This window comes from Babylonia areolata, chromosome 2, assembly GCF_041734735.1.
Source record: "Babylonia areolata isolate BAREFJ2019XMU chromosome 2, ASM4173473v1, whole genome shotgun sequence".
Taxonomy (NCBI): domain Eukaryota; kingdom Metazoa; phylum Mollusca; class Gastropoda; order Neogastropoda; family Buccinidae; genus Babylonia; species Babylonia areolata.
The window spans coordinates 40833228-40977406 of NC_134877.1; the positions used below are offsets into that span (position 1 = coordinate 40833228).

At 39.0% G+C, this 144179-nt stretch overlaps 7 protein-coding genes across 12 annotated transcripts in view; 4 read left to right on the plus strand and 3 right to left on the minus strand.

Moving 5' to 3' along the window:
- Window positions 1-8078: 8078 nt before the first annotated feature.
- On the minus strand, window positions 8079-19379 carry LOC143277442 (succinate--CoA ligase [ADP/GDP-forming] subunit alpha, mitochondrial-like). Its single transcript, XM_076582266.1, has 10 exons — window positions 19243-19379; window positions 17843-17949; window positions 16611-16727; window positions 15439-15651; window positions 14510-14567; window positions 13821-13982; window positions 11403-11476; window positions 10260-10318; window positions 9250-9440; window positions 8079-8149 (listed from the first exon to the last, which is right to left on the minus strand). Exons 1-10 carry the CDS (start codon window positions 19277-19279, stop codon window positions 8079-8081), a joined length of 1089 nt encoding a protein of 362 aa, XP_076438381.1. The 5' UTR covers window positions 19280-19379.
- LOC143301347 (golgin subfamily A member 7-like) lies at window positions 19341-33944 on the plus strand. The gene is made up of 5 exons (XM_076615570.1): window positions 19341-19444; window positions 22491-22620; window positions 24281-24433; window positions 25758-25859; window positions 26674-33944. The coding sequence occupies exons 2-5, from the start codon at window positions 22498-22500 to the stop codon at window positions 26710-26712; spliced, it is 417 nt and encodes a 138-aa protein (XP_076471685.1). The 5' UTR covers window positions 19341-19444; window positions 22491-22497; the 3' UTR covers window positions 26713-33944.
- A 139-nt stretch (window positions 33945-34083) lies between these two features.
- On the minus strand, window positions 34084-44797 carry LOC143301338 (pyridoxal phosphate homeostasis protein-like). Its single transcript, XM_076615558.1, has 8 exons — window positions 44603-44797; window positions 42878-42985; window positions 41374-41409; window positions 40671-40746; window positions 39052-39186; window positions 37929-38071; window positions 37565-37663; window positions 34084-37022 (listed from the first exon to the last, which is right to left on the minus strand). The coding sequence occupies exons 1-8, from the start codon at window positions 44696-44698 to the stop codon at window positions 36819-36821; spliced, it is 897 nt and encodes a 298-aa protein (XP_076471673.1). The 5' UTR covers window positions 44699-44797; the 3' UTR covers window positions 34084-36818.
- Window positions 44798-53038: 8241 nt separating this feature from the next.
- On the plus strand, window positions 53039-82841 carry LOC143301357 (pantothenate kinase 3-like). Of its 3 annotated transcripts, none has more exons than XM_076615591.1 (9): window positions 53039-53320; window positions 57521-57731; window positions 60072-60227; window positions 63927-64123; window positions 65593-66077; window positions 67369-67545; window positions 68235-68358; window positions 69495-69620; window positions 70972-82841. In XM_076615591.1, the coding sequence occupies exons 2-9, from the start codon at window positions 57644-57646 to the stop codon at window positions 71029-71031; spliced, it is 1413 nt and encodes a 470-aa protein (XP_076471706.1). In that variant the 5' UTR covers window positions 53039-53320; window positions 57521-57643; the 3' UTR covers window positions 71032-82841. The 3 variants fall into 3 exon arrangements, with proteins under 3 accessions (XP_076471706.1, XP_076471697.1, XP_076471717.1); XM_076615582.1 differs by lacking the exon at window positions 53039-53320 and adding an exon at window positions 53344-53831; XM_076615602.1 differs by lacking the exon at window positions 53039-53320 and adding an exon at window positions 53344-53539.
- A 3767-nt stretch (window positions 82842-86608) lies between these two features.
- On the plus strand, window positions 86609-100087 carry LOC143301379 (palmitoyltransferase ZDHHC13-like). 3 transcript variants are annotated; one of them, XM_076615625.1, is made up of 7 exons: window positions 86609-86728; window positions 87948-88619; window positions 90191-90305; window positions 90867-90993; window positions 91504-91687; window positions 92252-92376; window positions 92680-100087. In XM_076615625.1, the coding sequence occupies exons 2-7, from the start codon at window positions 88362-88364 to the stop codon at window positions 92855-92857; spliced, it is 987 nt and encodes a 328-aa protein (XP_076471740.1). In that variant the 5' UTR covers window positions 86609-86728; window positions 87948-88361; the 3' UTR covers window positions 92858-100087. The 3 variants fall into 3 exon arrangements, with proteins under 3 accessions (XP_076471740.1, XP_076471756.1, XP_076471748.1); XM_076615641.1 differs by having other exon boundaries at window positions 86626-86728; window positions 88432-88619; XM_076615633.1 differs by having other exon boundaries at window positions 86711-86844.
- Window positions 100088-101300: 1213 nt separating this feature from the next.
- On the minus strand, window positions 101301-111916 carry LOC143301369 (V-type proton ATPase subunit B). The gene is made up of 14 exons (XM_076615615.1): window positions 111748-111916; window positions 110416-110471; window positions 109564-109662; window positions 108897-108990; window positions 108508-108585; window positions 108056-108195; window positions 107306-107410; window positions 106772-106869; window positions 106283-106406; window positions 105659-105809; window positions 104797-104879; window positions 104293-104397; window positions 103318-103447; window positions 101301-102836 (listed from the first exon to the last, which is right to left on the minus strand). The coding sequence occupies exons 1-14, from the start codon at window positions 111887-111889 to the stop codon at window positions 102646-102648; spliced, it is 1596 nt and encodes a 531-aa protein (XP_076471730.1). The 5' UTR covers window positions 111890-111916; the 3' UTR covers window positions 101301-102645.
- A 21267-nt stretch (window positions 111917-133183) lies between these two features.
- The window catches only part of LOC143301399 (uncharacterized), a 62126-nt gene continuing 51130 nt past the window's right edge, over window positions 133184-144179 (plus strand). Inside the window, exon 1 of one of the 2 annotated variants that reach the window (XM_076615670.1) lies at window positions 133184-133358. The gene's annotated coding sequence lies outside the window, so the exon portion shown is untranslated. Of the gene's footprint in view, window positions 133359-133831; window positions 134054-144179 lie in introns of those variants that run through there. The other variant, XM_076615660.1, reaches the window with a different exon arrangement.

Below are 144179 nucleotides of genomic sequence, written 5' to 3' on the forward strand. Positions count from 1 at the left end.
GGGAGGAGTGGTGTCCTTGATCGACCCTACCCCCCTCCCCCCTTCCCACCCCCCTCGGCCTCCTCCTCCCGTTCTCCAGTCTCTCTGTGTCTTTTTCAGTTAATGAACTCTCCTTTCAACAATCTCCTGATCCCTCTGTGTGTGTGTGTGTGTGTGTGTGTGTGTCCGTATCTGTGTGTCTGTGTCAGTGTCAGTGGGGAGATGGGGTAGGGGTAGGATGTCTGTGTGTACATGTGACTAAGTTTCAGTGAGTACGTGCGTGTACGTGCATGTATGTGTGTGTGTGTGTGTGTGTGTGTGTGTGTGTGTGTGTGTGTGTGTGCATAAGACACGCACGCGTGTGGGTTTGCTGTCCCGTATGCCGTGCCGTGACAGAGAGAGAGAGAGAGAGAGAGAGAGAGAGCGTGTGTCAATATGTGTAGGGGTGGGGGTGGAGGGAAGTGAGGAGGGTGAGGGGGTGGATGGGCTGTGGGGATCGTGCATTGTCATCAACTCTTCTGACTTTGGGGTTGAACCGTTAAACAATTATAAGAAAACCGATATGAAAGCAGCCTACAAGATACAATTTGAGCACTCGCAGCTGGTCATGAAATTTGAACAACACCCTTAAATTCCATTTGCTATTTGTGTCTTAACCCCTTCACGTGTATTCACATGCTGAAGACCAAATTTACAAGAACCCATAATCCATGTCAGTATTTGGCAAGGAAACATGAAAATACATGCACCCTTCCCTTAAAATGGAAAATGGCTGCCAAAATGGTGGGGGTGAAATTGTCATGACGTAAAAGTCATGTATGTGCATGTGGTACTTCAATGTAATTATAATTTTTCCATGTTGGAGGTTAGTTCATGTGAAGATTTTAGGTGTCAGCAGACTGATGTAGAACCCCCATCCTCCCCTTCCATTCATTTTACAAGCAACATTTTGCTTTAGTAGTGTCAACAAAGCTTATAAGATACGATTTAAGCGCCGTTTACGATTTGTCATTAAAAAATTTGAGCAATACTCTCAAAGACGCTAATAGAAAGTATTTGAAGCGGCTGCATAGTTTCAAGTCTTCCCACTTGTTTGACTGGTATCAGTCTCCCCAGATGTTTTTTTGTCAGCCTTCCCACCTGCTTGGTCTGTCTTCGAACTATTTTGATTTCAGCCTTACCAATGACGGGAACAACAGTCGAGTGGTTAAAGCATTGGACTTTCAATTTGAGGGACTTAGGTTCGAATCCAGTCTCGGCGCGTGGTGGGTGAACGGTGGCCGAGATTTGTTCCGATCTCCTCGATCAACAGGCCAATAGATGTACAGACCTGCTCGTGCCTGAACCTCCTTCGTGTGTATACGCATTCAGAATATCAAATACGCACGCTAAAGATCCCCGTAATCCATGCCAGCGTATGGTGGGTAATAGAAACAGGAACATACCTGGCATGCACCCCACAACCCCCTACTCCCACCCCACCCCAACCCTAGAAAACGGAGTATGACTGTCTATAAATGGCGGGGGTAAAAACGGTCTTCGTTTTCAGGTAAAGCCCACTGCGAGTGAACGTGGGAGTCGAAGACCCACGAACGAAGAAGAAGCAGAAGCCTTCCTGTTGGTTTGATTTCAGTCTGGTCACTTGTTTGATTTCAGTATTCCTACTTGTTTGATTTCAGTCTTGTCACTTGTTTGATTTCAGTATTCCTACTTGTTTGATTTCAGTCTTGTCACTTGTTTGATTTCAGTATTCCTACTTGTTTGATTTCACTGAGTCTTGTCACTTGTTTGATTTCAGTCTTGTCACTTGTTTGATTTCAGTATTCCTACTTGTTTGATTTCAGTTTTGTCACTTGTTTGATTTCAGTATTCCTACGTGTTTGATTTCAGTCTTATCACTTGTTTGATTTCAGTATTCCTACTTGTTTGATTTCAGTATTCCTTCTTGTTTGATTTCAGTATTCCTACTTGCTTGATTTCATTTTCAGTCTTGCCACTTTTTTGATTTCAGTATTCCTACTTGTTTGGTTTCAGTATTCCTACTTGTTTGATTTCAGTATTTCTACTTGTTTGATTTCATTTTCAGTCTTGTCACTTGTTTGATTTCAGCATTCCTACATGTTTGATTTCAGTCTTGTCACTTGTTTGATTTCAGTATTCCTACTTGTTTGATTTCAGTCTAGCCACTTGTTTGGTTTCACTCAGTACTCCAACATGTTTGATTTCAGATTTCGCACTTGATTTTCAGCTCTCCCACTTACTTGGTTTCAGTCTTCACACTTTAATCAATTAATGTGACATCACGTAGGTATATTCTGCACCCAAGTCCGGCTACAGGAGCCAGTCGGGGTTGCCAGGGCGTTTCCGCTTCGTTCGTTATGTAAATAAAGACAAATAAATAGATAGATAAATAAACAAATATTGTGGTGTTTTGAACCCACCACATCCCAGTCAGTGGCCTAACCACGGACTGGGCTATAACTGCAGTTATGGGGAAAGTCAAGCCTAAAGATCCACGCGAGCATGTCGGGTTGTTTCAAAGGACACTGAGGCTATGCATGGTTCCACATATTACTGCTGGGCGTTTGAACGACATCTGGCTTTTCTCGTTTATATGACCGTTTCATCTCCTTTTTAGCGCCTGCCATATATTCTAATAGCGTATGTTGAGAACCCACCTGCATGCGCAGGCGGTAGGCTTACATTTCACAGATACTTAGAAGACCTCTATCTGCTTGTCAAGACTGGTGCGAATCTCTCCTTAAGTGTTTCTAAGACCACCTCGAGTGACAATCGTTAAACCGTCTGTGTGTGTGTGTGTGTGTATATATATATATATATATATATATATATATATATATATATATATATATTATATATATATATATGTGTGTGTGTGTGTGTGTGTGTGTGTGTGTGTGTGTGTGTGTGCGCGCGCAAACCTCATAACTTAGTACAATATTTAAGCCTATAGGTTACCATAAACCAGCAGTGTTCTCACGTGCTCTCGGAAGAAAACAAAACAAATGCACATATACGCAAGTTGAAGTCAAAACTGAACACTGTCTCTGGTGTTGTGATAAATTTAGCGGTTTTAAATCGTAGTTCACAGTTTATTTACATGGACAAAAATATCACTGCAAGAGGAAAACATTGATCTTACCAGAATAGCTATTATTCCTGTCCCATGATTGTTTCTTAAAGTTTTCTAGAATATTCTAGACAACCCAAACTAAAACAGAAGCAGTTTCCGATAACATTCATCTATTAAACAGGCTTTTTTGTAATTAAAAAAAAAAAATAAATAAAGTGTTTACCCTACTAGATTTCAAGGTACAGGTATCACAGGAAACAGGCAGCATGCCGACTGTGAGAACATTTCCATGACCTCCAAATCGTCTTTATGCATGACTACTCATCTTGTTCCGTGTCCCAAAGCATAAAAAGGTTCAACGATCAAATATTTATTAGTTGTACAAGGCCTACTGCGTTATTTTCGTCCGAGTCTCAGCATATATGTCTTATTTTCCCTCTCAGTAATTCTTGTTTCACCCTCCATGTGTTACTTCGGAGGTGATTTGTTAAGTGGTTTTTCAGTCTACAGCAGAGACTTGAAACAACTGAATAAAAAGTGGTGTGTCGTAATCGTGTACCAAGAGAATAATTAAATCACTGTTTTTCTACGCACCACAGCAGCAGAAAACCTGGCCGGAAAAGTCGGGTCGTTAAACTCCACACCAGTGTCATACATCCACAGGAAACAAAACTTTATCGAGCGTAACAATAAATGGCCCACACCATTAGTGAAGACCCAGATCGAGTCATATCTCGAAGAGCACTCCCGTATATGACTGCCAGCTGTTTGTATGATACTTTTTTTTTTCTTGTTTTGTTAAAGTAATATTTATTTCCCCTTTCACGTGACTGCATGAAGACCAAAACTTGCCAAGATGTTATCAGTTTCGTTATTATCACAAGGACACCAAAGTGGATACGCTCCCCCCCCCCCCCCCCCCAACCACCAAATTACCAAAGCAAGCAATTTAGTGTGTGTGTGTGTGTGTGTGTGTGCACTCACCAAAGTTTCACTGTCATTATATTTACCATAAAGGTATTAGAACAGATTTAAATTTTTAAAAATATTTTTTTTAAACTGTCACAAAGTTCATTGATTTATTCACTTATCTATTGTTGCCTGCTTAAATTGTTTGCTTATTATTGAATTTATCATAACTATATAGCTCTCGGACAAAGCGAGAATGGCGTCTTTTCCTCCACAAAACTCTGAGAAGTAAACATTGACCACTTGCATGAATACAATTGAGCAGAAAATCTGATGTAACGCATCAATAACTGACGGAAACCGAATCAGCATGGGAAGTTTTCTCCAAGACCCAGCTGTGCATGCGCACAGTGAAAGGTCAGTGAACATGTACAGACCGCAACCGTAAGCTACGTTCTGCTCGTTAATTAACTCCGACACCAACTGGGGGCTCATTAAAAAGCCGTTTGGACTGGTTTCGTAAACACCACTGCATGTGCCTGTGTCAGCAATTTGGATATTATGAAAATTTAATGTGGAGTGCGTATTCTCACTTCTCCTCCCTCAATCACGTGTGCGTGCGCGCGCGCACGAACCTAGTTTCACTTCGTTGTTTGTGCATGTCGTTGACAGGTTAGAAAAAAAAAACAAAAAAAAACAACGGGAACAGTAGTTAAAAGCTCTATCTCTGTAAAATTTAGGTCAGTAAAGTGATATCAAGTCTTTATTTCTTATCTCACAGAGTGACTGGACCTATGTATGTGTGACATGCAGGTCTTTTCTTCATGTCGTTTAACTGCCATATATATAGCATCGGCATGACAAACAATATATTTCTGCACCCTCGGGCATTACCATATATATAGGTCTAATTCTGTGCTCAGCACAGGCAGCCTAAATGACCATTGGTCACGAGAATACCATAATATATCGGCTGAAGTGCTTGCAAACAGAAACATGTTCTTTTTCTCCCCTACTGTCTGTCACACCACACACACAGAGGACGACAGAGAGAGAGAGAGAGAGAGGGGAGGGGGGAGGGGCAAGGGGGAGGAGGAGGGAGTGGATGAGTGGGGGCAGAGAAGAGAATGAGATCAGTGGTGATGGGGTGGTGTGGGCGTAAACGTACATGTTCTCGTCTCAATTGGCAGAGAAATCTAACCCCTTTACCTGTGATGTGAGGAGCCAATTGCCAAATCTACTCCCTCTTCTTTCTGATTTATCTGAAAATGAAATTCTAACCACCTGTCTCATGATATTTACATTTCAACTTTGAGCAGATCAGAATCATAATTGAATAAATTCTTCCGATGGGACAATACTTGAAGGTGGTGTGAGAGAACCACTGTGAGTTTCATATACATGATTTCTTAGATATGTTCCCTTCCCAAGTTCAGCGTCACACTAAACGTCAATGCAATATAAATGATGGAAAAACATTAGTCCTGACATAACATTAATAAGTCATAAGCCCTGATTGACACCACTGTCTTATTTGTAATTTGATTGATGAGTGCAGCTCAGTGGTTAGTGTGTGCTGCACCTCAGTGGCTGGTGATGAGATTTTTCTATCCCATGGATCTGCCAGGTCTGTGGTTTGAGTCCTGACAAGACTAGTGGTTTAGATACTTTTCTGGTCTCTCAGACACAGAAAAAGATCTGCTGGTGTCTTAACCCCTTCACGTGTATTCACTGCTGAATGACCAAATTTACAAGAGCCATAATCAGGTCAGTATTTGACAAGGAAACATGACAATAACTGCACCCTTCCCTTAATCGGAAATTGGCTGCAAAAATGGTGGGGATGTGAAATTGTGTGACATGTGGTACTTCAATGTAATTATGTAATAATGTTTGCACCCATCCCTAAAAATGGAATGTGACTGCCTAAATGACATGTGTAAAAGCAAGTAACTGCTAAAATTGTAATCCACTAATGAACAAGTTAAATTTCATCTTGTGTACATTCTCCAATACCAGATAATGCAAACTGCATAACGCAAGATGCAAGAGATTTTTTAGCGGAGTAGTGGCCACGCTGTTTGGTAACACTTACCAAAAAACAATTTCTTAATTTTTGGTACCCTTTAGTTATCTTAAATGACTTCTGAATACAACTCAAGCGCTCCACTGGTTGTTATCCTTGTGGAGAAAGATTCTCTAATGCATTTATTTCTAAAGAACTGAGACATTGCACAGAAAAGGACACAAAAAATATAAAACTAGAAGGTTACAGAGAATGTGTCACATGTCTTAATTTTACAGGTGGTTTATGGTAGATGAATTCTGCGATGTGTTGCTAGCAACATTACCATAAAGACATCACATGCAGTGTGTGAATTGGCTGCTGGAAACTTTTCACCAATGTGTGCTTTTGCAAGTGCATGTTACACATGCAGACTACATGTGCAAACACATCAAAGACCCTACCAGACCAAACAACTGGCTCTTTGAGAGGTAGTCCAGCAGAAGAAGGTATTACCTGTTGTTTATTTTTAAAGGCAAACATATGCTTGGGTCAGCAGAGTGATGTCTGTTGGGAGGTTGTGGGCATGTGTGTTATCAGAAACCAAAACATTAATGAGGATTACAAGTATTTCAGCTCAACTGGCTCAAACCCAAAGATACATATCCCATGATTTAATGCCAAGACAGATGCCATGCAGTGAAGTGCTATGCACTTCAGGAATTGGATGCATCTTTGAAAGCACTCTTCAAATTTCCTGACCAGCACCGCACACGTCTGTATTTTCTGAGCTACTTGATACCTGGACCGTACGTTGATAAAAAAAATGTTGAGCACACAACCTTATATTTAGTTTCAAAACAATCTTATTGTACCTCTTTGGAAGCACCGTTATCACCTTCTCCAACAATCATAAAGGAATAAAAACTGTTGCAGATTTTATGCCCCTTCATATCTTACTCTCATTGTGACCTCAGTATCTATTTTACTCCACTTCCACGCCCAAGGAGGTCAGAGTTCATGTAAATGTTTCGATGCTTATGATTTGGAGTTCATGAAAAAAAATTTCATGTTGGTGGTTAGTTCATGTGAAGATTTTAGGTGTCAGCAGACTGATGAGGGAAGTGGAGGTAGGGCTGACTATATACAAAGCACCATTCATGTCTGGGTGAACTGAACACATAATAAATGTTACTTTTTTTCCCCAGCAGAAATATCATTTGATTATTTCAACACAATGGAATGCGGAATGACGTGCACTGAGTGAAGAAATTCTCCCCCCAAAATGGAAGGACTGGCAGATTTGCACCAAAGCCACTCCACAACACTGCTGAGGTTAAGAATTGGACAGAAAAAAAAGGATAATATTTGCAAACGAAATCAGATGAATGACATGGCGATATGCCTCTCTGAAGGTTAACAGATCGGGCAGCAAACTAGAAGCACAAAAAAAAAAAAAAAAAAAAAAAAAAACCAACGAACAAACGCACTGATGCTTTCTCTCAACTTTAATTGAGCACAAATGACGCTTTCCATACTCAAATCTAAGTAACAGAGGGTTTTCGTAAATTATATTCACAGCCGCTTATTGATAATACTAGTGCCACCTTCTGTTTTAATATGATAAGTTTAATAAACATTTCATCCACTCCTAAAAACAAAAACAAGAACCACATTAAAGAAAAAACACTAAAGGCAATCATCAATAATTAAAGTTCATCCGTATACTTTTATTTTATTTTATCACAAACATATCTGTAATTAAATCATAGAAACGGGTCTATGTTCTCCCATTCTGGATTCACACAATCACCGTAATGCATTCCTGTTTCCGGTTTATGCAATCACTTGGAGGCAGTTAAGGCCTGAATCTGTGGAAAATGTAAACAAATCAGAAAATGAACTTGTAACCAAATCAAGATTTGAAATAAATTCACCCATCCATACAATATTCATGCACATTTGCCAGAAAATCATTGGAACACAGTATTCCCTTCCACTACCTTTGTTTTCTCCCCACCAAGGCAGACCTGAGTAACACAAGCAGTTCTCGTAAGGCTAGGACTGAACCAGGTTCTTGCAAGACCATGTTCAATAGATGCAGTAGCTGTGTCTCACTGGTATCAACCTCATGAACTGCTTATGATGTCCGTGCCAGTGATCTGTGACACAGTCTTCAAAGGCCATAGATGTTGCAGCTGACACAGCAAACCTTCGTGCAGGGAGAGAGAACGACATTGAACTTGCTTGGATTTTATGCACGCCCTGCATTCTCCATTGCCTGAAACAAAATTCAATCTTTACTCAGAACTATTCTCTTCTGAAGAAAAGCAATCTAACACTTTTCACACAATAACACACACATGGTCAATGAGCACTTCAATGCACAATGGAACCACTGGAACAAAACAAAAAGCAAAGAAACAAATGGAAAAAAAAGAAAACTATAGTTCTACATGACTTATGCCTGCAGTATTATCAAAAGGTATGGATTAACAGTGGTATGAAAGGTGTTACGATTAGACAGTAACAAAAAAACTTCAATAAAAAGTACCTTATGAACCATTTTTCAGGAAAACAGATTCTGCTTTAAGTCAGAAAGGAGTGCATTTGAAGAATGACACACAACTTCTACATTCTAATACAGCAGCCTGTGGGATCAAGCCTGAAGCGGGAGGCGTAGGAGAAAGACAAGTATGCAGCCTGTCTTTCATGCGTTTCAGCCCTGTTCAAAGCTTTGAAATGGTGAGGAAAAGGGGAAAGTCTAATAAATAGTAAAGATAGGAACAGTCATTACACTCTCAAAAACACCCCTAAAATGAAGTCTTATGATAGGAAACAGTCATTACGGTCATGACGCCCCTGAAACAAAATCTTTGGTGCCATCACTCCCACCAATCTGAAGAATAATCAATAGCTAGTATTTGTTGACACATAAAACAAGGATCGAAAACAGCATAAAAGTGAGCTCATACAAGAGCAAACACATTCTCACACAATTACTCATGTTCACTGAATATCTGTCATAAGCTCACCAAGCCTCTTGCAATGCATAGTTTAAATACGTGCTCAAAATTAAGACCCACTATTTTCAAAAAGGTTAAGATAAAGGAAAACAGTAATTCCACAACTTTGTATTGAGATTTCTTTAAACTGACATTTTGAAAAATGAAATGACCTTAAGATAAAGAAAGCAATAAATTCATGTATAATTAACTTTCTACACATGTTGGTGAGTCAATGGTCCATAAAGCCACCTCACCTGTAACATTGTGGGTGCCAAGCTGCGCTGGGGACATGCTCACTTCAACTCCCGCTGCCTTGAGAGATTCTATCTTCTCAGTGGCTCCACCTTGCCCTCCAGCAATGATGGCCCCTGCATGTCCCATGCGTCGTCCAGGTGGCGCTGTCAACCCTGCGATGAAGGATACCACAGGCTTGGCATTGGGTCCCCTGCCATCACACAAGATGCATTATTCACCACTGCATGCACTATGCTCAATTCATTAGTTAGTTTTGTTCAAATACTACACTTTGAAGACTGGTCACTAGATGTCCCCCCTTGCTGTCCTGGACATCCCCAGCATCCAGAGCAAAGGCCAGTTCCTGTATGCTCACCTAAAGCTGCTGACCCTGAAGCACTGGATAGGGACCACCCAAGCACCACCTGGACCCGTATGTACACAGACGGCTCTGCTGAGAATGCTGTTAGGAACGGGGGAGGTGGTGTCTACATCCGATTCCCAGATGGCAGCTCAGTGAGGCATTCCCACTGCTACTGGCCTCACCTCAACGAATTTTAGAGCCAAAACATCTATACTGCTAGCTGCAGCCCAACTCAACCAGAGAGAGACAGTTTGCCAGACCACATAGTCTTCCTCACTGACTGCCGAGCTGTCCTATGAAGCCTCCAGACCAGAGTGGGGGACAAAACCTTGCGGACATCCATGCTGAGATGCAGGCCCAAAGTGCAGAACCACAACAGTCCTGAGTGGATCCCTCTCACTGCGGCATTGCAGGAAATGAAGAGGCAGTCAAGCTCTCCAAAACAGGAAGCAGGCTCACCCAATATGCCCACCCCTTAGCTTTGTGGAGGCAAAGACATCCTGTGCAGCCACTTCAAAAACAGCTGGTGAGAACGGCTACATCTGAGTGCAGAGGAGGACAGCATCCATCAACTGGGTCGAGCTCAAGCTAGTCATCATCCTTAGAATGCACACAGGCCACCTGCCAGCTCCTCTCCCATCTCTACAAACTGAAAATTTCCCACACAGACCAATGTCCGTGTGACACTGCTCGTAAGCTCCAGCCATGTACTGCAAGACTGCCCTCTGCACAAAGAGCTGAGGCGCCAAATCTGGACCAGTCCCACAGCACTCCAGGACAAGTTGTGGGGAACGGCTACAGAGCTACAGTGGACTGCGAACTTCATGACCTACGCCTGGACTGACTGTCTGAACATGGCCTGGGAACACTGAAGAAGAAGCTCAAATTACAAATACTCTGCCTTCTACTTTTGCCATCATGGTTGTTGTCAAACACTGATCAGACTATCAACATATCTGTTTTCATTTTCCATGAAAATCATGATCACTCCCCAGAAAATTGAGTTTGGCTTCCTAAATGGCAGGGTAAAAAACAGGGGCCATACATGTACAGCCCACTGTTAGATACAAGTGAACGTGGGAATTGCAGCCCACAAACAGAACAATAAAATGAAAATAAAAACACAATAACAAAAAGCATCACTCCCTGAAACAAGAATCACATGTACAGAAGAAAATATCCCAAGGCAAGGGAAATAATCTGTATGACTGCTCTTATCAGGGTGTCTGTAGCCAAAAAGAAAAAATCTATAATGCCATTAAGAAAGGAAAAGTCTTTATCAGATCAATGCTCATTTACAGGAGAGGCACAGAGCCAGACAGAGCACTGTTTCCCATTTAATGATTAGTAACTGCTATAGGAAATGACCATAAGCATTCACAATGATTTGAGAACTGAACCAGATGTATCTCTGCATTTGAACATCAACAACAAAAAGCCTGACATAAATAAACATGACAAAATGTACACACTTTTTATTTTATGAAACACAGATGAAGAAAAAATGAAAAAGGGTAGTGGGATTCTGATAAACTGAATTCCTAGATTCAAAATCACAGTGACTATGATGTGTTATCTATGATGTAATTGTTTCCACCAGGGCATACCTGATGAGTCTTATCTGTGATGTAATCATTTTCCTGTCACTGGCACAAAAATACCCCTAAGTATAATGTTATATGAGAGCTATGAAATGGGTCCATGCTTCAATTCATCAGTTTTTAGTCTGGACTGAATGAGGAATGAAAGAGACTGTCCATTTGAAACCAATGGCAGATACATGCATACTGCAGAACCACTGTATCTCACCGTGTTGTTGTGTTTCAGGTAGTCTGCAGCATTTTCTTCTGCTTGTCCTCCAATTTCTCCAATCAACACAATCCCTGTTGACACAGACAAGCAAGCATATGAGCAGATATGAAAACAAAGAAAAAATATCTATAAATTTTTCAATTTCCTTTTTCTGGCTTTGATTGGACAACAACAGCAACAAGGATACTTAACAAGAAGACAGAAAGATAGACACATGAGTGAAGCAGCAGTGATCCAGGCTGACTGAGCAGACAGAAAAAAATTCAGAGAAACCTGCAGACTAAGACACAGAGCAGGAACAGAGACCAAGTCTTAAAGATAAACAGAAGTAAAACCATGAGAGAGGAAGAGACATAGACAAGAGAGAAACACAAAGACAGACACACCAGGGCTTGACATTAACTTTTTTTTCCACTTGCCCAGTCGGGCAAGTCACTGGAAAATTCACTTGCCCGGACAGAATTTGCACTTGCATCACTAAATGCTCACATGCGCGCGCACACGCACACACACACAAAGTAGTCCAACCCTTTTCTTTAACTGATGTTTGTTTTGTTGGGTTTCACCAAGGATAACTGTTGTTTTGAACAGCCAAAACAAGTTTTATCTCAGTCTCACTTGATAAAAACTGCCTTTGGCATGTTTTTGCAGTTGACTGTCAGCCACAGAAATTATTTCTTTTTTAACCTCCACTGCAAACAGCAACATGCAGAGTTAAAAAAGAAAAGCCAGCATTTGCACTGTGAAACAAACAATGTCAGGATCTGACAGATCCAAGTACAATTCTGTTAGATGGGGTCAACAGTTACTGTTTCTCACTTGCCTGGTCAGGCAACTCTGTTGAAAATTCACATGCCAGGATAGCCACACCAGGATGGGTTTCAGTTCTTCTCACTGGCATCAGAGAGAGAGAGAGAGAGAGAGAGAGAGAGTGTGTGTGTGTGTGTGTGTGTGTGTGTGTGTGTGTGTGTGAGTGAGTGAGTGAAAGGGGATGGTGAAGGGTCACAGTTCCAGAGAGGGAAGGTGGTACAGCTGTTCTTCTACATGGAGGTTGCTTAGCAACGGAGCTTTCCACAATGTCCTCTGATATGTGTCATCCCCTCAGCAAAACTGGACTTTGACCCATACCCTGCCTCCATCCTTTCTGCTATTCCCAGTCTGACCATGTTAAAAAAAAAAGGGGGGGGGGGGGGTGACAGGGGTATGGGGGGGGAGGGGGGGGGTAGGATAAGCAAGGCTGCCATATGGGAGGTGGTGTCTGTAGGAGGGGGAACAAGAGAAGGTTAGGGGGGAGGGGGTGAAGGAATGGGAGGGGGGAGGATTGTGGAGGTCATGTTTGTGTTGACTTGGTTTAAGTTATGATTCTACAGAATGGCTGTTTCCTTTTTGATTAACCAACGTGACCTTAACTCTGGGATGCAAGGGAGAGAGAGTGAGAGAGAAAGAGAGACTGAATGAGGCAGAAAGGCAGACAGATCACGGTCAAAGAACTGATGGGAGGGTGGTGAAGGGATAGCACGGCAGTGATTTTGACAACCTTATCAGTGGAGGGATGAGATGTAGGTGGAGGAAGAATGGGGGTGGGTGGGGGGGGGGGGGAGGAAGATGGGCACAGCCATCCATGTAGGTTGCCCTCTTGGGCTGACTACAGACAGGTCTGGCTGGCTATCCTGTAACACCAACAGGCAGGTGCCAGCAGTGAACTTTTCACTTTCCTCCAAAGAACCCGTCGCCATGCGAGCAGCATTAAAAAGTCCTCACTTTGTTGTGGACAGAACTCTGGTTGGCCAAACATTTTTTTCTTTCCTCATATGTCGTACTGAAATCTATTTTCGTGTACTGGAGTATTCTAAGTCAAAATGATGTATAAATTACCCCCCAAATGGTACTGGTAAACAGGTCTGTCATAGAAACAAACTCTGTTGTTGTTTTTGTTTAAAGTAGAACGACATTAGAGTACGTTGCGACATGATGTTTTTAGTTGTGATGTGATGGGCGGAAGATGAACTACGCTATAAGAAAAATTACCACTGGCTCTCCAAAAATAGCAACCAATGGCAAATCACCTTTTAGAGCTGCATGATAGCTCTCTTTTTCCTGTGACCACTTGTCACAGTCGGACTCAAAACATCGTCTGCTAGAGGAAGAGTGTCAGACGATTGGGTGTCAGGAGCGTGATGAATTTTTTTAAAAACAAAACATGCTAGTCTTGGAAAATATTACTTGCCCACTCGGGCAAGTTCGGTAAGGGCAATACTTGCTCAACACGATGATCTACTTGTCCCAGGTAGTCGGGCAACTGTAAATGTCAAGCCCTGCATACACACACACACACACACACCACACACAGAGTGAGAAAGAGAGAGAGAGAGAAAGAGAACACATACAAACATCCAAGGAAGAATCTATCATTACCTTCTGTCTGAGGGTCTGAGAGGAAGACCTCTAAACAATCGATGAAATTGGTTCCATTGAAAGGGTCACCACCGATGCCCACACAAAGTGACTGACCTAACCCTACTTGTGTGGTCTGGTGCACAGCTTCGTAAGTCAGCGTCCCAGATCGGGAAACAATACCTGCACACAGAAATGGATGTAAAGTAATCAAACACAGGAAAAAAAACCCAAAAACATACACATCTATAACACACATTAACACAATTTGTGAAATCAAATAATTATGAATCAGTAAATATTGGTTACGTACATAAATTCCACAGGTATAATCCAGTTTAACCTCCATTCAAAACCAACAGACTACAAGTAATGTCAAAATCAAGATTTCAAATTGTGGTCATGTAAAGAAAAAAAGTTCTGAAAAGACTGAATAAAAAAAAAATCATAACAGTAAAGAACATACAACCATGTTTAGTAAACAATACCCATGAAAATGGATATTGCTGTCTAAATGTGGGGTAAAAGCAGTCATAGATTAGAGTAAACATGGAAGCTGCTGCCCAGAAATATAGAAGAAAAGGCTTACACAAAAACATAGCAGAAAATGTTTACATTAAAACATAAACATGCAGAAAATGTATGACTCCAAAACTTCTACTCAAACTTATCTCAAGGCTTCAAGAGAAACATCCATCTCAATTCCTTACCTATTTTGCCTCTTTTGTGTATGTGTCCCGGCATGATACCTATTTTGCATTCACCAGGCTGAAACAACATTAGTCACCAGCTGTTTATACAATAAACACTCTTCATCAAGTTAACAAAACAAAAAGGAAAAACTAATTCCCTGCTAATGCTACTGCAGGCAACAACTTATATTATACACAATATTCAGACAGGGATATGAGGGATTAGTTAAAATATTATAGATTAAAATGGGGATTTACTGTTTTTTGAAACAGATACAGAGATACTTAGTTGTGGAAGATAGAGAAAAAAAGAAAAGTTTGGATGATTAAAAGAAAAGAAAGAAAGAAAGCAAGATATAAACAAACAAAAGAGGATTGCAGCTATTCCCAAACACACACACACATGCACACACACACACTCATACACACACACACACATGCTGCTTTCCCTCAACTGCCTGACTAAAGCAAATAAAACTCCAACCAGCAAAGAACATAAAACATGTCCTCTATGCCCTGCAGTGTCCTCTGTCTGAAACACCTGAAAGGTCATGGAAATCACTCTCTTCACTGTCAGAAACAAACAGCGACAGATCATTCAGTCAACATGATACCTTAACAGTGGCTGGGTTGCCAGTATGAGAATAACTCCTTGTGGTGCACTACAGCAGCTTTGTTGCCACATATTTTTAAAGATCTTGCTGCCTGTTAATTGTCCATCTTTACATTCAGAGTAAAACCAGTACTGCCAAAATAATTCTGAACTATATTGAAAATAACACAGTATGAACTAGATGCCAGAAAAATGCACATTTTTCCGCAGTCACAATTTTTACAATGCAGACCATACAAACAGGTGTAACACAATGTTCAAAGCATTTCTTATAATATCCAAAAATTTGAAACACAATGTCTATAGCACAGAATACGCCAGATGTCACACTGACCTTGATAATGCCTGGACAGTTGGGTCCAATAAGGCGAGTCTTGTTCTGCCGGACAAGGCGATGTTTGACACGTACCATGTCTTGCTGAGGGATGCCCTCTGTGATACACACCACCAGGCCAATCTCAGCATCAATGGCCTCCAGGATAGCTTTGCCAGCGAAGGGAGGAGGCACGAAAATCACCGATGCATTAGCACCAGTTTGATCTACAGCCTATGGGATCAAAAGCAGTCAGAACTTTAAAACAGTTATCCTCAGACAAACAAAGCCTTGAGGCAAAAATTACAAACTATATTTCTGGTGTAAAACAAGTATGTGCATGTAAAAGAGTAGGTCATCAATTTTTTATAAATATAATATACACAAATCAACTACACATTTTTATGATAAACAGTCACAACTTTCAAAATGCTCTACAACTGAGAATGAAAATCCACATAAGTCAACAGAAGTGTCCAATTTTTAAAAATAATGGCAAATATGACCTGACATTTTTCTATCACAATTTTCTAGTACAGCCTGTACTCAAAAGCAGCCTTTGTAAATATATTTATTACACAAACACACACAATCTAAAATATATCAGAGTTCAAACTAAACATCATGGTTATACAGAAGCAGAAGTCACAACTGGGGTTGCCACCATTCATTTTTCTTTACAAATATAACAGTTATGTGATGTTCTGTGTTTGTATCACATGCAATACAGCTACTGCATGCAATGCAGCTATCACATGCAATACAGCAGCAGCAAAGCCAGACAGATGATGAGAATGTGTTTATCCACTCCCACCCCATACTCTCACGCCACTGGCAACTTTTTGATTTCTTTCTTTTCTAACTTTTCAGCTGTGTTTCAAGTTTTATTAGCACAATATTATGTATGTATGTACACAAAAAGCTGTAATAAGGAACCATATCAACTGGTTCACTCAAGTCTGAAATGACTGGAGACTTGTGAGTGCCCTGTGCTCCAGTTGGAGTGAAGAGGATTAGTAAATAAGTAAAGTAAATAAGAAAGTGTCAAAATTTCCATCAATAATTTCTCAGAAGATTTTGCCAATGCCTTGAACTTTCACAGAAGCAACTGGAAAGACACCAGTGACAAAATCCAGCTGTGACCATACAATAAGAAAAAACGGAAAGTGTGAATAATGAATGAAACAGCTCACCTCTTTCACCGAGTTGAAGACAGGGCGGTCAAGATGCTTTGAACCCCCTTTACCTGGGGACACACCTCCAACCAGGTTGCTGCCATACTCAATGGCTTGCTGACTGTGGAAAGTTCCCTGCACAAGCAATGCATGACTATGATTACTCCTAACATAGTACAGGATCTTGGACACTCTTCAGGAACACCACTTTGTGTGTGTGTGTGTGTGTGTGTGTGTGTGTGCACGTGCGCGCACACAGGACTTTGTCATAGTTATCAGTGCCAAAAGGTTAGTTAAATCTTTAAAACTTTAACCCATTCCTTATCAGTTAAACCGACTGTAAAAAAAGTGTAAGACATTCCAGTCATTACAACATAATAGGGAAGGGGCATAACTCTTGATGAGCTTCTGGATGTCTTTTCTGTTGAAGTCTTTGCACAGTTCAGTCATTTTCAGGCACTTCTTTCTGTAAGTTTTATTCATGACCTTGGTTAGAAAGTCATGTATCACAATGTGGCTGGTATCAAACTGTTCTTAGATGAAGACAGATATTTTGATCCTGACAATGGTATTTAGAATGATATGTTTGTTGTAAACACAGAAAGGCATGACATCAGATTATATGGTGGCAGATGCAATTTCATTGGTTTTTAGTCTTTCAGTTATCTGGTTAATGTTACTGTGCAGCACCAACCTCAAAGGCAAGCAGGGTGCAAAGACTGAAATCCATGCTGTGCTGAATGAGTTAACACTGCTGCACAGTCACTGAGTTAGTGACATTCAGTTTTTTACTCTTGATTGCATGCCCCTTCTCAAACCATCTTTCTTTGTTAATTTACTGATGGGATACATATAGCTTCTAATTTTCACTAACTGCTCTTCGACTGTTCATCGTTTATATAAGCAATGAAATCTGACAATATGAAGTATCAATCTTCTAATGTTTTCTCTGCTTGTTTTGTTAGGTCTCCAAAACACACAACAAAAAACAAAAAAATCCACTTAAAAGTTAAATATCAAAACCAACACATTAAAGAAGACTGGAAATAAGATTTGTTTTTGTTTTTTTAATAAGTATAACATTAAAAAAAACACAACAATTAAACAAAAACAACACTTACTGATAGTTACCTAAACCCATGGTTTTATTGAGACTAGACACACACAGAGTAAAACTATCTTAAAAAGGCTTATTGTCACTTCCATGCACAATTCAACAACAAAACGATGAGTGAAAGGTATGTACCTACCTGCTTCCCTGTAAAACCTTGACATATCAGCTTTGTGTTTGAACCAATCAGCAAGTTCTGTCGTGTTGCTGTATAAATACTGCGGAAACTTTGCCGCCCACCTAAAGCTTCAAACAAGTAGGAAAAAGAATACATATTACACACGCTTGAAAAGGAGAGCCACAGACAGACTGATAGAGGTAAACAGACACACAGATAGACAAATGGGAGAAAAGAAATGGAGAAAAATGTAAAAGGTGGTTAAATCAAAGCTCTTCTTCTTTTCACTGTGTCTAAGGTGAACAAAAACAAGTAAATATAACTGATCTTCTTTTTCCTAAACTATTGGAGAAAAGAAAAGTAATGATAAAACTGTTTATATTAGAATAAAAATAATCAGATGATGATATATTATATATATAATAAATAACTCAGCTAATTTCTTTTTTAATACTACATAAGTGTGTATGCATGTGACAGTACGTGTGTGTGACAGTGTGTGTATGTGTATGTGTGTGTGTGTGAGTTCACGCATGCGTACGTGTGCTTTCTGTGCATGTGTACGTTCTTTTTCCAATATTGAGCTGGGCTCTCAGACTGGAGTGTGTGCAGCGTAACAACTGGGGTGCACATTCCTACAAACAGGCATACAGTGATACACACAGGCAGTATCAAAATCATCAATAATCTGAATACAAATGATACAAGTTATAACTTATATCTGTCATCAGTTTAGAGGTTGACATCAGTGGCCTGGAGATCTATGGCACTAAATGTCATAACTGAAACATTTCGTGAATGCCTCTGGCAATACAGTGTTAGTGCAGGCCGTTGGCTGCTGGTTTAAGTGTGCATGCATATGTAAGAGTGTGTGTGTGTGTGTGTGTGTGTGTGTGTGTGTACATGTTCATCATGCACTACTTTTAATCTACAAGAATTGCTTATAATGAAGTTTAATATCTTGTGGGAGTGGGGTGGGGTGAGGGTCGGGTCTACAACTAACTTAATTTTCGCAATTACAACTGCAAATTATATGTTATATGGTTATGAATTTTCTCAACAGCAGTGCTTTTGATGGGATAGACAGGGGTTGGGGAGAAGGGCCCTTGGTCGAAAGGCATTCTTTCATTCATATCCATCCTTACAAATGTGATAAACAAAAATGCGAAGGTCAATATCCGAAAGAAACCGGCAAGGTTCCATCGCTCGGTCCAAGTTGTGTGTCAAGGTTGAGAGAGTTGCAGAATGACAGACAAGCAGAACAGCAGACAGCACATGCGACCATTCAAGTGATTCGTGCTGGATAATGAGTCCTTTCATGAGGTGCCCATTAAATCAGCAAACTCAGTATAGAATATGGTTCAAAATATATTCATGTTTAAAGATCAGACTTATAAATGAGAGAACAGAAAGTGATTTACCAGTCAACCTTGCAAGCACCTTGCCCGTACACGCCATCTTGGAAGTTCATGTCAAGCGAAAACAACCAATGGAATTTCAGATGTATCTCGCTTTGCTCATACTTCCGGTGAAACTGTCATGGCAGATTGCAGACAAAATTGAGTATTTTCGTCGAGGAAAAATATAATCTGTTGACTGGCACGTTCAGGTTCTTTACACTGAGTGAGTATTTATCGGACACACATAATTACTGTTCTGTTTATAAGACATTGGTTATTCTTGTATCAGATCAGAAACTGAGATTGAAGGGAGATATTTTGTTTGTTCATCACCAGATCAGTCATCAGCGAAAATTTGTACTCAGAGAATGGAAAGTGTCTTACCGTCAGAAATATTTTGATCAGTTATGAAAATAAAATCTCCATAGAATATATTACTTATGATTGTGTTCAAAATAAAATCAGATATGAATTACCTGTAATTTAGCCTGCTGATAAAGTGATATAAATAATTAGTGAGCGGCTGTCGTCAAGCCAAGCCATTCTGATTTCAAGCATTACTTACAATGAGGTCAGTCAGATCGGTTTTTTAATGGGTTTTTTTCAAATGTAGTTGTTGTTTTTTCTTTTTACAACGTTAGTTTTTTTTCGACAGTACTGTCATTGTTGACACTTATTTAGAACCACGTTCATTGATTTTATCATGTAAATTAACGGAAGAGTTATTAATAATAATATTATACATATAACATATGAATATAATATACTGCCCTCCATCATGATAAAAGCATTATATTTTTAACAAAGGCCAATAGAATTGGCAGTCATAGAGTGAATAGAATTTGATGTAGCATTCTGTTTTATTTGCATGATAAACAGTATGCTCAGGGTTCCACACAAATCTGCAGACTGTTTTCACTTTAAAATCTTTTTGTTAAGCAGATAAGGATATATTTTGAGTGATATGCAGAAATCGGAAATGATACACAACCCTCAGCAGCCCATTTAAATTGCTCCCTACAGCAACTTCTCACAAAGGACAGTTTTCATCAGCATATTCATATTGATGTTTGTCATCACATGGAAGAAGAAGATGCTGTTGAAAAATATGAGGGTGTTAGTATGTTCACGTATTTTGATTTGAACTCACTCCCTACTAGACGATTTGTAAGCTCACGTTCCTCTATGTTCTGTGTGTTTGTATAGTTGTTTGTTTTTTAATTGTAAAAAAAATTGAAATAAACACAGTCTCATGAAATTTGAACACACAATTGTTGAGGTATCAAATAAAGACAGCACAATGTTTCATAACTCAAACTTCTAAAATACCTTCTGTACAGCAGGAGGTAAAAAATGATATTTTTTCATGACATAAAATGTGAGGGTGGTATAGAATTTGTATAGGTGAAGTCTGCACTATTCATGAAAAGAGCATTTTTTTCTACAAATCTCACTCTTAGAATCCCATTAGAGTGTAAATGATGAATGAATGGGAGCCTCTACAAACAGCGAGTGAACTTACTTCAACTCGAGGGTGTGGGTGCGAGGGGGAGGGGGTTGGGTGTGGTCTGTCATGCCTTGTAACTTTTGTTGTCTATGTCTTGCCCCATGTATGGTGGAAGTGTTGGAAAAGAAAACCAATCAGACAACCCCTTCCTCTGTTTCAACAGCAAGTGGTTCATTAGCATATTCACCACCAATCACCCTCTCCATTCCAACTGCCTGTCACTTGCCACATCTACTGCCCCTCCCCCTTCCCCTGTCACTCACACCAGTTTCACTGTCCAATACACATTGCCCTCCTTCTGATGGACTAAAATAACTCTCCTTTCTACATCCCCGTCCAAGTCAAAGCCATCCCTTTGATCTTGTATTGTAAGCTGAAAGCACAAATTTCTTGTCTCTTTCGAAAATAACATGTTTGAGCCTGAGGCCATTGTCACAGGTGGAATCAGTCAGTCCAGGTTGAAATAAAAATTGCTTGAAACCTCAGTGATAAGCAAATATTGGCCAATACCAGTGGTCTGATGTTTTGCTATGCTAATGAGGCAAGACAGGAGACCCATCCAGCATTGTCCATTCCCAGGTGTGTGAGGCATGGAATTTTTTTTAATGTCAGAACGTGTATAGCCGTAATCAGTAGGGAACACTCTCACCAGTCATTACCTGATATCAGGTAATTAGTAGGGAGTGAGTTAAGAGGACACATATAACATATTATAAATACATGCTACTGATTTTACAATTTCACTTTTCAGTAACTGAGTATGGGAGTCTTGCAACTTCAAATGGTTTTAAAGGAATGTTAGCTGATCTCAGAGGATAAACTAGATTTGTATAAAAGTAGCTGTGTTGGTTTTACTTTGTTTGAATGTGAGCAATACAAATTAAGAAAGGATTTTCCCCTGTTTGTTTAAGTCATGGGCATACACTTATAGAGGTTAGATAATGAGGCAGTCAAGGGCAAGGGCCTTGTATCTAGATGGTCTATTGGAAATGCTGACTGTTGCTTATGATTTAGTATTTACATAGAGTCATAATTGCTAAACAGCAGCATGAAGTATAAAGAGATGTTTGAGACCAATCAGAGAGCAGAAATTATGCAAGAATTACATGTTTTGGTTGATAACCATTTATGATCAATGAAAATCTGCCTGATACTGGTGTGATAGACAGCCAGCTTTGAATTTGACTCAGCCATCTACCAATGATCTTTTCTAAATGACTAAAGTCTGTGTTAGAGAAAAAAAGATGTCCAGAAGAGATGGTTAGCCAATTGTATTTGAATTCTTTAGATATGCACACTTGAATACAAGTGAACATGCACACACTCACTCTCTCTCTTTCACACACACACATACACACATACACACATACTTACCACCACCACCACCACCACCCCCAACTCCACTATAAGTTTCTTAGCCATTCTGATTGTCTTTTTTTTTGTCTTTTTTTTCTTTTTTTTTCTTTTTTTTCTTTTTTTGTTGTTGTAAAATTCTATAAAACTTGTAAAATTTGATGAGTTTGTGTCTCTATTGGTAGACTGATAAGTACTTTTTTTCAGAACACATTGATTAGCTGACACATATGGATGTTTGTGCTGGGATGAATATTGCAAGATTTCTAAATCTTGAGCATAGTTGTACACCTTACATGAAATTTATGACACTCTCAGGTGCAGAAGAGCAGGCTTTTGTGTGTTGATTTATTTCAATAAGTAATATATATATATATATATATATATATATTATATGTGTGTGTCTCAGACCAGACATGGACAGCAACATGTCAAGACTGTCATCAGCGCAGTGCACCAAAGTCTTCATTCAGAGAGATTTTTCAGATGGTACAGCAGTTCGTTTTCAGAATAAGTTCCCACAGGAATTGGAAGGAAAGGTAAGCATCCTAAATTAGTAAATATAGATAAAAATTCTTAATCAATCCTTGAATAAACCATCTCTAGATGACTATCATTAATGTTATTCCCTTTTCCTATTTCCAGTCTGAAATGACCTGTTGCCTGCTGTTACCAACTTTTATCCCCCCCCACCCCACCCCTCTCTATCTCTCTCTCTCTCTTGATTCCCCTGCCACATGGGCTGTTAAGCTTATGAGAGTAAAGAGTCAAAGTGTCGAGTGTGTCTCTCTTGATATAACATTTTAAGTATCATCTGTCTTCAAGGTCATATCACAGCATAACAGGGAAGGCTTGTTCAAGTTTGTAGGAACATTGGAGCTTGCATCCAGTTCACCAAATTAGGTGGAATGGATGACAGTGAAAGTATTAATCCTTTTTAATGTCAAGATCATGGTCACAGCATGGCACCAGATTTAAAGCCTGTTGGCATGACAAAGTTCGTGTTTTTACCTTTAATTTCATTGAAACTGTACAATTAAGTGCAATAATCAATCATAATAAAAATAAAAACAAATGTTGAAAGTCAGGGCAAAGGCATACCATCATGTTTATTCATTAACTGATAATTAAATAAACAAAAGAATGATAGAGCATGGGCTTTGCATTGACTGCTAATTTCTTACTTGGTTCAGGGATTGATTGTGAACAAAACATGAACCATATTGATAAGGTGAAAGGTTGAATAAATATCCATTGAAATTCTGATAATATGTATGACTGAATCATGGAAAACCTTTTCAATAGTTAAAATTTTCAGTCTGGGGGTCCTGGGTTTGAATTCTGGTCATGGCACCAGGTGGGTTAAGGGTGTAGGTTTTTCCAGTCATCCAGGCCAACAGATGTGCAGGTCAAATTTGCACATGAAGGATCTGTATTCCATGTCACTCTTTGGTGGGTAACAGTAACATATCCAGTATGCACATTCCCCAAAACAGAATATGGTTGCAGACATGGTGGGGTAAAAACTGTCATACACATAAAAGCCTCTGGTACATGATGGGAGATGCAGTCTACATACATATAGAAATTTAAAATAAGTATTATGACCGGAGCATGATGTGATGAAAGATATTGAATTTTGTGATCAAAGAGTCAACCATGATGTAACCCTATATGGTTGGATGGACGTTAAACACAATAATGATGATCAGGACAAAGGTTAAGATTAGAGAGCGGTGCAGGTCAACATAATATGTCCCATTTTTTCTCTCTTTGTTTTTCCTCAGGTTTTATTTATCTTTCAGTTCTTGTTTTGTTAAGTTAGATTATTTTTTTATCATGTTAATAAAGAACTGAAAAAATGAACTTGAAATAAGTTACATTGTGATATTTCTAAAGCAGATACCTGTTTCCTGGCTCAGGCTTTCTGTGAGTAACAGAAAATAGTGAAATCAGATTAATAGCCATTACTGTTAATACTGGACTCCAGAAGATTTTTTTCCTTTTACTGTAGTTTTAGTTTTAATTGCTATATCTTCATCTTTGCTATGGAATCTCTTTAGATATTTACATCATGGAATTTATTGTGATGCAAATCTGTATTGTGATCAACTCATAAATTCCCAAGTTGTTATCTAAGTCAAGGATTTTTTTTTTTTACAACTGTTTATTTGAACAGTACTTTTGTTTCATTTTCAGATTGACAGGGCTACACTTGAGAGAACCATAAACACAATCAACGAGATTTACTTGGAGGCAGAGTCTCTGAGTGGCAGAACCTACTGTGAAAGCTGTTTTGCTTGTCTCACAGCATATCTTGCCTACATGTGCATGGATACATACTATGAAAAGGTTTGAAGCTGATGTCCATTTTTCTTTTTAATTTAATATTGTGACAGAGATAGGGAAGGAGGGATGGGGTTGGAATTCTTACAGAATGTTTCTCATAATCCTGTGGTTGTATCAAGACAGTCTCTGGTCTATATGCATACATGTATGAGGATGGGAGCAGATAGAATACCACTAACAAGATTTTCATACATTTCATGATAGTCCATGGAGGGATTGATTTCATGATTAAAACGATAAAAGCAAGTTGGCAAACCTTTTCAAGGATGGTCGCAATTAGCAGAATGGTTAGAACATTGAACCTTCAATCTTAAGGTCTTGGGTTCAATCCCAGTGGCAGTATCAACACCTAGGAGGTTAAGGGTGGAGATTTTTCAGATCTCTCTTGTCAACACACTCACAGACCTGCTTATGCTTTAATCCCCTTTCTGTGTATGTATACACATGTTCTATGTAAAAGATCAAATATACACATGAAAGATGCAGATAATCCATATTCAGTGGGTTTTGAAAAAATTAATGTACCCAGCATGCACACACACCAAAACACAAAACAAAAAAAAACAAAAACACACACACAAAAACCAGTATGCTTTTTGTTGGGGTAGAAACTGTTAAAGTTATACCTCAGTGGTCGATTCAAGTGGATGTAGCAGTTGCAACCCATGAATGCAGGAGAAATAAAAAGTAAGAAAATAACAAAACCTTGCCAGGGTGGTGGTAAGACGATGCGCAGGACTTGAAGTCGAGGAAGAAAGACCTAGTCAGCCCCAGCACCCATATATAATGAACATATGGGTTATATTCAGGAGAGCATGCATGTTGATAATGCTGTGTATGTGCAGTGTATATGCACAATTTGCACAGATGTCAAACTAAATTCCTGCTGTACTTGTGTTTGTATTATTTATGATATTCAGTTGATGCTTGTACATTTTTATGTACTATCCCCCAAAATATTCTTTGTGGCCCATGTACATTGGGCAATAAAGACATGTTATAATTGGACTCAAAGTAGTAAGTAGTTTTCCTTTTTTTCAGCCAGTGTAGAATGAGAGAACAAACCAGAGGCTGTCAATGTGCAGATGAATTTTCAAATTAGAGCAATTGTCTTCAGTCTCTGTCTGTCTGTCTGTCTCTCTCTCCCCATCTCTCTTATTCTTTCTCTCTCAACAGTGTTTACGCACCATTTTGCACGGTAACTTAAACTGCAACTGAAATTGATTATGTACATTGTACATGCCTCAGAGAGTAAAGTATATTGATAGTTGTTGAAGGTCCTCATGTTTGATACAGTCGCAGTTCATTTTGGAAATGTGATTTGCAGTGCTTGAAACGTGTTGCTCGCTACATTGATGAGCAGAACAAGACAGTGTACGTCCCCCAGGGTTTGATGATGGTGGACCCTGCAGAGAGAGGCCTGAGAGTGGTATCCTTTAGTCTGTGCATTTTAATAAAAATAATTATAATATATTGTACTTATATGGTGCACATTCCCCACATATGGGTCATTTGACTGTTGGTCAGTGTTGAGTAAACCAGATCCTAAATCATGTTGTGACCTGCAAATGTAAACAGTGGAAGAAGAGTGTGACATGCCTTTTTATCTGAGTGGCAGCATGCTGGTTTCATCTGGTTTACTTGGTTTCTGTTTGGCTTTGCCAGGTAACTAACTCAAGAAGAGCTTCCACTTTGGCTAAGACCAGTCAAGTGACACTGCATTGATAATTAAAATGTATTTTTTATCTCCATAATGATTAAACACTTACAAATGTCAGAAATTCATCAGTTGTGAACAGTTGATACACTGAACAAAAATGCCTGGTGGAGGTTTTTCAAGATGTAATATGCATACCAGCTGGTGCCTTTACCCCTTATTATGTATTTAAAGATTGTAGAATACTTTGTTACATTGTCAAGTCTTCACATCAAGGATCCATTGATCCATATCAGTGTTAAATGGGTTATGGAAGAAAGAACATAGTCTGTAAATGCATACGCTACTAAAAATGGAGTGTGCCTGTGGCAAAAATGGTGTTCAGAGCCCACTTGTAAAAACATTGAACACAGGAGCTGCAGTCCATGAATGCAGAAGAGGTCATTGTTACTGCTCTGTTAACATTTAAAGAGAAGACAGAATGCTTGCTTAGGTATTTGTGTTGGTGAAAAAGTGTGTTTAAAAAAGCAACTTTTAAAGCTGTCTCTTCTGCCAATATGTTAGAACTCCCTTGACCATGACACAGCTGGAGATCTGCATTCTGGCAGAGCAGCAGCATCGATGATCCCCAGTCTGCTCCAGACAGCAGTTTCACCTCTCCACTTCCCAGCATCATGATCAGTTGATATGTGACCATCTCGCTTCACCCTGCTTCAGTCACCTCCCAGTCGGTGTTGTGCTCAAGCTGTCGTTTCTTTCTCACAGTGTCCTGACCTTTTTCTGTCCAAGCACATGATTATCTTAGATTCAGAATTTTGTTGTGCTGAATCAGTGAAAATAACTGGTTGCCATTGTTAGGGAAGGAGCTTGCGGATTCCTGTTTTGCCGACTTTGATTTCTGGCAAGCCACATCTGTGAAAATAGATTGTGCAGTGACAGTATTTTTGCCTGCAACAATTGCTGTTATTTGACCAGTTTTTACATGTCAGTTGAATCTTCATTTGCTTCAGTGGTCATGTGAGCTTTCATTAGAGCGACTCAAACAATGGATGACATAAAGATGAGAAATGGTGGTATTAACTTCAAGGAGGGGTGGGGAGGAACACACACAAAAAACATTATTTATTCAGAACTGGTTTTTATCAGTAACATGCTGCTTAGCATTACCATCCATATGTTGTCTTGGTTGTGCAATAATTTTATCATGAGAATAAATTTGGATGTGAACTGGCAAGGTTAAATGTCTCAGTCATATAGATAAAACCTAGGAATCCAAGGAAGGGGGAAGAAATATGCTTTTAAAATTTTCTGTCAAAATATGCCTTTAGCTCTAAGTTAAAAAATATGTTTGACTGCTGTCAGCAAGCAGCTTTTAACAAATTTATAGTCCAGCCAGGCAGTTAAGTTCTGTATAACCGTGGCCTACTCTATAACAAGCTATAAACACTGAATTAAAATAATATTTCAGCCCAAGCTATTTTGGGAGGGGAAAAGTTAAAAATTGATGAGAGCAATTGCTGAAATGAATATGTTTGTTCTTGATTTTGCAGACTGCAGTAGTAACACATTGTTAATGCTGGCTTTTCCCTTTTTTTTTAACATTGCATAAGACAGGTTGACACTCTGCACTTACGACCTATAGTCAGGAATTTCCCAATTTGACTTTGCCTGTGTACACATTTTGCTTTGATTAAGCATCAACATATATTCTGAAACTGTGTAAACATGTTCATTTTTATATATTTCACTGATATTTTAGATCATGGGAAGAAGATACGGCTTCTGCTCTGTAGATAGTGCTGCTTGGTGTTCCATGAAATATGTATTTCATTTTCAGTGAATGAAAGCAAGGTCACAAAGTTTATGTGAACTGACAAGAGTATAGGTGATGTTTTGTAACAGAAACTAAGTCAAGGAAAAGAAATAGGTAGCAATTGGTACATTCCATTCATTTATCATGTTGATATTATCATTTTCCTTCAACCAAAGTGGAACAGCAATCATCATGTATGATAATTAGTTGTTTGTGCTTGTTATTTGATCCCCTCTGTCAGTCAGTTAAGAAATGTACAGTTGTTTCATTTAATTTATCCCCTTTTTTTTTTCTTTAAGCTGATGCTTGAAGTTCTTTTTTCTTAAATTTTTTTTTTTTTTTTTTTTTTTTTTTCTTTAAGACAGAGCTGGCTCAAGGTCAGAATAAGCAACCAGAAGGATTTTTCTGACGTAGGAGCTGTTGTCACTTTGTGTACAAATGTACATTTGTATTATTTTGTATATTACCATCAGTGTATGTGTAATTTTTTGGTTACTGTCGGTGGCACAATTCTTGGTGTTTTATCATCAGTTCATGTAAATGGCTTTGTGGTATTGTTCGTGTTTTTGTTTTGTTCTCTGTTGCCTTTGAAAAATAAAAGAGATTAGACTGTAAATAAATGTTAAATGCCTCTCTCCTCATAAAAAAACCCAAAACAAACAACAATGACACCATTCTCAGAACATACAAGTATACACAACTTTAGTATGAATTATGTTCTGCCTGTTTTAAGATACATTCAGTGTTTGTAAGTCTACACTTCAAAATAAATCAGTACTTGCATGATCTCCTCGTCATTTTTTAACTCCATTTGATAGTATTAGTTTTTTGGGGTTTGTTTTTTGTTTTTGTTTTTTTGTTGTTGTTTTTTGCTATTTCATAAAATTCACTGTACTTCTAATTGGGCTTTATAAAAAAAGAAAAAAAAAAAGAAGTGATATTGGTGTGTTGTGTGAACTTTGATGTTGTGCTTATTACTATTCACAGTGGCTTGTCTTGATGCAAACAGGTCTTCAGTCATCTGATATTCTTGGGGTGGGGTTCTCAAAACGGACGAAATGCAGTTGATTTCAAAAGATGTTTCAGTCTGTGTGTTAAATGATGAAGACTTGTATGTGACTTGTAATTCAACTTTATTGAATTCTATTATTTAGACCAACAACAAAAAATGTTAACACAAAAACAGTGTGTGGGAAATACCTGTTTGTGTCCATCCGGCAAAACAAAAAAAACCAACATGAATAAAACGTCTTCAAATATAACAATGTGACTTCACCTGAGTAGTTTCCCCCGTCAAATTCTATCAGGATTTAGTATTTTATAATATTGGAAAGATCTAGCTTTCTTGCAGAACTGTAATCTGCCATTAAAGGAACAATTGAATTAACATCCCAGACAATCTGATACTTTCTGCTGCACAACATACAGCTGGGTGATTGTCCAATGATTCTGATCCCAGAATGCTAAGCACCATGGTGCTTTAAGTTTATTACGATTTGGCTTTTTTATATATATTGTTTGTTCCGCAAAAGAGTTTGAGGAAGATGTTTTTGAAGATCCTGTCAGCATATTCCTAGCATCTTTGTATGAAAATGTTTTATTCTCTAGATGAAGAAGACAGGGAATCATTACTCCATTTGGAAGGCTTGCTTTAGCAGTCTGGCCATTTGATTGGACATACCACAAATATCCCTGACTAGCAGATTTAGACATCTTTGATGGATCAGGTGATGTATCAGATTGTCTCTTTGAGACGTGTCTGCCAACATTTCAGTAGGCATTACACCAACAGCCTCTTAAATTCTGTTGTCATTTTCAGTCTTATCCAAGACCATGTGATGCTCCCCCTAATCCCCTCCCCTGCGTCCACCCCCCTTCTCTCATCTTCCTGATCAGGACCCCCAACCCTTCTCCCCACCATTTTTTTTGTGTGTGTTCCTCTTCTTGGATCACCACATACAAAATTGTTTATTTCTGTTCACCAGTGGCATGATCAGCATGAATGCTTCACGTGCATTCCAGGGAGTGCTCACCATACACTTTATTTAGCTCAAAGTATTGTTTTTTGATATCTTTTAATCCTCTGCCTGCAGAATTTGGCAGTAGTGTCAGTCTGACTTCTCAGAGTGAAATCATTACGATTTCACATCCAAGATCATCATAAGTCGTTTTAAGATTGAGAAATTAGGAGCAGAATTTTGGACTGACTGGCTTGAAGCCGCAGTTGGTTTGGACGGGACTCCCTGCATCCCTTTTTGCACTGGACATGATGCACTGAGAGGCTGGTCAGGGCCAAGACTGCAAGAGACAAGTACATTAATGAAGACCACTGGAAGGGCTTTTACTTTTAAGGTTTTTTTCTGTGAATTATAGTTGCGCAATGCGTGTGAATGACTGATATGTATGCACTTTAATTTGTCTCTACACAAGTTGCAGTGCTATATAAGTATTATTATTACTGGTTTTAATTTGCCTCTTTCAAACAAACTTTTCTTCAAAAAGAGAATCCATTTGCACTAGATCAGCTTTAACTTAGACTTATTGAGAAACAGCAAGCTGAGCATTCGATACACCACATAAAATAGAAACTGTTCTGTAATGGTATTTATACAGGTACAACATATTATTTTTGGTTGTAGGTTTCTGACATATCTCTTGATCTCCTGTAATTGACTGGAATAGTATACTACCATTAAAGTATGGTATGAGTCTTTCTCAGCTTTTTCAGTTTTCTAATGTTGTTAGACCTGCAAGGTCTCTGATTTGTACTGGATAATTTTTTACTGACAGCCAGCGCCCTCATCCCATTATGTATAATAAAGAATTAAAAGTTTGTTGTGATAATCAAAATACCAACCGAATAAAGAAAATGATACAGACACAATAGTATTAACAGAAATAAGCTTTCTCTTGCAGAGTTTCCATTCACACTGTTTATCTAGTGCCAGTTTTTGGGGAAGTGGCTGCAGGAGATAATTATTTCTGGAAATGTCCTGTGTTTTTGTTTACAGTGCTCTTCTGTTCATTTTTCTTGCATTGTGTTGTGAGATCTTAGTTCTTGATTTATGAAGGTGCCATTTTGTGTGGAAATCCATCTGTGTTATTATTATTGTCAGTTATTCCCACATACTTCCATTTGTTCATTCAGTGGATGTCCTCAGTGTAATTTTCTGTACACTGTCTTTTATCTTCTGTGTAATAATAAAAATAAAACTTTAATGTCATTATGAACAGTATTCTTGTTATCATAAAAACTTCAGCATGATACTGACAAAATATGTTTGAAAACATGGTATGTGACAGAAAGGTCTTTCTCCTGAGCCACAACTTCACATTTATTTATCAGTTTAAAAGAAAAATCATAGCCAGAATGCCATATCCGGGCTGAAAACACTATCTCATCAGTAACAGTTCCACTGAACCTTGAAAAAAAAATATATATATATATAATTATACGCAACACTACACACACACACACACACACACATATTAGCATGCACACAAAACCAAAATATGCCAACAGATCACTCACATGTCCTAGACAGGAAAAAAAGCACAACACAGTTTAAAAGAAAAAAAAGAAGAAGAAAAGAAATTATCAAGTCCAGAAAAAGACCAAAAATATTTTAGGCTTTCCAGAAAGAAAGAAAAAGGATAATGGACCAACACAGTAGAAAATAAAGAGATAATAGAAAAAGAAAAAGACCAGGAACAAAAAATATGATACAAAACAGGAAATCTGTGGCTCAGAATTTCTATAAGGTGGGAATACTATTTATACTCTTGGAACTGTGAAGATAAAAGGGGTAAACAACAGGACTTTAAATATCTTGTCCACAACAAATGTATTCAATAATGCACATGGTTCAGAATGAACACAGTTCTATATTGTGCAAAATGTTTGTCAGTTTACAGAAATAAATGCCACAGCTCTCACCCTCTTGTCTGTGAACTGTAAAATCAAAACTGAACTGAAAAATCAGAATTAGACTTTGCCTGATATTGGTGCAAAGATAATGAGCATAAATACCAATCACTAATATCAGTGCAAAGATAGCATAAATGGCTTCATCGTATGTTGGTGCAAAGATGATCAGTATAAATGCCAAAGATGATGACTCGGATGAGCATGAATATGGCAATGCCGCCTTTTAACTGAGGCCAGATGCTTTTTGCAAGAAATATATTGTTGCGATAGACATCTTGGTGTTCAGTGGCTTTTAAAATCATTTATAGAAAGGAGTCTTTTTTTCGTTGACAAATTTCATATGAACTGGACAAAACTTCAAAAAATGATATGCCATGTCCAAAGATAAGTTTCATCGATATGAAAAACAAAAACTGGACCAACCCAGTCACCTTTTAGTGAGTGTGGGATGATAAGCATTTTGTTTCGTCAAATAGCTTGGGGAGTTTGTATTGCTGAAGCAGTGGCCATGTCATGTGTGTGTGCGAGTCTGTGAATACATTAACAGCAGTTCTTTTGCAAACATCTTGACTGATTTTAATGTTTCTGGAACCAGTGGATACTTCGCATAGATATGTATCGAAAATGGCTCTTCTCCCTGATACTGGTTCAAACTTGAAAAATTAAAGTTTTAGGATTTGTAATCGGTTTGAAAGAACTATTTTACCAACGTAGATGAAATTTTTACACACAAATAGCACTGCCAGTAATTCTGAAACTCAGACCCTTCTGAATTACCTTGATTCAAAGTCACAGTGTTCTGCCCAGTTACCTGCACACTGATTTCTGTAATTATGCTTTGCACTGAGTTTGAACTGGTTTGGATATGGAATCTAAAAATCTGTTGGGAATGTTTTTGTTTTTACCATGAGTATGGTTTTAAGGAGGGGGGGGGGGCATTGAATTCAAAGAAAGTTTTTTTTACATTTTCACTTCTTCATTTTTCAAACCAGTTGACACATATTTAACACATTCGCATGCACACTCACTCAAAAAGACAAAGTAAGTCTGGTTCACTCAATCTGAACTATATTGATGGTAAAACATTATTGCCAGGCTGGAATTCTGACCAAATAAACCAACTGTGCAGGCATGCAGCAAGCATGCAAGTGTTTGTGAGTGAGAATACCACATAACAGCAGATTAATATATAATCTGGCTACAATCAGTCACAACAGTAGTTGTTTGTGCCCACAGTTCTTAAAGAGTTCAATCTTTAAAGAGAGGAATGAGGTTAGTGACAGAGGATCAAGGAGACAGGATGTGGTGGCATTTAATTGGAACCTATTCGAACAAAGAGAGGAGGATGGATGGAAGGGTCTAAGAATTTATACTGTTCGGGTTTGTTATCAAGACAACAGATTTCTCTGTGGGAGATTCAGGCAGCCCTCTCTGGTGAGCTGACCACAGTGCTGTGCCATCTTTTTTTCTTTTTCCAGTCTGTTTGTATAAATAACTCTGACTGTGCACATATTTCTTTGCTAAATTTTGCCAGGGACAAATATTGTTGCAATGGGTTCTTTTATAAGAATTGAGTGCATGCTGCATTTTGGTTATTGTCTCCCCCCAGACTAGTGACAGCACATAGATCACCACTTGAGGTTTCCCTATCATCAGACAGAGGGGATAAAATTCTAGGCCCTCACATCATTCAAACTCTTTGACCCTTACTCTAGATCCTAAGCCCAATGCTCTAACCACCAGGTCTCACACCATACATATTCATTCCAACACCATGTGCAGGCTGAGTGATGGTGAATGAAAGGGTGGGTGATGTGCATGCTGGGGAAGAGCAGGATGTGGACAAAGGGGAAACAGTAGTTCAATGATCAAACCTATGTGACATCACCCACCCAAGTCCTGCAGATGCTGTGCACAGCCATCACACTGGTGGTGTGTGTGTGTGGCATGATGGTCTACTGACCATCTTGCTGAGCACATACTATGTCTGTCACCTTCATGCCTCCACCAACGTTACCAACATATCTGTGCAAAGTTTCTCAAGATGATTAATTGAAGGGTTTTCAGATTCACCATTCAATCATTCACAGAAAATTTACAATATCTGGCAAATATTTTTTTTTTTTTAAATTGAATAAATAATCACTTATATGCAGGAGGAGGAACACATCAATGCATCATCAGGATTGGATTTCCACCAAGCATCACTTTGGTCATATCACTTTGGTCATATCAGTTCAAGATCAATATGGAAGGTTAACCAATGAGCAAAAATGGAATACGAGTAGACTTATGCAGTCCTCTTTCTCAACATAATTTCACAACATGAGTAGATTTATGCAGTCCTCTTTCTCAACATAATTTCACAACCCTTGCTTTACATATGAGATCACTATTTATTCCCTCACTAAAAAATTGACTGCCAACATCTTTCACCTTTGACGTTGCCATGAAACATTGCATGAAGGAAAGTTGCAAGGATGTATCTTCCACATGTTTTTCCTTGTATCACATGACCTCGGAAAACTTTCAGTGTAGCTTGATCTGACTAACATAATATGCAAGAACATTGAAAGAAAAATATAGTCTCCATTCTAATTTCTATAGTACCACTAATTAAACTACACACACACACACACATACAGAGAGATAGATAGATATAGATATATACAGACTGATTCAAAAACCATGTCACCTCCTTTGCAAAACAAAAAGTCCAACAAATGTGATATTTTCAGAGTTCTTCAAAGTACTCTCCTGTTCTCCCCACATGTAGTTTCTGCCTCCTCAGTAAAGAGTCAAACACTTTTTGATAGCTGTGATTTCAGTGCTTTTCCTCAAGTATTCTTGAAAAGCTCTTGCAAGCCAGGTTTGGCTTCAGAAGGGAAAACCAGAAGTTGCATGGTGTCAAGTCAGGATTAGAGGTTGGTGAGGGAGAACTTAGATGGATTACTCTTGTAGATAGGTTACAGTGACGTTGGTTTATGGGCACTTGCATTGTCCTGCAGAAGGACTTTTTTTTGCAAGTTATCATATTCAGACACTGACAGCTTTGGGCAAAAAACTTGTACATTATATCAAGCAGTTAGAGTATACTTTTTAGTGAAAACATCGACAGCTACAGAACCATGGGAATTAAAGAAAACAGAGAAAAGTCTCTTGTGGCTTTGAAAACCAGGTATCAGTATAACCAGTGTTTCATTATTGCTGTCCCCCCACATTTTGTTGACAGTTTGTTCAGGATGCCATTGAAGGTGATCCGTTTTGTCAGCTGTGATAATGTCGCACTGTTGTTGGGTCCCTCTGGTTAACCATTTCAAGCAATTGCTTAGAACTCTAAACCCTCATTTTTTTCTACGTCTCTTTCAGAAGACAGGGTATCCATCTGGCAGCCACTTCCCTCATCTCAAGATCATATTTCACTGAACTGTGCCTTATGAGAAACCCTTAAGTTGCACTTATTTCATGAACTGAAATATGCCTATCTTCTTCACAAGCTAAACAGTTTACTCATTCAAAGCCTCACTTGGATGTCCGAATTTTACTCGTCTTTCATGTCAGTCGTTCATTGTTTGAAACAACTAATCCAACTGTCCAAGATGGCGCACACTTTCCATTCACAACTGTCCAACAAAAAATTGATAAAAATTCAGTATAAATTTTGATCAGACCATCTCCTAAACTGAGCCATGTAAAGACAAAGTATCTGAGCTGCTCTAAGCTGGGATCCATTTTTCAGTTACAACATTAAGTAAATCACTTTTCAATGACGTCTTACAATTAAATAGAATCATACTGGATATGGCGTCATTTTGAGTCTGTGCACATTAACAGCACCATGGCTCTATCTAACTCGTAACAATTTAAAAGCATTTACTATAACTGTTCAGAAATGGCCGCCTAACTGGCTAGACTTTTGGATAAGCCCTCTTATTTTGTTAAGATTCTTTGTCCCGGCTTCTTTTACATGCGCAATGTGCATGGTGTATCTCTCTCTCATCAAAAGTTTTCCCTTGTACAACAAATGCCTGTGTTCTGAACATGCTTAAACTCCATATCTGTGAATCTGGTCCTGATTTGGTCTGGCAAAGTTCAAAACCCTGCATATATTTTTCAAACTGATGAAGGATCCTGAAGAGGTATAGGATCTTATAACTGATTTTGTTGCCACTTCATACTAAGCAGAAATCTGTAGTTTATAAAACAACATACCCATGTTGCCCACAATGCAAAACAAATGCAAGTTGGTTTTTTATTGTTGTTGTTTTTTTTCCACCCCGTTATATTACTACTTGGGGAATCTGAGGCAAGGACTGCAGGTGTAAGAGAGAGGAGATATGTTTCCTACACTCACCAATCCCATCCCAGTTTCATTTATAATGTATAGACTTGCTGGCTTTTCTATGTCATAGTTATTACTCTTCTTGACTGCAGCATTATTAGCAATTACAGAAATATTCATTCAGAAAAAAAGCTTGAAAATCTTCAAAAACAGGGCTAATCTCATCCCCCACCCCATACTCTACTTCCCTCTTGTTCATTTCCTTCTCTGTTATCTAATAGTGCACACTGACATTTTAACATAAAATGTTGAAATTGATGTGTCTCTCTATTGTTCTGGCCCTTCTCTACCCTCCACGCTTTCCACATCATGGTTTCTTGGAGTGCTTCTGGGTTTGATTCATTACATTCCAAATCACTTTCATCTTTCACCTTTTCGTCTTTCATTCTTCACTTGTAAGTCCTTCCTTTTCATTACATTTCAGATCAAGTTTTATTCTCGCTGCATTGTCCATAATTGTGTTATTAAATCATTACACTACACATAGACTTTCAATAATCAATGCACATTTCCCATCATTCTTTTACAGAACCATTTACCTGCAGGCAGTCTTCCAATAATTAATGAGCACTGCCCAATGCTTTGTTACAAAATCATTATACTACATCCAGTCATCAATGCACACTGTCCATCATTACATACAGACTTTCAACCATTGAGAGACAAGTTGTTGAGGTCAGTGGGGATGTCACTAACAGCGCATTTAGCTGCCTCAGGATCTGATGAATCCCCCCCTTGTCCTGTTAGGGGTCCCATGGACACATGGGAGTCTGAGGTATTCTGGTTGGTTGGGTACTGCCTTGCTCCAAAAATGGTGCTGCCCACCCGGATATTGGTACTGCCTGCTTCAATCTGAGAAACGAGCATACACACAGCGGTCAGGGCTGCTGATGGGTCTGCTATAGCATAAAACATGGTTGCTTTTCTTGTACAGCTGTTCCAAATACACTTGAGCAGTAAAGTTGTTTAGTTGAACTGAAACTTTTGAAGGAAACAAACAAAAAAGAAGAAGCTGTTTATGATGATTTCTCTCAAAGTGATGTCCACATTTACCGACGTACACAAAATCAAAACACATGTACATGAATACGCTCATCTCTTGAATGAAAGTGAAAAATAGTACATCTGTGTGAGCATGCATGCATGTGTTTGTATTAATGTGCATGTATATACGTGTGTATACACAAGTGTATTCTTGTACCAACAGCAAGTTTTTATTTCCTCTGCTTTTGTTTCTTAATTTGAAAAGCCAGCTCACTTCACCTTGAAACAGAACTTCAATGCGTAACCAGTTTCTTTCAACACCTATCTTAGAAACATATTACTCTCCTTACACACTGAAAATAATGAAAAGATAATTATCTCCTCTACTGTCACTAAGGAGGAATACTTACAGCACGTTCAAAATCCTGAGACATTCCCATGCTCAGTTCCAGTTCCAGTTCTGCCATGCCAAGAGCCTCTGACACTGCTTTTCGACATTCACATAAACACTGCAACAGCAAAACCATTGTGAATACAGCAAAAGTGACAAGCTGTTTTAAAAGATTATGAAAAAAAAAGAAAAAAAGAAATCAACTTAATACTGGAACACTCAAAATTATCTGTAACAAGTCCTTTCCATTATCTTTGAAGATAGCAACAGTTCATTCTACACAGCATTCCTGCAGAAAGCCATACGACCAGTTCACACACCAGAAAATCCGGATTCACTCTGTCCATTTGCTGTAGAGGGGAGACTACTAGGGCAGTACACACCTGAAAATCAGGATTCACTCCATCTGATGTGCTGTTCTCTACAGAGCCGATGGTCATCAGACCAGCCAGTCTCAGATGTGGACACTCCTGATGCACGTATTTTGACAGCGACACCGCTTCAGATGGATCAACTCCATTTTTGTCTGAAATGACATTTTCAGAAAGTGTCAGACACATAATTAGTAAACACATATCCTGCACATCAATAAAAGGGTAATGAATAATCTTTTACAAATTTTCTCTTTTTTTCTATCACTGCCTCTGGCTCCCTTTCAGAGCCAGTGAAAAGCAAGGATTAAAAAAATGAAAAAACAAAAAGCCCAAATACAGACAAATTAAGCTAATCTGCTCAAATCTTATACATAAAAGGACAAAAGCAGATCTAAAACAAGCCCATATCAGTGTGAAAAAATATGTATATATTAAAAAGAGTAACAAACACAGTCACAGTCATACTGCTGATACTTCAGCTATAGCTACCAACGCCATGTCGGGTCAACTAACGCAAGATAAAAACATTGCTGCACTCAGTACCTCCATGATAATGACAAGATAACAAATGTAACAATGTCACAATGCCAGGTCCCTTCAGAAGGTGTGATATATCAACCCCAATTCATAATAATATATTAACGGTCATATTTCCCAGGCAGAAAGCTTGTGGTGCTAACTACAAAAAGTTATAAAATGTAAACATAGATGCATAAGTACACGACACATGAAAGTGTGTATACACTAAACACACACACACACACAAAACACACCAGAAGTTCAAGAAAGTACACTAACACAGAATGAAAGAAGTGTGTTTTTAGAGACATTTCAATCTGAACAGGGGAATCCAATTGACGGACTGAAAAGGGCAATTTTTCCCAAGCTACTAAGTCAAGGTAAGAGAAAGAGTGCTGACCTTGCAATGTATTGTCTCTTTGAGGAATTGTCAGCTCTCTCAAGAATCAGCAAGCTGAGTACTAAGATATCAGGCATTTCTCACCACCATGGATATCTCCCATGGAGTCTTACACACTCACTTTCCTGGGATCTAATATCCTCTTTGAAAGGTGTACCTTTTGTCAACCCCATTTCTCACCACCAAAGGCATCTTCCACTCCCATCCACTCACTTTCCTCATTGCTGGTGTTGACCTGCACCATGACGGCCAGTGGCTCTGCGTGGGACTGCTTGCTCCATGCGTTGTCCAGTGCCTGTGCAAGTTTTTCACTGTACACCGTCTCCACCATATACAGACCTGCTACACCTGAACACATACACTTCCCCATGATAAAGAAAGCAAAACTTGCTCCACAAAACAGGCTAGTGCCCATTTGTTTCAGCGGTGAAAGCAAAGTCTGTTTCTGTTTATGTTTGCTAGCTGCAGCTCATAACATTCACCTGTTTCTGCTCTCGTATTCGCTCATTCTGATGCCATGTTCATTCGTTTCTAGTCCTTCACTCACTTATTTCAGCCACACACAATTATTTTTTTCTGCTCACTCAATTACCCATTTTTTATCGTTCATTCAGTCATTTCTACTTCTATGTTCTACACTCCTATGTTGTATTGAATTCTCTTCCTATATTCAATCATTTTTCTTCAATTCAGTCTTACAGTAATCTCTTCCTTGGAGAAGTCTGAACAAACTGTGAACAGTGTCAGCATCCACAACTTTGGGAGCATACATTTGATTTTCACAGCGTGTTCTTTTCAACAAGCTTGATTTGTTGCAAAGTAATGGAAAGCAATGGGTGAACAATGACAGCTTTAAGCAGTTTATTCCAAGTCATGCAGGACTTTCTTCTCTCACATTTCTTTTTCCCGCAATCATTTTCTATATAAGTATTTTGGATCCTTACTCTGTTTAGGAACTTGGCTTTTTGGTTCCTTTGACAATATTAAGTAAATTATAAATAAGGAAAATTACATTCCACGAAGACAGAACATTATGTTCAGGAAACACTAAATGAAACAAACTCCAGATCATGGCTGCTTTCTCTTGGGAAAATGCCTAAGCATTCATGTAGGACAGATTCCAGTATGATAAATTAACACCTTGTGGTGCAAAGTGTAAACTCTGTGAAGGCAGTCTTCCACCAGCAAAAGTTGTGGGCATGTGTGATATGGAAGAGATGTTCTTTTCCGCAAAGGCAGCTGGCAGTAAGCAATGATTGTAAATGATGACATAGCAGTAACCATATCAATTATTTTGACCATAGTGTTAACATCAACAACCATCACAGGTATGAGAAATAATGTTTGGATTATGTTCTCATCATCAAGAAAAATGTAAAGATATTGCTACTTTGTCAAAGGACATGCTTGTGTATATGCCTATAACCAACAAACTCAAAATTTCTTTTAAAACTTTGTCAAAGGATGTGCATTTCTGTGTATATGCAAAAACATATGACCACACTACAGTCATCCGAACATTTTTAAAATACATTGCAAATTCTAGAGCTTTTTGTTGTGTTCATTGTAACTCTCTCTTGCCCTCCCTCTCCCTCTCTCTCTCACACACACACACACACACACACACACACACACACACAAACTTTGTGTACATGTAAAGGTATATGATCTTTTCTGAAAAAAAAGCACAACTGATGTTTACATTTTAAATTGTATGCTTGACATTTTCATGTAAAACTGACAATAGCTTTGTTTAAAAAAGAAAAAAAAACCAACACTTTATACACAGTTTCTAAAATAAAATCAGTATTAATAATACACAATTAACTAACCTGTAACTTTATTGACCTTGTTTCTCTGCAGGTTACCAATGAAATGCCACTTCACATCTCCACACTTCTGCAGAATCTGATTCAGAATACACATAACACCATTTTCTATAACACTTTCTTTACTTCAGCCACTGAGTAACAGAACTCATTCAGTAACAAATGTGTGTGTGTGTGTGTGTGTGTGTGTGTGTGTGTGTGTGTTACTTGTGTTATACGCACGTGTGTGTGTGTGTGTGTGTGACGTGATGTGATTACAAAGATATCTGTGTGTGTGTGTGTGTGAGAGAGAGAGAGAGAGAGAGAGAGAGAGAGAGAGAGAGAGTGAGCGCACTGATACGTATGTACATGTGTGTGTAAGCAAGAAATCAAGATATTATGGGGGTTTTTATTACGAGATAAGACAGGTATCAGTGAGCTACTTTTCTATTGTAAAATGTACTCTAACCATTTATAATATTTAAAAAAATCAAAAAAAGAAAGAAAAAAAAAAGAAAACTGAAGTCATCAACTCACAAAAATATTTTCTTAAAGTGAATACTGACACAAATATGTGTACATTGACTTGGTGATGATATCTATCTAACAGACACAGACACACACAGACACACATTTCTTATAAGTTATACATATGATCATATGCTCTTAATTTCTCAAACTGAGATAATAAAGTGCCTGCACTCAATGTACCCTCATGCTACCTCACCTCTTGGTTACTGCCCTTGTCCACCAGTTCCTGAACCTGAAAACAAAAACTGAATCAGTGAATGGTGAGCACAAAGGTTTTGGAAACTGTTTCAATCATAACACATGTATACAGACTGGGGTCTTCCTTTTTAGGGAGGTGTTTTTTGTTGTTTTGGGGTTGTTTTTTTTGAGAAATTGTTTCTCTGCACCTTTTCATTTACCTGTGAGCTAGCTAATGGGAAGCACCAAGCAACACCGGTTGGCAAGATATATGTATCTTGTCTTTTTTTCAAAACAGCAGAAGCTAAATGAATTTGATGGGCATAACAGCTGAATAAAACTTAGAAGGTATTGTGTCAGGATTCCATTCCACAGTTCTATTACTTGGGACTGTAGAGTGCATATGATTCATTATGTCATGGAGGAAACACCATTGCACATTAAAACTATGACAACGGATTTTCATTCCATGGGATCTTGGTTGGCTTATTTGCTTTGCAACATCACAAGATAGCCAATTATTTCTCAAATATTTCTCTCTCTCTCTCTCTCTCTCTCTCTCTCACACACACACACACACACACACACACACACACACAGCCACTATATTTCTACTCTGCAGGTGTTTGGGTTGTTGTTTTTTAATGCACAAGGGAAGGTTAAAAAAGAAAAAAAAGAAAGAAAAAGGTTGAGGCTGGAAATCTTGTATCTACAATGTGATGTGAAAATGCCATCTGTCTGAGAAAACAAAGCCATGAAAATAGATAATAATTTACATTTGACATTCCTAGGCTTGCTTTGCTCTCTGATAACCCACTCATGATTATTGCTTCTCCTTCTATTTCTTCTTTTTTTGCAATGACATATTGCTGCCATAGGAATCCACATGTTTTCTGCACATCGATATCTATGTGCATGCTCCTGCAAAAAGACATTCCATATATCTGCATGCAGATGATGTGAATGTGCATATATCATTGTATGTATATATGTATACACATGTGTATGAACATATGAATTTTTCAGCACTGAAGCCAACATTGATTGTGTGTGTGTGTGTGTGTGTGTGTGTGTGTGTGTGTTTACATGTGTGTATGTGCATGCATGCATGTGTGTGTGTGTGTTTGTGTGTATGCTCATGAATGTGTGTGTGCATGCATGTGTGTGTGTGCCTGTGTCCATGCATACAAATGTGTTTGCATTGTATGTGTGAGCATATGCCTCTGAGCATGCATGTAGTAAAATTGTACTTTTGTTGTCAAAGAGGAACTGGCACGTCTTAGGTTTATAATAAAACATTGACATGATGGAGTGCAGTTCATAATAACATGAATGTCCACACACACACACACACAGACACACATACAGACACACATACATACATGCACACACAACAGTACATGTGTGTGCACATGCACACACACATGCACATGCCTATGCATTCATGAGCACGCACGCACACACACACACACACACACACACACAGAATTACAGAACAAAAAACAAGCAGTCAACAGACTGACATAGTTTTCCCCAAAGTTACGTTGCCCGCAAGCGTAGGCTTCCAAGATCATTTCCACTGGCTTTGTCTTGGACACTGCCACAAGTCGTGGCCCTGGTCCCTTTAAATGCTGCACACAGCCAAACTCCATAAATACAGTAATTTTGTTATGAATAGGTACTGTCTCTTAATTGCAAGCCTAGTATAGTTTAATTACACACACACACACACACACACACACAAACACACACACACACACACACACATATGTGCACATGTGTGAACACACACGCACACACACACACTCATAAAAACTGCGTTTTTCTGAAAAATCAAAAAAATCCAAGTTAAACCGTTACTCCTCCCCTATATTGCCAGATCCTAACATTTTGTAGAGCTTGACTCAGTGCTTGCTGAACAAAGACAAAAGTAATACCACATATCCCTTATCTTTTAAGTACTGTTATTTTGAGTAAGTTTGAGATATGTTCTTTTTTGGCCTATAATTGTCTATTTTTAACTCTCTCAGAACAAAAAACAAAACAGGCGATGGCGATTGCTTTAAACCACTACTGAATGATGTCATTAAAGTCAGAAACAGAATTAGAGGTTTTAATACAGCAGTTGTGGATGAAGATAAAGAATACCGCATTTGTAACAACAAAAGCTGTAGGCTGAACCATTCAGACAGCCAGTTGATATCAGATATGGTCTCTGTGGGGGAAAAAAGAGGGAAAAACTGGCCATCCCAAGTATAAAAAATAAAAATAAAAAATAATTTAAAAAAACTAAATAAAGCAAAACAATTGTCTGTCCTGAAAGACCAAGCATGGACAGGAATGTTTTTTCTCCTTTTTCTTCATTTTCGCTTCTTCAATTCAACTGCATCTCTTTGACCATGTTTTCTTTGCTCTTTGATAATATATTTGGGTTTGATTTGGCCAACTGCCATCCAGATTACAATGTTTCAATACACCAGTGCACAACTACAACTCTCACCTGCGTTTTATAAGACTGGTGGGGATTTTATACTCTTTCCAATTTCTCTCTGTGATTCTGTGAAGAGATGGAGAATGTGAGATGATACGCCTATTTCAACAAGACAAAAATATTTTTTACTTTGGGCCTTTTTTGTCGCTGTTGGTAATTTGAAACAAGGTTACTACATTGTTAAGATATTTTCTGAAAATTATCATTCTTATTTTTCTTAATTCCTTAACTTTTGGTTGTACATGTATTGGTTTCAGGTCACTTCTTGTTTCATATAATTTTGATATAAAGAAAACTATGCCAACCTGGGATGGAAAAAAAAGCACTTTTGACTGTGACTTCATTAAGTCGAACACACACACACACACACACACACACACACACACACACAGGGCCACACATAACCACACACAAATTCCTCTATTCAAATGTGAATGAAAGTAGTAGGGAATAAATTCTTTCTCCTTAATTTCCCCTCGAGACGTATGAATGACCACTTATTTAATTTACTATTAGTTTTAAACCTTTACTTTGTAAGGAGGGGAAATGCATCAAATCAACCTAAATGTCAATGCGATGTTCAAATTTTAACATGGAGAATTATTCATTTGGGAATGAGAGAAGCACATAAAAAAAAAATCATAATAATATTTATCTTGACTTAAGATGCCTCTCACGGCCTCATGTCACGATAATGTTATACAATCATAGCAACAACTTGACCAATCTGAGTTGGCTACAATGCCCTCACTCCCACCTTTGGTCGTCTCTGTGCAGCAGCACTTATTCTGTCATTAACAGCTCGAAGCTGACGGGCGATGTCTGATCCTTTACTTGTCATTCTGCGTATCATCCCATTTAATGAAGAAACTTGAGTACTATCATGTAAGTAACCTCTCGCTGAGGAACAGTTTTGCTTTCGCAGCAGACGGCGGTAATGTTCAGGTGAGCAAAAAACTATCACCGTGAAAGGAACGACCAAAAAGAAAATACAAGCTCTAAACAGGAACTTTATGTACCGGTATTAGGCTTTTTGTGTTCCCGTTTAGGAATGTAACAAAATCAGTGGCCTTGCAAAAAACAATCCTCGAAGGAACTGTCGAGATAGGGAGGTGGAAGGGGAGGGACAACAACAACAACAACAACAAAAAACAACAACGATGGACTGACAACACTGCATGATGAACATGAAAACCATTTGCAGAGACATCACAGAATCACAGAAATATTCGGCTATTGGCTAGAACCCTTTTGCCCTCGTAATTATGCCCATTAATGTGCTTTTGGATCACAATATAGTGAACTGTTCCATGGTTAATCAGGCACAGTGTGTACTACATTTATTTCTGACTCAATAAATATTTAAATCGATGGAAAATACATGGTCCCTAAAAGTTTTGTCAGTTTGGCTTTTGAAGGCGTTTACTGATGATGCATTGATGGTGTCAGAGCCGGAAAGGTTATTCCACAGATTAACTCTCTCCATACGAACGGCGAAAGAGACGACGTTAACAGCGTTTCACCCCAATTACCATCATCAAAATACTGCAAGCGGAAGGCTCTTATATACTGAAGACGGACGTGAATGTTGACAAAAAAAATACCACAATTCTGACTACGGAAGCTAAAGGTTGGGTTATTCAGACACCCACTGGACATCCGAGGGGTCTGTGTAGAGGAGAAGAGAGGACTGGCCGTACTGAGTGAGTTAAGTGACTGATACAGTTAGTAAAAAAAATAAAAATAAAAAAAAAATTGTGGAACTGGTTAGTGACAAGGTTTGTCTTGTTAAGTTTGAAGTTGTGCCCTCGAGTCTTATCAAATTTAGCCAAGGTGAACAGGGAAGAGGTAGTGCGGGGAGTCACTGATAAATATTGTGCATGATCTTAAATACTTCACTGAATGAAATCACCGCCTCTTAGTCGCCTAAATTGTAGACTGGGCAGTTTAAATAGAGCTAGGCGCTCCTCATAACTATATGGTCTCCAGTAGCAGTTATACACTTAGTAGATCTGCGTTGAACGCCTTCAATTATATTTTTGCGCTTTTTTAAGTGACGGGGAACCACTGATACCGAGTTCCCGTATTCAATTACTAAAGCCTTGAATAAAGGAACCATAATTTCAGGAGACTTATTTGTAATATTTCTCAAAAGCATATCAGAAATTTGATTTCCTTTTTTTCACAAAATTACTTATATGTCCATATATGGCCCGGTGACCCTGGCCCCAGATCCTTTTCAGCACACTGAGGCTGACTAGTTGTACTATCCAGCACTCGAGTTGATCCATTCTCTTGTATTACGTAATCATAAAGTGGATTGTTCTTTCCGAGGTGGAGTACTTTGCATTTCTCACTATTAAATTGCAACAGCCAAGTATTTGTCCATTCAACCAGTTTATCAGTGTATATACATTTGTAAATGGTCTCTGTCTTCTATATTCCGTCCAGATGGCTGACTGAGTAAGCTTTGGCCGGTGTCATCCGCAAAAATTTTGACACTGATCACAGTCAACCTCACCAGACATGTTTTGACACACAGCCGACAGACACGGAGGAATCAAATGAACAGTTCTTCTTGTGAGAGACTGAAAGAGAAGATTCCTCAGTGTTTGGCGTCTTTACATTCAGTTTTACGGAATGGTTTAACACTTCAGTGTCGCCGAACTGCAGTCCTGGCTGAGTAAAGCAGAGGGCGGGTGCGATAGTAGCATGAGATCCACAGCTGGAGAGCTCTTTAACATTAAGAGCGATCTGTCTGAGTCTTTGCAAGAACTGACGATTTCCGGGGGTAGGGTGAGGGGGAGGGGGGGTGTCGAGGGGGGGGGGGCCGGGCGGCCGGGGAAGTTCGATTGTGTTCCTGTGTACGACGGAAATCAGTCCGACATAGTAAGCCTACATACGTAGGCCTTAACATAGCCTATCACTGAGCGGCACACGTCTTACACAGCTACATCACACCGGCCGGCACTGCCACACGCTGTGACAGTGGCATACTCACACATCTGACGGTGTCACACCGGCACACACACACACACACACACACACACACACACACCAAGGATGGAAAAGAATATGTGCAAAGGAGGATGCGTGAAGCCAGTATGGCAATATTCTTCCACTACTATAATCGGTCGTCACCGCTGTCGGAGTTAATTTTTTAAATTTTTTCCCCAGCTTGAATCGGCACGTTTTAATCAGTGTTCAGCGAACTTTTGTCATCGTTTTATCACCGTGACTTTTGCAAATGAGCCCATTGTCCATCATTACGTTTACCGGGAAGGTATTTTTTTCCGTATACGGTCATTTTCGCGGCGGAGGGCTTTTGTCTGTTAATGTTGAGCTTTCGGCTGGCAAGTTCAGTGGTGGTGCGGTGTTTTTCATTAATAAACTTGTCCTGTAATATTCTTTATCATCAACCCATATGCCTGCACCTGGCCAATGTATGTACATGATGTACACATTTATAAGTGACACCCTCTTTGGTGTACACCAGCTCCAATCTGTTGTGACGCTTTACTGTATTATGGTAGATAAAAAGTATGAAACGTAAGTCAAAAGCAGAAGTTATAAAAAGTTGTTAAAGGTACCAAAGCCATTTCAAGTACTGACGGCCCTCGGTGCAGTGGGTGCAGTCATTTTGTCAAGGGCTCGGCAAAGGAAAACGGGGTCCTCTCCTTCCACCGCCGCGCTTTTAACATTCCCAAACCAAAGACAGTGAGTCAGGAATCCATTCAGTTCACACCAGTGTGGCGTGACTGAGGAAAATCGGAGTAAAGTCCTTCTCCCCAATCACTATGCTGACTGAAATTAACGGCCTGGGCCTCGACTGAATCCTAAACACTGAATGGTGATACAGAAGTCCAGTGCCTCAGTAACCGCATTACATGTCTGCCACGGCGGCTCCTCATGGCGGAGAGATGTTATCATTGTTTACTAAAGGGGTCACGAGCACCAATGGTCCTCGGCCAGGAGGTCCAGCTGATCTGGCTGTAGTTATGTCACGCACCATTGACAAAAAGCGAAGATACACAAATTGTCTGTAAATGGAAATACTCCTTCAGATAATACTGGTTGACTTCAGTGTGGGCCTAGTGACCTGACCACGTAGGCTCGTACTAGTATATAGCCGTCGCGGGTCAGAGTCCATTATTCTGACTGACACACTGACGGACTGAGAGAAACGAAACGAAACTTTGTTTAACCAGGAAAATAAGATGAGCATTTGACATGGGTTTTCCCCCTATCAGTTGGGTATAACAATAACTGGCACTGCTATTAATACTACTACTACTACTACTACTACTACTACTGATAATAATGATGATATTGATAATAGTAACAACCAAGAGCACACAACAACAACAATTAAAACAAACACATACACAAGCAAATAAAAAAATCAGAATTGCGTTGAAATAAAAACAAACAAACATTATCAAGAAAACATGGACTCAAGAAAGAAGGCATTGATCAAGTTCAGCAGTAACACACACGTACTCACACACACACACACACACACACACACACACACACCGTCTGACGCGCCGGCGTGCGCGCGTTTGACGAACACAACTCAAACAGTGATTACTAGATGGTTTGCTTCTGGAAGATGTCATTCAAATTATTATTATTAAGAATGATAATTATTATCATTATTATTATCATTTAAAAAAAGAGAAAAAACAAACAAAAAAAAACAAACTTTTATCGACTGTTGGAGACAAAGAAATACGTCAGATAGTCTAATGTGTCACCTTCAGACAAACTGAATAAAGTATAAATTTTGTTTCATGAGGGTTATAAAGTAAGCAAGTAATGTTTTTCTTCATCCAGCCCTCTGAGGAAAAAATCTGTGTGTGTGTGTGTGTGTGTGTGTGTGTGTGTGTGTGTGTGTGTGTGTGTGTGATGCACGTTATAAATCATGGATACATGAATAATGATTCCACATTCTCAACTCTACACAGCTAAAGGGCGGAAGGAGAAGATGAGAGGAGAGAGGATTAAAGGAGGAGTCTGAGCCAGTGCGAGGGCGAGAGACTGATGGCCGAGACACTGAGACTGGCAGACAGACATAATTATACTCAGACAGACAGACCAACAAAATCTGAGACAGACACTGCGAGAGACAGAGACGGAACCGAGAGACAAAGGACTGATAAACGGCAGTCGAAGCTGCTTACAACGAATCACCGGGGACATTCAAATTGCTTCGTAATATCCGGTTTTCGTTCCATCCAATGCGCCGGTTATAACGAATGTATATCAGTAAAGTTGCTTCGTTATATCCGGCACGTTCTCTCTCTCTCTCTCTCTCTCTCTCTCTCTCTCTCTCTCTCTCTCTCACACACACACACACACACACACACACACACACACACACACATACACACTTGCACTGACGCACGCACGCACGCACACACTCACAAACACGTGCGCCGAGGATGAGAGGAGGGGATTTCAGCACTTTTCATTTACTGTTTCACACCCGCTGTCACTGGGATTATTGGAGTATGCACTGGTATGGAAAATGATTAAAACTTAAGTAAACTTAAGTTCGCTGCCGTATTATAGAGTATTTTGTGCTTGTCACAGCTTGACTCGACAAGAAATCACAATATCCAAAATTGAATAGTGTCTGAATAAGGTTTTGAAAAGAAAATGATTGAACTTTTTTTTTTCTTCATCAACTCTTCTTTCAACGTTTTGAATAATTTTCGAAACTTCGCTTTTGCGACGGGCCTTTCCGACGTGCAGACGCCAGGATGACACGTCCTATGAAATCAAAGCCTGGCACCCGGCTTACTCCTTCCCCTTCACCCCATCACAGGCACTCGCTTTTCAGGACATTGGAATTCGATTTTATAGCTTACGAATTACAGAGGTGACGTTTACCATACAACAAACATACGGCCGTTAAACTTTGAAATACTGACTGGTGAACTTTTAATCTACCTACGTATATGTGAAGCTGTGTTTGAAAATGAAACAAGCTTAGGGTTATGCAGCAAGTCAGACACATGTATAAACGTGTGATTTTTACTCAGTGATTTAGAGCAAAGCACAGAAAGCGCGGCTACATCTCATGTTCCTAAGCGGACACTCCTTCGTCTCACAATAATAGCCGACGATCGTATGAAGCAATACTATACATCGCAGCAAACTAACCAACCATTTCCGAGAAACTGTTCATCAGCGCCTAAATTGAACACTGAAAACTAGTAACTATTTCGTTATATCCGGCGTGAACTCGTCAGTCACGGTCACGGGGCCGAACATAATATATGATTCGCTATGAGGCGGCGGCTTAATCACTGAGTTATAACCGGCGTGGTCGCCAGCTGGGTATCCCAAGACCATGTTCGTTATAAGCGGCACTGTTTCGTTACAAATGACTTCGTTACATACGACGTATTTTTCAGTAGAGAAGGATTTTTGCCAGGACCAACCTTTCTCGGTTTCGTTATTATCCGGTATTTGTTACATCCGACTTCGTTATAACTGCTGCTTCGACCGTGTACTGACTGACAGCCGAAAGAAGGAGAGAGAGAGAGAGAATTAATTAAGGCCGGATCGACTGCATGCTGGTAAGTAGCGAGCACTCCAGTGCTCGAACTGTATGACTGGCGATTTTTCATGGAAATAAAGAACACACGATGAACATTGCCCTGTCGTGTTCTACGAATAAATAATTCTCTCTGTGTTCTTACCTTGTAAGAATCTAACCCGCCCCACTACCAGTGCAACCGAGCTTGTCACCAGGTTGGAACTCACCCCCTCATACTGCGCTGCACTGCAGCCAACTGCCACCATGATGAAAACGATCATGGGTGGCTTGGTTGAGGCGGCACCCCGGTACTCTTGTGCGTCCGAGGCCACTTAGAGAAACTAAAGGTCCCCTACTCCCCTACCTGCACTGACTCCTTCCCTTCAGCTGTCCGCCTGTGGAACCAGATTCCAGACCACAGTGTCCCCGTAGGCCTACGATTTCTATTAAGTGAGAGAAATCGTGGGATTGCGAGAAATTGTGGTCGTTCCCCTCCCACGTTTTCTCTCCCTTGCGAGAAATCGTGGGGGCGCCCCCACAATTTCTCACAATGTGTGAGAAATCGTGGGAAGTCCCCTTTATTTTTATCACTGAAAAACATTTCCTTTGTCATCGGAACTGGTTTGTTGTCTTTTCACAATTCAAATCTAAGAGACTGAAAAATGAGAGCGAGAAAAAGAAACGAGAAATGGGGGAAACGACAAAGAAGATCATGACAATGACAGTGGCGTTATCAGTCGAAGACTTCAACAATAGACGGCCGTGAAGGTGATGGCACAGCACTGGTTTAAAAAGTGTGAATGTATGTGTATGTCAGTGTGTGTGTGTGGGGGGGGGGGGGGGGGGGGGGGGTGCGTGTTTACCTGGCTGGTTGATTTGGTCTTCTTTTACTCTGTTTTTAACTATTTTCATGTTCCAAGTGTCTTCTATGAAACCGAGAATCTTTTCTCAATTTATTCATGCATACGGAAGGATGCTGACACTAGCAGATGAACAAATGAGCAAGCATGAAATGAACATTCTAAATAAATGTGACAGAAAAGGTTGCACTGATCACAACAAACATCAAAACTATTTGGTCCAGTTTTCAAGCGCCCAACATGAGAGTAAAGCATTATGAAATATCTTTTTTGCTATCACATTAAATTTTATGAAGAAGGTTGAATCATTCTGATGTTATTCCCAACATCCAGGAAAGATTCTGTTCAAGTCATATCATATTACACTATATCATATTCATGTTTGAGTCATACACATTGCCTCAATTTCGTTGTTTGCTACTGATTGATTTATGATATTGAATTTGAGGTCGACTGATGCATTGGCAGTAATCCATCTCAAGTTATGCGAAATACAATAAATAGTTGTGTTTCAGTGTCATGACTGTTCATGTCTTCACTGACGCCACTCTCATTGTTATGATCGTCGTCAGTTCGGTTGTTGTCCCGGGATCGCGCCACTTTTTCTACTGATTTTCATTTTTCTCTAAGATTTGCATTGGAAAAGACACGAACCCAACTCCGATGAGAAAGAAAATATATATATATATATTTTTTTAATAAAAATAAGGGGGACTTCCCATATTTCTTACACAATGCTCCCCACAATTTCTCGCAATTGAGAGAAAACGTGGGAGGGGAGCGACCCGGCCACTGATCTAAAAAAAGACATATACACTAGACATATATATATCAGTGGGAGCGACCACGATAGTTCTCGCAATGCCACTGACGATTTCTCTCCGGCTTTTTCTTTGAGAGAAATCGTGGGATTGCGAGAAATCGTGGGCTTACAGTCCCAGCCATTTCCCCTCAGGCTTTCAAGACCAGGACTGAGGCCTGGCTGCAGTGCGATCGAGCCCCAGGCTCAGTATCGGACAGTTTTGTTTCAGTGCAGTTTGTTTGTTTTTGACTGATGAGGTGGGGAGTCCGGGTTCCCCTGGCTGAACTAAGTCAAGGGGCTTAACGGTCGAACACAGATATCAGTCTCCTAGAGCGCACCCTCCCCCTCCCCCCTCCTGTTGTGGATTGTTGCCCTGTACAGGGATTATCACAGGATTTCAGACAAGACAAGTGTCAGTCACCGGGCACACTTAGTACACACACACACACTATTCTAGATTTGATTTTCTTTCATATTTTGGGGTGGGGTAGGGGTATGGAGGATTACAAATAAAAGAACAAAACAAATACGAAGTTCCAGCTTTTCCCACTGGAAACGTTTTTATATGACAGTCAACTTATGTTTGAAATAGTTCATCCGAATTTGACTGACTCGGAAGAACCCCGTTGGTTCTTGCTTGACTGGTTTGTTGTCTTACTGTTTTCTTCATACTGTTTTTTTTAATGCAAACTGAGGAGAAAGGTAGAGAGAAAGTGATGTCATAAGGCATGGGTGTGGTGGGGGAGGGTGGGTTTTCGTAAACAAAAGAAGTGCATTCAACAGTCACGTTTACAGCGTATTGAAATCGGCACCGAATACTATGTATACCAGTACCGGTATTGAATACGTTCTATACCAGTTTAGAATACTCCAGCTCCGTTTTCGTGGGGTGGTGGTTTTTGTTTTGTTTTGTTTTTTTCGTAAATAAACAAAACAACCTCACAAAACAAATAAATAGATATTTTTGATGGCTTTTTGAAATTACATATCTGGAAAAAAAATTGACTGGAGTGGCTTGCAAGCTTACCCAGAGCAGGACCTATGTCAGTGTCAATAATCTGCGAAACGACAAGGGAAACAATTCCGTGACAACACTGGTGTGACATTCACAATCATGTGAAAAGTGGCTGAGATCTTATTTGCTGTTACCGGTTTGACGCAAATATGTTGTGCAGACATGTCAGTACTTACGAACGTTGTTCATGTTTATTGTAACTTTCGACTGGTCAGACATACAGATTAAAGCGTTAAGCTGCTGCAAAGCAGGTAAGCAAGGTGCATTTTAATTTATTTATTTTATTTTGCGCCACTTGTCTAGAGGTGCATAACAGGTGACTTGGGTTTACCAATAATATGAAATCACTATCGGACCACGTCGTGAGCCCCATCACCTTATCGTGTTGGCTTTAAGTGGGACACACACTGTAGGTGAAGTTAAGTGGGTTGGTGTAATGTCTGACGTCAGTGGCCCGCGCGACTGCGTTGGTAGGTTGACAGAAAAAGAAACTACGTTTCATGTCGATTTTACTTTATATTTTATTTTTAATCTGAAAAGTAAACACACACACACACACACACACACACATTGATGTCACAAGTCGAGCGGAATCTGAGTCGACGCCGTATTGTCTTGGTAGTGGTGCTTTTCCGTAAATTATTTTGATCGAGCTGAGCCCATTTATGGTTACGTATGATGCGATTCTCAGGCGTTGTGTCAACACATGTAATATATCCGAGCGGACAATCAAACTAACAGATCCTGTCACAGTACACAAAGGTAAGTAGCAAGCTACTTTAGTTAAAAAAAAAATATATATATATATATAGTCTCTTTCTGGAAGAATATCAGTATATCATCAGGATAATAACTTAGATGACAATAAATTATTTCATTTACTTTTAAACTATATATATATATTATGTGTGTTTGTGTGTGTGTTTAGTGATTAGAGTATGTGATAAGGTGGGGTTTAAAATGTTCATTGGTTTATTTTTGGTTTGCTTTTTATTTTCAGTGATAAATTTTATTATCAGGGGGTGGGGGTGGAGACAGGAGAAGGGAGCGGCTAACATTTCTATAGAATATTTTGAAGAAACACTCACAAATTGAGAATATATATCATTAAAAAAAAAAATTATCCTGTTTGTTTTGAATGATTAAACTGTGTTTACTAACCTTTATAAGAGTACTGCACAACCAGCCCTAGAATGTGGAAATATGATTTGGTATCCCAGATTAAAAAGGTAATGAACAGGTTCAAAAGGAGCAACAAGAATGGTGCCAGAACTGAGGGAATTAGATTACCAAAATCGGTTGATACGACTGAATTTACACCCGTTGAAATACAGACGCTACAGGGGAGATATGATACAGGTTTTCAAGATCATAAACAAAATTGATGGCATTGACCCTAACACTTTTTTTTCACAACTAACAAATCTGATATAACCAGAAGTTCAAATACAAATTTTTATACACAATTTTGTAGGGCAAATGTTCGCAAATTAACTTTCAGCATCAGAGTCTGTTAAAGGGTGGAATGCACTATTAAATGTAACAAAATCAAGTAACAATATAACCCACTTCAAAAATCCTTGGGATAATGACCCAAGATCATCAGCTCAGAAATGTGATTTTGACAATTAATTGATAGTCAAATTAGCATGCAAATGCAAACACCAAAATACATATTTCAAGAAGGGACGTGGAAAAGCTGTGAGGCTTATTATAGTCCCAACTTCTGTATCTGTTTCTGTATCTGTGTTGTTTCTAGAATGGTGGACATGATATGAAAAACAAATTAACAAATTATGACACTTATGTCATACAAACTCAGTTGTGCACACACATATGTTTTCACACACATGAACACACTGTATAGACATGCACACACATTCACACACATTCACACACACACACACACACACACACACACACACAGAGTTTTGTCTGTCTGTCTTTTGCTTCTATCTCTCTATCTCTTTGTCTGTATGTCTGTATCTTTCTATCTATCTATCAAATATACATAGATGAATATGTATATTTTAAGGCAGTGGTTCCTGTCTGTAAAAACTGAAATAATCCCCAACTGTAAAGAGACAGCTGTAAATCACCAAATGACACTTAGATTGTGAGCTTGTGATAATATATTTTGTATGCTATATTGCATATTCTCTATAGATAGCAGTTGCTGAGATTAGTGGGCAAGATCAGAGGCCACATGCTTCAGGCAGCTGAAAGTGATGGCTTTATAACTAATGTCACCAGGTTGTCAAAGTGCATTTGGTACGCATTTGCATTAAAATGGGTGAAAACTAAGATGAATGGAAATAATCGAGATTACCTTCTTGTATATTACATTGTCAATGAATTGATTATTGGCTCAGTGAATTGATTATGAATAAATGATATGTTAATTTGAATCTATAGATGAATTGATTGCAGTTAACTCTATTTTAGTTAGTTTTACTCTCACAGCACTGGGTTTCTGAGCAAAAGCCTTGTCTCCTGACATCTAACATCATAATATGTATATATTATTATGAGCATTTATGCCTAATCTTGAAAATAAGGCCTAGGCATTTACAAATAGAACCCATATGTAAATATCAAAAAGGAAAAATTGAACACAAGATAAATAGTTCACAATCAAAGATACAAGTTACAACCAACAAATTCTGAAACTATCAAAACTCACTCGCTCACTAATAATCATTTTATTTCATACTGGAAAGGGATGAGCTGTTGAGAATTATTCAGGAGGGGAAAAGGTGTGTCTTCAGTCTGGATTTGAAAGATTGCAGCGAAGATGAGTGACGGAGAGGCTGAGGAATTTGATTCCAAAGAAAGTGGGCTTGGTATGAAAAACTGCGTTGGCCATACGTTTTGGTTTGAGCATGGGGGATCCTAAGCATACGGGTGTCAGAAGAAGAGTGGAGTTGGCATGAGGGTATGTAAGGATGAATGAGATCAGAAAGATACTGTGAACCAGAAGCCTCAATGGACTTGAAGCAAAGAGAGACAATTTTGTAAATAATTCTTTCTTGTACTGGGAGCCAGTGTAAAGCATGAAGGCAAGGAGAGACATGATCAAATCTAGAGGAGTGAAAGACAAGATGAGTAGCATAGTTCTGGACTTTCTGAAGCCTAGCAATGAGGTAGCTGGGTGAACCGACAAGTAGGGAATTACAATAATCCAGGTGGGACAGCACAAAGACACAGAGGAGAGTTCTGGTTGCATCTTCAGACAAGAGATGACAAATGGATGCATTTCTGTGAATTTCAAAGTAACACAGTTTGCATATATTTGCAACATGCTGCTGATAGGAAAGAGACTGGATGAGTATGACACCAAGATTGCGGACGGAAGAGGAAAGAGGAGTGTCAGTGCCACTGAGGGAGACTGAGGAAGGAAGAGAGACTGAGTGGCAAAGTCTTTGTGGGATGATAGTCATGATTAACACCTCAATGATACATATGTCAGGTGAACATTTTGTCAAAAGTGGTTTGATGCGATATTAAAGATAACAAGTGTTGTTGTTTTTATTGTTGTTGGATCAAGGATGTTAAGTTGGGAACAAGACCTGGAAAATATTTAAAATGGATGAATATAAGAACACAGCTTCATTTAGGTAATGAAATGAAGAATTCAGTGCATGCAAGACAAGAGAGATAAATATACTACTACTAGAAATGATCAAATTTATTGATATATATATGATATTTGAATTTAATTTTTTTGTTTTGATTGTGGATGTAGCTACCAATTGTCCTATTTGATGAGTGAAATTTAAATATACATTTTGACCAACTTTATTATGTAAACATGTTACACAGATACAGAGATGAAGATCAAGACTGATAGTTCAGAAACTTTTATAATACAATATATCTTTGACAAATTTGTTTTTGTGAATCTGAAAATTTTAATGGGGAATTTTTATTGATTCATTTTCATTTGAAGTTTCAGAGTGACTGACTTGAGACCTCAATTTGTAGGAAAAGAAACAAGAAGAATTAGAAAGGAGGGAACGATACTGTTAGTGATAGACTACGTTGTTACTGACTTTATAAAATGTCTCCCTTCTTCTGTCTTCTGTCTTTTAAAGGAATCAGTATTACTAAGAAGGATTAAAACTGCAGTGGGATGTGATAATCAAGTGAAAAAGGGGAAAATGGATTTTGTTTTAAATTCTTACAGCTGTTGTGTAGTTCAGTTGAATAATGATACACACATAAGCACACACACACACACACACACACACACACACACACACACACACCACACACACACACACACACACACACACACACACACACACACACACACATTTGTGCACATATGTTCATACGTACACAAATGAAACACACAGTCACACAGACACAAATGTGCATGCGTAACGACATTACTGCTGAAGTATGTCAGTCAAATTAACTAAGAGCTTTACTTTTGTCTTTTTCTGCAGAAAAGAAATGGAGAGCCAGTAAAGTTCATGACTTCCCAAAATCAGTTCAACAGCTTCATACGTTGATCAATTAACATTTTGTCCTCATCAAGGACCATCCATTTTCATCTGTAGACCATTGCCATGGCATCTTCCAGCCCGAACAGAGCCAGCTGTGAGAGCAACTGCAGTCAGTCTTCTGATTCGGATGTTGATACTGAATCGCTACCATGTAGGTACCCGAGGTCTCTGATGGCATGGGTGGTTTTGGGGTTTGTTGTTGCTTGAAGGGGAGGTGTGTGTGTGTGTGTGTGTGTGTGTGTGTGTGTGTGTGTGTGTTTGACTAGTTCAAGGAATTAATTTTCATTTATTAATTTTCCATTTCTTATTTGCTCAAAGTGGATTGTTCATTTCATATAAAAATTTATGTGTTTTTTTTCTGTTTTTGTTTTTTAATCTTTGTCTTATTTTTGATTGTTTTTCTCATATTTTTGGTTGTTTTTTTTCTTGAACTGTCTTTTTGAAGGAGCAAAAAATGGAGACTTGAATCAGAGTTTTCCTTGAACAAGAATTTTTTTTTTTTTTTTTTTTTTTTTTCTCCCTTGCAGAGAAGGTTATATTTGTCAAGAAACATGTAATCACATTTCACATTTGGGTAAACAATATAACAAAATACATTGTTTGATTCCAACAAAAACAATGAAGCATTACACCTTAGAATCTGCTTCAAGGAAAACACGTAAACACTGACCCTCGCTTCACTGAAGTTACATCATTCATCCAACTGCAAGGTTTTTGTTTTTTTTGTTTTTTCATCTCCACAATCCCAACAAACACACACACACAGTGAGGCCCACACACACACACACACTCTTTAACGTATAATCCCTCGGTCAATATACCACAAAACTAGCAACATAATCTCCTTCTGAGACATCGAGGGAACACCGAGAAGAATCCAGTTTAGTACAGGTTCTTAGAATGTACAAACATAATCATGAAGAAAAAAACAACAAAAACAGTATTATCAATTATTATTATTATCAAAACATCAAAACCTGTTACATAATATTGTGTATATTCTAAGCTAGCCATCTGTCCGATCATTATGTTATTCTCTTTCTCTCTTACATACACAGAGTAGCAAACAGCCAGACACAAACACGCATACACCCCTGCCCCCCATCCCCCCTCCTGCCCAACACTCACATATGCACAAAACACTCGCTCTTGCACACTCGCGCGCACATTCACACACACACACATTGGCAAACGAAATGGGCTACACCCAAACACTTGAATGTTGGCATAATGGCACCAAAGCATTTGATATTTCAATTCAACACAGATACATAAATAGCAATTGAGATTTAGCATATGGTGTTGCAGAAATTCGCCTGTCGCCGGTATGTCTGTACGTGTGGTTGGCAGTGTTGTATACAAAAATAAAATACAATAAAGTAGAAATAAGACATCAATGATACTGGCAGCAAAAAACTAGTTTCTTGAACCATTCTTATATATTCCGATGTACCATACTAGACTAATCATTTAAATCGTTTATTATTCCCATGTACGGGAACCACTTCTGTTCAAATTTGTTATAGCGTATTTCCATTCTGGACACATATTTTTCAGTGCGGTAGTTGTACTGTACTTCCTTCACGAATGCTGATACTGTTGGTCTGATTTTATTGATTCATTGAACAAGAATGTTTGTGATTACGTTTATATCCAGATGTTTATAAGTATGCCTTCTTGCATGTGTGCATGCATGCAGACATTCATTCTCATACACACACAAACACACACACACACTCGCACACACACAGAGGCATACACACACACACAGGCATACACACACACACACGTGTACATGATTACACATTCAAAAGAAAAAAATATAGAGGCTTGAACAGATGTTTAGAAAACTGGATAATAGATTCTCATTACATTTTATAATGTTTCTTGTATATCTTTTTTTTCCCTTTTGTGTCAGGTTTTGCCTTTTTCTGCTTCTAGGCATCTGAAAGTTGTGATACAGATGTCCCAAAGAGAAACTATTCATTTTAAAGGTTAATGTTACTTTATTAAAAAAAATTAATACTATGCTGTATTTGTATTTCTTCTTTGTATTCAGAGCATTGTGATAGAAAATTAATTACTTGATATGCTGACTGTGTTGGAGTATTTTGTTCATCTTCTGTTATCAGTCATTTCCTAGATTCAACACATGTTGGAACTTAATAATAATAATCATATTTGTACAGTGCATAATTTTTGGAAGTGCAAATTGATGTGTTGTACACGCTCAGTTCACACAGTTCATGCACTAACACAGCACACACTCCTAAACAGCCATCCGCGCACACACACACACACACACACACTCTTAAACAGCCATCCACACACATACACACACACACACACACACACACACACAGAGCCTGTGATATAGCAAAGGGAATGCTTGGCAAAATGAATATGTTACATATTGATTTTAATTAAGTTATGAGTTTTTAAAATTATTGTTCTTCACAATTTTTTGACATCTGGTTGCTTTGTTCCCCAGCTATGCCATGGTTTGGGATGGACATTGGCGGAACACTGACCAAACTCGTTTACTTTGAGCCCACGGATGTGGAGAAAGTGGATGGAATTGAGGAGAAGGAGACATTACGTACGATCAGGAAGTACCTCACCGGCAATGTCGCATATGGAAAAACAGGTTGGTATCTCATTATGCAAAACTGAAATTTTCCTTGGGGGGGTGGGGGGGGGGGGGAGGGCACTTTGGTTACATCTCCTCCACAAGGCTAGTGCCCAGATCACCACTTAAGGTCTACCTATCATCAGAGGGAGGGGGACAAAATTAAAGTCCTTGCATCATTTGAACTCAAGGACCCATGCTCCTTAGTCAAGCACTCCTGCCTCCAGGCCTCACACAATACATATCAATTCCAACACCATGTGCAGACTGAATGATGGTGGATGAAAGGGTGGGTGGCATGGAGAATGGTTGAGGGGAGAACAGGAAGAGGGGCACGGAGTGAATCCTTGAATCCTGGCAACACCTGGTGGTTTCAAGGTGGAGGGTTTTCCATTTTCACAGGTCTTGGTCTTGTGTATATGGCTTACAGAAAATCCAGAATGCAAATGTAAGATCCTGTAACCCATGGTGTCTGATAGGTCATGGAAATACAAACATACCTGACATGCATTCCCTCACTGAAAACAGTATTTATTGCACCCTACTTTATACGAAAGGGCCTATCCTCTCACACAGAGGCCATCAGGAACAAGGAAGTAAAAAATAGTAAGTTTTTATTTCAATAATTATGCTAATACCAAAAAAACAAAAACAAAAAAAAAACCAACAAAAAAACTATTGTTTCAGTTTCAGTAGCTCAAGGAGGCGTCACTGCGTTCAGACAAATCCATATACGCTACACCACATCTGCCAAGCAGATGCCTGACCAGCAGCGTAACCCAACGCGCTTAGTCAGGCCTTGAGGAAAAAAAAAAAGGTGAATAAATAATAGATAAGCTTACACAAATAAATAAATAAATAATAACTAAAAAGTAGTAGTAATAATAATAATAATAATAAAAATTAATAACAATAATAAATAAATAAATAAATAAGATAACAATTCTGATAAATAAGCAAATAGATGTAAAACATGAAGACACACATTTACATATACACCCACACATGCATAACAGATATGTACCGAACATGCAGTTTCACAGATATGAAAGCACAGTTAAATACATATAAACGTACATGAGCTCCAACACACACACACACCACACACATTACCCTGCACCTCCTCGACCCCCCTCCTCCACACACTCATTTCTAGTCTACGTATCGCAGCTTCCACAGCACACACACACACACACACACACACACACACACACACACACACAGATGAACACTTACTTGTACAAGCACACACACATATGCCCATATCTCCACACATATATATACAAAGATATATTTTTATATACGTTCCAATATCCTTTTGCTCCCACAGTGTAGGCATGCATACACTCACATACCTCATCCTCTACCCCACCTCCCCTGCATCCCCACCTCCCCCTCACACACACACACACACATACACACACACACACACACACACACACACACGCACGTGCACAGAACTCTACTGACACTTGTGTACACTTACACTCTCACGCATGCACAAACGCACTCAAAAATACAGACCCACACATGCACACAAATACACACATACGCACAGAGGCTGCCACTGATTGGCTGCAAGAGGGATGAGAAAAGATCTCTGATGCCAAGAACGTGGCGTCTAGTGTGTTGCTCAGTCTATTGTATTTGGAAAAGCCCACAGAGACTCTGTTCCGTTTTCCATAAGCCCGGAAACCAACATGCCATGATTCTAACAGACTCAGTGAACCTCATACAGAAAATTGAAAACGGAATGGGAAGCCCAGAGTGGCATAAGGCAATGCGCAACTTTCAGATTAAATAACTCACATGGTCATACTGCCCGGGACATGCAGGTGTTAAGGGAAATGAGCAAGCTGACAGACTTGCTGGTAACGCAACACCAACGAGCAGCCTACATCTAGGAAAATCGGAAATCCTCAGAAAAGTCAAAAGAATATCAAAAAGAACAGGTACAAGGCCATCACACCATCGATTGCCTCAAAGAAATAAAAGCAGAGAGAGGGAGTGGCTGTAAGTCTAACATGAAAGGTAGAGCACGATGCTTTGCAAATCAATATTTGCATCATTTCCAAACCAACATTGCGCAAAAAACTATTGAAAAGGTAATAAAGTTTGATGCGAAAACAGTAAACGATGACAGCCAAATTAAACACACAAAACAATAAAAGCACAGCTGTTCCAAGCCTTTTGTCTTGATTGTTGACACTTCTACGGCAACACCTTAGCAACTTGAGAAGTGCCCTTTTCTCCCTCACTTGAAAAGTGGCACACAGGGAAAAGGGATTCTGGGCCAGAGGGTTGGGAGTCTGGATGGAGGGAAAAAGGATAATAAAGGGGAAATTGGGGTCTTGGGTCTTAACAGGTCCGTGTCCTTCCCGCGGAGAGACGCATCGCTGAACGGGGAGGAGGGAGGGGGTGAGGGTGTGGTGGGGGGGCTATTAGCAGACTGGGGAAAGGAGAAAGGAATGGAGGGAAAAGGGGAAACTTGGGGAATTTACAGACGATGGCAGTCTTGCGTCGTCTTTCCACCGCAGGCACACCTCGCCAAACCAAGAGAGGGAACAACGGGCAGACTGGGGAAGGGAGAAATGAATAGAGGCCTAAAAAAAAAGGCCGGTCTTATTATTCCAACACATTCTAACAAACATTCAAATTATGAAATACAAGCAAGAGCAACAAATTACAAAGTTGGATTAACCTCCTTCACATGGCTGACCTAAACTGCAGCTTAAGAAAAACAATTTTGATTCATAGATTATCATAACACTTATTTTGTTTCCTATTTACATAATATTTCACTAAGGAATACATTGAGGAAAACAAAAACCATAAATACTGAATATGCCACAGATGAAAGAAAACAAGAAAACAAGTGAAAAAGAATAAACAAAGTCTTGGGATTCCTTTTTGAACCCCCATCTTTTCCTACAAAAATGTTGTCACTTACAGGAATGGAAATTCTAATACTGAGAAAGTGAGCTAAAACAGAGTACTTACATGGAATAGTTGTTTTCCCTTCGTGGTTACATATAAAAAAAACAAGAACCCAAACTTGGGTCACAGAGACCTCAAACACATGAGTGTTTTAGTAACTTGGGGGGCCAAACTCTGGCTCCACTAAACTGGGCATCCAACTGGGTGCCACCTACCCGACAGCTCCTCTCTCCCAAACATACCAGGGAAAAGAAACCCTGCCACTAGACAACGTGAACACACTCCACCACACGTGCAATTCGGGAGACAAATTCACGCACTTAGATAACACTCACTCAACAAAAAAATGAAAGGACAGACATATGAATAGATGAAAATATTTGAATATATAAAGTTCCCGTGACAGTATTGCTGATGTAGTGTTGTTAACTTCTAGTTCACTGACAGGAAATAGGAGAGACTAGTACTTGCATTCATTGATAGAGGCCACTTGATTGTGCCTGAGGGGAAGACATTTTTTTTTTTTTATGTGAGCAAAGGCACACAATCTCAATGGCGGCTTATTAACTAGAAGCACAGCGGATCTGGTGTCATTTGCTTGTACATCATGACAGCTGCCTAAAGGGCAGGGTAGAAACCACTACACATGTAACAATCCACTCTTAGAAATGAGAAGATGTGTTAGTCACAGCCCATTAATGCAGTAGGAGAAGAATGAATTTGTGCCAAATAGTCAGCTGATATTTAGCGATCTGAAACTGTCCACTTTGACTTGTTCAGGCATACGAGACGTTCATTTGGAAATGAAGGATCAAACTCTTGGGGAACGGCCAGGATCACTGCATTTTATACGATTCCCCACGAGTGAAATGGCGGCTTTCATTGAACTGGCTCGTGCCAAGAACTTTTCCAGCCTGGCATCAGCAATTTGTGCCACAGGAGGGGGAGCATTTAAGTTTGAAAGTGATTTTCAGCAGGTCAGTGGCTGTACTGTTTCTGTGTATGGGTGTTGTCATTTCGTTTTACGACTGTAGAGTGACATTTTGTTTTAGCATTGATAATTTTGATTGTTTTGTTGGTGTTGCTAAGTCAGATTATGCGTATGTCTGGTATGTATATATGTTATCAATGATGACATTTTGGGGCAGAAACTTGTTTAGTTGTACATGTCTCTTTTTTTTTTTTAATTGAAAAATCATTGCTATTTTTCTTGACCTTGTCAGGGAAGTATCATTTATTTGGTTCTCTTTCAGGTTTGAATGTGTGCATGCATATGTGTTGTTGTGTATGTGTGTGTGTAAGTGTGTGTGTGTGTGTGTGTGTGTGTGGATTCATGTGTGTGAAAATGGTTTCAGTGTGTGTTTTTTTGTGTGATAGCCCTGGTTGAGATTTTGTTTGACAGCTCAGTGTGTGTGTGTATGTTCCTGTGAATGTGCAAAGGTGCTTGTGTATGTGTGATGTGTGTGTGCTTGCACGTTTATGTGTGTATGCATGTGCATGTATTGTGTCTTGTGTGTGTATGTATATTTTCGTGGTATGTGCATCTTTGTGTATGTGTACTAAAGCACCAGTCACTCTACTTATCAGTGTAAATAACTTTTCGTGTGTGTACTGAAGCATCAATCACTCTACTTATCAGTAATCACTCTACTTATCAGTATAAGTACCAATGTATCTTTGCATATGTGTCATCATGGCCTGGCTTCGCTGACGAAGATCTAGGAAGGGCGTTGTCCACGTCTGATGCAGGCACGCTCATGGCTGAGAAGGCCAATGCGGGAAAAGCAGAGTCGGCCGCAGCGGTTGCAAGGGAAAGTCTGGTCTGGGTTCGCGGCTGCAGCGTCGTGGTTCTTCCTCCTTCTGCGTTTGTCCTCAAGGCTGGCCCTGCGGTTGTTTTCGAAGGAGGAGACAGCTTGGTGGATGGTGCGTCGCCAGGTCTCTCGATCAGCGGATACTGCGGACCACTGGCGATGGTCAATGTGACAGGCACCGAGAGCTTTCTTCAAGGAGTCTTTGTATCTCTTCATGGGTGCTCCTCTGTCACGGTGGCCAGTGGACAGTTCGCCATACAGCGCGATCTTGGGCAGGCGGTGGTCCTCCATCCTGGACACGTGCCCTGCCCAACGTAGCTGGGTCTTTAGCAGCACTGCCTCGATGCTGATAGTCTTTGCCTGCTCCAGGACCTCGACATTTGTGATGTAGTCACTCCAGAATGTGTACAAAAGCACCAATCACTCTACTTACCAGTGTCTGAACACTCTTTGCATTCTTTCCAAAAGTCTGAGCATTTGTATTTGTGTCCTTGTGTGTGTGTGTTGAAATACCAGTCAGTCTGCTTGGGGTGTCAGTGTCGGAGTACTCCTTGCATTCTTTCCAAAAGTCTGAACATTTGAATGTGACTCATGTTTAAAGTATTTCAAATGCTTTATCACCGGATGTTTTTCAGCAAGTGAACCTCCAGCTTCACAAGTACGATGAACTGGACTGCCTCATTCACGGCATCCACTTCATTGACCGACACAACCACACATCGGAGTGCTACTACTGGACCAGACCCCCAGCCCCCAAAACAGAGCACACCAACAGCCAACCACAGTCAGACCAGAGCACCACCTCTCCTCTCCCTGTGTCTGCTACAGGCCAGGTGTTGAACGGAGACCACCACATGTTCAGAGAATCTGACAGTGCAGACTGCTCTGGATGTAATGGCCTAGATCATGACCAACCTCTTCAGAATGGAAATGATGGTGACAGGATCCGGTTATCAGAGGATGAAAGCAGCAGGTTGTCAGATGATGACCTTGACAGCTGGGTGAAAATGCCCTTCGATTTCCGTAACCCTTACCCCTACTTGGTGGTCAACATTGGGTCAGGGGTCAGCATTTTAGCCGTTTATTCTCCAAACAAATACAAGCGAGTCAGTGGAACCAGGTACTGGTGTTTCGTTTTAATTTGTTGTTGTTGATTTTAATCATGGCGGTATGTGTCCCTTAGTGGTAAGTCAACAGTGCTACATGCTCCCTACACAAGGGCAGGTATTGAACTCACCTTTTGAATCAGCTGAAATCTGGCACATTCACCAGTCCCTTTATCATCTTGTTTTTGTTTGCTTGGTTTGATTGGTTATGGATATTTGGAGTGATCCCTTGCCTTATCAAGGCATAACAGCTAAGTGAAGTTTTGTGGCTGAGACCCAGTTATATTCACAGGTCACAGAATTTGATGATTGCTGGAGCAGAAAGATAAAAGTTGTGGAGATTGCAAATTGAATCTGAATATGGGCATTTGGGTGTTTTTTGTTTTATTTGTTTTTGTTTGTTTGTTCCATATGTTTTGGTTTGTTTGTTTTATTTGGGTTGATGTCAGTTCAGTTCAGTGGAGTTGCCCAAAGAGGTGTCACTGTGTTCAGAAAATCCATATACGCTACACTTCATCTGCTAAGCAGATGCCTGACCAGCAGCGTAACCCAACGTGCTTAGTCAGGCCTTGAGAGAAAAAAAGAAAAGAAAAAGGGCATAATGGATACATCATTAAATTAATGGATAAATGACTAGACAAACAAGGAAATGATGTCAGAGAGGATGAAGAGAGAGGAAAGACAGTGAGTGATCCCATGTCTAGAACTACTGAAAAAATTTGGAAGTTTCTAGGTTAGAATGGTGTGTACCGTGACTGAATTATATTTTAGCCCGTACATATGTGAGATCATCGATCCAAGATGTCCAGAATTGTTGATTGTCCATCTTGTGTAGGCAAGTAAAAACAAAAACAAAAACAAACAACCGCCCTCTACCCCCCCTCCCAAAAAAAAAAGAAACAAACCAACAAAAAAAACAAACCAACAACAACCAAAGCTTAGGCCATTCTAAGTGAATATTGATGTTTTCTTCTTTTGTTTATTGATAAGAAAGAAAAAACACACACGAAGATGTGAAATACCTCTTTTGTAAGTATCTATTGATAGTTGAAAAAACAGTGCAAAAACAGAAGATAGCATTAATCAAGACACATCCTTCTACTGAGACATTTGTTTTAGGTTTATCATAACTATCTATTTCAAATGGCAGATGTTTTTTTAGAAAGCTGTTGTCAGATCTACCTGTTTTTATCTGTGTGTCAGGTCAAGGGAACCAGGCACAGGTGTTTGAAATTTGTATTTGAAATTGGTGCAGATGATGCATTTCTGTGAGTGATAATGATTTACCCTGCTTGATGTTAACAGTCTGGGTGGTGGAACGTTCCTGGGTCTGTGTTGCCTGCTGACTGGGTGTGAAAGCTTTGAGGAGGCTGTGGAGATGGCATCCAAGGGAGACAACCACAAAGTGGATCGACTGGTTCAGGACATTTATGGGGGAGACTACAAACGATTCAGCTTGAAGGGGGATCTGGTAGCAAGCAGGTAATTGTCAGGAATAAAAATAATGATAGTAATACTACTAGTACTTAAAAATCAAATTTTTGTGTCTATTGTTTTCCCTTATAATTTGTCATGGTTACAATCTACTGGAATATTTAAGAATGAATAGATAAATAAATAGATAGAGAAAAGGAGTTCAGTCCATTGTTATTCTTTGAACGCTAGTGTACCAATGTATGATCTTTTAGATAAAATGTAACGGTGAGGAAAAAGTTGGGGGAGGGAGTTTGGGATAAGGGTTGCCTGTTCACAATAAAAATGATTACCCAAAATAACTTTTGTCAGAAGACATTCGACTGAAATGAAGTGATCTTCTCACTTGTATGTAAACTGTTGCTCGGAGTATTTTTCTTTCTATTGTTTAAAATCATTACCTAAACATTGTAATGGCTTGATAATTTTATAAAAAGTTCAGCATTCATTGCAAATTTTTTATTTTCAGTTAATATTTCAAAACATACATCTTTGATGTACAGAACATGCTCACAGCATAGAATGTCCTTTGTTTGAAAAAGATACACATTTATTGCATAAACCATGCTTAGAATTTTGGTGGTTCTTTAGAGTAACTTTTAATGAAAAAGAAGCAAATCAGCTATTTATGTATGAGAGAGTGTGTGCGTGTGTCATTGTGCTGACGAGTCTGTGGACGGTGTTGGTGGACTGTGCAGTTTTGGACACATGATGAGCAAACAAAGGCGGGAAGAGGCCACAAAGGAAGACCTGGCCAAAGCCACCCTTGTCACCATCACCAACAACATTGGCTCTATCGCCCGCATGTGTGCTGTCACTGAGGTCAGGGTTGAGCAGTTTGGGCTAGAAATTCCCAGATGATTTTTGATTTCCTGGGGACAAGCACATACAAAAATCTACTTGTCCACCCCAAAATTTCTACATGCCCTCCAAAGTATAAGGATGGTTAATGAAAGTAACTACTTGGCAGTACAATAACAAGTCGGCAGACATAATTCATTATATGAATAGTGTGTATTACAGGAAAAGGAAAATTGTTGTGAGCGAAGGAGATTTTTAAAGTGAACATATTGTGTGACTGTGGAGGTAAGCTACTTTTTGATGTATTCATTCATGTTGATTATATGTGAGTATGTGTTGGTAAATTGTATGTGTTGTACAAGATTTGAAGCATAGAATGTGGGAGTGATAATGCATGCATTCCATTTTGCATTGTCAGTCAGCATGCTAGAAATGCCTGCTAACATTTCATGAATCATATAAAACTTGTTAGAATATAAATCATGGTAATGAGGACATTGGAAAACAATATTGAGAATCCCCATGATTGAAAGAATCCTAGAGAAGTGCACATCTCGAATGTAAGCAGTGCGCTACTTGATAAGAACCACCATGACTGATCTCTTCTGACAAATTAGTTGTTGCCTCAGCTCTTTGTGATCATGGGATGCAGAGCAGGCTGAAACAGTGCATTGCATCCATATTTAGGTGGAGCATCTGCCCGTTTCCCATCAACCCCACACCACGTATTTCTTTTTTCTTTTTAAAGGAAATGTGCATATGGATCTGTCTGAATGCTTGACACACCTCCTTAGAACTGAAACTGAAAGGATGCAGAGGTTGGGGCATCTCAAATAAGTAAGAGAAATAGAGGAATTGTACATGAAAAAATGGCAGACAGAATGAAATAAGGAACTTCTTCGTCCTCGCTAGTGACCACAATCATCATTTTAATTATTCTGTCACTTGTACAGGGGGAATCTGATCTAAAAACAAAAACGAAAAAAAACAATAGAATCACGACTGTTAAGCACCCCTGGCTCAGCCAGGGGAGCCCGGGGCCCCGGGTAAAAAAAACAAAACAGCAACAACAAAAAAAACAGCTTGACTGTCGAAACCATCATTAAAGCAAAGAAACAACAACAGCAAAAATAACCCAATGTCATTGTCTTTTGCAGAAAATAGAGCGTGTGGTGTTTGTTGGCAACTTTTTACGAGTGAACACCATTTCCATGAAGTTGCTGGCTTATGCCATGGACTTCTGGTCAAAAGGGGCTCTCAAGGCTCTCTTCTTGGAACATGAGGTGGGTGTGTGTGTGGGGGGGTGTTTGCGTTTGCACGTTTGTCGGTGTGTGTGTTTGTGTGTGTGTGCATGCATTTGTGTGCATCTCTCCATGTGTGCATGTGTGGGTGCACACTCTGTGTGTGTCTGTGTGTCATTATACATATCCATCTTCCTTTTTGTATTTGAGTGTGTGCAGGGTAATGCATTTATGATTGTGTTTACATGCATATACTTGAAAGTTTGTTCTGTGTCTCGGTTTACACATGGGTGTTAATGAAGATGCATTTGAGAATAACTTTGTGTGTTATGTGAAGGGGTAGGTGGGACTGGGGGTTGGGAGGAAGGGTGGAAGGGGAGAACAGCTTATTTCTGAAATTCCTTTGTTGTGAATTATTATGGAAAATTTTGACCTGTTTTTGTTGTTTTTTGGTGACCAAATTTTCAGAATAACAAAATTTGCAGTTTAAGAAAAAAGAAAAAAGTTCACGTTTACTATATAAAAACTATTCAGAGGCAATCCGAGTCTTGTCTGGTTTATGTATTGTATGTTAACAGTACCTTTGATGACAAGTTTCCAGGGAAGATTGTTATTAAGATTAATTAGTGGAGTGATGGCCTAGAGGTAACGCATCCACCTAGGAAGCGAGAGAATCTGAGTGTGCTGGTTCGAATCACAGCTCAACCGCAGATATCTTCTCCCCCTCCCCTAGACCTTGAGTGGTGGTCTGGACGCTAGTCATTCGGATGAGACGATAACTTGAGATCCCATGTGCAGCATGCACTTAGCGCATGTAAAAGAACCCATGGTGACAAAAGGGTTGTTCCTGGCAAAATTCTGTAGAAAAATGCACTTCGATAGGAAAAACAAATAAAACTGCATGCAGGAAAAAATACAAAAAAATGGGTGGCGCTGTTGTGATAGAGAAATACAAATACAAATTATTGTAGTCCAGACAAAGAGAGAAGACGATGACTGATAAATGATATTGAAAAGGGCAGTTGTTTTATTGACATATGTTGGTGTCTTGCATGTTCATGACCTCTGTTCTATGTTCATGGCTTGCAACTCCCATCTACATTTACATATATACTGGCCCTTTTATCATGTTGGTTTTTACCCCACCATTCAAGTAGCCTCACTCTGGGGTATGCAGGCTGGCTGTTTTGTCTTCTGCATGTGTACAAACACAAAGGTGATTAAGGCATCAGCATGTCTGTGCATGTACTGACACAGAAGATCAAAAAATCAATTTCCAGCCTAAACTCATGGAGTGCAGCTACCAGGACTCAAACCCAGTACCCAGTACTCTAACCACTTGGCTGTCTCACCCTGTCGCACATGAACTCCGCTTACTTTCTTATTTGTGCAGGGATACTTTGGAGCCACGGGATGTCTCATGGAGTATCTCAAACTTGGACATCACATGTGAAGTTGGACACAGAACTGCTTTCAGGAAACGCATCATGGAGATTGCCTGGAGCAAAGCATTTAAAGAGCTGTCATATAAGCTCTGTACAACTGCGGCGCATTTGGGAGCATGGCATTTGTGCACACTTTGCACAAGTGCAGTGTAATGGGAACAAGCTGAGGTGTAAGGTGTTTCAGTGGTTTGATACAGACAACATCACACGTGTAAGGTCTGATGCATCTGGTTATTATGTCGCTTGCTGCACTGTGGCTAGAGTTTGGTCAGGGACAGGAAGCGCTGCTGCTGTTAACGAAACTGCTGTCTGTTTCTCACGTGAAGGAATGATTCCTTTCTTACATGTAATTTTTAGTTTATGCAGAGTCCAAAGTTTGATCTCAAGTGGATGGGAGTGGCAACAAAAGATCATTTTTCAAGAATGTTTTACTTTTTGGGTTTTTTTTAGTGTTTTTTGTTGTTGTTTTTTTTGTTTTGCATTTACAGTTCAAGAGCATAAAAAAAAGATTGTGATAAAGGAGTTTTGCTCTATGTGTGTGTGTGGGTTGTTGTTGTGTGTGTGGACTGCAATTTCTCACAAACCACTGATTCATTTTCAGTCAGGCTTTATGTCTTGGATCTTGACCTGGGTTCAAGGTTGGAAAATTAAAAAAAAATGATTTGATTTGATTTTTTCCCTCTGATACCATTTCAGTGATGACATGTGACACAGATCTCAAAAGATTGGATTTGTAAAAGATTTCCCATTCCTATTGTTTACTTATTTTTCTGAGAAATGAGTCAGTGTGTCTTGGTGATAAGTTAGAAACAATTACTCTATCGTAGGTTTCGCCTTCATTATTACTTTGCATTAAACTCAAGGTCGCTTGGACATATTCCCCATGTATTTGGAAGTTTTTATATGAAGTGATGAAAAAAAGATGTCTTGACGATTTTATCTCTCATAAAGTAACAGCAATAACATATTGCGGTTTATATTATTTATCAGTTTTAATATTCATACCTGCCATCAATGTTTCTATTAATACATATTTTTGGACCATGATATGCTTATAAAACCAAGTTACCTTTTTCCATCATCAGAGGAGAAACTGCCGCTGTGAAAATGAAATTAAGTTTGTGTTGCTTTCTTCTGTGGGCATGCATTCTGTTCTTTCGTGTTTATCCTGAGTTTACCGTGTGGGTTGGTTAATTTTTTGTTTCTTTGCCAGTTTCATTCTTCAGCACAGAACCCTCCACCCCCTCAAATAAAAAAGTGAACACACATCAGTTACTTGAGTACTTTATGTTTTGAATAGTCAGTCATACCAAAATGTACCCAGAATTACACTGAACCTCATGGAGCAGGCTAGCGTTGGACTGAATGAGTTTGGCACAGTGAAGCTGCAAGTTTTGTTTATTTTAATCTTCTTTGTTAAGATGTGTCAGTCGTGAGTTTTGTGGCTTAAAAACCCAGTGAATTTTTATATTTACAAATTGTGTAACAGAATGTAAAGCGTTTGAAGTACTGTCAAAATCCTGAATGTTTGTATGTACATTTATTCATTTATTTATTTCTATTTATTAGCTTGTGTATAAATAGAATATGTGTATGTTGCTGATGTTGTCAATATCTTTGTGTATTTGTGGTAAAGTAGGCACTTTCTACAAACAAACAAACAAACAAAAAAAGAAAGAAAGAAAGAAAAAAAAAGCAAAAAAAAAGAAAGAAAAAATACAAACAGCAGCAGTATCAATTTGCACAAGAATTTAAAACAGTGTAGACATATATATATATATATATATATATATATATATGATATTTTATATATATATATATATATATATATGTATATAGATATATATGATCTGTATAATACAGACACACATTTGAGTAACTTGTCTGTTATAAATCGGAGTACAAGATTATGGCCACTATAATATATTAAACACTGAAATACAATAATGTAAATACTACAAATACAAGTGTGCTGTGAAGGTTACATCAGCTGGAATGGATATCGCCAAGCGTTGGAAGTGTGACATGATAAAAATAAACTGAAGTATTGGTATCACAGTGTTATTGAAATGTTTTCACAGTTTGATTTTAATCATCACTTGTCTTAAGATTCAGATTTCATAGATTAAGAACTTTTAAAAATCATGTCTTAGATCAGGTTACTCATTAAGATTTAGTTCATAAATCCGTGAAAAATCTGTCATGTTAATTTGCTCAAATTTGAGGACCATTACGAGATTAAGGTACCGCAGAATTGTTTGACCAAGTGATTCAGTTCATTGTGCATTGTTCATTATGTATTGTGATTCTAAAATGTGTATGTTTACCAGTTCAACAGGTGAGGTGATGTGATGCTCAAATATGACATTCATATCGGCCAGACTCCCTAAATCTTCTCCAGTTTAGTTGGTTTTAGCTCAGGTTTTAGCTCACTGAAAAAAAACACAAAAAAACAACAACCCCCCCCCCTCCCCCCAAAAACAAAAAAAACTGTTCTTATCAGTATATGTAATATTTTGCATTCTTCTATTGTGAACTCACCATTTCTTTGACTACTTATTGATTTGTGTCAAAATGTCTTGAATATGTATTATATTCTTCTCAAGTACCAAAATATGCCTGAGTATCATTGGCAGATATTTTTGTGAAGTATTCATTTAGCAGTGTCTTGCTTAAATATAAAAATGTTTGGCCTAAACTTTATAAACCAAGTTGGTAATAGAAAAGCTGCAATCAAGATCACTATTGGTCATTCTTTGAGTTTTCAGATTTTTTCTTTTCTTTCTCTTCATCTTTTGTCAAATCTTCCAGTTCGTCAAGATTGTAATGATTGTATATCTTCAATCTGATTATTTGGTTCTCACAAAATAGCACAATTTAAAAAAAAAAGTATATCAGCGTGAGTCATTATTAGCAGTGAGCACCTTCGCTTATTCATTGTTACTTTTAGGAATGACAGACACACCTAGCTTAATTAGGTAGGATTGTAAGATGCTAACATGAGTCACATGTGTCCAAACAGGTACTTGAAGGAATAGATACTTGTTGTGTCCTTTCTTCTAAAATTTGTTTCTTTATTGTTGTTGTTGTTGTTTTCAATGTTTGTGTCTGTGTTCTTTTGCATAGAATTGTTGATTGTGCAATTTCCTGTTTGTCCTTACTCGAAAACTGACACTGTCCTCCATTCTGCTGGAATGTTTCATGGGCAGATAGGCTGCCAAATTGTACTGGAGATAGGTATGCATTCTGAGCAGTGTTACAAATGGGTATACATCAAATTTAATACAAATTTAAATGTATGTATATATTAACTACTGTAAGCAATGTGTCATATACTGTGCCAAGGTTGACTAAATGAGCTGGATTAAAAAAAAAAAAAAGGTAATAATATATTTGCCATATTTGCAACACAAATGTATGGCTTCGGTCTCTCTCTGTTACTTTCTTTCTCTTCCACCTCCCCCCCCCCACCCCACCCACCCTCCCCATCCTGACCCTACCTGCCTCACACACACTACCACCACCCTCTCTGTCAGTTAGTTTCTTTCACTTGCATTATTGTAAAACTGTAAAGAAGGGAAAAGATGAATTGTTTGGTTATGCAAAATATTTATTGAAGGAATTGATGGACCACAGTCATATATATATCATGTATAATTTCTATGGCATTGACTGAACAGAGTTTGGTGGAATACAACTATCTGGTTTGTGGTCAGTTGATGCAATTCTTCGTATGAAAGTTGATGTTATGGGTTTGTCTTGTCATACTGGCAGAGTTACGTTCAGCTCTTGTAATTATGATGATGTGTGTACAGACACAGCTCATGGATTTTTGCTGTTGTTACTTTTTTTTTTCTCTATTTCACATTTGGATTTTGTGGGATTTACCGTAGAACCATGGAAAACAGACAGACAAATCAGCAACACAAGCATTTTTTTTTCTTCTCTTTTTCTCATTATGTAACTGCACTAGGTGTCTGTGATCTTCTTTCCCTCTTTAGGCGAGGGCTAGATGTAAAAAAAACAACAACATTTTCCTTGATTATCTACTTCCCTCATAAATAAAGGATTTGACTTGACTTGATCTAACATGAACTGAACATGATTGCCTCATTGTTCTGCACAACACATCCCAAATAACAGTCAATATGGTCTTTTTAGTTTTGTTTTGATTTTGGTGTTGTAGATTTTTTTCTTGCATATTTCTGTTAATAATTTGGAGATAGATAAATGTAAAAGAAGGGCTGGCACCCACACATAATCTGTTGTACTTATTGTTAGGGTATGGTGGTATAGCTGAACATCTCATTTGATCGAAAATTATGTCTTTGCTGTGTGGGCATGGTCTTTTGCCCTGACTTGAATTTGGAAGTTAGTGCATGCCGTCATCTCTGAGATGCCTGACTGATTAGGCTGGGCTATAAACAACATAGATTGAACTGGATAGATTTTTTTTTTTTGTTCAAAAAGTGAGTGATCGCTGCTGTTATTTCTGACAAATTTTAACTGTCATTAATGCTTTTGAAATGCAAAGACTTGGCACTGCAAGTGGCTGTGTTTGGCAGACAGGATTTAGAGGTCCCCACTTGCTGATGATGACTGGTTTATTTATTTATTTTTTTTAATCTGTTTGTTTGGTTAGTTGTTTTTGTATAATTTCCTTCATAAATAATTTTTTGTTTGGTTGTTTATATATTGTTTGTATGCTTGAATCTTTATTTTTCTGTTCCTTTCACAGGGTTTGATGTATCATAAAATTGATATATTTTTAGCATTTGAAATTTATTTCAAGCAAGACAAAGGTATTAGAAAGGTATGAAAACTTATGTGGACAAAGAATGGTTAAGATCTTTTAGTTAGTCATTCTGTGTCAGTCTTTGTCAACTTGCTTTTAATGATGATCAAAGGGTTGTTTCAAGCATTTTTGTTTCCACAAGAACTTTGTCACTCAGGATTTGTTTTTTATGTTTGTGTGGGCTAAAATTTTGTATGTGGGCCATGTTGTATTCCATTGATTGTATACCCCTTTCATTGCTGTAGTGTTATTGTATATATGTCAGGAATTAAACTAATCAGATTGTTAGTTTTGTTGTTTTTCATTGGAGTCATATCCTAACATGATATAGTTTTAAAATGAATGTAGTATGGTTGGAGAAAATATGTGCAGATTTGCTAAATATCTGTGTTTTGCTTTTGCCATGTGTAAGATACCACCCACCTCAGTTTTGTTATCTGACAAATTGATTATATTCAAGAACTGCTGCTACTTCCTTGCACTGAGACATTGTAAAACAATCAAAAACTGTCCATTTGTTTTTGTGTGGAAGGAAGACATTAATTTGCAATCTACATTTTTGTTTGAATGACTAATTTTTCCAGGCCTGGGATTGAGAACAGCGTACCTGCACTGCCTACTATTCAACCAACCAAGTTGGTTTGCTTCTCATGTTATTTACGGCTAGTTTTCTCCATTTTTAATGTGCATTGGATGAACAAAAATCAGCAATAGTTTTTATTTTTCATTCCTTTGGCTTAATCTTATGACTGTCCAGCACCTTTAATTTGACCAAAGTTTATCCTGTTTCATTAAAAAAAAAAAAAAAAAGATGCTATATGTCATATCATCTTTTTTCTGAAATTGGTTTTAACTGGCTTTACTGTCATGAATGTTTGCATTTTACTCAGTATTTGTATTACTGAAAACATATATTATACTCCGAGTAATACCACATGTTTTGAAAAAAAACTATTTTGGCTGTCTTTATGTCAAGCGAACAATTTCAAAAGATTATATGCTTTTGCATTTCTTCTGATTAGCTACAAAAGCATAATCATGCCTTTTAACAAATTATCTCACAAGCTGAAACATGTATTAGTCCCAACATCCAGGTTTTGTCATGAGTAAATGGTTTGAAGAACAACAACACTGTACATCTCAGAATGAATAAAGAATTATGAATTAGTTCAGAATGTTGTTTATCTGTGTCCGGTGGGAAAATTCATTATTGAAATTTGAAATTATGGGTTTTGAAAATAATGATGTATATTTTGATTGATCTTCAAAATAATCATGTATAGTTTATTTGGTTTATATTATTCATTCAGACAGATGTTCACTTAAAATCAGAAAGAAAATTCCCCTGTGGGGATGACGGGAGTCTTTCCATATAAACAGCATCCCCGTCTTCTGGAAATTCTGTGCTAGAAATTTCCTCTTTTCTATCACTCTCTTTGTTTCTGCCTTTTTTCCTCCTTCCCTGTTGCCTCCTTTTTCTGCCTTCCCAGTCCATTCCCCTTTCTTTTTTCAAGCAAACATAGACACTTTTTTTCTCTTTTCTGCTGTCTGTGATGTAGTATCTGTGCTGTTTTGCTCTGGCTATTAGGTAGTGAGATTGTAAACACTGCCCATTTTGCAGTGTTATTTGCTCATATAGCTTTTTTTTTTTTAGATGTATTTTTTGTTTGGCTTTGAAGTATGTTCTTTCCTTTTTTATGATTTTTTGTTATCTGGGGATGATGAATTAAGCGGAATGGCTAGCGTCCTCAGCATGGCCTTGTCTTATTTGCCCTAAGGAGCAAAATGGTTGGGATACTGTGTCATGGACTATGTTTTGAGGGTTTGTCTTTGTGTTTTTTTGTAGATGTGACAGTTTTGTGTTGAAACGGTTGAGCATTTGTATGGTTTAACAGTACTGATGTGGCCCTGTGCAGTCGGCTGGTCTATTAGCAACAAGAAAAAAAACAACCACCACCACCAGAAAGTAAATGGTGAATACTGGTGTGGTTTGTACAGGAAGAGCAGTAGATGTGGTATTGTGGTACATGTTTCTTTTTTAGTACAGTTTTCTTTACAACCAAATGTACAACCAGAAACCAGAGACAATAATTTTGAATCAAGCTGAAAAAAAACAAAACTTCAGAATTTTCTAACACTCTTGAGAGTATCCTCTGGGTTGGATTTATAAACCAAAGCAATTTCATTATTTTGCTATATTTTACTCATTGGCGCTTTTTGTATATTGTGCTTGAATTGAATATTTGTTTGAATAGTTGATAATTTTTTGTTTTGAGAAACTAAAAAAAAAAAAGAAGAAGAAAAAAAGAAAATGGTTTGGGAGTAGAGCTGACAGCCAGTTCATAAGCAGTTCACTTAGAAGGATTGTATTGGGTTAGGGAGAGGTGGATGAGAGGAAGTAAAGAGTTAGAAAAAAAAAAAGAAAAAAAAAAGGGGGGTGGGGGGAAGAAAAACTTTGATAGAAGACTCACTTTTGTGTTGATTATTAACTTTTTTGTTGTTCAGAAATATTAGGAAAATATAGACTGTCTCTTGATTTCTTGTGAGGACTTATTTGGAATGCGTAGAGAAGGAAATGCTGAAAAGTGATTCAAAACATTTAGATCGAAAATATTGCCAGGAGGCATATATTGCTATAGATGATAGCAACTATTGTTAAATGAGTTACTTTTTTTTTTTTCTTTTTTTTTTTTTTTAGTTATTGTGTAATTTTATGAGACTTCATTTTGAGGGACCATCAATCTTATGTCTTAAGCGCCAGCGTGACCAAATACAAAATGCTGCATATGAATAACGTTTGTGAAGCTTCAATTTTTTTAATTATTTTTTTTTTTTTTTTTTAACTGATGGTGATCAGTGAAAGTATGCTACTGACTTTGTTACCAATTATGTATTTAATCAGGTTGGTTATCAGATACATATTAAATGAGGATCGGCAATATTTTAACTGAGTTTACCTCTATTATATTTTATTCTGAATATGTGTTCAGAAGGAGGTATGTGAACATGGCACAAGCAGTATTTCACACTGATACATGTGTAAGTGAGAACTCCTGTGCTGTGTATTGGGGACAATCAAGAGTGTTAGGTTTCTGGAATCCTTTTTTGACTGTTTTTAATGTGAAAAACATACACATTTAGTTCAGCATTTAGTGCAATAAATTTGAATGTCTTTGGTTCATTTTTCATTGCCTGTTAATTGATTGTCCTAAGGGTTATGGGCAATGAGGTGCTTCATATTTCTTATTCATAATCTGCTTTGTTGATTTTGCAAATGCAAATAAGAAATTATATGATTTCCAGTCATTTTGAACTGCCCATGTTAAAATCTTTTAAAAGTTTTTTGTAAAAACTTTTTTCTTTAGTATTATTATAATTATTCACATAAAACTTGCACATGAAATATATAACTTTTTTGTGTACACATGTAAAACAGACAGAAAGAAAAAGAAGCTCTAGAAATACAACAATAACATATGAGGCAACCAAAGCAGGTTAAATTATCAACAACAAAAAAAGCTAACAAAAAGCAAAACCCCCCAACACATTTAGAGAGAAAATGGTGCTTGGATAATTAAATATTTCACACTTCAGGCTACTACCATCTAACTGTGTTCCCAAATTGAAGAGAAGCTCCTCAGATCTTTTTGATTGTTTGTTGATCGTCTTTTGCCCCCCCTTCATTCTTCACATCAACTTCGTCAGTGACAGACAGTCACTGTACCTAACGAGCCATTTCAGCGCAGTTGCTATAAATTTCAGTTGTTGATAAATCAGAATGTCTAAGAATTTTATTTCACCATTCCAGCCCAGTTAAAAATAAAATAAATATTGTAACCTGTAACACTCATATATGGGTGCCTTCATGGTGTTCATCCAGAGAATCACAGTGACCCCTACAATTGTGCAGAAAACATGTCAGCTCATATTTCATGTTATGAACCGATATGATTGCAGCCAGACAAAGTTTAACCTGTGTGGAAGCTGCTTTCTTCCTTTCTGTTATACTGTTGTGAATTGAATCATAAATAGAATCTGTTCTTTCTTGAAATCCTGCACAAGTGATTACCTCTCCTCTCTGTTCAACTTTTTTGTTGTTTGCCTTCCTGTCCTTTTTATCAGCTCATACTTGCTTCAGTCCCAACTCAGTCATCTGGATTGTGTGCCTCAGATGAATTGCTGTTTATGTAGAACCGTGGCTGTGGCCCCAGTGGACAGATAAATTTTTGTACAGGATGGGAGGAAATCTTGTAGACAAATATAATGTAAAAGATATGGCAGGAGGGCAAGGGTAAAATTCTGCTCTTCCAGGTCTGTACATTGTCACTCATCAGTCTTTGAAACAATTATCACATAAAAGAGTATGGATTTGGAGGTATTTTATTGTGAATTGTTTTGCAGACCTGTTTGGTGCATTTTCACCGAGTACTTCTCAAGGCCTGGCCAGCATATTGGGTTTATGCAAAGGTCAGGCATCTGTGTCCTTTGAATCTTTTAAAAATCATTTTATTTTTTACAGCAGACATGGTGTGGCATGTGTGGATCAGTCCCCTTGCTTTGACACCTTCCTGAAACAAGAGTTGGTGATGTTTGTGGGTTCTCAACAACTTTCTAACAGAAGAGAGTGGTGTGGAGTTGTCAATCTTACATGGCAACATGTTTCAAAGGACACCGCAAATGAAAGTGTACATCTAAACAAGAAAATGGTTTGTTTTCTTTATCGGCTATGACTCTCAACTACACTCAGGTTTGTGAGTGGCCTTCTTTCTTCTTTTTACTAATTTATTTTCTTAGCGCAGTCTTCCCTCACACTCTGAGACAAGAAATCCAATGCACTAGCCACTTGGCTTCTTCAAAACAAAAACAAAAACCAACAACAAAACGAACAAAAAAAGAAGAAAAAAGACCACTGTGCAAATCACAATAGTATTTCATGATTGATATGAATTGATTGCAATTCCAGTGTGCTCTTTCTAGTCTATCCTTTCCCATTTTCTTCTGTTTACATTTTATTCCTTGTACTTGCTAAGCAAGTGGTGAGCAACAGTCATATCCTTTTTTTGTGAATTATAGAAAATGATAACAGGAATGAGAAGATTTATTCCAGCAGACCATATATTTGACATTTTTCAGTCCTCATTTCATCACTGTACTGATAGGCAATGTTGCATTTTGTTTTGAATATTGCACCACTTTATGTGGTGTGGATTAAAGTTGTTTTAACATGTATGCAAATATCATTTATTCTGGATTATGCTGTTCTCATTTTGATTGTGTTAAATGCATTTAACACATTTTATATTTGCAATTTTTGATCACATGTGTACAAATGGGTGATGTAACTATGTCACTTGGAATAGATGTAATTTGAACTGTATCTATATGTGCAGAGACTCTTATAATTGGAATATGTTGTGCTGTAAACAAATAGGTTGGGAGAAGTGAAAGAAAAAAAAGGGCATGGGATGGGGGTTTGACTACTCAGTTAAGTACACAGTAAATTGTGTGTGTGTGTGTGTGTGTGTAAGTAGATGTATAAATTTATCTGTCTTGTATTCTAGGTGTGTCAAATAATTTCATGAATATTTGATATGAATATTTAATGCATGAGAGACATCCATACAGAAAGTGATTGAGATTTTGTAAGAAATTTTTTTCTTTGAATCCATGCTGTTTCAGGAATGAAATATATCCCAATCAGAAATGTGTAAAAATGTCCATTTGTCTTCTTATGATTGATATATATATATATATATATATATATATATATATATATATATATATATATATATGTGTGTGTGTGTGTGTGTGTGTAGAGAGAGAGAGAGAGAGAGAGAGAGAGAGATTCACCCCGTCACTTCCCATCTGATAATCTTTTCAGCCTGTTGAAACTGAGGAATGAAAATGAAAAGTTTTGTGGAAGGAATTGGATTGATTAAGAAAAGGCAACAACAACAACAACAAAAACCCACAATGACTGAAGAGGGGAACCAGCAAAACGTTTTGATGTCACCAGTGTAGGGTTTCTCTGTGTCTGTTTGTCCTTCTCCTAGATTTATTTATTATTTTTATTAATTTCCCCCGTGGGATGCCAGAGGTCTTTCAATAGCATCCCCACCTTCTGGAAATACTGTTAGAAATTTCCTCTTTTCTATTGCTCTCTTTATTTCCTTCACTGTTGTCCCCTTTTTCTGCCTTCCCTGTCCATTCCCCTTTCTTTTTTCGAGGAAGCCTTTACACACAGTCTATGATGTACTGTCTGTGCTGTTTTGCTCTGGTTATTAGGTAGTGAGATTGTAAACACTGGGATGGGCACTAGCTGTCCATTCTGCAGTGTTATTAGCCTATATTGCCTTTTTATGTATTTTTTGTTTGTCTTTGAAGTGTTGTTTTTTGTTGCCTTTTCCACATTTACAATTTTTTTGTTATCTGGGGATGATAAACTAAAAGGGCTGACATCCTCAGCATGGTCTAATCTTATTTGCCCTAATTAAGGAGCCAAATGGTTAAGATAATGTGCCAGGAACTGTTTTGTAGGTTTATCTTAATGATTTTTATTTATTTATTTATTTTACATATGTGACAGTTTTGTGTTTAACATGGTTGGACATTTTTGTAGTTGGGCAGTCCTGATATGGCCATGAGTGGTCAGCTGGACTATAAGCAGCAATAATAATTATAATTATTATTAGTAGTAATGTTCTTCCAACCAAGGCATTTCCTTTCACAGCACCTTTTCATTTTCACTTTCCTTCATTTAAACTGGCTGAAAAGTCTTGAGCTGGAGATGGCAGCAGGTGAGAATATCTGGAACTGACTGAGCAGGATATTGTTTTACTTGTGTTTAGTGAGTCAAGAAACAATCTTTTTTTTCCTAATATATTCAGATGTTTGGTACTGGGGAAGATTAATCAGAGGACCACAGTGATTATAAAGGATTGTTTTGTACATGATTCAAGTCTCTTTTTTTTCTCCATGTATGTGGCATGAAGTGTTGGGAGATGAAATAAAAAATGAGGTAGAAAATCAAGTTCTTGCCTGCATTTTTCCTATTGTGGTTTGACTCTGGTTGTTTTAATGAGATGTTTAACAATGTATGGCTTCTATTGTCTGTTTAATCACAGTGGGTTCTTCTTCGGTTCTGTTTCCAGAATTTAAATGAAATTGCAAATAAACAAATGCATACACAGGCTTATATAGTCACTCACTCACTCAGGACACAAACATCAAATGAATAATATGAATAATGCGTATAGCTGAACTAGCTACAGTAACCTCCTTGGGGTTTTCAACCAGTGTTTAGAACACACACACACGCAGAGGCAATATTTCCTAGTTGGTTGATACTAACTGATGATGTATACACTTTAAGGTTTCATAACAATAACATTTGTTCTATTCTGTTCAAGTTCTGTTCTGTTCAAGTTCTATTCTGTTCACACACACACACACAATTAAAAAACTTTACTTTCCACTTTCAATCAGTACTTTTATTCAGTTTTGACAGTTTGTAAGACCCACCATTTTAAACCAGCTGGATCATAAAAAATGTCAAATAATTACCCCATCCAAGTTTAAGATGTGCAGTATTATTCTCTCTCATTTTTAAGTGTTGCAACACGACCTAAAGTATACAACTTTCATAAGTTTTTGTTCTTTTTTCACTTGGATTCAGTATGAAAACCACATATTCTTTATTTTCTGTTGGAAATCACTAAATGTGATAGAGATGGAAATCAAAATCTCCATATACTTTTTTTTTTTTTAAAGAAAAAAAAATCTTCATTTATGAGTTTGATTGATTGTTAGAACTTTATATTGCACCCAAAGCGTGCTATAAAAGTACCTCACTTCATACACACACCACAAACCCAAGAATAAAGGAAATCTTTTTACCCTATGGAGAGTAATAGTTAATTTGCCAATACAGTTTCCGTGAGAGTCTGGGTCTGAATCCTGGTCTGATGGGCGCAATAGCCGAATGGTTAAAGTGTTGGACTTTCAATCTGAGGGTCCTGGGTTTGAATCTTGGTGATGGCGCCTGGTGGGTAAAGGGTGGAGATTTTTCCGATCTCCCAGGTCAACATGTGTGCAGACCTGCCAGTGCCTGAACCCCCTTCGTGTGTACACGCAAGCGAAAGATCAAATACGCACGTTAAAGATCCTGTAATCCATGTCAGCGTTCGGTGGGTTATGGAAACAAGTACATACCCAGTATGCACACCCCGGAAAGCAGAGTATCGCTGCGTACATGGCGGGGTAAAAACGGTCATACACGTAAAAGCCCACTCGTGTATATACGAGTGAACATGGGAGTTGCAGCCCACGAACGCAGAAGAAGAAGAAGAATCCCGGTCTCTTTCTTTCTCCAAAGTTTTACTGTGAAATCAAATTGAGTGTATGATCGTATCTGTGAGATGACTAAGGTCCTGTATGCAGCACGCACTTTGGTGCACTGAAAAAAGAACCCAAGGCAACATCCATAGAAATCCACTCTACTAACACACACACACGTATATATATATATATATGAACAGATATTTTGTCTGTACTGATATTGTACAAATCATTCAATATTCAATACACTGATGTATTTTATATGTCTGGATTCAGTCACCTCTTAATTTTCATCCTTTCATTGACAGCAGCTGCAAGTACCTTAATCGTTCTAAGTACCGGTATGTCACATCTCTGCACTCAACTAATTTGGTGGCTCTCTTCTGAACTTTTCCCTAAGCGGTAGATTGCATGTCTCTTAAGGTATGGATACCAGTATTACCACACTGTATTTCCATACTCGACATGTGGCCGAACTTCAGCTTTGTACAATTTTGGAAAAGTATCTTTATCAATATAGTCAAAGGACCTTTTTATCATACCTATCATTTGCTTTACTTTAGCAATTGCCTTCTGTGTGTGTGGATTTCATCAAAGTTTCATCAGAAACGAATCCTAGATCTTTTTCTTCCCTACAAACTAATAGGATTTATGCTATTGTTGAAATAGCTTGTATATTTACGCATGGGATTTTTTCTTCCAGTATGTAGGACTTTGCATTTTAAAGTATTGTATCATCTGCAAAGATCTTTCATATACTTTTGACAGTTTCTGGCAGATCATTGATAAATATTGTAAAATGAATAGGACCCAGTACACTTCCTTGTGGAATACCACTTAAAACATCAGCTACTTGTAAATAGGGCTTCATAAGTCTTACTCTTTGTATTCTACCTGCTGAATAGTTCTTTATCCAGACAAAGAGGTTATCCTTTATTCTTCATGCTTTTAGCTTGATCAACAATCTTTTTCTAAGGAACTGTATCAAATACCTGCTTAAAATCTAGATATTTTAAATCTATTGTGTATCCATTATCTAAGATTGCTGTAAAATATTCTGTTACTTCTAATAAGTGCATGTGTTACACATGATCTTTTTCTTCCAAAACCATGTTGACATTCAGAGTACAATTTATTGTTCTGAAAGTGCTTACCTATGTCATCCTGAATTATAGATTCTAAAACCTTATATGATACGCTTGTTAAACTTACTGGCTGGTAATATCCGGGATCCATCTTTGCAGATTGCAATAACCTCAGCCTTCTTCCAGTTATTTGGTAATCTCCCTTGATAATTTGATAAATCACTCAATCAGTGGCATACTAATCTCATTATATAATTCTTTTGACACCTTTGCTGGCACCTGGTCTGGTCCTTGGACTTTTGATAAGTCCAGCACTTTGTTTCATTTTGGACTATTTCTGGAGTTGGTACCGTCACTTAAATACTTATCTGACTTTGAACCTTTCTCTATTATTGGTAAATTATACAAGTCATTCTCTCTGGTACAGACACTTGAATATCATTTATGTAGCGTTTCAGTTTTATCATGATCTGTTATTGCCATTTCATCATTTTCATTTCTTAAAGAACTTCCTGTTTTTACTTTAATCTTTTATTTATACATACTTCCAAAAGTATTTTGGTTTAGTTTTACAGTCTTTCGCTATTTCTCATAATCCTACTTTGCTCTTTTTATTTCATTTATTTATTATAATTATTTTCTTTCTTTTTTGCATTTCTCTCTTCAATGTATTTCTGGTATTCTCTTCCAAATTTACTTTTTAATTATCTTCTAAATGAGTTGTACTTACAGCTTTCAATGCATTAAACAAAACAAAAAAAAAACACACAAAAAAACCAAAAGTTTAATCAGCCATTATTTTCGGACCTGTATCTTTCTTTAACATGGATTTGCTTTGACTATGAATTTGTCCGAAAAAATTAACGCATGCAGCGACGCCCTTTAAGACACTGAAACTGAAAAACAGAGAGGACTTTATGGGGGAGGAGGGGGGCGTTCTGGGATGTTTTCGATCAGAAGTACACGGGAGGCAAAGCCGACTTTTACTTTGGTTCGGTATAGACATTAAACAAAAACCACGCACAAGCTATAAGCTGGATGCAGTACTTAACAAAAACAACAACAAAACAGACACGAAGCACCAACACATACACACACACACACACACACACATACACACACACACATTAATGTAGTTGTCTGAAAATAAATTCTTCAGGAAAATGACAGGACGACTAGAAAGACTTCGAGGCGAAATGCTGCCATCACATTCTGAACACAAGCCAAATGCTGCCATCACATTCTGAACACAAACTACACACAGGACCGCCTCACACTGCGGCACGCGTGCGTGCGCTCGCGCGCGCACTCACATTCACCATGCACAGCAGAACTGCAGTTGAAATCAAAACTAACTGCTCCCTCATCCGGGCAACATCTTTTGCTTCTTATCCAGACGCATTTTCGTTTATTTACTCCATGTTTGTTGTGCAATCTGGAACGTAAACAACCACATAATTGCCTGTATATCCGTGTGACACATTGGAGGTACGATCAACAAGCAGATATTTCGCTGCATACGACGAAAAAATGATTATTTATCTGTAATGAATTAGCATTCTGAAAGTGTAACCAACGTTGATGAAATCAGCATCACGTTCACAGTGAGTATCGCTGATCCATCATAATCATCATGATGATGGTTAGCTGTACCCAGCATGTAATCTAGCAAAGGAAAGGTTCGAAATTGGTAAAAGAAAGCTCGTTGTTAATCATTGTATGTTCAGTATCATTTTTCTCACGCACATGAGATTTCAAGTGATGCACACTGACAGTCGTTTTTTTCGTTCAGTCAATGCCAAGCTTGGTTACAACCTGGATGTACCTTTCAGTTCGACTCTCGGGTCTCTCGTCTTGTATCGTCTGTTCACAATTTCAGTAGTCATGGAAAGGGAGAAAGATGGGTTGTCTCCGTTTATTAACAAGACCGACTTAATGATGTAGGTTGCATTAGTTATTTTACCAAAAGAAGCAGAATAATGCCTTTCACATTTAACGTTCTCAAATCACACTGCTTGTGACAATATTGAATTGTTTTTTCTTTTCAGTTATAATTTTTTTGTTTAGAAATGTTAATCCTTTTCAGTTTACAAGTCAGTAGATGACACATTTTTTTTTCTCAAGGCCTGACTAAGCGCGTTGAGTTACGCTGCTGGTCAGGCATCTGCTTGGCAGATGTGGTGTAGCGTATATGGATTTGTCCGAACGCAGTGACGCCTCCTTGAGCTACTGAAACTGAAACCGACACACAATATGTATAATATCATTATACTTATATTAATGTCTATGTACATTTATTCACATGGTACACCTGTTTCAGTATATTGGTATGTGTCCACAGTGTATTCCAATGACATTACAACATTACATTTTGTTATTCCTATGAAATTTGACAAGATAATATGTTTTGTTTAGTTCAGTATTTGGCACATGTGGCAGAGAACTGCATGTTTTCATTTTCATTGTTATTAGTATAGTTCTTTTTGTCATATGATTTTGCAACATTTTTTATATTACACGCATGATTATTAGACACAGTCACACAATATTGGAAGGTGGAATTTATGTGTTTGTATAGAATAGAACAGGTCCATTTGTGTGTGTGTGTGTACGCGTGCGCATGCGCCCGCCCATGGTTTCTGTTTTTATATATTACATAATATAATTCAAGCAAATTGAAGCAATCCAATTTTATTTTTCATTTCAGGTCATGCCTGGACAGCCAGCACAGGTTTTTCGTTGAGACCAGGCATAGACTGGAAAATGCTGTGGTGCATTGCTAATTTTAGCTGTACAGCATAGTACTTCACAAAATCACTTGTGATTTCACTTTAAAAAAAAATAATGATAAACCATTGAACATTTTATTGACTCTGAAAAGTCCAAGCAAAATATTAATCAACTCTCATCAAATTGTCACTGTTACTATCTTTTAAAGGTCATTAAAATACAGTCAGAAATAATTGTAACTTGCTTTAGCTTTTTGTTTTGCGAATAGAAAGACTGATGTGTTACTAATTCAGCTTCCAGCAAGTGTTAACACACAGCGCATCCATTTGATAGAAAAGCAAAAAAGGAAAAAACATTGTTTTGTGAAGTTGAAACCACTAAAACCGCTTGAATGAGCCTGGTGTGTAAGTGCGTCAGGATGGGCAATGCTCGTTCTAGCCGCTGTGAGCTTGTCTCACTAGGAATGCCACAGCGTGAACGTGACCTTCACCTGGCAGTGATGGGAAACGACAAGACCACTGTGCATCAGATTGTGGCGCAGGGCGTGGACCTAGATTATCCGTGGAGCAATCCAGCCATCCCCAGCATCAAGGACAGCACAACTCCTCTGCTGGCTGCTGTGTCACTCAACCATGTGGACATCAGTCATGTAGGTCCATGGATAATTTTTCAATTTTTGTTATGGTTCAGTCAGTCAGTGTATTGAATTTTGAAACTGAAAGGACTGCTTTTGTGTTATGTAGAACAGGTGCTTACCTTTTGGTGTTCTTGACTCGAGTTCTCTCTCTCTCACTCACACACAAATACATTGTATACACACACACACTGTACACATACATGCACACACATGCACACACACACACATGTAGAGTTTTCACATGAATAAATATGTGCAGACAAATATGATGTTTATGTTTGCTGTCTTTCTCTACTCTGTCTCCCCTTCTCAGTGTTGTGTGGTAATGCAGATCTGAAAATACTCATATCAACTGAGACTTGTATTCATTACGGAGACCTGCTGTCTGTCCAACACAGAATTCATCTGATACTCACTGACAATAGAACAGACGAGCCCTCCATCTTGTCATGGTATTCTGCACTAGTGGGTCACGGTTAAGTATGTTTAATTAAAAGGAAATTTTCTTCCTAAAATTACGTTTAACTAACATACTTACCGTGGCCCACATTTAAGACCCTCCCGTTCCTCCCCGCTTTCTGTTCTCCCGGCACGCTGCACTGGTTGTGGCGAATTGCTGTAAAAAGAGGGCGCTAGTCAGGGATACACAGGGAAGGTAACATAACATAGCTACTTTTGTTTTCTCCGCATAGGCGGGTAGTAGTTTGCGCAGGACAGGAATGTCAGACCCCTGCCGGAGTCTGCACTAGTGGGTCACGGTAAGTATGTTAGTTAAACGTAATTTTAGGTAGAAAATTTATTTCTTCATTGGATGTCTTGGCTCAGACTGCATTGAAATAAGTTACGTGGTTTGCAAGAAATTCCTCCACAATACACATATGTATCAGTATATCATTATCTGTAGTATGCCTCATTATCTGTCTGTATATTTTTTCAAATATTTGCAATATAATTTATATGCACTCACTCATATGTGATAGGGTTCCCCTCTTGTGTATTACATGAAACAATGAAACACATTTTTGACTTGACATAAAGATGTTTCCAATAACTGAATGAATCAGATAAACATTGATATTTGATGTAGAGAAGATTAACACATGCAAGGACAATTGGATGACCTAGGACATATACAAATTATCATATGTGGATAAATTTGTACACATCTCTGTGCTGCATGTGTGAGTGTTGTTAAATCCAAGAAAAGTGTGTTTGAAATCCCAGGTTAGTTTAACTCATTCTACTCCAGGTATGAGATAACTTGTACCATGATTACTTCCTCTGTGGACCAGGAAAAAATATTCTCATACCATCACACAATTCTAATTTCGTTCATTCTTGCTTGGTACAGTTGGCATTCTAAACTGAACTGATTCCGGAAGTATGAAAACGAAGCTTTGTTTGACCTTATAAAACAACAATTTTCCATCGACTTTTGCTATTGTACTGTAGTGAACCACCCTGTTTTTTTCTGCAATGGTCTCATGCAGTGCTGGTCCAGGGGAGTTGCAGCAGGCATGTAGTTGTGGGGTAGAATGAGTTAAAGCAAGCAATATTAAGTGAGTGACATTTTTTGTCCACAGATGTTACTGCAGTATGGTGCTGCAGTCAACCGCACTGATCGCAACGGGTGTACCCCTCTGTACAAAGCTGCCTACCATGGCCGTCCTGTTCTGGTGGATATGCTTGTAAAAGCAGGTCAGTGCAACAACAGTGATGCTTTTGAAAAAAAAAAAAAAAAAGAAGTCTGATTTGGGTATTACTGTTTCTTCAGCAGTTACACTCTTGATACGGTTGTTTTGCAAACTATGATTTAGTCTGCTATGTCTTCCTTGTGATTTCCATTCCCCCATCACTGTTATCCCCCTCCTTCCTTCCTCTTTTACCGGTTCCCCTCAACAAAAAAGGAGGAAATTGAGAAAGCTGATTAGAGTTTGATTGCCATATACTAGTAAGTATAATAATGCACTTGCCTTGCCTCACTAACCTGGTCATGCACCAGGATGCTGGCATTATACCTCATTATTTTATGATTTTATCCAAAAAATTTTAGAATGGCAGAATTTGAAAAAAAATGACAAATTATGCACAAATCAATACTGTAGAGAATGGCAAGTCATTGTAGAATGGGGTTGGAGGGGAAGGCAGGGTGTTTATGCAGAGAATCACTGAATGTTAGATTGCTGTATTGATAGTATTTTCATTATATACAGGTAGTCTGAAAGCTGAGAATTGACATGTGGGTACTGTGTTATGCAGGTGCTGAGGTTGACAAGCCAGACAAGGAAGAGCAGACAGCATTACACATTTGTGTTCAGAATGCCATTGTTCATTCCAGTTACGCTGCTGTTGAACGACTTTTGGCAGCAGGAGCTTCTGTGAATGTGTATGGACACTTTTTTCTGTAATCTAATTAGTCGAAAGCAATAGATGTCTTTATGGTGATTATTTTACATGGAAAAGAAGTCTTTGAAGGCAGAGACTTGGACTTATTATCCGAATTACAGTGAGCTTTAGTTTTTATATTATCTTTCCCTCACAGTACACAAAACTTTACTGTATTAGAATAAATTTTTTTATCTGCTGAAAGAATCAGTAAAACTAAGCCAAATGATAAGGGTGTCATGAAAAAAATACATGAAATGTTGAAGATGATTGACTTAATTATGTCAGATAGTAAAAGAAAAAAATATATATTAAAAAAAGTTTAATAAGGGATATAGGAATAATTGTTTCATATAATCGCTGAAGATGAGAGGTTACAAACAACACAGTTGTTTCTGATTTCAGATGTGGTTTTTAGAACTTGGATGTAATAAATTATTTTGTTTTGATTAAATATAAAATGAAGGGATGGCTCACTCTGCATACTCAGCTTTGCTGTTGCTGTCTTCAGACGGGATTTGTATGGGCGAGCTCCCATCCACATTGCGGCCCACTGGAAGATTCGAGAGATGCTACGCCTGTTGATTGCTGCAGGCAGTGAGGTGGACTTGGTGGATGGGCGGGGACGCACCCCTTTGTATGTGGTGGTCAGCTCTCTGTCCACAGGCCTCTACAAGGAAGACTTGCGCTATCAGGTTTTTTTCTCTCCCTCTCTCTACTTTTTCTGATGTTAGCGGATCAAAAGTGTGAGGCTTATGAGCATATGGTACTGATGTATGATGTGTGACTTTGTTGCATGTCTTGTTGACTTGCATTTTTATGTTGTCATGTGTATTCATTAAAAAAAAAACCCAAGCATTTGTTATGTAATGATAATTCAAATTATGAAAATCGATTGGCAGAAGTATTTCTTTCCCCTATATGAAAAAAAAGAAGATAATGACCATGTTACTGGAGAGTGTGATGGACTTTGAAAATTGAAGCTGCTGCATCTGAAAATTATTTTTGCATGGTTTTCAATAGTATCTTTTTTCTGTTGCCTAGGTGGTTAAGAAAAAAGGAAACTTAAAAGATGAAACTTGCCCAGAGTTCATTGATTATAACTGTCAAATGCATGGATATGCATGATAAATCTTGCTTTGGTGTGCTCACAGAATAACTGGTATTGTTTTGGAGTCCCCAGAGGTGCATTGTCCATCAGGTAGATTATATAAAATCAGCATTAGCATCATTTAGAAGGGTATTTGTATGTGTTGCAGGTTCCTTGCATCAAGCTGTTGTTTTCCCATGGCTGTGACATGCTGAACCTGGTGGACTGGCTCAAGTGGAAAGGCCCTGGCATTCCAGAGGAACTCCTGGCTGATGATGAAAACTTCTTCTTGTGGTAAGTTTGTTTTGTCACTTGCAATGTGTGAAAACAAAATGTCATGTTGTGCTTATTACTTGATGGTGCATGCACTGATTGTAAGTCTGTCCAGATGAAGTTTACTTGTAAACAGATTGAGTTTCTGGTACCCATGTTGCAATGTTGTTCATGCAGTTTTGAATACACATTTGTAATGATTATTGTCTGTGACTTTGATACCTTGAAAATCTGTTATTATTTAAAGGCTCTTTGTTGATGTTTAGTGGAATGTTGTTAATTCAGGACAGTTCATCCCATACTGTTGATTTCTGTTCATTTTAGGTACAAAGAGAATTCAACATCACCTCTGTCACTCCGTAATCTTAGTCGGAAGATCATCCAGCATCAGTTGTGCCGTCATGATCATGGACGTCTACTTGAACTGATTCAAACACTGCCTTTGCCGCCATCACTGCATGTCTTTTTGTCTCGCAAAATGTTCCACCATGATATTTCTTAGGTTGTGTCTTGTGACTTGCTGTGAAAACCTGGCTAGGCCTTTCCCACCTGCCTGTTGTGTATAATTCCACCATTCCCCTGTTCTTTTTATTTATTTATTTTCATTGTTTATTTATTTTGCAAAGGTACAGAGGTAACAATCTTCTACCTTTCATAATTCATGTAGTTTGACTTTGCTGAGCAACTATTTTGTGTATCTTCTGACTCAGCATAACATCCTGTGCTCTTGCCATGTTCTCTTTTATTCCTGCTCTTTGTAAGTCTTGACTTGTTTCATCTCAAATGTCGTTTCTGTCTGTAATTACAGTCGCAACACTTGTATGTAGAACATGGGTCCATGCTATGAGATTTATTTGTTTCTCAGCTTTGTTTCAGCTTGACTTGAGGTGTAAACTTTCACCTGCATTGTTCACTGAAATTTTGGAAACCTTGATGTCTTTGGAATCAAGTCACAAAGAAAAGTAGGATGACCTTTTTTCTGTCTTTCTTTTTTGATAAAAGAACAAACAAATGTGACAAAACAAAGAATATTTAACTTCACCCATTTATTTGTCAATATTGATGATTGAAGGTTGTTCAGCAATTTGCATTTCAAATTGTAACTTGTAAATTGTAACTTGCAAATGTGTCAGTAAAGTTCAGGAAATATATTTAGTGGAGTCCAGCCAACAGGAGTGTGATTAAATCTGGCTTATCCGAGCATTTTCTGCAGCCATGACCAACCAGACATGTGAAATGTGTCACCAATTTTTTAACATGAATGAAATAAAGTCTAACCCTAATTACAGTTTTTGTGCATCACACACTGCAAATTAAGGCCTATACTTGCTGACCAACAGTCAGATCTACATGAAAGTGGACAGATTGTTTTCCCTTTTTATACTGGTCCCTTTCAATTTAATGGCCCCCTACTCTGCATTCTATCGTTAATGTGGAGAATTTGTACTTGGTTATGATCACAAGCACGTCCTTCACAGTTGTGTTCACTGTGACCATGTCTGCACTTTGGTTTGATCTTGTTGCATGCACACACCTCCAATTGCAGTCATGCCTCCACCAAATCTTATAAGTTAAGATAAATGGTGATCTCTGTTTTCCCAAACAACAGCAAATCACAGATTTTGAAAATTGTCAGCATCAACATTGGTTGTAAATGTAGTCTGTACTGTTCTGACCCTTTTCATTTTTTTCAACATGTGTTCTGGTTAAGGCCGGCAGATTGCTCTTTTTCCCAGAAATTAATATTAGGTGGACCCCACTGCATTATGTTCTGCAGTTTGCATCCCCTTCAGTGTGTCAGGATCTATTTCTTTTTCAATGAAAATGTTCTTATCAGGAAATTGTGTGCTGGAACATTTCTCATATTCAGTCATTCACTTGCTATACTTTTTTCCCCTCTTTTTTTCTTCCTTAATAATCAAAACATCTTCCTTTGTTGTTGTTTTTTTTTTAAGATACCTCATTTTCCTTATTTTCAAGAATATAGGCGCTTTTGTTCTGATGTATTTTCTGGAATCATGGAAATTTGAGGTTTTTTAGCAGCTTGTGCTTCTTTTTTTTTTCTTGCTTTAAAAAAAATGTATTGATGGATTACTATATACGAAACTATTCCGGTTTCAATGTTAGTAGCTCAGCATGGATTTAGGTGCTTGAGTACAAATGTGATTGTGCTCATTTTTTTTTTCCTCAGGTCTTTAACAGGGTTATGTCAGTATAATTTTTGGTGGTGATTTTTGTTTGTTTGTTTGTGGCATGTTAGCCCAGATGTGAAGCTGGGGTATAAACAATGAGATTAGGAAAAGCTGTGTGGAATATGGGAGGATGAGTACTTGTGAATCTGTGTACCCCACAAAAGATTAAGATTTTTTTTAGTTTACATGTTAGCTGTTAATAGACGGGAACAAATATGTTGTAACATAAAAGATGGTTACTGTAAAGTGTATGGTCAGCTGATGGAAGAAAAGCTGCAAGGAAACTACAAGGAAGGAGTTCACTTGTAAAAGATGGATATTGGCAGTCGATCCTTCACAATTGATATTCAGGTCTGACTTCTGATGACTGTGATACGTTTGTTGTTTAGTTTTTTGTTTTTTTTTTGTAAGTGCTTGTTGAAAATCTTGATTGTATGGAGTGTAGAGCTACATATGTTCTGAATATTTGTTAACTACAGAGTGGGAATATTTGTTAACTACAGAGTGGGAAGAATTTCATAATTATGTCAGGTTTGTTTATAAAATATTCCCCAAGCTTGTGTGATTTTTTGATATATAGATCTATGTGTTTTGAAGAGTTGCATGTGTGAGAGAGTTTCAGATGTCATTGTGATATAATTATGTCAAGGTTATATTAAAAGCAATGGAATGTGAGTTCAGTTGCCATGTTACTGTCTGGGAGAACATTTGTGTTCACTGGAGATAGCAACCTTGAAAGCTCAAGAGAAGCTTCTACTTGGTTGCTGCTTTCATTTGAAAAGTAATTCAAAAATAGTTGTAAAGATAGATTTCTAACAATCACCACTGTTTAGAGCATTGTTTTCTGGTGATAATCAACAATTTGATTGTATGTTAGATTGAGTTTTTGAAGATCATGTATTAAGTTAAGATGATGATTGTTTTCAAAAATATTTCAGGGACCCATATTGTTTGTGTTTGGAAGGGAAGAGTGTTAAGCTTAAGAATTATGATAATTTTTTCCCCTTTATTTCCCTTAATGGTGTGAAAAATTATATAGATGGATGAGTACAATTTGCATCAAATATAAGTGTGAATATGATTGTGTTGCAGTTTTATTTCAGTGATCAAAGAGCAAGATACTTTGTTGTTAATAGATTTTTAGAGTTTGCAGTGGAGTAAAACTTGCTCAGGGTATATTTTTCTTTTGGTAACTTGCCATGCACACTGAGTGACAGAAAATTAAAAGCAGATTTACTTTGGTTGATTTCTTTTTAAATTAAAACAACTCCTTTACTGAATATCTCATGCATTTTGTTTTAAAACCTTTTTGCTTCCTACACAGTTTTGGGGATAACTTTTTTTTTTAAAGAAGAGAAAAATTGATCTGAACTTGTTTTATCATTCCCCTTTAGTTCTGAAAAGAAACAGGACAGGAATCCGTTTCAGACCAAAATTGGGGAACTTTTTTTTTTTTTTTTTTTTAACAGAATGCTATACTTAAACTTCATTTATACAGTTGGCCATAATGTATGAACATATAACAACTGACATATGTCCAACTTACCTTGTGCTGGCTTCTCAAGTGTTTAACAGATATCAGGCTTGGGTGCATTGAAGGTAGAATAAAAATCCTCAGATTCAGTATCTTGTAGCTGGAGACATTTGAGTGATTGTGACATTTTTGTTTATAATCCACTTGTGTATACTGATTTGTGCTTCCAACATTTGCGAAGATGAAAAGGTTTAGTTTTGTGAAAGATCTTGAAAAGGGAAATAATTAAGTGTACACACATGTTCACACATGCACACTTTGCCATAAATGAACCTAGCAAATTGTTTGCTTTGTTTTCAGTCTGGAGTTGTTTTCATCACAATGGGAAATATGCCAGTATTAAGATCTTTTGAACTTCTGTTCAGATGTTTTGTGTATTCAAGCCAGTAAAGGAATGACCAGTTGTAGCTTTCACATGGACTCTTTATCAGAACTACTTTTTTTTCTTGGCAGTGTAAAACTGTTCCTCAGCATCCACAACTGATTTCATAAAGTTCGAACAATTATGGTAGGACTACTTTTGATACAGTTACTACCCTTGTAAATGCCTATGGAGCACAGAGAATCTTTCTCCAGAAAAAAGCATCAGCAATATTAAACCAGTATAGGATTTCACAGTCGGACATCTCGGGAAGCTGGCTTCGTCCAAGTGGTTGAAAGCTCTGAACTCTGCTTTAATGAAGCACTATTTTAATGTGTGTTTTTTTTTGTTTTTTAAAACAACATCTTGAGTGTCTTCACCAACTTACGTGATACAGAGCATAATTATAACAGAGGTTGTACTTTCTTTTCTTGTTCTTAAAAAGTAAAGCCTTGCCATCACACTTTGTTAAATGGGCAGTCTGAAAATTAGTTCAGAAAATCAGGATGTGACCATCACAAGAAAGACTTATGTCATAAAAAAAAATTGATGTATAAGAAGAACATAGAATCAAGACAGTGAAGTAATAAATCCGAGAATAGGTTAAGAAAATCAGGATGTGACAATCACGAGGAAGACTTGTTTTTTTCAGAAAGAAATAGATATATAAGAATAATTATAGAATCAATACAGTGTAGTAATAAATCATAGAATGGGTTACAATACTATACATCTTTATCAATCTGATTGGGTTTCAGATGAATGACAATTCTGAGGGTAAAATACAACAAAAGGTGACATGTCTTCAGATCAGATTAACCTGTTGCCTGCCTTGGGATGTGAGACTTGTGTCCTTTTTGTTGCACTGTTATGGATCTCTTAGATGTATCTCTTGCATCGAGTTTTCACCAGCATTTCACGGTTGAAACTGATAATAGGGAAATGACCTGCTTCATTTCTCCCTGTCTTCTAGAATGTTTGATGATTGTTTACATCCTTTGGACTCAACGGTCTGCACTGTATGGCTCATAAGCAGTAGAAAATTCTGAAGTCACTTGCACACACAGTTGGTCAAAATGGTGTTGTCTAGCAAAGATAAATGTTTCCAGAAATTTACTGTAACAACAGTTATATGATGGAATTATAACAAATTTATCATCTGCTTAATACAATGTATGAGCAGTCATCATGCAAACTTTTAAGGAGATACATTTTATTAGAGGAAGCAGTGCACATTTTTTTGCACTTGGGTGGAAACCCTGAGTTTTTGCTCGGCACACAGGAATGACAAAATTGTAAGAATATTTGGCCAGCAAGGGGTTAAACAAATTGTAGTTTTGAAGACGGCATATTGTCTTTTATCATTTCTTTTACCCCCATCATTTGCCCCCTCCTTATCCTGTTAAAGTTCAGTCATTAATTTTTTTCTGTCCATAATTAAACAGATACTGTTGAACAATAATTTATTCTACCACATTATTTCCTCTGCTGGAAAATGGTTTTCAAGATTGTTTGACTCCTGTAAATTTTCTGTAAATTTTTTGCAAGCCCTGCATACACATGGGAGAGAATCTGAACTTGTCAAGCGTGGGCAAGACAAGTATGAGTATGGACTATGTTTGCCTATGGATTGAGTGGACACATTGTTTGCAGTGGGCGGGCTCACTGTTGTTTGGATACATTGGACTACCATCCAAACAAAAATTATCTCTGTGATGTAATTGTGCAAATTATGTCGTCAGTATTGTGTAGGTACAGTGTACCTCTCTTTTTCATTACAACCCCTCCCCCCACACTTTAAGCTTTTTCCCTCTGCACTGTGTACAGCTGTAACAAGGAATCTGCTGTGCTTTTTATCTCTTTTGTCTGACAGTGCTATTCAGCTGAATCTGCACAGGTTGCAGATGTGAGGACAGTTCTCAGTTCCTTTGAACAGTTTTCCAGAGCCCAGTAGAGGAGCAGAGTGAATCGGCCTCATGGCTAGCTCCTATTAACCCTTGAAGTGTCTGTAAGGGTATACAGCTTTGAATCTGCCGCAGAAGTGATTATGGACATTTTTCTTTCCTCAAATTACTACCATTCCATAGAGTTGGAAATTCCCAGCATTGTATGTCGAGCACGTCATGTATATGTATAAAAACACTTGATGTGGTATATTTGAATTTGCTTTTGATCTTACAACTTCAGCCGTACCTTTTCCAACTTCTTATTCTTGATCTTTTTGCTCTTTTTCTTATCTTTTTGATGGAAATCTTGGACAAAAAGAAATAAAAATAAAAAATCAGCTGTGGATTTTTACTCCAGCAAGGTGCATGTACCTTAGATAACATGACTGGGAACAAAGGAGTGGAAATTGATGTCCACAGAATGTGTGACTTTAGTTGTTTGCTTTTTTGCTTGTTTTCTTGGACTTTTTATATAGCAGCAATAGAACTGAACGCAGGACTGCTGATTCAGAACATTTGTCTGATTGGACTGTTTGTGATTAGTTCAGTGACACTGCAAACACCTTTTCCTCAAACAGAATTACCTGTTTTCTATCTGTGTGTTTTTAATGTTTTTTTGTTTTGTTTTTTTGACATCATATGAAGTTATGAACACTGCCTTTTTGTGATATCTGTATGTACTTGTCTTAGTGTATAATGGCATGAATTAAAATGTTAGGTATGTTTGTGTTTTTGTTAAAACTTTGCCATGACTTTTTTTGTTTTTGTCATCACTAGCTTTGGCATGCATCTTTTAAAATCATAAAGTGAGGTGCTTGATGTGCATTTGCTCGTCCTCACTTCGATTCCATTTGCAGTACAAGTGAATTTCTTTGTTTTTGGTTTTCAGACCATTTCAATTTTCATTTGTGCTAGACAGCAGTTTTATTTTACTTTGACAGCAGTTTCATTTTACTTTTTTTCTTTTTTTAAAAAGTCATTATTGGAAAAAAAACATTTGTTTCTGTGTTGGCATACATGTGTATATTTTATGTGTACACAGATGTTCAGTTTCTTGGTTTTGATTGTCCACTTTGTGTAAAATTTTAGGAATCAGATGTAATTAAGAAAATCTGAAGTGACAAACATGGAAAAGAAAAAAAAGCTTTTTTCCTTTCATCAGCTGATGTTGAATGCCCTCAGTTACCAGCACTGAAATCTTGTAAAAGTGGTGGACATTCTCTTTGCACACACAAAAGAGCTCTTGGCAACAGTTTCTTCTCTTGCAAAGTTCTGTTGGAAAACATTTACACTACTGAGTCAACATAATTAAAGACCCCTTGGCAAAAATTCTGTAGAGAAACATTTTAGACAACTGAATGAATGATAGCTGTTGTGTTGACTGCTGTTTTGCCCCACATGAATAACATTGTTCAGGGTGGTGAAGGTTGTTTATGTTCAGAGTTTAAGACCATAAATTCAGGGTGGAAATAACTACACAACCCGCTGCCCCTGTCCATCCTCACCTGTCTACTTTGCTTGGATTTGTTTTGTGGTGTCAATAGTACCATGGCTGGTCCTGTAAAATGTTCTTTCATTTCACTTTTATGTACAGTATACATGTCAATTCACTGTGATCCTTTTCTTTTTTATGATTAAGGCCATTTAACACATGGCTTGTTTGGAAATGTTCAAATAAAGTTTCACATTTTAAAACCTCCGTGGAAACCAGTTTGGTCTGTTTGTAGTCTTAGTGGCAGGCAGTTTGTAAATATTTTAAAAACAGTAATGATTATTAGTATTCACATACCAAAAAGCTGTAATGGATTATTAACATTCATTTACCAAATACCAGTGTGCATTTTTTTTTTTTTTTATTCCATCAAAGAACACATGTTGGAGCAATTTTACGTAAGTTTTAAACAAGACCTTTCTATTCATCCCATTTATGATGTGGAAGCATGTTCAAGGTAAAGAACGTTGATCTTCAGAAAGTCTACTAAAAATTTATCCCATACTTGGTTTGTGGGTTGAAAATGACCCTTTTCTGCAACTTTCTGCACCAATATATTGTTCCCTTTTTTTTCACACATGTAGGAAGACTTATTTGCCTCTGGGTCTCTTGTGACTCATAACTATTCAGGGATACTGAATATTTCTGCTGTGCAAAACAGGTGGTTTTTTTCCAACCAACGAAACATGACAAGGTATACAAAATTGTATGCATGGTCAAGGTAAACGGCAACCCATTGGCTGTACCAAGGTGGTTGTGATGTGTGGGTCTCATACCATTCACACGTTGCTACCAAAAAAAATCTGTTCACTTCCAGTGTGAGTGCACTGCACCCCACAGACCTATACATGATGAAAGTATCAGTGATGTTTTTAAAACAACAGGAGAATGCTGAGGACAAGCAATGACAGTAAAGATATCAAAAGGTGTGAAGAGATGTGGGTTACTGTACAGGTATTTCTTCTTTTTTCCCCTTTGCTTTTGTTATCTCCATTAATGCTCAGACTGCCAATCCCCTCCCAAGAACACTGTTAGCTGTTTTTGTTTTTTCTCAGAGTTCCCACTGATTCTCAAAACTGAAGATTTTGCATATTTCAGCCAGGTTTGAGGACAGGTGGCTAAAAAGCAAAACAAACCTCAAACACAAGTTCTGGGCTTGGATTGAAGAACCACAAAACTGCTATTTTGTATGGGACTGTCATGACATGCATGAAATTTGTAAACTGTGTTATTGGCACTTGAGGCACTGCTGATTATCCTGCCCAAATTTCAATTGTTTTTAAGGTTCTATTAATGCTTTAGGTTTACTCTTGCATATGAAGTGTTATGGTTTAATGCAACAAACAATATGACACATGTTTTTTTATGTAAAAATGTGTGTGTGTGTGCCAGGAGAAAGCAGTCATCAATTCACTTCAAATTTTGATTTTGAATACTTTTATTCCACATGTCAGTGTTTGTACACTTTCAATTTCTACACTCAGTGAACAGCAAAGAAAACAAACATGTCACATTTTTCTCCCTGTTCTATCTACAATATGAGGGTTGACCACTACTGTTCAAATTCTGGCTAATAAAAACACAGCACAAGTATCAAGTACAGTCACAACTTGCTGCACACTTGACAAAATCACCCACTATCACACCGGTCCATCACCATTCATTCCTTCCATTTCTAACTAATGGTCAGGTGACAAGTCAATCAACATTATCTGCATTTACCTCTTTACTGGACTGATGAATTTCTGGTTTTATTCAGACTAGAACCCCCTATCACACAATAAGGGCCAGGGATGAAGAAATTTAAGATTTGCTGACATTCACTAAAAGCTTTTTTTTTTCTTTTTTTTTTTTTAGAATATACATATGCTATAGGTGGTATTATAACTGGCTGAAATGTTCTCTCATCAAACTGCATGTGCTACTGATAACTTTGACAAGAACAAGAACAAGGGTTTCATTCATACAGTCACTTAAATACACAAAGATCACAGGCTGTTTTGCAAAACGAAAGTTAAAACCCATCATCAGAAACCATGAAATTAAACACATACAAAAACCCACTGTGTTGAACACAACGCCAAAATCCAACTTTGGAAGGCAGCACTTTTTCCATACGAAAATGTGAAATTGACATGACTGAAAGGTTCTTGTAACATGGGACAACAATCAGTGATGTGCTAATACTAATGAATAACTTCTAGCCATACTACACACAGGAATAACTACAAATTGCTACTGTTTAAGAAAAGAATACTTTATGCTAAAGGCTTGAGACAGTAGAAAAGAAAACAGAAGAAAAAAGATGTAAATCACTGATACGTCTCAATGAATATTCCACACCAATGAATACAGGCAACACTCACTCATGTACTGAAAAGTTACAGAATATTTAACCTACTTGGATATACAAAGCAGAAATATTGCAATGTTGCAACAGAACATAATGATAAATGCCTTACTTTTATTAAGTTATTGTCAAAAAATGACAATATAATTTGGAATGTCAAACATTTGGTGGTGGGGGGAAACAAAACAATGACCCTCCTCCTGAAAGCTAGAAGTCTACACACACACTCCTACAGTGTACTAGTTGAAATTAATTTCCAAGATTCATGTTTCATTCCTAAAATCAGATCCTTAAACCTACTTTTTGTCACGGCTCAAAATGATGTCACTGAGTGATGCTGAAAGAGTCACTGACCTACTGAAGAGTGTGAACTGATAGTAACAGTCTGACAGGTCCAGGGTGCCTAAGACATGCCTCACAGAGCGGTGGTCTCTTTGGCAGCAGCCCCTCCAGCAGCTGCAGCTGTCTGTGCGCGGTGGGCATCACGGGGGTAGTACTTGGCCAGGGTGGACTGGGGAATACGCTTCAACATCTCCTTAGGGAAGATTCGCAGCAACTGCCAGCCAATGTCCAGGGACTCAAAGATAGTTCTGTTCTCGTAGTGACCTGAAAACACAATTTGGTTGTGAATTCAAACTATCATTGTGAGCTGACTCCTCATTTTGATTGTAAATTCAAACTACGCAACTTAAAACCAACAATTATTTCTGAGAGTTTTATATTTGCAAGTTTGGGCAATTGGTTGTGAATTCAAACTACGCAAATTAAAACCAATAATCATTTCAGAGAATTTCATATTTGTAAGTTCAAGCACAAACTAGGAGACTTTATTTAAGGAGCAAAACTGCAGAGCTGTATCCTTGGCAAAAATTACCATACTGTCCAATGAGTTCTTCTCAAAGACAGAATAATCTTATCAGCAAATCTGTTTCACAAAATTACTTATATCATTTTATACCACCTGGTTTCTTTCCAAACTCCCTACCAAAAATAAACAACAACCAATGTGGAGTATTTTGTTTGGTGACCATCATAAAAACAGGACCTGAACAACCATAAACTGATTGTGATGGCTAAATGGAAATACCTTGAGAGATGAAGTTCTTCTCGAACTTGGTCAAGAACTCCAAGTACAGCAGATCTTCAGGCGTCAAGGCTTCTTCTCCCACCACAGCCTTCATGGCCTGCACATCTTTGCCGATGGCGTAGCAAGCATACTGAAAACATCACAAGTTTTTTGTTTAGGCATGTAATGAAGTCTGACAATGTGATGCATTTTTGCTGACACACTGCATGCCCACTAGTTTGTCATTATCAATTTGTTCAATTCGAAGTATTACCAAATTAAAAGCAAACACTAGTGAGAATACTAGATAAAACAACAACAAATAAGACATACACTGTCATTTAATTACCAATATTGAACAGCATTCATTACTGAAACAAAACAACAACAACAAAGTCCCTGCTCGCTGTAAACAAAACCAACCAATGACATTTGTTAAAGACAGTGCATTTCAAGCAAACTATCCAAAGTTGTATTTTGAATCTCCAAAACAGCACCTGGTGGGTAAGGGGTGGAGATTTTTCCGATCTCCCAGGTCAACGTATGTGCAGACCTGCTTGTGCCTGAATACCCTTCGTGTGTATATTCAAGCAGAAGATCAAATACGCACGTTAAAGATCCCGCAGTCCACGTCAGTGTTCGGTGGGTTATGGAAACAAGAACATATCGAGCATGCACACACCCCGAAAACTGAGTATGACTGCCTGTATGGTAGGGTAAAAACAGTCATGCACATAAAAGCTCACTCATGTACATACAAGTGAACGTGGGAGTTGCAGCCCACGAATGAAGAAGTAGTAGTGTGAACATTGCTGCATTTTTGTTTGACAATGATAGATCTCGTGTTTCTCTAGATGACCTCGAAGACAAAACATATGATGTCAGAATTTGCATCCCAACAGATTATGGAAAACATATTATCACTGAAATAATCAATCAATATCCAAAACATTCGCTTTCAAAAGCAAATACAGTTTGTTTTGTACTCAGTCTTACCAGCTGGTTGGAGACATCGGAATGATCTTCACGCGTCATTCCCTCACCAATAGCTGACTTCATCAGACGTGACAGAGAGGGCAGTACGTTGATCGGTGGGTAGATCTGGAAAGCACCATCACAGTATTAGAAATTTAGGAGACACATTACAGCCAACACTGTCAGTCTCACAGCAATAGGGAAGTGGAAAAACAGAAAAAAGCATGCACAACAATAGGGAGGTGGAAAAACAGAAAAAAGAAGCATGCACAGCAATAGGGAGGTGGAAAAACAACAACAAAAAAATGCATAAAAATTCTTAAAAAAAAAGAAAAGTGGTAGAGAAATTTATGCAAATAATTGAGATGACCTTTGAGATAAAAAACAAAACAAAACAATTTCACCATAAAAAACAAACTAAAAACTATGACTTCAGAAAATCTAATTTCATGTAAAGCTATTTGTGACGTCTCTTGACATTATTTTTTTTTTGCAGAAAACAAAGTGAGAGATTACACATCATACCTGTCTGTTGTGAAGTTGGCGGTCCACATAGATCTGGCCCTCTGTGATGTATCCCGTCAGATCAGGGATGGGATGGGTGATGTCTATAAAAGAATTTAAAAAAATGAAATCTTCCATGAACTGCCTCACTTACAATTTTGCAACAAGGGTCAAGCATGTTATACAGCAACATAAAAACCAAGGCATAATAACAGCAGCATCCATCAGTATTCTTCCATGTATTAAATCGCTTAGGGCCGTTATCTTTCAAATGTAACTGTGCCTAAATCGGAAAAAAAAAATCTGCTCCGCATAGGCGGATAGTAGTTTGCACAGGACAGGAATGTCAGACCCCTGCCGGAGTCTGCACTAGTTGGGTCACGGTTAAGTATGTGTAATTAAACGGAGTTTTTATGATAAAACCAATTTCTTCAAACCTCATCCAAAACATACCAGCTGAATTCCTTTTTTTTTTTAAATGAAAAGCACTGTTCAAATAATATCTGTCAACCTCCACAAAAAGGCAATATTCTCTATAAAAAAAAGCAGCAAAATATTCTGTAAAAAATAAAAGCATTCTAACTTTGAAGTGAACGAAGTACAAACCATGACTATATAGTTTTAAAGTACTTTGGCAGATGAATGAACAGTGTAAAAGGAGAAAACATTTACTAAACACTATGTTTAATATCAAAGAGGAAAACATTTCCCTAAACATTACATTAATATAGAATCTGCTATCTCTAATGTCTCCCTACATCAGAGAAACTGTGTGGTTCTATAATTATGTGTTATAAAAGACACAACCACTGAAAATACAGACAAAAATCCAATACTACGAAAAGCTCAAAATGTCTAATGGCAAGACGTGAAAAGAACCAACCATCGTTAGGCATGGTGAGAATAGGAATTTGCGTAATCGAGCCATTGCGTCCTTCCACACGCCCAGCACGTTCATAGATGGTGGCCAAATCGGTGTACATGTAACCTGGGAAACCACGGCGACCAGGCACCTCCTCTCTAGCAGCCGATACCTGAATCACAACCCAGGCATTAATAAGCAGAATAAGTTGGCCATTTAAACTAAATGTGATATAAAGCAGTAATAAGCACCAATGGTAAGTCACTGAAACCAAATGCGATGAAAAGTTATAGATTCTAATAAAATTGTACAAATAAACCTCCACATATTTTTTCTGTTGGCAATTTATCAATCAAAAGAAAAAAATACTGCAAACACCCCTTAAAATTTTTTTTGTTTAAATCATTGTTTATCCAGTTCTGGTCAAAATCTGCTGACATTTATCGCAAATTGATCCGTCTGTTAACAGTTTGGTTAAATAACAGAAATGCAAACAAAGAGACACACCCAAATCTCCTTTTCCCTAGTGCTCAATCATCTGATGACATCCAAGTTCACAATTAATCAGAATTCATTTGTTGAACTAGATCTGCCTGAAAACAGTATTGCAAGTAAAACAAGCAAGCAGACAAAAATACCCCGTACCTCTCTCAAGGCCTCAGCGTATGAGCTCATGTCTGTCAAAATAACCAGCACGTGTTTCTCACACTGGTAGGCCATGTACTCAGCTGTTGTCAGAGCAATGCGAGGTGTGATGATACGCTCAATGCTGCAAAACAGGTAACTCAAATGGTAATCCATGTCTAGCAGGAAGGCAAGACAAGACAATCTTTACATAAAAGATGGAATTCCATTATGTTATAGTTTTGTATAATTTGTCTGAATCATGCAAAATCAAAATAATAACTCAATGTTTTAGATTTCAAGCACAGGAAGCAGCTAAAAATCAACAACACACACACACACAAACCAAACACACACACACACACACAAACACCCTAATCCCCCAAAACACACCACAGATAGCTTTCAAGATTGTGTGATAACTTGCAACTTGAAAGTTTTCAAAGGAGAACAGTTACTTGATTTAAATAATTTTATTAAAGTCTCAGTCTTTCAGCAGTAATAGCTTACGTTGGATCGTTGGCCAAGTTCAGGAAGAGGCACACGTTTTCCATGGAACCATTCTCCTCGAAGTCCTGCTTGAAGAATCGGGCAATTTCCATGTTCACCTGAAACACACAAACAACTGCTTCAGTTACTGTTGTTTTTTTCCCAACTGAAAACCTGCTCCAGTCTTTTAAGTACATCAGCTAAAAATCCATGCATTACAGTGCACAATAAATGTCAGCTTAAACTCACTGAATGACAAAACCATGATGCAAAGCTAACAATATTTGTACATGGGAAGATATTTAAAACTAGGAAAGTATAAACATTGACTTTCTTTATTTTACCAGAAAAAACAAAGAAACAAGAGAAAAAAAATCAAAACAGAAACAGATAGAAGGGAGAGAGAGAGATAAATAGCAACAGAAATAGCAACAGAGACTAGTGATCAGAGAAAAAAAACTGAGAGCGATCAGGTAGACAGATGCTAAAGGAGAGGGAGAACTAAGTGGAGAGAAATAAACAGACAATGGGACTTCAAGAGACAATGGGACTTACACCCATGGCAGCAAAGACAATAGCAAAGTTGTCTTCATGATCATCCAGAACACTCTTGCCAGGAAGCTTCACCAGACCACCCTGGCGACAGATCTGAGCAGCAATCTGAAAACAACACAGGCAACAAGGAATTACACTCGGGAACATGTCAAAACAAAATGTAAAAATATTTTATTCTTCTTCCCTTCATATCAGAATTTGTCATTTTAAAAATGTCTCACTTTCAAGAAATACACTATATCAGAAGTACACCTATCTTTTTCTCAACTCATAAAAAAGAGGAAAATCATGAAAATTACACATAACCCTGCAATGAAAACCCAGATGCATAAAAAGGCTGGTGAAGACGGAACAACTAGGTAATGGACTCATCTCAATAAGCAGTAGCTATTAGAATGAGTTGCAAATTTTGCCTGACAGAACACCTATAGGCCGAGTTACAACATTTAACAAAGACACTATATGACATCAAAAGATCAGTTTTTAGTACTGTGAACAACAACAACAACAAAAAAAAGAAAAAAAAAAGAGAAAGAATGGGATGGAGGGGAACTGAGACAATGTGCCACTGTCATAATTCTCAATGATAAAGTAACAGTCATTGTATAATCTTCTGTGACAATTACAAATTCAAGGCTAATCCTTCTCCCTCCATCTCCCACTTTACCCTTCCCCTTCTCTTGTATATTTTTTATAATATTGTTGTTGGTTATGGTTTGCTCTGTTCTGCATGAAGCAAAAACACATTACCTCATTGTGTGGCAAACCAGCAGCTGAGAAGATGGGGATTTTCTGACCGCGGGCAATGCTGTTCATGGTGTCGATGGCTGAGATACCAGTCTGAATCATCTCTTCCGGGTAGATACGTGACCACGGGTTGATGGGCTGACCTGAGCACAGATATATTAAATACCACTGAGAGGAGAAAATCATTTCAATCGGGCTGACAACATACAAAATACAAGTTCAAGACTGATATCATATTTGAAAACATGCAATAAGAACAAGAGGGTTGGCTGAAGAAAAGAAAACAACTTCCATAGTCATAGTGTTACAGACTGAACTGCAGAAAATAAACCTTTCACATGTTACAAGACAGCACAGTCAGACTTTCTCAAGGAACAATTGTCAAGTAAACAACTGATACAATACATGAAATACAATGTACTACATTTCCATCCAACTGTTTTCATCTACTGTACCTTGAATGTCTAGGTAATCTTCAGCCAGCACTGGAGGCCCCTTGTCAATGGGTTTGCCTGACCCGTTGAAGACACGACCTGCACACAAAAAACTAAGACTGAAAAATTGTTGTATCATACACACTGTAAATGGGAAAGTTTGACCCCAACAGACATAATACATCACAACTGACCACTTGGAACAGCTCAGCTGTGGTATACAGACAGCTGATGGTGATCTGTCTACTTGCATGGGACCAATCAATCTGCCAGGATGACCAAAAAACAGATCACCACTGATATAGACTCAGGTATCAGCACATCAACAGCTGTGGTCTAAGAGAATCTGCAGCAGTTTGCACAATTTATCACTTTTATGTCAAGTAACTCAGATTACTGCAGACACTTACCCAACATGTCTTCTGAAGTGGGCATTCTCAAAATGTCTCCAGTGAATTCGCATGTTGTGTGCTTGGCATCAATACCGGAGGTCCCCTCAAACACCTGAAGACCAGTTATCTCAAAAGTTACCACAATGAATTGTAAAACAGACATTAAACAAACTTCAAAATTCTCTTTCTTTGCAGTTTTTATAATATATCAAACTAAATCATGCCCTCCTGAGTAAGTGAAATACCTTATATTGCTTGAAAAGAAAAGTGAAAACTGAAATACATTGTCTCTTGCTGTGGTACACTGTCTGTTGACCAGAGTATTATAAGTAAATTAATATACTCCACTTCAGCGTTAGCTCCTAACTGTATTTGAGCCAGCCTGTCCACATTACTCCTCAACACAGGCTTTATGCATACAGCCCTCTTAGTCTATATGTAAATTACAATACTGACAAATATTTTGAAATTGCATCTTATTCTTATGCTCTTCATTGTGCTTAATCAATATTCAGCATGGTCCAGTAATCAGCTAAACTGATGGATCATCCATGTATACAAAAGTAAAAACTACAAAGTTTTACAAACATAAACTTGCATTTATACTTAGCGCTTACATTCATACATGACCAGAAACACACACACACTACACTCAGTGTCATTTCACAGGTATTTCATACTATACCTGTACAACAGCTTTGGATCCACTGACTTCCAGCACTTGCCCACTGCGCTTACTGCCATCAGCCAATGTCAAGTTGACAATCTCAGCAAACTTGGGAAACTGTTAATTAAACCAAATTTACAAACTCATTTCAAGCATCTTCCAAGCATAAAATTTACATTATCACATCATTCAAACATATAACTGGTCCAGGAAAAAAAATCAAGATAGGTTACATTGAGAATTTAAAAAAATGTTTCATATTCAATCAAGGAAAGTTTCAAAAATCCATTGTTAAAGAAACAATCTGCTATTAATATTATGGAGTATGACAAGACATCCCTATAAAACAACCTAGGACTTCTGAGCACTTTTTTCACCTACTTCTGCCTGTGGGAACACCAAATCAAATCAAATCATGTTGCTCAAGGCCAAGTCAACCACAAATGGGCCATTTCATGGCAACACCACGTACTCCCTGAAGTCTGAACTAATCTTCAACCTAATAAAGGTATTCCCAGTAAGGAAAAAGAAGAAAAGGAAGTCTGTGTGTGATGAAGCTTTCTTTTCTTTTTTTCTTTTAAAAAACAACTTTACCTTAAATAATGTTGATTGTGGTGACCAAATACTGTTTTATTCAAAAGTAAGTTGTAATCTTGTTTGTTTGAACTCCAAGCAAGCAGGCAAAACACCAGCAATTTTTATTCCATGGAATGCATGTATTCATTCATTCATACATTGTGTGTGTTATTCTAATATTATACCATCTAGTGTTCTGCAAATACACATGATTTTCAAAGAAATTAGACAAAGAAAATAAAAGATAAATAATATACATATTTATTTATTAAATCAGAGATGTTAAATCATTACCTTGACGTCATCCAGAATAACCAAAGGTCCATTTACACCGGATACGGTCTTGTAAGCTGAAACAATCATGATAAATTGATATAAAAGAGTTCATATATCTTTATATGTATATGATCTACATATAATAGCACCGAGAACTTGTAATGAAAACATTAAAACTGGCTTTTGTAACAAAATCATGAGATTTTATAAAAAAGATATAATACATGTTTATTGAAATTCTATAAAATCTATACTGATGCGTCAAAATTGATCAATCAAAATCATAAAGTACTGCATAATTTACAACTGAAAACATTTTCCCATCAAAAACAACTTTTCAATTCAAGTACTTTTCCACTTTTAGAACTGATAATCAGCTTGTTGAACTTTAACAGCAACAGACAATGTAATCTTTTTTTCTTTCTTTTACAGTGTAGTGAAGATTTACAGTGCAAAAATGAGTTACCTGAATTACCACTGTGAAACATAAAAAGCAATGAATATCAAAAGCACATTATTTTGTTCAAACTGTTTACTGTTTTAATTTATCAGTGTGATGAACGAGAGTAACACACATTTTTCACAGTTACTGAATCATAATAGCACAAGGAAAACTACTGAGTGAGCAAACATATAGTGAAGAAAAGACCGTTTCATCTACTGCTCTAGATTTGAAAAAAAGAAAGAAAAAGAAAGAAGAAAGTTTCATTCTTACACTATAAAATGCTGTGGAACGATTCACATGATTGTATCCAAAAAATGTATTATTAGGATCATATACACTATCGAAAATAAAATCCAGAACTGTCTCACATGACTTCTATCGCTATCGTAACTTCAGAAGAGTCAACATTAACGAAGCCCACAGGCAATTTTTTTCGTTTTTTTCCATTCTTTTTTCCATTAAAAATATTTTTCAAAGAAATAATTAGGTTTAATGATACTCTCATGAAAAATCAGTAATATCTCATTCGTACGTTTGGTTGAAAAACCCAAATCCCCTGCCAATGTCATCGGCTAAGTCAGGTGCCATCACCTGCTCCCCGGCAATTTATGCACTCATGACCATCGACACGACGATGCCACGAAGTAACGTTGAAGCCATTCACGGGCATACTTCAGTAATTTTCTCACAAGCAAAATACATTGAGTTCAATTTTTTTTTAAATAAACAACTACATTTCATATAAGCGATACTTTGTTAATATTGCTGGTGTTTTTATTTGGCTGTAATGTGGCCACCCGATTCTGAGACGGATCATCATCAATGGCTTTTGGCAGACGACAAAACGTTGTGGGGACTGGGTTTTCACGAAAAATATACACTAAAAACACGGTTCAAAAACTTACTTATTCTTGGTTGTGAAATGTAGTCTCTTGATACTGCCAATTTGTGTGTTTTCCTCGCTGCTGCATCACTGAGAGGTCCATTAAGAGACCGCATATCCATCGCTCCACCTTTGCTCGCCATCTTGATTATGCCTTCTGTCATGTGACTGTCACGAGCAATGACCGCAGCAAAGCAGCTCTTCAGGTCTATTCAGCTCTTCAGAATTACTTCCCCTTTATAGTCTCGTGGCGGTCACCACGAATGCGTACGAACTTCGCTTCCGGTTTACGCAAAGTAAACAAGCGTGATAAGCCTGTTCAAGCAAAGTTGGTGGATTTTATTTTATAATGTTATTTGTCATCCTTTTTTGTGTGTGTGGCACAACATTATTTTGTCATAAAGACATCTAAAAAATTTAATGGACATATGCACACTATGACGTGGACAATGTGGAAGTGACGCCAGCTGATAACAGTTCAGTTACCCAACTGCGTTCGGACAAATCCATAGGGTAAAGTGATCAAATTCCGACCGGTTCAGTCACATGCTTTGGTTCTCAACGAATTACTGTAGACTAACAGCATACCTATTTGATTCGCACAGTCAGTTGCTTTTGTCAGAATGTCTGTGATCGAATACAACGCCCGTCGTGTTTCTAAGTGCTGTTTTTCGTTCTGCCATCCATCCCTCTTTCCAGTTCAGACTGCCTTCACCTCTACACTCCATCACGCTCACTACGATCAGCTTCGGATCCACTCAATTTACGCATACCCAGATTCAAACTCTCGACTGTTGGCCGGCGTTCTTTCTCTGTCTCTGGACCTTGCAATTGGAATGAACTTCCTCTTTCGCTTCGTCAAGTTTCCACACTCAGCTCTTTCAAGTCTGACCTTGAAAACCCACCTCTTCCCAAAATAGCCTCCCTTCCCTGCCTCTTCCTTGGCTTCAGTTTCTCCAGTTATGCATGCGTGAGAATGACTGGTGCGAAAGCGCTTAGATTTGTCTATGCACAAGATTCAGCACTATATAAATACCATTATTATTATTATTCTGCAGAAGCCGTTAAAAAACTTTGGTGTGTTTGATCTAAATCCAACCGGGTGGATCTAAACCTGACCGATTTGGTCACTTAATTTGGTTCTCAAGGCATTACTGTCAACTGACAGCATATCAGTTTGGTTTGCAGTTTGTCTGTGATTGTAGAATCTCTGTCATGTTTCTGTGTCCTGATTTTAGTTCTTCAGAAGCCGTTAAGACCAGCCTGAACAAAACCCGACCATGTTGATCTAATGCTGACCAGAGTTCTGAATATGTGAACCTGTATCTGGATAATTATGGACTATGCTGGGACTGAAATTGACTGTAACTGCAACAGGGAGGGGGTTAGTTTGGGTTCCGCACAGGAGTGGGTCAACTGGTGTTGGCTCTGAACCATTTACCTGAAGCCAGTTGACGTGATATCAGGCAGGTTGTTCCACTCCCCTGTTGTAAATGTGCGTGTTTGTGTGTGCGCCTGCGCGTGTGTTTGTGTGTTGTGCAGTGTGTAAGAACTTGTATAGGGATCACACACACATACACACACACACGCGCGCACACACACTCACACACACACACACACACACACACACGTACATGTGTGTGTGTGTGTGTGTATCATCCCTATACCAAAATATAAAAATATATATGTACAAATATATATATATATATATGTATATAGCCAAGAAAGAGGATATATTCACTGGAAACAAAACACACACACACACACACACACACACACACACACACAGAATAAAGTCCACATTACATCTGAACTGCTCAGAATTAGATCCACCAATTAAAACAATGGATCTAACCTCGACCAATTTTGTCTGTCACTGCTTGGACAAAAATAGCCTTGAAACCAGCTGAAATGTAATGCAATCGTGCATTGACACAGTGATTTGGCGTTAAAACTGTCGTCAAGTAAGTCGCACACACATGGGGTGTTTTTCGCGCCACTATACATCACCATCGGTTTCCCGTGATGTTCACATTGGTCAAAATGATTGGTTTATTCCATTGATAAACTGAACAAGGATTTCCCAGGCTGCTGCCATGAACTAATCAGCATTGCTTGTCATGGGAAGAAGGTGACTGTGTAAAGCAGTCGGGTTTAGACCCATAAAAAATTGGTCGGAATTAGATCACCTTAACCTAATAATACATACACAACACCACATATGCTAAGCAGATGCCCGACCAGCAGCGTAATCCTGTGCGCTTAGTCAGGCCTTGAGAAAAAAAGGAGTATGTTTAGTGATTTATGTGATTAAGTAATAGTAATAGTGGTGTTGGTACATATATATACATATTTATATATATATATATATGTTTACATCTGGATAGTAGTTGTAGAAGTATTAGTGTAAGCACTGAGACATATGTTTACATCTAGATACACTATATATGTCTATGAGTGTAGGGACTGGCAGGTTGTCCGCCAAGGCCTCACAGCATTTTTTATGTTGCCTTCAATATCTGTCTCTTTTTCCTTTTTTGTGGGATGCGCATACAGTATTCTTCTTCTTCTTACCGTTCTCTACCGCCTTAATCATAATAAAGATTCTGTAGATTATAAGGGGGCTTTGCCTGTTGTTTGAGTCACTTGTGGTACAGTTTGCTGGTTCCGGGGATGCTGGGGGGATGGGGATTGGTGGGGAGCTGGGTGGGTGGGTGGGTGGGTGTGCAGGGGGGGGGGGGGGGGGATCAGATTTGGGACTTGAATCCTTCCAGGGTGGAGCTGAGGGCAACCTCAGCAGGAAGGCTGTTCCAATCAGATATTGTCCTGGGGAAGAAGGACTTCTGTCTGTATAGAGTCCTGCAGTTGGGGGGATGATACGTTGCTGGATGCGACTGTCAGGTTCCTTTGGGTGCAGAGGGGTTTTTGGAGGGTTTGTGGCACGTTTTGATGATGAGGCTTCCATTGTGGAATTTGTAGAAGTTCATAAGCTGTGCCCTTCTCCTTCACTCTATGAGGGGGGACCACTGAAGGGTCTCCAGCATGTCTTGTACACTGGAGGTTTTCCGATGTCGATGGGTGACCCAGCTTGGCGTTGGATTGTTTCCAGTTTCTTGATGTCCTCTGTGTAGGGGTCCCACACAGTGCTGGCATATTCAAGGGTTGGGCGGACAAGTGACAGGTAGGCTTGCTGCTTGATGCGCTGGGATCCTACCTTCATGTTCCTTCTCAGTAGGCCAAGAGTCTTGTTGGCACGGTTGGAGACATTGGAGATGTGTGGGCTCTGCCTGAGGTCAGAAGTGATGGTGATGCCAAGGTACTTTGACCTGCTGACTGTATCGAGGGTGTGGCCCCTGAGAGTGTAGTTTGTAAGTAGGGGGTTCCTCTTCCGGTTCACTCGCAGTCATTCATTCACTGTAATTCATTCGTCAAAGTCAAAAATTGTTCTTTTATTTAATTTGGTGCCGGAATGAAGGAGATTTTTAAACATATTAATATTCCATGTTTGGTTTCATTTGGTAGTGCATTCCATATTTGTTAACTAATGAATTTTTCCCTAGGTTTGTATTACAGTGTTCCTTACAAATTTTCATCACTGAGTTTCTTGTACTGTCATAATCAGACATTCTCACAAGATCACAAGATAATTTATTGTCCTTAAATGGAGATGCTTGATGTGGTGGCACACAGTTAAATTCTATATAGTACAAATATAGACATGCATAAGCCATTCAGCTAATTTGCATATGCTCAGAAGCACACAATCTCGGCTGCACCAAATATCCATATGTCCGCTATCAGTCTCCATTTCACACTCGTTATAAAAAAATATTAAAAACATGTAAAACGACCTTCAATATAAACAAGTAGGTTACAATAATAAATAAGCCCCAAAATCAAGGAGAGTTTATAACATAGATGAATAATCAAATACATAAATAATGGCAACAACAATAACAATATCAATAATAGTAATAATAATAATGATGATGCTAATAACAATAATAATGATAATCACAACAGTAATAATAATAACAACAATGATACTTCTACTACCACTACTACTACCACCACAATCACCACCACCACTACAACTACCAATAATAATAATAAATGAATGAATAAATGAAGACTCCTTGTCCTATACTAAAAACTAGGCACACCCTCAGATTAAAATATAACACTCAATACCTAAAAACTAACAGTAAATGCACTGCAGTATCAAAGAACACACACACACACACACACACACACACACACACACACACACACACCATTATCTAAGCTTAAGATGAAGAAGAATAAATCAGTAATACACGATGAAAAATAAAATGTGCACAGTCGTAGACACCCACATATATGTGTAGTAGTTCCGAAACAAAGTAAGAGTAAATTAGTAATACATGATGAAAAATATGAGAAATAAGCACAGTCAGTATAATGTCAGACCTACAGTTTGAAAAATATAGAAATAAGCACAATCTGAAAACAAATATAATCAGCATCTAAGACTTAAGATTAAAGATAAAACATGGTAAATGGAATTGCTCTCTACATCACAACATAATAGACCAGACCCAAGTTTAAAATTTCCAAAACTAAAATATCAAGCAAACACACACACGCACATGCACAGGTACGTGTGTGTGTGTGCGCGCACACACGTTTGCACACATACATCACACATAATTGAATGTGCACACCATAATTAAAAGTCAGTCAGCTCACTGAACCAGGCAGCCAGGCATCAACCCAGCAGATCAGTCAAAAACACTCACACAATCAGTGAGTCGATCCAGCATATAAAGGTGGTGAGGAGTGTCACAGTTCAGTAAACTGGGCAAGTGGATAAGGGTAAGGGAATGGGGAAGGAGGGTGAGGGGGAGTGCTGGGGGTGGGAATACAGTTCAATAAACGGGGAAAGGGGATGGGGTAAAGAAACAGGGATGGAGGGGGGAGGTAGCGCTGGAAGGTGGTGGGGGTGGGGGGTAACTTATCTAAATAAGTACTGGAATGGCAGATGGTGGCACCAGTTCAGACCTCATAGGTTCTTCCCCTCAACTCGTTCAGGCCTCTGATGGCGGACGGGATGAACGAGGCTCTGAAACGTGTTGTCCTGCACCACATCGACAGCAAGCGACCAGAGTCCCAATGTGAGGTGCAGTCTGACAGGGCAGGGTGCAGTGGATGGTCAGGATCCTGGAGAATAGCGCAGGCTTTTTTCAAGCATGACTTGGTGTAGGTGTCAGCAAGGGGGGTGACGTCCTGGCCAATGACCTTGGCTGCGGCTTAATCCTGTCCAGTCTGTCCCTGTCAGCTTTGCTGAGAGAGCTGAAACAACACAGCTGGTTGTACATGAGTACAGACTGGATTGTGGACTGGAAGAACAGGTTGAGGATGGTGTTGTTCACTCTGAACTGTCTGAGTTTCCTCAGAAAGTACAGGTGTTGGCTGGTTTTCTTGCAGCAGGCATCGATGTTGGGGGTTCACTCTAGCTTGTCATCGATGATTGTGCCAAGGTACTTATAAGTGTGCACAGTGTGCACTTCCTCGCCCTTGATGACAAGTGGGTCGATACTGTTAGAGTTCCTGCAGAAGTCAATCACCATCTCTTCTGTCTTGGCAGCGTTGAGCTCGAGGAAGTTCCTGTCACACCAGTCCACCAGCTCGCTGACCGCATCACGATACTGGGTTTCTTTTAGATGTGCTGGGGAGGGAACTTGACCAAACATGACAAAGACAGGTTGGAAAAAGTCATTAGAAAAGTGGAGGTGGAGAGGGGGGGATTGGGGGGGGGGGGGGGGGGGGGGGGTATCAGACAAGACACCTTTTGTGAATTGTACACTAGAAAACTGACTGATCACAACAATTTTGACAGACAAAACATGCCCACTACATAATGATATTTTTAGCAGATGGTCAGACATTAGTAGTAGACTCAGAGCTCCACGCACAAGAACATCTCGTTACATTGATTCATTCATTCCTACATCCATTCGCATACACAGTCAAAGTATGTGATACACTCACTCGTAGGACTATGAAACTAATCACCACCCCATCCCCCTGCACCTCCCCCACCCCCAGCAACACATGAACTTCACCATCAGGCGAGTGCATGTTTGCAGACATTATGCATGCATGTGGCACTGAGTGGCTGAGCATGGGCCGGCGATAGCGTGTGTGCGATCAAAAGTGATTTTAAAAATTCTTTTATTTATTTATTTTATTATTTTATTTTATTTTATTTTTTTTGTAGGGATTTCTTGTATCTTAATGTTAAATGTACTGAAATTATTGGCATGACATATATGCATGTTTGAGTGTGTGTGTGTGTGCATTTTACACATATATACAATTTATCTCCTGCATGTTTACATATATATATATTTGTTTTACAATACCTTATGGTCTTAATGTGTGTCTGCGCGCACGCATGTGTGTGTGTGTGTTTGTGTGTGTGTGTGTGTGTGTGTGTGTGAGTTCGTGTGTGTGTGTGTGTGTGTGTGTGTGCGTGTTGTGTGTGTGTGCATTTTACTTATAGATACGATCTCCTGGATGTTTATATATAGATGTATTGTACAATACCGTATGGTCTTAATATGTGTCTACACCTGCATGTGTGTGTGCATTTTATTTTAGTTGTATTTACCATTATTTGTTGGATGTTTCATATTTGTAAATATTGTTGTGCAATACCCAATTGTCTTAACGCGTGGATGTGTGTGTGTGTGTGTGGGGGGGGGGGGGGGGGGGGGGGGCGGGGGGGGAGCGCTTGTTTTAGTTTGTCGTCAGCTATTAGAATTCTTATTTGTCTAGTTTTAATCTCTTTTTGATCAATTTATGTTGGTATGTACAACGAGCCTGTGATTGCACAAGTTAATTTCCAAGTGGATTGATAAAGTGTTTTTGATTTGATGGAATGTTTTAGATGCATATCTGTCAGTAGTGTCCATGAAGGTCTTGGTTTGATTCTTGCTCTTGCCTTTTTCTCACAAGTTTGACTGGAAAATCAAACTGAGCATCTTGTCATTTAGATGAGATGATAAACCAAGGTCATGTGTGCAGCACTCACTTGAAGCACTGGGAGGTAACCCATGGCAACAAGAGTATTGTACTTTGGCAAAATTCTGCCGAAGAAATCCACATTGATAAGTCCACAAATATGCATGCACTCAAGGTATGACTAGCACGTTTGGTTATGCTGCAGTCAGGCATCTGCCCAATAGATGTTGTGTAACGAATAAGGATTAGTCCTTGGGATCAATCCAGGTATCAGTGCCAGGTGGGTTAAGAGTGGAGATTTTTTTCAATCTCCCAGGTAAAAATGTGCAGACTTGCTGCACATGCACAAAATTAAATAGGTACATTTTAAGGTCCAATAATGCAATTTAACGAAAACTTGCAAACCCTCTGAAATGGAGTGTTGCTGCCTACATCAGTTTATGAAGGGTGAGGGAGGGAGTCTGTGTTTGCATGGAGATAACTGATTGTAGACATGAATGTGTACTTGTTGCCAGATTGATAATTGTCTGTCAAGCAATTAAGTACAACTTTGCAAGACCTGCTATGGAAAGATAATTTATATGTTTGCCCAACTAGAAGTAAAAGATATTTCACATCTTACTGAATTTTGGCAGGTATTGCTGTCTCCCCATGTCCTTAAAATTCTAAGACACCAGTTTTATATTGTTAACAGTTGTTCTTGAAGGATTTCATAATAAATTTCAAATAATATTACTGTTCAATTATTTGTATTTTCTGTCCTACAGGTTTGGCTAAATTTCATGCACCACATCATGCCATCCTGTTTAATCAAGCTGGTGAATACTTGTGAGCAGTTGATGCAAGAGAGTGCAGGTCCATCACTATTAATGCTGCACAAAACCTTCACACTCTCATCAGGGAAGAGCGACTGGACATGACTCTAGAATTGGAGCAGCCAGGATTTTGAAGCTGCCCAGCTCTTTGCAGCCTCTGCTGCCATGGACTGTATCTGGAAACACCTGAAAATGGAATACGGCTGCCTACATCCGGACTAAAAGGCAGGGTAAACATGATCATATATGTAAAACTCCACTTGAAGACTGATAGAGATATGAGTGTACACATTTACATGTGTGTGTGACATTGTATGAGTTGTAATTCTGCACGTTCAAGTCTTTGTGCTTTTTTTTTGTTTGTTTTTTTTTGCTTTTTTTTATATATCTCTGTATGTTTGTGTGTGTGTTTGTATGTCTGTACACGTGAGTGTCTATGTGCATACATGTGTTGGTGTGCACATGCGTGTGTGCAAGTGTTTGCTTATGTGCTTATGTGTCCAGAGGGCTTTTATTAGGTGGAAGGGGGTTTGGGAGCGGGGCTATACACACTACTTAAACAGTATACATTTTTGACTCACTTGTGTAAACAAAGTGAGTCTATGTTTTAACCCGGTGTTTAGTTGTCTGTGTATGTGTGTGTGTGTGTCTGTGTGTCCGTGGTAAACTTTAACATTGACATTTTCTCTGCAAATACTTTGTCAGTTGACACCAAATTTGGCATAAAAAATAGGAAAAATTCAGTTCTTTCCAGTCATCGTGTTGAAAACAATATTGCACCTCTGGAATGGGCAAAAAAAAATTTTTCTAAAAAGAAGCCAAATTATATGCAAACTGAATTTACTGTTATATATATGTATTTTTTTTATTCTCTAAACTTGGCACTTTGATCTGGTATTCTGACACAACAACAAGAGCAGTCATTTTTATCATTTTTTGTTCAAACAGGAACTTCTTTTGCTAAACATGGAAGTTATATTTCTGGTTCATGTCTTTGCTGCAGATAGTAAAAAAAGGGAAATTCTGTAATTAATGCTAGGGGGTTAATTTGCTTTAAACTGATCTTTCTCATCTTAAACATTACATTTTGAAATTATACTTAATACATAAAAAGGTTGTGTGTTTTACTCTCAGTGTACAGGGCTTTCACTATGTTCATTCACCCAAGTGGTCTTTTTCGGAAAATACTAAAATCAATACTACGAGTGGACTTTATAGATCTATTGGCTGAACCCTGAAGGTCATGGGCAAAAATGAATTGCGTACACATGTTTATACATATTTAAAGCACGTGCTTATATTCCTTGCGAACTGAACGCGAAGGACGCCATTTTGTTTCAAGTTGTTGACCTGCCTGTTCAATCCTATATTCAATCAACAATACACGATAACATGTGATGGAAAGTTGGAGAAGGAGACTGTTAAATATTTATTCAGAGAAAGATTTGTGAACGCCTCATCACTAACTGGATTGTGCCCCAAACTGCCATAAAAATATCAACAAAATCAGTCGGAATTCACAGTTAAAAATAATAAACCATGAGAGTTAATACCCTTGGTGAAACGTAAAAATTTCCAGTCTTGACTTTTCTCAGAATGAAGTCCTTTTCACTTCATACGACGTTTAGAAGTACTGGTACTTGGCTGTACATGTTATTAGTTTAACAAAATACTCAATTTTCATATCAACTTTAAAACTATAAAACTAGAATGAACATAAAAGAGAAATTGAATCAACTGTGTCGTACATTCCTGGCGGGTGTAACTAAACTTGTACATCTATCTAGATCCAGAGAAAACGGCTAAATATTGCAGTGTGATTGCGGCGATAGCCACATCTCCTTTACTGCAGACTTAAAAAGAATTTTTAATTGCCCTTAAAGATTTTTTGAATGCCCAAGATACACCAGAATAACATGATTTAAACAGCGTTCTCATTGCAAATACCACAATCGATTTATCACCCTTTAAAAAAGCATGTTTAAATGTTATATTTTTGAATGTCAGTAAAGGAGCCATGATAGTGTAATGGATAAGACAGTTTCTTTTCATTCAAACACACGGGGTTTGAATCTGCTGTTAGGACTTTTTCTTTTCTTTTTCTTTTTCATTTAACCCGATGCTTTATAATAACAAATAGTGAAATACAGAACACATTTTAACGATTAGATTTTTTTTTTTAAAGTGTATCACAAGTGAGTCTTGAAGGCCTTGCCTCTCTTGTTTTCTCTTATATTGTAGTGAGCCTTTGTGAATTTCTATGTATAAATTATGTTTGCATGGACATTGTATGGTGTATCATTGTACACATGTACTTGTGTATGTTGCTAGGTTGGTAGCTATCATTCAAGCAGTAAAGTACAATGTGGCAAGACCTGCAATGGAATAATAATTGATGTGTTTACCCTGTCAAGAGTAAAAGACAATTCTTTTCATGCATGATTTTGGTGAGTATTACCACCTGACCCACAGAACAATAATTAATGTGTTTGCCCTGCCAAGAGTAAAAGGTAATCCCAGTCTTGCTGAATTCTGAAGGGTATTACCACTTCCCCATGTGTTTAAAAACCATGTTTATAAATACTATTAACAATTAATTAAAGAAGGTGTCTGTGTAGATTTCAGATCATTTCATAAGTGAATTATTTGTGTTTTCTGTTCTACAGGTTTGGCTAAATTTTATGCCTCACATCATGCCATCCTCTTAATCAAGCTGGTGAATACTAGAGAACAGCTGATGCAGGTGTCACTGGAAGAGTGCAGGTCTGTCACCCTTGATGCTGCACAAAACCTTTACACCCTCAAGATGAAAGAGCAATTGGACACGACTCTGGAACTGGAGCAGCCAGGATTTATTTTGAAGCTGCCCTTCTCCTTGCAGCCTATGCTATCACTTTGCTATGAACTGTTTCTGTTGTTTCTTGTCAAATGCACAGACAGTGGAAGTGCCAGCCTTTTAGATTTCCTTGTTTCTTAATTTTCTGCTTCTGTTTTAATTCATTTTTAAGTTTGATAATTTCATGGTATGCTTATTTACTGTTGACCAATTTATTTTTGTATTTTGTGTGTTTGTATAATCATCCAGTATCAGTTGTCTCTATATCTGTCACACCTGCATGTCCTTGAAGTCCTGCAAATCACCACAAATTCACAGCTTTCCTGATAGCTCTTTGAAATATCTGTTAAATCTGCCACGCTTTCATGTTCTTGCAAAAGTACAGATCTGGGAATACTTTGTCATCTGTGCCCACAGCTTGAAAGTTTAAAGGTCCATGCAGTGTCTTCATCTTCAGAACTGAATATTGCTCACTCAGTCATCCAGTTTGATTGTCTCTGTGTCAGTGTATGTATGAAAAAATGACCAGAAGTAGAGTGGTTACTCAATAGGTTGAATATCATATAGCCGTATAGTGTATGCATTCATATAAGAAAGGTAGAAAAGAAAGAAGTGGGAAGATGAAAACTTTTCATTTACATACATACATACATATATGTACAGGTGAAGTTTAACAGCCTATTGGCGTAATGCCCTTAAGGTCATGTTGTACAGACAAAAGTCTGATGGTAGTTGGTTGGCTATGGTTGTCACGACAGGAGTCACGTTGCCAAGTTGTGGTCAACTGCATTGTGTGGGGTTGGTTGTTAACTGCGGAGGTCAAAATGCTGGCTCAGCTGTAAACTATTAGCAGAGGCCATCTTCAGGGCCAATGGGCAGCAATCTTCACACACCGTCAATTACCCACATGTCCCAAAACGGCAGACCACTACCAGCAAGGAGAACAAGAAAGCCACGAACCGCCACCTGCTCTCCCACAGTTGCCTTCCTGAGTTCAGTGACCCTAGCGCAAGACTGCGGGAGAAAATCAACTCAGACCCGCCAACTCCCAAAGCAGCAGTAGCAATACATGAACTAAGACACGCAGGCTGCCAATGCTGGTGAGGATGGATATCGGCGCTGCCCCCAGACCATCAGCACGACCATGTATGAAGACCCCAAGGAGAAGCATAAGCAGCTTTGGCAATCCAAACTGCTAGGGACCCAAACCACTTAACAGGAGTCTTTGCCGTAGTTGCTGCAATCGCTTCCTTAAATCCTGTCCTGCAGCCGCGTTGTGCGAGTCTGTTCCATTTAGGGAGTTGTTTGTTTAACTATAATAAAGAGGTTGATTTTACTGTGGATATTGATGTTTTTAAGCCAGTTGTGCTTTACCTCTGTCAGATGATACTGATTTTATGTTGGCATCACTCAGGCTATACAGACTTTAATTTTTAAAATAAAAGTAATGTTTTAAAAAAAAAACTTACCCAAAAGCGATATTTTTGACAGAAATTGCAGTGTCATCCACATGACAGATATTGATTCATTAAAGGGCCATGATATATGAGCTGGCACATAAAAAGCAGTCCCTTTTACCCAGATGTGGTTTTTCAACTGTTCTTTGAAAATGAAGTGAGTGGAAAACACACACACACACACACACACACAAGGTTGTGAGGAGTAAGTTAGGTGGGGGTGTTTTGTTGTTGTTTTTTATGATGATATTGAAATAAACAACAACCATATTTCATGTCTTCCATTGATATATATCTTAGTCTACCAGACAGGAGAAAGCCCCAGTGTTAATGTTGAACCCTCCCCCCAACCCCTCCTGCCAACTGCCATGATACAGAGGTTGGTGTCCTGGAGAAATTTACAGGTGGAAAGTCTTTATGGGTTGTTGTTTTTTTGTTTTGTTTTTTTAAATAAGTAGATTTGTCTCCCTTGCACCAGTGCGTCTTGAAAGAAGGACTAATTTCACAGACTACTGATTGGCTCTTGTGCTTATATTTTTCACTGTCCTTTTATTTTTTTTGTAAACTGCCAGTGGTTGGAGACTGCAGGAGACTGTTAATGGCTGCTTTAAATACTGTGGTGGTCCATGTACTGATAACTTCTCTCTCTCTCTCTCTCTCTCTCTCTCTCTCTCTCTCTCTCTCTCTCTCTCTCTTATGCATAATGCATCTACAGTCTGGAGCAATGCCAGTCACAACCAGCTAAAAAAAATTAACTCATTACATAGACGAGCAGTTAAACTTATTCTACCCAACCACTCACTATCAACAGATGAGAAATTAACAAAACTGGAAATATTACCACTGTACAGGCAATTTGAATACAATAGAATAGTCCTCATGTTCAGAGTACACAACCACATGTCACCACTGTACCTCAGTGAATTTGTTCAAAGGGCAACAGAGCATTACGATTCAGATAATTATATTGTGCCTCGTGTGCGCATTGTACAAATCTAGCTTTGCATTTTTTGGACCATCTGTTTGGAACTCTTTTCCTACGTTCGTCAAGACAGGTAATTCATTATTGTCCTTCAAATCAAGGGTACGAAAACTTCTGCTCCACAAACAATAGACCCCCAAACCAAATATAACCGGCCTAAAAACATCATGCCCTTTTTGTGAAATGTATGCGCTGTCTATTCCTTTACATACACTGACATGTTTCATCTTATTGTCAACCTATTGTGATTTTCATGTATTACATGCATGCTATTGATTGGATGTTATTGCCTGCCACATCAACGTCAGATTTCTCATCACTGTTGTATATGTACAGTGGTATAACTATGTTTCTCTGCTCTGTTTATATTTTTTTTATTTCAGTCATGCCTCTTTTCTGTATTCACACACAAACAAACACACACACACACACACGCACACGCGCACACACACACACACACACAAGGTTGTAAAGAGTGAGTTAGGTGGGGGGGGGTTTATCATTTTTTTATGATGATGTTAAAAAAAACAAGATATTTCATGTCTTTCATTGATATTTATCTCAGTCTACATTATTGAAGACAGCAGAACCCACCCACCCCCCAGCCCCAGTGTTAATGTTGAACCCTTCCCTCTATCCCCCACCTGCCTACTTCCATGATACAGTGGTTGGTGTCCTGGACAAGTTCACTTGTGGAAAGTCATCTTTTACTTATCTAAGTAGATTTGTCTCCCTTGCACTGTTGCATTCCAGTGTGTCTTGAAAGAAGGATTAATTTCACACACTACTGACTGGCTCAGGTGCTTATATTTTCCACTGTCCTTTTAACTCTCACCATACGAACGGCGAAAGAGACGACGTTAACAGCGTTTCACCCCAATTACCATCATCAAAATATTGCAAGCGGAAGGCTCTTATACTGAAGACGTGAATGTTGACAAAGAATACCACAATTCTGACGACGGAAGCTAAAGGTTAGGTCATTCAGACAGCCACTGGACATCTGAGGGGTCTGTGTAGAGGAGAAGAGAGGACTGGCTGTACTGAGTGAGTTAATATACTGCCAGTGGTTGGAGACTGCAGGGAACTGTTAATGGCTGCTTTAAATACTGTGGTGGTCCATGCACTGATAACTTCTCTCTCTCTCTTTCGATCTCAATCTCACTCTGTCTTTCACACTCTCTCTCAAATTTTATCTCCCCATTTTTTCCTATGTTTGTGCATGCATGCACACGCACATGCACACACACACATACATACACACTGTATCCACACACACACACACACACACACAAGGTTGTAAAGAGTGAGTTAGGTGGGGGTTGGTTTTTTTATATCATTTTTTTATGATGATGTTAAAAAAGGCAAGATATTTTCATGTCTTTCATTGATATTTATCTCAGTCTACCTTATCGAAGACAGCAGAACCCACCCACCCCCCAGCCCCAGTGTTAATGTTGAACCCTTCCCTCTAACCCACACCTGGTCCATGCACTGATAACCTCTCTCTCTCTCTCTCTCTTTCGATCTCAGTCTCACTCTCTCTTTCACACTCTCACTCAAATTTTATCTCCCCATTTTTTCCTATGTTTGCGCGTGCATGCACACGCACTCGCACACACACACACACACACACACTGTATCCACACACACACACACACACACACACACAAGGTTGTAAAGAGTGAGTTAGGTGGGGGTTTTTATCATTTTTTTTATGATGATGTTAAAAAAAACCCCAAGATATTTCATGTTTTTCATTGATATTTATCTCAGTCTACCTTATCGAAGACAGCAGAACCCACCCCCCCCCCCCCAGCCCCAGTGTTAATGTTGAACCCTTCCCTCTAACCCACACCTGCCTACTTCCATGATACAGTGGTTGGTGTCCTGGACAAGTTCACTTGTGGAAAGTCATCTTTTATGTATCTTTTGATAAGAAGATTTGTCTCCCTTCCACTGTTGCATTCCAGTGTGTATTAAAAGAAGGATTAATTTCACACACTACTGATTGGCTCAGGTGCTTATATTTTCCACTGTCCTTTTAATCTTTTGTCAACTGCCAGTGGTTGGAGACTGCAGGGAACTGTTAATGGCTGCTTTAAATACTGTGGTGGTCCATGCACTGATAACTTCTTTTTCAGATAGTGCCATTTGATTAGAACAGGACAGTATATGGGGGAAGAGCTGTGTTATTTTCCATTCACCAGAGGGACGAAGATAAATAGAACTGATGTAGTGTTTGTTTTATTGTATGTCCATAAGTGTACTGTAGGCTGACAAGGAAAATCCATTCAAGTTATGTTATGTGTGTTCTGTTTTTTCGTTGTTGTATATCCATACATTGACTCAGGGAAAATTCATGCAAATTGTGTGTGTGTGTTCTTTGTGTGTGTGTGTGTGTATGTATCCATGCATAACAGTTTGATAAGGAAAATTCCATGCAACTGCATTGTTCTTTTGAAAAAAAATCCATGCGCAATAGGTTGACTCACAGAAAATCCATACAAGTTATGTGTGTGTGTTTGTGTTTATTGTGTTGTTTAGCAGATAATATCACATGTTCAGCATTTTTTAAATGACCCAGTACTTGCTTTTATTCAACCACTCAGCATAATGGCATAGGGAGGGTGGTGTATACTATGTGTTTCTGTAATAATCGCAGCTATGCATAATTAAAGTAATCTCTCTCTCTCTCTCTCTCTCTCTCTCTCTCTCTATATATATATATATATATATATATATATATATATGTGTGTGTGTGTGTGTGTATCTACATATCTATCTCTATATATAAATGTGTGTGTGTGTTTGTGTGTGGAGACAGACAGACAGAAAGTATGAAATTGAACATGCCTGCATTACTTTGGGCATGATGTTGAAACCTTTTTTTTTTCTTTTATTCTATTAATCATTGTTTCATATCTTCCACAGATACATCGATTCTTGATATACCTCACACAGATTATAGTTCATAATCATCTAACACACACACACACACACACACACTTGATATTCTTGGCCCCTAATCTAAGGGAGAGAACCAATAATTGTTTGCTTGATATGACTGCAGTTTCATCCCTTGTAGACTCATCTTGGCGTTGGTAGTGATCAATCATTTCCCCCACAGCAAGTGATCCAGGGACACTAATGATAGTTTAACGGCGCTCTCAATCATAGCAAGGAAAAAAAATCTCAACCCCACTGACTTCCTAAAGCTGCCCGTTCAGGATGAAGTAAAAAAAAAAAAGGAAGAAAACATGACAAAATGTAGTGAAAAAAGAAATGGTGGGAACTAATTGGAACACCTCATAAATAATCTTTGTATCTACGCCTGGGGATTCAAAAAGGGTGCGAGGGTGATCACAACGTGTTTTAGTCTTTCCCATTCAGTTGGAGTCCACATCTCACCACCACAACTTAGTGTAAGACCAACAATTATACCTAGTTTCTGTTTCGTGCCACGTTCTTTTGTTCCGGTTGCTACGAGTGGCAATCGACCGGCACTGAGAGAACAGAGAAGGCTGCGAAAAGAGAAGGAAACAGCCATTGGCAGAGTTACAGTGTGTTGTGAATCTAGAGCCAACCATGTCGACATAGGACCACAGCTCGGGGAAACAGCAGACACCAGCGAAGAAGGTGACCGATTTACTCTGAGGCTCCTGTCAGCAAGTACGCCGGCTGTTGCTACTACACTAGTTATCCACGCTCAGCTGATACTGAGCTGTCCTACAAACGCCTCCCTCCTGCCCTCTGGGTAAAGCCATGTAGCCGGGTTGGCTACGATCTTCGTTGGGCCAGCTTAGCAGACGATTTTTGTGACTCGCCGAAGGTTACCAAGGAAGTTGTAAATCGGTCACAAGTTATCTCCCTTTACAGGGAACCGTATGATGATTTTCATCAATTTGTTAAATTATAAACACTTCCTTATAGATGAGATTATAGTTTTGTGTTATGGAACTTCAGAACGATCATACTTCTCAACTGTAATGATATCATTTGGCCAGAAAGCCTATAACTTTTTAAAACTAATATTTATGTGAATGAGTTTTGGCGCGATCTTCGAAATCCACTCAGTTGAAACATACAAAATACCTTCGTTTTCTATAAATCGATATAGTTACCGTGGAATTTAGAATGTGCATTAAAATGTAAATGATTAAGCCTTCTTCTCGTGTACTGCTTTCCGTGTACACCTAAGTTATAGGCATGCGATGGTACGAAATGTCTGACGGCATTTCGGCGCCACAAAACTATCTCTTCTTCAAGCCATTGGAATTCGTCAGTGCCGATTTGAGCAAAATACGTTTTTACAATACCTACACATTTTTATATCGTGTCTTGCAGATGTTTGCATTTCCGTTATCAATCTGATTAGTATCGTGCATGTATAATTGTGTTGTAGTTGGTTTAAACGAAGTATTTCATTGTCGATCACAAGTGCCAAAAGCACCGCCAAGCGGTGCCGACACGGGAGCTATCCGCTGAGTTTTCTCTTGAATTTTTACATAAAAAATCTTTACTCTAGAAGCAGATTTTATAGATGATTTTTATATAGTTGGAAATTCAGGATGTTCAGTTACTTAATTGTTACAATTATATTACATATCGCGACGTATTAATTGTTGTAATGTACAAAAATGATACATGAACTCGTTAAAAGCTCGTTCATTCAGTGACTCTTTTTGTTTACAGTTTTTAACTACATTAATTTTGTAGAAAATGGTTTAGCTTAAGAAAATGCTCGTCTCTTGTAGTTTTGTGTGATATATAATATGTCTATGTTAGTTCCCCGAGCCGAAAGTCAGAAGCCGCTAAAATTGGTCAAACAAACACAAGCTTGGCCCCTCAAGGCTCGCGGAGGGCCGGTTTCGTGAGTTGCTTCGCGGCGCTGGCTTTGCGGTTCGGCGGGACAGAATATAAGGAGTGAGCGAGTGCCAGACAAAGGAGAACTCTCCTGGCCTGGAAGAATGAAAGAATAAAAGAAGAAAACCAGCGCACTGCCTTCCCGAGTCTACCTTGCCTGGCTGCAGCTCTCTTCTGCTAACACCTTCTACCTGTCTTCACCTTCTCCAACACCACCTTACCACCCCGTCACAGCCAGGTACAACTGATGCTAGTCAGCCATACACAGCGAACCATAACACCCTGCTATGAGTATGAGTATCACGTTATCTTAGTCGGAAAGAAAAAAATAGTAAATACGGAAATCAACTTCTTCTTTCATCGTTTTTCAACCAGTCATGTAACACTGTACAACGGTAAGGTGCCGGTCCGCTTTTTATTTTATTTTAATCAATTGTTCAGTTATAAATCATGTTTATTCGGCAGTCATAAAATAAATTGCATTTATCACTCCCACACGCACGCACTCGCGCGGCGCACACACACACACACACACACACACATGTACACATATGTAGCCCCCTACACACACTACACACCACCCGTCCACCCATTCATGGATGTAGGCCAAAATAGGGTGGGTAGGCCTAATTGCGAACGATCCAGTTGAAGCGACCAGCTCAACGTGTGTACCAGTTGTACAAATAGCAGGTCGCATCATTGATCGTCAAATGTAGAAGACAAAAATGACTGCAGGATTCTTCAAAGACAAAAAACACACTAAAGTTTATAAAAACCTTTTTGGTGGTGGCTGAATCCTCTTTGTACAGTGGGACACGACGTTTCGAACTATGTTTTGTGGCTGATGCTGAAGGCCTTCAGAGAAGCTTTCAGAGTGTCTTTGAAGCGCTTCTTTTGGCCTCCATGGGAGCGTTTGCCATGTTGGAGTTCGCCGAACAGCAGTTTCTTGGGGAGCCGGTGGTCTGGCATGCGAACTACATGGCCTGTCCAGCGCAGCTGGGCCTGCATGCATCAAGATGGTGTAGATGCTGGGCAAGTTTGCACGAGTGAGCACGTCTGTGTCAGGGATCTTCACTTGCCACTTTATGCCGAGAAGTTTTCTGAGGCTGGTGGTGTGGAAGTGGTTCAGCTTTTTGGCGTGGCGTTTGTAGACCGTCCATGATTCACATCCATAGAGCAGTGTGGTGAGAACTATGGCCTTGTATACTTTGAGCTTCGTCTCCAGGGTGATGCCTCTCCTGTTTCAAACGTTTTTATGGAGTCTGCCGAAGGCAGCGCTGGCTTTGGCGAGTCTGGCATTCACCTCGTCGTCGATGACATAACTGTGCCCAGGTATGTGAACTTGTCCACCGCGTTCAGTCGTTGCCCGTTGATGAAGATGTTTGGTTCAACGTAAGGCTTTCCTGGAGCTGGCTGGTGCATCACCTCAGTCTTCCTTGTGCTGATTGTGAGGCCAAAGTTGTCACAGGCAGCAGAGAACTTGTCAACGCTGTGTTGCATGTCAGCTTCGGAGGCAGCGTTGAGAGCACAGTCATCAGCAAACAGGAAGTCGTTGACGGTGTCTGTCCTCACCTTGGTCTGCTCAACTGTATGTGGGGGAGACCTACCGTTCTTTGGGCGAGCGCTTCTCCGAACACCTGAGGTCGATGAAGCTAGGCTACAACAATCCTGTCGACCAGCATTTTGCTGGCCCACACCACAGCTTCACCCATGCAAGAATCTCAGCTGTGTGGCAGAACCCCAGTGACAGCACGTACAGAAAGTACATGGAGAGCCGCGTCATTGACCGCTTGGGGACCGCACAGCCGAATGGATTGAACATCAGAGTCACTGACGTCTAGCGCCTGGGCCCTTCTGCCTTGATCTCTCTGTCCTTATTCTTTCTTTACCCCCTATCCCTCTTTTTAGAAGCAATATATATGTGTATGCATTTGTATGTATGTGTATATATGTGTGTGTATGTGTGTGTGTATATGTATGTGTGTGTATATATATTGTATGTGCATGTATGTGTGTATGTATATGTGTGTGTGTATATATATGTGTGTGAGTGTATGTGTATGGACGTATGAAAATGTGTATGTACATGTGTATGTATATATGTGTGTATATATATATTTGTGTGTGTGTGTGTATTGCACTGAATGGTGATCAGCAAGTGTTTAGTGTGCATGGCCCATCAAAACAGAAAGTAGTGAGATGTCATCACCCTTTTCTCACATAGGCTTTCCTATTCAAACTGTCCTCTTCTCATCACTTGACAACGGGCCTATGGTTCGAAACGTCGTGTCCCACTGTACAAAGAGGATTCAGCCACCACCAAAAAGGTTTTTATAAACTTTAGTTATTTTGTTGTCAAATGTAGCATTCTGTTTTTGAATGCTTTCTCCGATTAGCTGCACCAAAAAAGTTCGTCTATCCCTTCTTTTCAACGTTTTTTCAACGGTTGAAATAGCAGGGGTGTCTGAGGGTAATGCGAACGGGCAAGTGATCCACTGCAGTTGCGAACGATGGGTTTAGGTACACGGGGACAATTAATTAAAACAGAAGCACGTCTTGAACTCATTACACATAACATAATTATCATTGGAACATTGCACGAGACTGTTGTATTCTTGGTGTCGAAGTTCAAGTCGTCTTGCTTGCTTCCCTTGATTTTAGAGCACGTTGTGAGAGCACGTTTCGGAACTTGGTCGGCAGTGGTGCGCAAAAAGAAGAAAGAGCGCGGAAATAGCAAGAAATGCTGATGTTTGATTGGTTCATAGAAATGAAGATTCATTGGGGTTTCAGAACGAAGTCGAAGCAGACGATAAATTGTGAAAGGTGTGTCGTGAGAACGCTTCGGAGTGGGGCGGTACACGAACCGTTCGCAATTACACGCTGTTCGCAGTTAGGCATACTTACTATGCAGCGTTTCAAACCGTACATAACTGAAGTCCTCTCTCTCTCTCTCTCTGTAGAGAAATTGTAACCTCGTGGTTCATTTTCCCTCCCAAGCCAGGTATACCAATTTTTATTTTATTTTTATTTTTTATTTTTATTTTTTTTTACTCTTTAATATTTTGTAATGTCATTTGGTCACTTAATCCTTTATGAAGGCTGTGGCCTGGTGAGAAAACCATTCGCATTCTCCCCCGCCCATCCCCGCCCTATATATTATATATATATATATATATATATATATATATATACATATGAAATATGTGTGTGTGAGAGAGAGGGAGGGGGAGAATTTGGACCCTACGATGAGTTTAATTTGGGGCCATTTGATTTCGAAGGGAGAGCTGTGTGTGTGAGTGAAGTTGTCGCGGTATGCTTTTGGGATACCAGTATAGTTAGTTCTCACGATCATTTAGTGTTGCCTATCTTGTGTGCCATAGCTTCCCCGACACGAGTTGATTCAGTGAATGGGTGGTGGAGATGATTACAGGCCCGTGGTGTAAGTTGCAAAACCGCACCGGCTGAGTCTCTATTGAAAAATGCCGGTGTGTAACCATCCTGATAACACAGCTTGTCAACGAATAACACTACATTCAACACGAGAACATACTGCAAGATTGCTTGCAGCTGTGACCGACACCCTTTTGTGAGAGACGAAGCGAAGAACGTTTCCGGACTCTGGCGAAACTCCGCTTAAGCAGAGCCTGTCAGCGAACACCTGTTGCGATTAACGTAAGAACCTGCCAGAATTGTTCTCTTGACGCAGACGTCGAAATGAAATTCGTGATGACTGTGTCATAAATCAGTCGTTTATGCAAAGGGAGAAAACTCCAGTTTCTGATTTGAGCCAAATTTGACTTCGAGTTTGTCAATGAACAGCCGATGGGAATCTGCAAGAATTTAAGAGTGGATTGGACCTGGCATTCTTGAAAGCTACGATATATTTATCTGTGCGAGGGATTTTTTTTTTTAAGTGACCTCCTACATGTCCTTTTGTTGATCTAACTTCTGACAAATCGGTCAAAATAACTGAAGACAGTTTTAGACGGTAGATGACAGAGAGAGAGAGAGAGAGTGTGTGTGTGTGTGGGTGGGGGAGGGTAGGGGGGGGGGAGGAGGAGGGGGTCTTAATTGTGACTCGATTAATTTCAGCTACTGAATTAAAGCAAGAGCCAGGGCCGCGGTGAGCCAGATCATCAGTTATTCATCTAGCAGATAGATGATTCGAAGCTGGCAACCTGTTATAGTTTTCGGCACTCCGTCTACTTGAGGAAAAGGTGGTTTCTTACTGTGGTCCGTGATTGTGCATAATTAGGCATTATATCCTGACTGCATGCGGCAATTGGGGCATGAGCGGATGTCCTTGTGTGGTCGACACGGGAGGGGACACAACACATACCGTATAATGCAAGACTTTAAACGGTGTGGTGAGTCTATTTATACGCATGATAATTTGTGTCCGCTTCTGTCCTGTCAGTGTCCGTCTGCTCAGAGATTGATGCAAGCATCTGCGGGCAACTCTGTGTGTGTGTGTGTGTGTGTGTGTGTGTGTGTGTGTGTGTGTGCCGTGAGCGCGCGTGCGCATATTTATGTACTTTATGTATGTGTGTGTGGTTCTGAGTGTATGCCTCTGTACATGTCAGTATGTGAGTCAGTGTGTGTGAATGTGTGCGTCTGTGTGTGTGTGTGCGCGCGCACGCTTATGTACCTACGTTATGTGTGTGTGCGTCTCTGTGTGGTTCTGAATATATGCCTCTTTACGTGTCGGTGTGTTTTTGAGTCACTGCGTAAAGTGTGTGTGTGTGTGTGTGTGTGTGTGTGCAGGCTCGTGCGCACTATAGGGAGTGGACAGAGAGGAATTGAAGGTTCTATCATTACCACTCGGAGGGGACTGATCTATAATATAAAAAAAAAAAATTATTGTTGACTCAACAGTCAGTTCATGTAGATGTTCTAATGTACCAAATACCCTTGCACTTGATCCAACAGATCTTTCTAAAAGTGGCAGCCTTAGCCGTGTATGTGTAGGACGTGTGAGTTTGATACGATAGTGCGAATACTGTGCCAACAGCTGACACGCTGCTGCCAAATCACCGATATTGCTCTCTCTGTCTCTCTCTGTCTCTCATTGAGTCTCTCTCTCTCTCTCTCTCTCTGCCCCCCCCCCCCCCCCCCCCCCCCCCCCCCGCCCCCCTATCTCTCTGAGTCTCGCTCCCACCCCCTCTTTCTCTATATATCTCTCTCTTGTGTTGGTTCAAAAGGCAAGGTATTGATTGCTTTTTGGAGGTATCTGTTTGCGATACGATCGGTTTTAGTTCCACTACTTCTGTACCGACAGACAACCAGGTGGAAGCGTCTAAAAAAAAAAACCACACACACAAAAAACAACAAAAAACAAAACAAAACAAACAAACAAACAAACCCTAAATGCTGAATGTGATTCATCCTGACCGACCGACTGCCTTTCTGTTTGAACTTAATTTACTGCATGTAAAGATCTTCGTCTGAACATTAACAAAGTAAATGTAATTGTTTTTAGAAAATGATTTTTTTTTTTTTTAGTAGGCCTGGAAATGAAAAAAAAATGATCTAGAAGTTGTGAATGAGTACAACTATTTGATCTTCATTTATCATTATTTTACAAGAATAACTTCAATAAGTATTGTAACGGAGTTGTTGGAGTTGCAAGACGAACAAGGTTGTTTTGAAAGTGTAAAGTATGTAAGGAAGCTAAGCGAAATGACTGAAACATGTTTCTGCTTTTGATACCCAAGTACACCTTTTCCTTTGTGTGCTGCAGACGTATATGGATGACAAAGGCTGAAAACTATTGAGAAAGTTCACACACTTGCAGTTAAACTCCTTCTTCTTCTTTGTTCGTGGGCTGCGATTCCCAGACGAGTGGGCATTCACGTGCCGTTTTTACCCCCGCCGTGTATGTAATTCGTGCGTATTAGATCTGATTACGGGATCTTTAACGTGCGTGTTAGATCATCTGGATGCGTATACACATGAAGGGGGGTTCAGGTACTAGCAAGTCTGCACATCTGTTGACCTTGGAAATCGGAAAAGTCTCCACCCTTTACCCACCAGGCTCCGTGACCAGGATTCGAACCCGGGGCCCTCAAATTGAAAGCCCAACGCTTTAACAACTCGGCTATTGCGCCCGTCATTTGGCAGTTAACTAGTTCTGATCTGAACTGAAGTACCTGACAGTTTGTCGATGTATAGAGAGATTGGTCGCTACCCATTGTATGTCAACAGTGCAGTCAGATGTATCAGATATGGCCAGGAACATCAAAAATGGACAAAATACTTCTCCCCAAGCAGGCATATATACCTACCATGCTGTTTACTCTGGAAAAAAAATGGTTAAAACAACAACAAAATGTTGGGTCTCTCGCGTGAAAGAAGTACTCTTTGGCCTGGGTTTGTATTCATCTGGCTGCAACAAGGAGTTGGTTGTGAAAAAAAAAAATCGGCTTTTTATTTCTCTGTTAAAACAACATCTGAAAGATAGTTATCTTCAATAATGGGAAAGCTCTGCACTGCAGAAAGATATGTAGGCTATGGTTACTAAAGAACATTTAAAACTGCTTTTGAGAGTGAAATATCTTTGATTTTGTGGACATAAAATGTTTCAGAGAGTGCATTATAAAGATATGCTTGGGACGATTACCTTTGAAACAAGTTGCATTTAACTATTTTAAACAATGATAGGGATAAACTTTGCAGCTTACGTGGAATCGCTAAGGATGAGTATGTATCTGTCCTTGTCTTTTAATTGTATTCCCAAATCAGAGACAAATTCCTGAACAAATACCTGGTCTACAGTCATACAAAATATATACAACTATTGCAGTTTTGTGATAGTAATCAGTGCATAAAGCAAGGAACATAGCAATTTCTTCTCATGCAATGTAAACAGGAATCAATTTTACAGTTAATGTAGGAACGTTGATGCCTTCTGTCAGCTTAGATAAACAACTGGGAATCTGCATTAGCTGGACATTTACAGTCTCACTGCTTGGAATATCATGTTTTCGTGTTGCTGCTTTTCGTTATTCAAAGCGTTTACAGCTTTGTCTCTGACTCAGGACAGGCGCTAAGTATCCTTATCAGTCAATAAATCAGTTTGTATTCTTCTTTGTTTCTGTGGGCCGTAGGCCTATGGAATATTATTTTCTTGTCTTGTCTCTATCGCTCTATCTCTCTGTCACTGTGATCTCTCTCTGTCTCTCTCTCTCTTTCTCACTCGCTCAATTAATTTTGTCTCCCCATGTCACACACACACACACACACGTATGTACCACCACCCCCCCTCAGCCCCCACACACATCACCTGTCCACCCACCCACGCACACACTTGTCCCCACCCCTAACCCCCACACACTATACAGACAGACAGAAAACGGTGACACAAACGCAAAGAGACTTCCTGACTGGCTCGTTTCGCCAGAAATTTGTTTTTGTTTTGATTTTCACTTGCAACTCGATACGCTTGATATGGCTTTTTACGCGTGTATGGGGATCTGCGGCCGATCCCTTTTGACACGAGTTTGACAGTATTGTTCGTAATATTTTGCACCTTTCTGCACCTACCGTACCCCGTGAGGAATTTGGGGGCTTAGATTAGCACACACAGAGAATCCGCAAAGTGTCAGGCTGGCGACGATTTTCTCAAACTTGCGGGATCAACGGAAGATGAGTTCCGCACTATGTTGTGAGTTGATTGATTGAATATATGTATATAGCTTTATCGGATAATCTGGCGTGGGAGGGGGCCGTGAGGGCAAGGCAAAGGCTGCGGAGGTGGGTTGAGGGGGGCTGGTGCGTGAAGAGGGGGAAGGTGGTGGGGAGGGGCAGAAGGAGTGATTTCCCAAGGGTTGTTCGTTCGTTTAAAGGTATTGTGTCTTCTCCATACCTTTATTGTTGTTGTTTGTTTGTTTTTTTAAAATTTATATATATATATTTTTTTTTTTACAATTTTATTTTTATTTTTTATTTTTTTGGCGGTGGCAAACTATTAGTTTGAGCGAGCACATGCTTTTTTTTTTCTTCTTTCTTTAATTTTTTCCTGGTTTCATTTGATATCACAGGATAAAAAAAAGCAACAAAAAAAACAACAACAACAACAGTATCTAGGACTTCACATGCTTTAGAACGACTGTGCTGTTTTCATGGTCAAGGAAACTTAATGTTCAACACAGTACTGAAGACCACAACACCAAAGGCATCGATCGTAACTGACCACAGGCGTCAGACTGGACAAGACTGTAGGGCAAGGCGATAAGGGTTTGTACTGTCAGCACCGACAGTCTCTGCCTGCACGCCAAACTGTGGTTCGTCGGACCCTGATTTCGCTTCACAAAACTGCATTTCTTCGATGGACAGAGACGAGATTTCCTTGAAGATTTGCTATCGGTTTACTGCGGTCGTCCCGACACGAAACTGAGCCCTGAGGTGTCTAACGCGTCCAAAAAAAACAACAACAACCCCCTCACCCCCTCCCCCACCAAAAGAAAACGCGGTCGAAAGTCGACGGACACTGCAGTAAACTACTATATAAAACGCCAAGAACATAGTGAACGCCCACCCGCCATTTGGGGTTAAGAAATGATTTTAAATGCCCACCCCCACTTCGAATGAAAATCATGAAATAATGAAAATCCAGTTTGCTATTTGTGACCGTGTTGCTTTACAAAGCAGAGCAGATTTATATATTAGGATGAACAACAGAATGTGATGGCCTACAGGTAACGCGTCCGCCTAGGAAGCGAGAGAATCTGAGCACGCTGGTTCGAATCACGGCTCAGCCGCCAATATTTTCTCCCCCTCCACTAGACTTTGAGTGGTGGCCGTCTGGACGCTAGTCATTCGGATGAGAGGATAAACCGAGGTCCCGTGTGCAGTATGCACTTAGCGCACGTAAAAGAACCCACGGCAACAAAAGGGTTGCTCCTGGCAAAATTCTGTTGAAAAATCCACTTCCATAAGAAAAACAAATAAAACTGCACGCAGGAAAACAAAAAAGGCGCTTTAGTGTAGAGATGCGCTCTCCCTGGGGAGAGAAGCCGGAATTTCACACTGTTGTGATAAAAAGAAATACAAAATACAAATATATATGGCGATGTTCATTAAAACAAGATAAGTGCGATGTTTGACCACTTGTAAGTAGGTGCCAGAAGGACTGCCACCTTCCCGTACTGATGGTGGCGTGTGCGTGGGATGGGAGGTGGGGTGAGAGCAGGGGATTGGCTGGTGGGGGCTTTTTTTTGTTTTTTTTGCTGCAACAAAGACGAGAGCAAGCAGCAGAAATGATCGGAGTTCAAACAAAACAACTGCACCAAGTGAAAGAAAAGTGTGACTGAGCAGATCTGTCAGCGCTGTGACAGACTTGAACAAGAGAGAGAGTGAGTGCGAGAGAGAATATAGATTTTCTGTCTTGTTACGTGATCGCTAGGAATGCATGCGAGTAAAGGTTGAGGGATTAAGATGCAGTCTATGTCACGAGGAGATTCGCTGTCAGACCTAGGATACCATGAAAAGGCGCAAGGACCCGCGACGATGGGTCATACCAAACCCCTATCGCCACACTTCTTGACAAACACTCCAAAGCCCTCTGGATTGTGTGTGTGTGTGTGTGTGTGCGTGTGTGTGTGTGTGTGTGTGTGTGTGTGTGTGTGTGTGTGTGTGTGTCTTGTGGAGATGTCCTTTTTTCACGCACACATATATATATATATTTACACCCAGCCATCTGGAAAATTGTCCAGAGGAAATTTTTCCTCTAAATTCTTTATTCCACTCTTTTCCTTCTCTGCAATGTTTGTTCCGTCTTGTCGTTCATTCACCTTTGCATTCCCAGATATTTACCTTATCCAATTTTCTCTCCTCCCCTTCGCCCCTTCCCCCAAGCCTCTCAACACCCCCATCCCTCCCCCCTCCCCATCCCGGTCCTCCACTTTCCCCAAAGCCATCTCATTTGCGAATCTTTGATTTGACGCTGACACCTGTACTGGAGGAAAGTGAGGAGATGTTCATTAACGATGGGATTGGGCAATGGCCTCACCGCTCTGCTGTCACTGCTAGTAGTTTGTACATATAGCGTTGCAACCACCGACTTGTTTTAAAAGGGGGTCATGGCTCCTGTTTGCTTGTTATGTCAAGCAGAATGGCGCAAAGAAAAAAAGAAAGAAAAAATGAGCTGTGTGCGGATTTTCTTGTGTGTGTGTGTGTGTGTGTGTGTGTGTGTGTGACAGACAGACAGAGAGACAGAGAGAGAAATGCGCTGTCTCTCGTTCTTGTTATTCCTAGTTTTGGTCGCCGTGGAACTAGAGCGTGTCTAAGTCGTTTCGAAAACATTGCCACCAGGCAGTCCAGTGTCCTTGGCTCTAAGGGATGTGGAGTATTCTGGGGGGTGGGTGGGGTGGGGAAAGGATAGTGGGGGCAAAGGAAGAAGTGAATGTGGGTCACATGTCGTAACAGAGTGGAAGAAGGGAAGGGGGCGGGGGAGGGGAGGGGAGACGGGGCGTTGCGATGAGAGCCTCGTGTTTAATGAGGTGTGACCGTCAAGACTGTGACAAAACCATGCTTAGACCCATGTAAGGGGGAAGAGGGGTGAGGTCTGTACACGCACACATAATTATATATATTTACACATAATTATGTTTATACACGCACACATGTGTGTGTGCTTGTATGTTTACGTGTGTGTGTGTGTGTGTGTGTGTGTGTGTGTGTGTGTGCAGACCTCACCCCTCCTCCGTGTGTGTGTGTGTGTGTGTGTGCGCACCTCACCCCTCTTCCCCTTACACAGACTACCATACCTTCCTCCCGATTCTTCTTGTTTCGCCTGCAGGCAGCTGCGTTCCAGGTTCATCCGTGTCTAAAGAGTGGGCGTTATTCACGTGTGTGGTTGTTATTCCACGCCAATTAGGGCAGCCATTTTCCCAGGACTGAACACTGGATGGGGTTCAGAGGGTAGGATGGTGGTTGTGGTGCATAGTGCGTGTGTTGGTCTTTCCACATCCCTTCGAACACTTACATGGATTTCGAAATGTTTGATGTATGCGTATTTCAACTTCTGCAAGTCTGCGCATGCAAACACACACACACACACACACACACACACACACACACACACACACACACACTGATGAAGAGAGGATAGCACGATAACAAATCTGCAATATCAAATGTTGGGCAGTGAGACGGAAAGCGTGCACCCACAGGCGCTAACCGGAATGGAAAGCAAGGACGTCACAAACCGGTTGGGGCCGGACGTGCATGCGTCTCGGGACCTGGTCATTTTCATCTGTCGCCGTGCCTGTTTTGTCTTACCACCCAGCGTAATAATGTTGTCGCCGGCGACAATATGTGCCGACTCTCAGTGCACATTATTAATTTAACGGCGACTAATTCGCCCGGTGAAAATATATGTCCCTCCAAAGGCAGCCCTATCTGAATCTACCGACACAGAAGACTTTGATACAAGCTCATGACGCTGAAGATAACTGAGTGGGTAGAGTGTCAGACTTGTTATCTGCGGATCCTGGGTTCGAATCCCTCTTGCGATTGAGTATGGAGATAAGATTAGATTATTTTTCGATCTGCAGATCAACATTATGAGGCCCAGGGGTGAAGACCTGCCAGTACCCTAATCCTCTTTGTGTGCACACACATATATAAGTTTCGATACGCCATGCCAAACATCCTGTAATCCACGTCACGGAAATAACATTTTGTAATGGGGATGTCGTATTTTCCTGTCATTGTTAGCATCATTATTACTATAATTAAAGACCCATTACACCCACCCATCCACACAAACATATATATACACATAAATAAATATATGTATGTATATATATATATATATATATATATATATATATATATATATATATATACAGAGAGAGAGAGAGAGGGGGGGTACACATAAATAAATATATGTACGGCAGGAACGAAGAACCGCCAATCTTGTCGATTTTGGGCCAGTATCTGAATGGTACCTCAGGTGTCTCAACTGTTCTGCGCCAAGTGGTCTTTGCCCTTTCTCTGTCACGTCTTCCTTCTGATGTCCAGTAAAGGTCTGTTTGGGCTGTCTCCATGACCTCTTGATTGCACTGAGCGAATAGTGGTTGATGAGATGGTATTGTGTTTGTTGGTTTCTTCTGTTGCTGTTTCCGTAAGAAAATTTCTCTTTTATTTTTATTATTATTATTTTTTTTTGTTGTCCTTTTTACGGGACCGGGTTATTAGCCCTGCGCCCAACGCCCAATCTGGAGGACTAATGGATCGCGCTTTGTCCTTCCTCTACACCCTTAGGCCTGTCCGGCTTGGGTGGCCCCATCAGGAGCATAAGTTCCCGACGGCATAGGGGTCTAGGGGTCCCTGAGGCTCACAAGCCCTCCATTACCCCTTACCACGGCAAGGTGGAAATCATTCACACGGAGATCATTCCCAACAATGCATCGGGTGACAACGCGTTCCGTTCGTCTAGTGTCCAAGGACCCCGGTAGGGTCTTTCCAGTGTCTATCGCTGGCCTATTTTGACACTTTCATAATGGACACTGGGACATAAGAGTACTTGGACATGTTACTTTGCACGTAGGCCTACACCCGAATCCTCATATTTACTTTTCATCATTTACAAGCAAGCAAGCACACACACAGACACACACGCTCGATCTCACGCGTGGATGTGCGCACATGCATACACCAAAAACAGAGGCACGCACGTAGCAAGCAGGCTTAAAATGCATTCACACACACACACACGGCTCGCCCGCACACACGCATGGACGTGCGCACGCGCACACACCAAGCACGGAGGCACACACAATCCCAAACCAAAAACGTACACTAATGCACTCAAGGTAGGTACATTTTGTTTCGGTTTTGTTTCAGCCTGTCCTATGTCCCACTCGTGCGCGCTCAAAGTGCAGCGAAGATGAGTATTATCTTGTGAACGTAGCACTCCAGGCAGTAATTATGAAGAGAGAGAAAGAGAGAGAGAGAGAGAGAACCAACGGGTGCATGCACCTACCAAAACACACAAATCCAAATTGCGGGCACTTTGCTGCTCACCGGGAGTGAGTTGGCTTGTTATGTCTTTTTAACATTGGTCCTTGGCTCATGCCTTCTTTCTTGATACTACGTCTATACACCAGGGTCATGCTACGGTTGTAGACAACTATAATCATCCGAACAACCATCAATTTGTTTGGAAAAAAAAAGAAAAAAAGAGAGAGAGAAAACACACACACACACACACACACACACGAAGAAACTAGGGTGGGTTATGTAATTAGCGTGAAAGCCAATAATCATTCGTTTCATTTGAATGTACTTAGCGTGTAAGCCTAAAATATATCTGCCACTTGAATTGCAACTTTCACATGCTTTGTATGAGCTCTGAGATTTACCAGTGGAATCTCCCAGAGCACCTCACTGGCACACACACACGCACACACACAGAGTATACTCTGACACGCACGCATGCTCTCTCTTTCTCTCTCTCTCATAGACATACCCCCCCCCCCCTTCTTCAATGAGGCAAATCGGTGCGCAGTGGCAAATTATCATGTGTACTTGGGCACGATGCTGCTATGATCGTATATTTCATTTAAGTCAGTATGTCGTACCTGCATCAAAGACTGTATTACGGAACTGTACGTTTCCTTCAAGTCAGTCTGTATGGTTTGGCTGTATAGTGCCTGTTTTGTCAAGATCTTTAGTTGCGGTCACAATGTACTGACCTCAACTATATTTCCGTTTGTAGCTCATCCCGAGTCTCCCATACACAACCACACTAGTTTCGTCTGCCGCAGTTCCAGAGCCGGCAGTTTACAAGGAGCGCCCGATGTTAGGTCGCCAGGAGGCCACACACCAGAGGCGACCCTGAACTGCCGCTGAGTCATATCATTGGTGTTTACTGGTGTGTGCTCTGATTAAGCAGGCGCAGGACATCACTTACTAAGCTCCTTACTGATGACAATAATCATTAATAAGGCACGGAACCAGACTTAGGGAACATCTCCCCGAGAGTGGGGACCACCTCCACGGCTCCCTCAAACGTGCCGACACCGAAGGCTTTGACAAGAACTCACCACAAGCATGGATGTGGAGTGGAAATCGAAACTGGGGTCACCATGAGAGGAGGGCATGAAAGGCTACCGAATCTGGGACATTTCCCCCGCATTATTGATGATGAATAATGGTTGTCTCTCGTGAGCTGATGATGTATGATGATGATAACGATACCGACACCGTTTTGGTCCAGTTGGTCTTGGGACTACGTGACAAGGTTGTACGCTACGCTTCTTTCATAACAAAATCGCGGTGTGAACCAGGCCTGAGAGATACAGACACCTGAAATGTTAGAAAGTTAAGCAATACTCCCAAAGACACATCCGTATAGGCCCAGTCTTCATTCCAGTTTATTCATTCATTGATTTGATGACTTATCTATTTATTTATGTATCCTTTTCTTTCTCAAGACTTGACTATGTGCGTTGGGTTACGCTGCTGGTCAGGCAACTGCTTAGCAGA

What these genes read in the sequence shown, in the direction of transcription:
- LOC143301347 (XM_076615570.1), top strand. Translation starts at nt 22,498, where the DNA reads ATGGACAGCAACATGTCAAGACTGTCATCAGCGCAGTGCACCAAAGTC. An exon ending in TGGATACATACTATGAAAAG is followed by an intron (nt 24,434 to 25,757) that starts GTTTGAAGCTGA and finishes TGTGATTTGCAG; the next exon opens with TGCTTGAAACGTGTTGCTCG. An exon ending in CAGAGAGAGGCCTGAGAGTG is followed by an intron (nt 25,860 to 26,673) that starts GTATCCTTTAGT and finishes ACCATGACACAG; the next exon opens with CTGGAGATCTGCATTCTGGC.
- LOC143301338 (XM_076615558.1), bottom strand. Translation starts at nt 44,698, where the DNA reads ATGATACGCAGAATGACAAGTAAAGGATCAGACATCGCCCGTCAGCTT. An exon ending in ACAAGGGCAGTAACCAAGAG is followed by an intron (nt 40,747 to 41,373) that starts GTGAGGTAGCAT and finishes ATTCTGAATCAG; the next exon opens with ATTCTGCAGAAGTGTGGAGA. An exon ending in CTCAGGATTTTGAACGTGCT is followed by an intron (nt 37,023 to 37,564) that starts GTAAGTATTCCT and finishes CTCGTTTCTCAG; the next exon opens with ATTGAAGCAGGCAGTACCAA.
- LOC143277442 (XM_076582266.1), bottom strand. Translation starts at nt 19,279, where the DNA reads ATGGCGTGTACGGGCAAGGTGCTTGCAAGGTTGACTG. An exon ending in CTCAGACCCTCAGACAGAAG is followed by an intron (nt 11,477 to 13,820) that starts GTAATGATAGAT and finishes CTGTGTCAACAG; the next exon opens with GGATTGTGTTGATTGGAGAA. An exon ending in TGGCACCCACAATGTTACAG is followed by an intron (nt 8,150 to 9,249) that starts GTGAGGTGGCTT and finishes ACTGTGTCACAG; the next exon opens with ATCACTGGCACGGACATCAT.
- LOC143301379 (XM_076615625.1), top strand. Translation starts at nt 88,362, where the DNA reads ATGAGCCTGGTGTGTAAGTGCGTCAGGATGGGCAATGCTCGTTCTAGC. An exon ending in GCAGGAGCTTCTGTGAATGT is followed by an intron (nt 90,994 to 91,503) that starts GTATGGACACTT and finishes TGCTGTCTTCAG; the next exon opens with ACGGGATTTGTATGGGCGAG. An exon ending in GATGAAAACTTCTTCTTGTG is followed by an intron (nt 92,377 to 92,679) that starts GTAAGTTTGTTT and finishes TGTTCATTTTAG; the next exon opens with GTACAAAGAGAATTCAACAT.
- LOC143301357 (XM_076615591.1), top strand. Translation starts at nt 57,644, where the DNA reads ATGGCATCTTCCAGCCCGAACAGAGCCAGCTGTGAGAGCAACTGCAGT. An exon ending in TTGAAAGTGATTTTCAGCAG is followed by an intron (nt 64,124 to 65,592) that starts GTCAGTGGCTGT and finishes GATGTTTTTCAG; the next exon opens with CAAGTGAACCTCCAGCTTCA. An exon ending in GGGGATCTGGTAGCAAGCAG is followed by an intron (nt 67,546 to 68,234) that starts GTAATTGTCAGG and finishes TGGACTGTGCAG; the next exon opens with TTTTGGACACATGATGAGCA.
- LOC143301369 (XM_076615615.1), bottom strand. Translation starts at nt 111,889, where the DNA reads ATGACAGAAGGCATAATCAAGATGGCGAGCAAAGGTGGAGCGATGGAT. An exon ending in AGATTACCTAGACATTCAAG is followed by an intron (nt 108,196 to 108,507) that starts GTACAGTAGATG and finishes ATCTGTGCTCAG; the next exon opens with GTCAGCCCATCAACCCGTGG. An exon ending in CCGATGTCTCCAACCAGCTG is followed by an intron (nt 103,448 to 104,292) that starts GTAAGACTGAGT and finishes TGATGTTTTCAG; the next exon opens with TATGCTTGCTACGCCATCGG.